This window comes from Acinonyx jubatus, chromosome A1 (assembly GCF_027475565.1).
Source record: "Acinonyx jubatus isolate Ajub_Pintada_27869175 chromosome A1, VMU_Ajub_asm_v1.0, whole genome shotgun sequence".
NCBI lineage: Eukaryota > Metazoa > Chordata > Mammalia > Carnivora > Felidae > Acinonyx > Acinonyx jubatus.
The window spans coordinates 113,113,713-113,238,940 of record NC_069380.1 but is presented as its reverse complement, the minus strand read 5'-3'; the positions used below and the strand labels follow the sequence as shown (position 1 = coordinate 113,238,940).

The 125,228-nt window shown below is 40.5% G+C and overlaps 6 protein-coding genes, 1 long non-coding RNA gene and 1 pseudogene across 22 annotated transcripts; 5 read left to right on the top strand and 3 right to left on the bottom strand.

Annotated features, from left to right (window-relative positions):
- Positions 1 to 3,788: 3,788 nt before the first annotated feature.
- Positions 3,789 to 22,268, top strand: CDC23 (cell division cycle 23). The gene is made up of 16 exons (XM_015064414.1): positions 3,789 to 3,981; positions 4,066 to 4,138; positions 6,286 to 6,423; positions 8,786 to 8,828; positions 9,359 to 9,464; positions 9,563 to 9,695; positions 11,226 to 11,403; positions 11,492 to 11,589; positions 11,722 to 11,803; positions 18,742 to 18,895; positions 19,011 to 19,130; positions 19,471 to 19,546; positions 19,853 to 19,914; positions 20,613 to 20,691; positions 20,769 to 20,888; positions 21,305 to 22,268. The coding sequence occupies exons 1-16, from the start codon at positions 3,827 to 3,829 to the stop codon at positions 21,473 to 21,475; spliced, it is 1,788 nt and encodes a 595-aa protein (XP_014919900.1). The 5' UTR covers positions 3,789 to 3,826; the 3' UTR covers positions 21,476 to 22,268.
- Positions 22,269 to 22,785: 517 nt separating this feature from the next.
- On the bottom strand, positions 22,786 to 32,985 carry KIF20A (kinesin family member 20A). 3 transcript variants are annotated; one of them, XM_015064393.3, is made up of 19 exons: positions 32,837 to 32,985; positions 32,198 to 32,383; positions 30,969 to 31,058; positions 30,746 to 30,865; positions 30,035 to 30,173; positions 29,732 to 29,919; positions 29,516 to 29,645; positions 29,139 to 29,333; positions 28,917 to 29,028; positions 28,741 to 28,809; positions 27,931 to 28,074; positions 27,624 to 27,789; positions 27,349 to 27,513; positions 27,118 to 27,257; positions 25,412 to 25,514; positions 24,915 to 25,113; positions 24,588 to 24,679; positions 24,226 to 24,363; positions 22,786 to 23,344 (listed from the first exon to the last, which is right to left on the bottom strand). In XM_015064393.3, the coding sequence occupies exons 2-19, from the start codon at positions 32,360 to 32,362 to the stop codon at positions 23,027 to 23,029; spliced, it is 2,673 nt and encodes an 890-aa protein (XP_014919879.1). In that variant the 5' UTR covers positions 32,363 to 32,383; positions 32,837 to 32,985; the 3' UTR covers positions 22,786 to 23,026. The 3 variants fall into 3 exon arrangements, with proteins under 3 accessions (XP_014919879.1, XP_014919887.1, XP_053077420.1); XM_015064401.3 differs by having other exon boundaries at positions 27,349 to 27,456; XM_053221445.1 differs by lacking the exon at positions 32,198 to 32,383 and having other exon boundaries at positions 32,837 to 32,961.
- Positions 32,986 to 33,263: 278 nt separating this feature from the next.
- Positions 33,264 to 60,116, top strand: LOC106967989 (bromodomain-containing protein 8). 14 transcript variants are annotated; one of them, XM_053221406.1, is made up of 25 exons: positions 33,264 to 33,433; positions 34,372 to 34,468; positions 39,751 to 39,820; positions 40,851 to 40,900; positions 41,230 to 41,352; positions 41,476 to 41,556; positions 41,977 to 42,041; positions 42,823 to 42,959; positions 43,485 to 43,703; positions 44,094 to 44,238; positions 45,140 to 45,349; positions 45,759 to 46,039; positions 46,378 to 46,830; positions 48,353 to 48,446; positions 48,649 to 48,695; positions 49,464 to 49,678; positions 49,855 to 49,947; positions 50,141 to 50,209; positions 50,632 to 50,809; positions 51,757 to 51,861; positions 52,347 to 52,391; positions 56,567 to 56,845; positions 58,117 to 58,380; positions 59,028 to 59,106; positions 60,091 to 60,116. In XM_053221406.1, the coding sequence occupies exons 1-25, from the start codon at positions 33,415 to 33,417 to the stop codon at positions 60,099 to 60,101; spliced, it is 3,429 nt and encodes a 1,142-aa protein (XP_053077381.1). In that variant the 5' UTR covers positions 33,264 to 33,414; the 3' UTR covers positions 60,102 to 60,116. The 14 variants fall into 14 exon arrangements, with proteins under 14 accessions (XP_053077381.1, XP_053077368.1, XP_053077396.1 ...); XM_053221393.1 differs by lacking the exon at positions 60,091 to 60,116 and having other exon boundaries at positions 59,028 to 59,243; XM_053221410.1 differs by lacking the exon at positions 60,091 to 60,116 and having other exon boundaries at positions 33,382 to 33,437; positions 59,028 to 59,242.
- On the top strand, positions 59,263 to 64,992 carry LOC113604472 (bromodomain-containing protein 8-like). The gene is made up of 4 exons (XM_027076607.2): positions 59,263 to 60,180; positions 60,279 to 60,347; positions 63,805 to 63,982; positions 64,552 to 64,992. Exons 1-4 carry the CDS (start codon positions 60,164 to 60,166, stop codon positions 64,600 to 64,602), a joined length of 315 nt encoding a protein of 104 aa, XP_026932408.1. The 5' UTR covers positions 59,263 to 60,163; the 3' UTR covers positions 64,603 to 64,992.
- Positions 64,993 to 66,238: 1,246 nt separating this feature from the next.
- On the top strand, positions 66,239 to 85,821 carry NME5 (NME/NM23 family member 5). Its single transcript, XM_015065009.3, has 6 exons — positions 66,239 to 66,482; positions 67,046 to 67,219; positions 74,638 to 74,843; positions 75,508 to 75,608; positions 81,963 to 82,081; positions 85,615 to 85,821. Exons 2-6 carry the CDS (start codon positions 67,091 to 67,093, stop codon positions 85,693 to 85,695), a joined length of 636 nt encoding a protein of 211 aa, XP_014920495.1. The 5' UTR covers positions 66,239 to 66,482; positions 67,046 to 67,090; the 3' UTR covers positions 85,696 to 85,821.
- A 1,079-nt stretch (positions 85,822 to 86,900) lies between these two features.
- LOC106968535 (high mobility group protein B1-like) lies at positions 86,901 to 87,580 on the bottom strand (annotated as a pseudogene).
- Positions 87,581 to 91,237: 3,657 nt separating this feature from the next.
- Positions 91,238 to 106,814, top strand: LOC128311132 (uncharacterized). The gene is made up of 3 exons (XR_008289147.1): positions 91,238 to 91,437; positions 91,776 to 91,926; positions 106,690 to 106,814. It is a non-coding gene; the product is annotated as an uncharacterized LOC128311132 (long non-coding RNA).
- A 2,349-nt stretch (positions 106,815 to 109,163) lies between these two features.
- WNT8A (Wnt family member 8A) lies at positions 109,164 to 114,886 on the bottom strand. Its single transcript, XM_015064937.3, has 6 exons — positions 114,612 to 114,886; positions 114,478 to 114,511; positions 114,126 to 114,264; positions 112,146 to 112,271; positions 111,302 to 111,444; positions 109,164 to 110,180 (listed from the first exon to the last, which is right to left on the bottom strand). The coding sequence occupies exons 1-6, from the start codon at positions 114,677 to 114,679 to the stop codon at positions 109,659 to 109,661; spliced, it is 1,032 nt and encodes a 343-aa protein (XP_014920423.1). The 5' UTR covers positions 114,680 to 114,886; the 3' UTR covers positions 109,164 to 109,658.
- Positions 114,887 to 125,228: the final 10,342 nt, after the last annotated feature.

The window sequence follows — 125,228 nt, the reverse complement described above, 5'->3', positions numbered from 1 at the left end:
CTGGTAGAAGCCACTGATTTTCACTGTGGTTATAGTTTTGTCATTTCCAGAATGTCATATAGTTGGAATTATGCAATGTCTAGTCTTTTCAGATTGGCTTCTTTCACTTAGTAAAATGCATTGAAATTTTCTCTGTGTCTTTTCATGGCTTAATAGCTCATTTCTTTTTTTTTAAGTTTATTTTTATTTATTTAAGAGAATTTTTTAATGTTTATATATTTTTGAGAGAGAGAGAGAGAGAGAGAGAGAGAGAGAGAGAGAGAGAGAGAACACAAGTGGGGTAGGGGCAGAGAGAGACACACACACAGAATTCGAAGCAGGCGCCAGGCTCTGAGCTGTCAGCACGGAAGGGAAGTTGATGTGGGGTTTGAAGTCACCAACTGTGAGATCATTATCTGAGCCAAAATCAAGAGTGGGACACTTCATCAACTGAGCCACCAGGCTCCCCAGATACCTCATTTCTTTTTAGTGCTGAATAGCATTCCATTGTTTGGATGTACCAGTTTATTCATCCATTCACCTACCAAAGGACATCTTGATTGTTGTCAAGTTGTGGAAATTTTGAATAAAACTGCTATAAACAAGTTTTTGTGTAATATAAGTTTTCCACTCCCTTGGTTGCATGATTGCTCTGGATTGTATATTAAATGTAAAGTTTTGTAAGAAACTGCCATACTGTCTTCCACAGTATTTTTACATTTCACATGCCTAGCAGCAATGAATGAGAATTCTTATTGTTCCACATCCTTGCCAGCATTTGGTGTTGTCAGTGTTCTGGATTTTGGTCATTCTAATATAGGTATGTAGTAGTATATTTATTATTCTTCATGATTATTGTATTCTTGAAGTTTTCTACATTGAAGATATGTTATTATTTTTTTTAATGTTTATTTATTTTTGAGAGAGAGAAAGAGTGTAAGCAGGGGAGAGGCAGAGAGTGAGGGAGACACAGAATCTGAAGCAGGCTCCAGGCTCTGAGCTGTCAGCACAGAGCCCAACATGGGGCTCTAACCCACAAATCGTGAGATTATGATCTGAGCCAAAGTCAGATGCTTAACTGACTGAGCCACCCAGGCACACCAACCATACATTATTTTTGTAATAGAAAAAATGCATTATAAAATAGAAAGCTACAAAGTCTATGTCATAGGAAGGATTGGGGAGGAGGGATGGTAGAGGAATAAATATTATATAATATTACATTAAAAAACAATACAAAGTAATGATACAACTAGAATGACTCTGGTTTTAAATATTTAAAAAAAAAATTGGGGTGACTGGGTGGCTCAGTTCGTTGAGCGTCTGACTCTTGATTTTGGCCAGGTCATGAGTCATGATCCCAGAGTCTTGGGATGGAGCTCCGAGTTGGGCTCCATGCTGAGCATGGAGCCTACTTGGGATTCTCTCTCTTTCTCTCTCTTTCCTTCTCCCTTTCCCTCCTTCTCCCTCCCTCTGTCCCTCCTCTCCTTCATGCTCTCTCTCTCTCTCTCTCTCTCTCTCAGATTGAAAAAAATGCATGACAATTCTATCCAATTTAGCTTTTCATTGGGACAAGAGACTGGTTACACCCAAAATGTGTTGTTTGTGGAGAAGTGCTTGCCAAAGGCATCTTGAAATCTTTTTTCTTTTCTTTTTTTTTTTAATGTTTATTCATTTTTGAGGCAGGGGGCAGGGAGAAACCTGATGAAACCTGATGCAGGGCTCCATCCTGTGTCTAAAAGATCATCATCCGAGCTGATATCAAGAGGCTGACACTCAACCAACTGAATCACTCAGGTGCCCCCCCCAAACTTCTCTGTTTTCTTATTATTTAAAAGCAAGACATAGGGAAATCTGGGTGGCTCACTTGTCTGACTCTTGTTTTCAGCTCAGGTCATTATTCCAGGGTCTTGGGATTGAGCCCCGCATCGGAATCTGTGCTGAGTGTGGAACTTGCTTGGGATTCTCTCTCTCTCTCTCGCTCTCTCTCTCTCTCTCTCTCTCTCAAATGAAAACAAAAAATGGGGGCACTTGGGTGGCTCAGTCGGTTAAGTGTCTGACTTCGGCTTGAGTCATGATCTCATGTGCTAACAACTCAGAGCCTGGAGCCTGCTTCGGATTCTGTGTCTCCCTCCTTCTCTCCCTCCCCCACTCATGCTCTGTGTGTGTCTCTCTCTCAAAAAATGAATAAACATTAAAAAATTTAAAATAATATTTAAGAATTAAAAAAATTAAAAACAAGACATAAAAAATTATAAAATCAAATACAATTGTAAAAAATGTGATATTTTAAGGGGAAAAGTTAAGAATTCTAAACAAGTCATAAAAGTATTATTTGACTACCTATAAATCCATAAACAATTACATTTCATCCTATAAGTCAGTATATACTCAATTTATATTCAATATATATAACACGGGTATGATATAATGTAATTTTTGTATTTGCTAACAAATCATGCTTTTTTTCTTATTATAAATTCTTTTTATATTCTTATTTATATTTATTTATTGTTTGTTATTTATATAATTTATATATTTATATTTATTTTATTTTATTTATATTCTATACATATTTTATATTTATATTTATATAAAAGAATTTATATTAAATTCTTTTTCTTATTATAAATTTAAAACAAGTATAAAGTGTGCATCATTTGTGTAACAAGAAAAAAGTAGAATTCTGCCAATATATTGTATATCATGGTGCAATAAAGTTGACTCTAATACAATTTAAATTTTTTTTTAATGTTTTTATTTTTGAGAGAGAGAGAAAGAGATAGAAAACATGAGCAGGGGAAGGGCAGAAGGAGAGGAACAGAGGATCCCAAGCAGGCTCCGCACTAACAGCAGAGCCAAACATGGGGCTCTAACCCAGGAGCAGGGAGATCACCACCCCAAGCCCAACTCTGGCGCTTAACCAACTGAGCCATCGAGGCGCCTCTATAATACAATTTTAAAAATATGTATTAATCTAAAACAACATGCTTTACTTAAAAGTAGTTCTATATAACAGCCAAGGAATGACAAACGATTCGAAAAATTCTCAAGCTGGTAAAAGTATTTATTAATATGAAAGGGTTAAAAACAAAAAACGTTGAAAATGTTCATGTAATGTTTAAGAACGTTAGGGTTAGATCTGGCTCATAATCTAGACTCCTTCCTTGGAAGAGTGATAGAAACTCCCTGAGGTTTCATTTTACGTGTAAAATTGGGATGATACGAATATCACAGAGCTGTTTTAAAGGTCAAACCAGATTATATCTGTAAAAGTACATAACCTGTTACAGGATAAATCCCCAATAAATGTTAACTATCCTCCCCCCGCCCCCCGCCATGGGGTGGAAAATGAGGAAGGAAGGAATCTCCACCTGTGGCCATACATCTTCGTAAGAACAAAAATCCAGAGGATAGCAGGCATCCTTGCTAGACACATACACCATTTCGTTGTCCAGCGGCACAGAATCTGCTGACAAACTACGCTGTCCCTTCCAACCACATTACCCCTAAGATTCAGGGCACTTTCCCTTCTGCGCCCTTTCTTGCTCGTACTCCCAGCCCCAGCTTCCCAATCCACCTATTCCAGTCACTAGCTCTTTGCCCCGCTTCTTTTTTTTTCCCTCCCTCTATCCCTTCTAGTGCTAAATTTCCCGCCCTAGTAGCTCTTGACCAATCGGAGATGGGATTGTGTCTTCTTTCCCGGCCTTTTGGTGACGTTGAGAGAAGTAACATTTCTGATTGGATTTTCTGGAGCAGAAGTCCACCAATAACTGGCAGACTTTTTTGGCGCAGACGGACCGCTAGTATTATCGCTGGTGATTGGTTGGAGTGGCGAGTCAGGAAAATGGCTGCGAGTCCCTCTGTAGTCCCTATGGCTGCTCCGGTGATGCCGGTGCTGTCATCGAGCAGCGATTTCTCAAATTTGCGAGAAATAAAGAAGCAGCTACTACTCATCGCGGGCCTTACCCGGGAGCGGGGTCTACTGCACAGTAGTAAATGGTGAGACGTCAGGGTCGGAAGAGACTGGGTTTGGATCCTTGGCCTTTGGGGCTTGTTGGAATTAATTCAGTTTGGGTGTTCCAGGTCCGCGGAGTTGGCCTTCTCGCTCCCTGCCTTGCCTCTGGCCGAGCTGCAGCCGCCGCCGCCTATTACAGAGGTAAGCCCTTCCATCACTGTGAGCGCTCCCCACCAACCCGAAGGGTTATGGTGTATCCCGTCCTGCTTAGCAGGAATGTTTGTAGAGAGAATTAAAGCTTTTAAAGAGCTGGATGTTTTCAGCGATTTTTATCTGTGTGGTTTTGTTGATCTTTGTAAAGATTTGGTGGTGCTTTACTTAAGCTGGAGAGAATTAGTAAACAATCCTTGCTTAAGATTTCAGCCTTTTAAGTTTGATAGCCTAGCCTAGACAATGTTCCTAACGATGAGAAGAATCAAAGGTTTTAACAACAATGTAAAACTGGTTTTGGATTCAGATAGCTCTGGGTTCAAATCTCAGCTACACTAGGGACTTTTGGCAACTTTCATCTGTGAAATGCGGATAATAATAGTATCTACCTTAAGTGGATATTGCTAGAATTATATAAGATAGGAATATATTTTATGTTTGATCTACAGAAGGTATTTTTACATAGTCTGTGTGGTTTGAATAATTGTCACAATCCATTTTGTTTCTCCTGAAGATGCCATTTCTTGATTCCCCTCCCCTCCACACACTTTTTTTTATTTAATTTTTTATTTTTTAAAATTTACATCCAAATTAGTTAGCATATAGTGCAACAATGATTTCAAGAGTAGATTCCTTAGTGCCCTTTACCCATTTAGCCCATCCCCCCTCCCACAACCCCTCCAGTAACCCACAGTTTGTTCTCCATATTTATGAGTCTCTTCTGTTTTGTCCCCCTCCCTGTTTTTATATTATTTTTGTTTCCCTTCCCTTATGTTCATCTGTTTTGTCTCTTAAAGTCCTCATATGAGTGAAGTCATATGATTTTTGTCTTTCTCTAATTTCACTTAGCATAATGCCCTCCAATTCCATCCACCTAGTGGCAAATGGCAAGATTTCATTCTTTTTGATTGCCGAGTAATACTCCACTGTACATATATACCACATCTTCTTTATCCATTCATCCATCGATAGACATTTGGGCTCTTTCCATACTTTGGCTATTGTTGATAGTGCTGCTATAAACACAGGGGGTGCACGTGTCCATTTGAAACAGCACACCTGTATCCCGTGGATAAATGCCTAGTAGTGCAATTGCTGAGTCGTAGGGTAGTTCTATTTTAGTTTTTTGAGGAACCTCCATATTGTTTTCCAGAGTGGCTGCACCAGCTTGCATTCCCACACACACACTCTTAAAAATAGTGAAGGTTTCTGACGTCAGAAGGTATAATGCATGTGAGAGGAGGTGGGTGAAGAAATAAGGAATTGATGAAGACATGTGAAAAAGGCCACTAGACTCCTAAGTTGAATGAATACATTTAGGATTTATTAATTCAATGAAGAAAACACTGAACATGTTTTGGTTCCAGTTTTGTTCAAGTAATATTTGGGCCAAGAAGGATGAGGAAAATGTAGCAAATGAAGATTTAATCGACTTACCCCTAGAATTTGGGAGATTGTATGCTTTATTAACTTAAATGTGCATCATTTCATTTATATACAGAATTATGACTGTGTTCTATACTTTTTGCAATACTAACATGTCAAAACTTTTTTGAAGTATAAATAAAACTAATTGCACAGTATGTTGCATTTCTGTACATTTTGAAAGCGTGGAAAAGGAAGCAAATGTCAGATATTAATGCTAGACATTTTCCATGACTTTTCCACTTTTTCCTCATCAAATGTGTATTATTTGCTCCATTTTACCCATGAAAAAATGAGTTCTCAGAGAAACTAAGTAACTTCCCTACTAATGTCATGAAACCAGGAAATCAAGGAATCAGAATTTGAATCCAGTTCCCTAACACTAAAGCCTGTGCACCTTCGCACCTCATTTAAAGAACTAGTACAACTTTCTGAGTGTCTTGGTTCAGTTTTTAAAATTTTTAGTTTTTCCCAACTTTTTATTTTGAAAAAAGTTCAATGACCTTAGTGTGTAATAAGACAAATATACAAAAGTAATTTACATTTCTATGTATATGTAAATATGTATACATATCTACACACACGTATATGCTAGGTTTTGGGGAGGAAGAAAATACTTTTTCTTACATCTTGAAATTAATGAATATGCTTCTTGAATTTGAATTTTTGTTGTCTTGTTCCCAACCACTTATAAAAACTTGTCTCTCTTCTAGGAGGACGCCCAGGATATGGACGCTTATACCCTGGCCAAAGCCTACTTTGATGTTAAAGAGTATGATCGGGCAGCACATTTCCTGCATGGCTGCAATAGCAAAAAAGCCTATTTTCTATACATGTATTCTAGATATCTGGTGAGGGCCATTTTAAGATGTCATCTGCCTTCCATGAGGCATCCATATGTAGAACGAAAGGGGAAAAGTTTAATCTTTTAAATAGTTGAGCAGTAGTCTACTTGCTAAATATACTTTATAAATACTTAACAGTAATAAAGAGGATGTCATAAATAAAATTAAAAAGTGGCAATATAGAAGAAAATATTAAAAATATTTTTTATTACATTTTATTTATTTTTGATAGAGAGCACAAGTTGGGGGGGAAGGGCAGAGAGAGACGGAGACACAGAATCTGAAGCAGGCCCTAGGCTCGAAGCTGTCAGCATAGAGCCCGATGTGGGGCTCAAACTGACAAACCGCGAGATCATGACCTGAGCCGAAGTCGGACGTCCAACCGACTGAGCCACCCAGGTGCCCGGAAAATATTAAAAATATTGATAGGAGTCCATGGCTGGCTCAGTTGGTGGAGCATGTGACTCTTGATCTCAGGGTTGTGAGTTCGAGCCCACCCAGATTGGGTGTAGAGATTACTTAAAAAAATAAAATCCTTAAAAAAATTGATAATATTCATTACTGATAAAATAGGCACTAGGCTCCCTATTTTTATTTTTTTATTTATTAATTTTTTTTTTAATTAAAAAAATTTTTTTTTTCAACGTTTATTTATTTTTGGGATAGAGAGAGACAGAGCATGAACGGGGGAGGGGTAGAGAGAGAAAGACACAGAATCGGAAACAGGCTCCAGGCTCTGAGCCATCAGCCCAGAGCCTGACGCGGGGTTCGAACTCACGGACCGCGAGATTGTGACCTGGCTGAAGTCGGACGCTTAACCGACTGCGCCACCCAGGCGCCCCTTTTTTTTTTAATTTTTAAAAAACTTTGGGGCACCTGGGTGGCTCAGTTGGTTAAGCTGCCAACTTCAGCTCAGGTCATGATCTTGAGGCCTGTTGGGTTTGAGCCCCATGTCAGGCTCTCTGCTGACAGCTCGGAGCCTGGAGCCTGCTTCAAATTCTGTGTCTCCCTCTCTCTCTGCTCCTCCCCTGCTTGCATTCTGTCTCTGTCTTTCAAAAATAATAAACATTAAAAATTTTTTTTTTTTTAATTTTAAATCTTATTTATTTTTGAGAGAAAGAGGAACAGAGAAAGAGAGAAGCACTGAATCGGAAGCAGGCTCCAGACTTTGAGCTGTCAGCCCAGAGCCCGACGCAGGGCTCGAACCCACACACTGCCAGTTCATGACCTGAGCCGAAGCTGGATGCTCAACCGACTGTGCCATCCAGGCACCCCTTAAATTTTTTAATTTTTAAAAATTTATTTTGAGAGACAGCATAAGCAGGAGAGGAGCAGAGAGAGGAGAGAGAGAATCCCAATGCAAGCCCAACACGGGGCTCAATATGTGCACAATGATATATGAACAGGGCTATTTATTAAAGTATTTTTTGTAATAGCCATAATATGTCAATAACCTAAATATTCATTAGTCAAGCGGCACCTGGGTGGCTCAGTCAATTGGGTATCAGACTTCGGCTCAGGTCACGATCTCACCATTCATGATTCGAGCCCCATGTCTGGCTCTGTGCTGATAGTACAGAGCCTGGAGCCTGCTTCAGGTTCTATGTCTGTGTCTTTCTCTGCCCCTCTCCCGCTTGCACTCTGTCTCTCTCTCAAAAATAAATAAACATTAATATATATTCATTAGTCAAGAAATCCATTGTTAATTCTTGCCTGAAGTATTCTTTACAATGATATTGCAAAATAATGATTTTCCACTCCAGTATTCTCTCCACATTTGCTACTAGCCACTTGGCATTCTACTCTATGCAAGAGTTTTCCCTCACCATCCCCATTTATTTACCATCAGTATGAATTCAAGGATTCTTATATTTGTAATTGTTTGTAATTCATTACTGTGCTTATAAATTATGTCAATGCTCAAATTATTCCAGATTTGGACAGTGGGAGCCCCTGAATTATTGTTTAAAAGTAGTGACCAGTAGTAGTTGACATTTTGGTTGGACTTGGACCCTTTAGCTAGAATCAGACTCCTAGTTTTATTTTTATTTTGTTTTGTTTTATTTTATTTTAATTTATTTTATTTTAATTTTTTTTAATGTTTTTATTTATTTTTGAGAGACAGAGACAGAGAATGAGCAGGGGAAGAACAGAGAGAGAGGGAGACACAGAATCTGAAGCAGGCTCCAGGCTCTGGGCTGTCAACACAGAGCCCAGCGCGGGGCCCGAACCCACAAACGGCAAGATCTTGACCTGAGCCGAAGTCAGTTGCTTAACTGAGCCACCCAGGCGCCACCAGACTGCTAGTTTTAGAATGAGTTTCAAAATAAACTGAGAAAAGACCAATTTGTTGATTTTTCTCTTACAGTCTGGAGAAAAGAAGAAGGATGATGAAACAGTTGATAGTCTAGGTATGGATCTCTTTATCTTACCTTTTGGATGAAAGCAGGGGTTGCATAATCAAATGCCTATATGAGCCAGGCAGGTAATATAAAGGTGTGAAGTAGACTTAGGAGGACTGTTGCAAATTGGGGAGCACAACTTGGTAACTTGTAACCTGCTTGTTACCCAGCCCTGCTGACAGCTCTCTTGAGGAAATGTGGGCCTAGTGTAGTCAAGGCTTTCTTCCCTTGGCCCTACCTCATTCTTTGGGAACTGAAACTGGAAATTCAGCTTTTTAGTTGAGACTTCTGCTTTTTAAACACTGATCATTATTTTAAAGTTTTAAAAACCTTTGTGGGCCTAGCAAAATATGACTGTAGACCAGTTATCAGTGGTAATTTCTGGAATAAAGTGGATTGTGTAAGGTATTGTTGGCCACTTCTGAGTATTTGCTGGAAGTTCCAGGTGTAACTTTGGTTGATGTCAAGGGGAATGTCTAGGTCCGTGAAATGAAGATTGGCAGTCTTTCCTTAGATCTGAGATTTGGTTCCTTTCCTAGGTCCCCTGGAGAAAGGACAAGTTAAAAATGAGGCACTTAGAGAATTGAGAGTGGAACTTAGCAAAAAACACCAGGCTCGGGAACTTGATGGATTTGGCCTTTATCTGTAAGTGGTAGAGTAATTTCGATCCTTCTATAACATTTTCTCCAGAGTGGAAGGGATGTGTTATGAAACATTAACTTCTGTGATTGTCTCTTTCCTAGATATGGTGTGGTGCTTCGAAAACTGGACCTGGTGAAAGAGGCTATTGATGTGTTTGTGGAGGCTACTCATGTTTTGCCTTTGCACTGGGGAGCCTGGCTAGAACTCTGTAATTTAATTACGGACAAAGAGATGGTAAATTGAGAGGAGCTATGTGAAAGACCCTCTGCTCCAAGTCTTAATGTAATTCTGTAATGGGCTGGGAAGAGAGAGGTTTGCTAAACCTTTGTAGTTACATCTTTGCTTCTTCTCTAGTCTCTTTCATTGCTGGAATTTTGGTCTTTGTTTGAAAGACTCATGTCTGGCTCTTGTTTGGTGGTTGCTGTCGGATATGTGTCTAGTTATGTTAGAATATCTTTTCATTATTTCATGATTCACATTCACATTTTACTGTGACTTGCTTTATAGACTAAATGCTATTATACTTTTTTTTCCTCATTCCAAAGATGCCATAGGAAAGGTTTCTCTGATATCAAGGATTGTATTAAAAACATTTTTAAGGTCTCCGCTGAGCTGTCCTAGGACTTTGTAGAGATTTAGAAATTTGTTATTTAATGAATTAAAGTATATGAAATTGCTTTATAAACTGCAATCATTTTATTAATTATTATTATAGGACATTGTCTATAGAGTTTATTTTGCCATTCTGCAGCAGTTAATGGAATTGATAATACACTTGCTTTTGTTGGCTCTAAAGAACTGAAGGCTGGTCGATTTCCCCCAATAATGATACATGCTACTAAATCTGGGTCTGAAGTCTTATCTTGACTTACTCCTATTTATTATCTCTAACTGCCTAATAGACTTTCATTAAAAGTTTGTTTTTTCTCTGAACTCAAAATATGCAAAACCAAGTTTCTGATCTTGCCTACCAAATTCTTTCTTCCTCCCAGCTTGATAGACTCCCTTGATACCATCACTATTTCTCAAGATACCCAGTCTTGATGCCTCATCAGTAGATTTGTTCTTCTCTTTCTCTTATCTCCTTTTATCTAGTCAGTCACCAGACATTGCCATGGTCTCCTTCTTGCATGCATCTCTTTTGGTTTTCTTTGCCATCTTGGTTTTCATCTCAGATTTGGATTACTTATAGTTTTTCCATTTGTACACTCCCATTCCTATGCTATCGTGCATACGTTTTCACACTTACTCTTAAAACACCCATGTCATTGTGTCGTTCTCTTGCCAAAAATTTCAGTGGTTTCCTATTGGATCCCACTTCCTGTTTCGCCATAGGACCTGCCCTACCCATTCAGTCTTATTTTTTTCACTATTTTTGAACACATAGCCTCCTCTCAAACTAAGCTAGTTTCCTCATCCTATTCATTCACACTCAGGATTGTTTTGCCTCTATTGATGTTGTTGCCCTGCCTAGAGTGTTATCTTTTTTTCTTCTTCCTCTCTCTTTTTTTCTTTTCAAGTTCTACCTATCCTATAAGATTCACCTGAAATACTAGGCTTTTCTCTGAAGTCTTCCTTAATTTGGTCATTCCTCCCTATTGTGCTTGTAAGTCCTGTTCACTTAATTGAACTGCCCTCTGTTTGTTATGTGCTCTCCTAAAGTTTTGGTGATAAATTTCTTTAGACAAAAAGACAGTTCCTTGATGTTCATTTGAGAGAGAGGTCAAAGTATATTAAGTGTGTCCCTCTCTCTCCTGCTGGCAGCTGAAGTTCCTGTCTTTGCCAGACACCTGGATGAAAGAGTTTTTTCTGGCTCATATATACACAGAGTTGCAGTTGATAGAGGAGGCCCTGCAAAAGTATCAGAATCTCATTGATGTGGGCTTCTCTAAGAGCTCATATATTGTTTCCCAAATTGCAGTTGCCTATCACAATATCAGAGGTGAGTGAATAAGGACAATGAAATACCATCAAATCCTGAATGTAGCACTATGTTGTTTTCTAAACTTTCTTACCTTTTTTTCCTGCAGATATTGACAAAGCCCTCTCTATTTTTAATGAACTAAGGAAACAAGACCCATACAGGATTGAAAATATGGACACATTCTCCAACCTTCTTTATGTCAGGGTGAGCTGCTTCCTTTGCTTAGAATTGATCAAGCTCTTTTGTGCTTTAATCTCTTGGGTTGGATTGTCACAAGTTGCATTAGCTAGGGGGTTCCTTAACTCATGCTTAGATTGTCTTTCCGTTTTCTTCTAGAGCATGAAATCAGAGTTGAGTTACCTGGCTCACAACCTCTGTGAGATTGATAAATATCGTGTGGAAACATGCTGTGTAATTGGTAAGAGTCACTACTTTTTTTCTTTTAAGATTTATTTTTACTGTAAGTAATACAAATGTAAAAAATAACAATTAAAAGTGTCAAAGAGGGGTGCCTGGGTAGCTCAGTTGGTCAAGCATCCGACTATGGCTCAGGTCATGAGTTTGAGCCCCAAATCGGGCACTCTGCTGTCAGCACAGAGCCCACTTCGGATCCTCTATCTCCCTCTCTCTCTGCCCCTCCTCCGCTTGCACTCTCTCTCTGAAAAATAAATAAACATTTAAAAGTGTCAAAGATAACAAAATATATACTATAGAATGTAAAAGCACAGTGTAATCCCACCCCCTAGATTATTTGGTGAGCATGACTCCAGAATGTTTTTCTATGTGAATACATGTGAATGCTAAAAATGTGTGTGTGGGTGCATGCGTATGTATAACTTGCTTGCAAAAACTGTATCATTATACACACTGCTCTGTAACTTTTCCTTTTTAAAAATATTAACAGTAAGCTTTCTCATTTTTTTATTTAGTACATGAAGATTTGTATTATTTTTGATGGCTATTCAGTATTTTATTTCATAGATGTACCATTTTTATTTTTATTTAACCATTTTCTATTGTATAAGTTGTGGCCACTATTTATTAATATAAAAATAGTTTCAGGAAACATCTTTGTATGTGTACATTTATTTTTTCATGTTTATTCAACTATCATCCATGTGATCCATTCCTAGCAGTGAAGGTTGGATCAAAATGTGTATATTTTAACCTTAATATTACTAAAAAGCTTATAAGAATTTCCAATCCTAGGGGCATCTATGTGGCTTAATCGGTTAAGCATCTGACTCTTGATTTTGGCTCAGGTCATGATCTCACAGTTGTAAGACTGAGCCCTGCATTGGGCTCTCACTGAGTGTGGAGCCTGCTTAAAGTTCTCTCTCTCCTCTGACCGTCTCACCTGCTCATGCTGTCTCTCTCTCTAAAGTAAAACAAACAAACAAACAAACAAAAAAAGAATTTCCAATCCTATGAAAACAAATCAGAAAACCTCTTTCTTCGTTATAGGGGTATTTCAATCTTTGTACTTTTGACATTTTGGACTGATAATTTTTTTGTGTGTGTTGGGGGCCGTCCTGTACATTGAGGGTGTTAGCAGTATCGCTAGCCTCTACCCACTAGATGGCAATAACCCTCTTCCCCCGGTAGTGACAACCAAAAATGTTTGCAGATATTGCCAACTCTTGGGGTCATAATCATCTGTGGTTGAGAATCATCCGTGGTTGAGAACCATGCCCTTTGTACTCTACCACACTTATTGTGACCTTATCATCAATTGACATAAACATATCAGTGGCCACATTTGGATAAAAGTAAGCTTGGTTGTTTGTGACAGAAAGCCCAGGTTCCCTGGAAATGAAAGGGAAATCCCCCTTCCTGGGTGTTTGGTGACCTGGCGTTGAGATCGTACATTCATATCTTTCTAGGTCAGGAAGTTGTTAGTAAACTGATAGAATTTCTATCCATTAATTTAATATTATTAGCCCTTGAGTAAGTTGTAGTTCATTGTGGGAAATAAGCGTTAAAAAATATAATAGGCCCTAGGGTGCTTGGGTGGCTCGGTTGGTTGAGCATCCAACTTCAGGTCAGGTCATGATTTCATGGTTTATGAGTTCGAGCTCCACATCTGGCTCACTGCTGTCAGTGCAGAGCCCCCTTTGGATACCCTGTCTCCCTCTCTTTCTGCCCCTCCCCTGCTTGTGCTCTTTCTCGCTCAAAAATAAATAAAACATTAAAAAAAAAATGTAATAGGTCCTGGGGTGCCTGGGGGGCTCAGTCATTTGAGCTTCTGACTCTGGATTTTAGCTCAGGTCATGATCTCACAGTTTGTGAGATTGAGCCCCATGTGAGGCTCTGTGCTGACAGTACAGAACTCGCTTGGGATCTTCTCTCTCCCTCCCTCTCTCGAATGTCCCTCCTCCGCTCATGCATGTGCTGGCTCTCTCTCCCCCTACCCAAACAAATAAACATTTAAAAAAAATAATAGGTTTTTTTTTTTAATTTTTTTTTAATGTTTATTTTTGAGACAGAGGGAAACAGAGTGCAAGTGGGGGAGGGGCAGAGAGAGAGGGAGACACAGAATCTGAAACAGGCTCCAGGACTCTGAGATGTCAGCACAGAGCCCGATGCAGGGCTCGAACCCACGAACCGTGAGATCATGACCTGAGCCGAAGTCAGACGCTTAACCGACTGAGCCACCCAGGCGCCCCAAAATGTAATAGGTTCTATTGGAACATAGGTGAGAATAAGAATAAATGATCTTTTCAATATCAGAACATTATAAAGAAAATATAAAGTCCATTAGGGTGAGGGCATCATCCCATTTTATTCAGAAAACATCTTTTGAACATTTTTTTTTTTTTTAAGTTTATGTATTTATTTTGAGGGAGAGAGAGAGCAAAAGCTGGGGAGGGGCAAAGAGAAGGAGAGGCAGAATCCCAAGCAGGCTCCATACCATCAGCACAGAGCCAGTGCAGGGGTCAAACTCAAAAACCCTGAGATCATGACCTGAACCAAGATCAAGAGTTGGATGCTTAACCAACTGTGCCAACCAGGTGCCTCACCCTGTGCTTTCTTTTGCAGTACCTACCCTTATTGCCCATCGAGGAAGACTAGTAAAAAAAAATAACTATAATGCAGTGGGTTGAGTGTTATGATTGAGGTAAACCTAAGATGCTAAGAGAGTACATCAGTATCTAATCTAGCCTGTGATTATTAGGGAAGTCTTCCTGAGATGGTGATGCTTGAAGGCTGGGCAGAAGTAAAACAGTTCAGTAAGAGAGTAAAAGGATTGACTTCGGAAGGGCATTCCCTGTATAGCACCAAAGTATGAAACAGGCATTCTGCCTGAAGTAGCTCAGCATCTGGAAGCATGGTGTGGGAATGTTCAAAAAGGGGCCCTATCTTGAAGAGGCTTTTATGCCTTGCTGAACATTAGGATTTTATTATGAAGGCAGTAGGAGTCTTCTGAAGGAATGTAAACCAGAGTGATGAATGTTCTCAGATTTTCAGATTTTTGGAATAATCCAGTCTAGGGATGATGAGAGCCTACACTGAAGTATTGGCAGCAGGGATGGAGAGAGGCTGTTGGACTTAAAAGGTATTTAAGAAGTAGAACAAATAGGGGGCACCTGGGTGGCTCAGTTGGTTAAGTGTCCGACTTCGGCTCAGGTAATAATCTCATGGTTTGTGAGTTCAAGCCCCACATCAGGCTCTGTGTTCACAGCTCAGAGCCTGGATCCTGCTTCAGATTCTGTGTCTCCTTCTCTCTCTGCCCCTCCCCCGCTCACACTCTGTCTCTGTCTCTCAAAAATAAATAAACGTTGAAAAAAAAAAAGAAGTAGAACAAATAGGAATTGGTGACTGGGCAACCAGTTGGATAACAGTGCTCTATACATGAAGAAAGGAAATAGAGGTGGGGGAGAGAAGGAATGAATAATCCTTTTTTAAACCTCCACACTTAATGCCAGTTAAAATCAAAAGAGACTTACATATGAAGAGCAATGATTTAGGAGTTTCTTGTTTGTTTGTTTTGATTTTATAGTAGCTTTTATTATTTTTTATTTAATTTTTAAAAATTTTTTTATTTTTAAGTTTACATCTAAGTTGGTTAACATATAGTGCTATAATGATTTCAGGAGTAGATTCCAGTGATTCATCCTCTATGTGTAACATCCAGTGCTCTTCCCAACAAGTGTCTTCCTTAATGCCCCTTACCCATTTAGCCTACCCCCTGCCCCCCACAACCGCTCCGGCAACCCTCAGTTTGTTCTCTATACTTAAAAGTCTCTTATGCTTTGTCCCCTCCCTGTTTTCATATTCTTTTTGCTTCCTTTCTCTGTTTTGTAACTTAAATTCCACATATGAGTGAAGTCTTATATTTATCTTTCTCTGACTGATTTTGCTTAGCATAATACCCTCTAGTTCCATCCACGTTGTTGCAAATGCCAAGATTTCATTCTTTTTGACTGCCGAGTAATACTCCATTGTATTTATATACCACATCTTCTTTATCCATTCATTTGTCAATGGACATTTGGACTCTTTCCATACTTTGGCTATTGTTGATAGTGCTGCTATTAACTTTGGGGCACATGTGCCCCTTCGAAATAGCACACTTTGTCCCTTGGATAAATACCTAGTAGTGCAATTGCTGGGTTGTAGGGTAATTCTATTTTTAACTTTTTGAGGAAACTCCATACTGTTTTCCAGAGTGCCTGCACCAGTTTGCATTTACAAGAGTTACTTGTTTTTTTAATAATCATTTGAGGTGAACTCCTTAATGAACTGTTTTTTTTTTTTCCCTCAGTATATGTGTTAAATGCCCAGCACAGTGCCTGACATATGGTCAATAAATGTTTGTTGAATTCAGCCCACCTACTTTAAGAATGAAAAATAAGGAATATTAGTTTATGATAAAAAAAATATCCTTCAGCTTTCATATTATAGCCAATTCAGAGGAAGTAAAAGTAGAAAAAAGGGTAGAGAGAAAAAAAAAACCTGAGGACCTGAGAGAAAATGAACATTCTTATGAATAGAATGGTCGCAAGGATCTCCTGTTGGTTTAGTCCTTGCATCTGCTTTGATGTTTCTTTTTTTTTTTTTAATTTTTTTTTCAACGTTTTTATTTATTTTTGGGACAGAGAGAGACAGAGCATGAACGGGGGAGGGGCAGAGAGAGAGGGAGACACAGAATCGGAAACAGGCTCCAGGCTCTGAGCCATCAGCCCAGAGCCTGATGCGGGGCTCGAACTCACGGACCGCGAGATCGTGACCTGGCTGAAGTCGGACGCTTAACCGACTGCGCCACCCAGGCGCCCCTGCTTTGATGTTTCAATGTGAATTGTTTCCTTCTTTGTCTTTTCTGGAGTCCCAATGTCTGACAGGCAGCATTTTATGTACTATGTGAAACAGCTTATACTACAATATAGCATAGTTAAGTTTGGACTCTGGAACCAGACTACCCAAGTTTAAATCTCGGTTCTACTACTAACTAGTTGTGTGACTTTGGGCCTAACCTGTCTCTGCTATAGTTTTCTCATTCACAAAGCAATAATAATGGATCCTTCTCTCATGTAATTGTCATGAAGATTAGATAAATTAATGCCTACAAAGCACTTACAGCAATGTAGTTGCCCAGCACACTTGTAATCATTAGTATATTTTAGCTGCTCCAAATGAGATTTAAAAAATCTCATGTACTTGATCTTTGCTCAAAACTTGGCCAATTCTGACTTCCTTAATATCTCTATCATTCTCACTCCTTTAGAAGCTAGGGCATATATAGGGCTATACCCTTCTTCCTGGGTGAGGATCAGTATTTTGGCCTAGAAATGTACTATGCTGATGTATATAGCTCTGATCTTCCCTTTCCCTACTCTCTCACTTATGACTATTTATTTTACTATTATAAACATTCTTCTTCATAGCTACATTACAAACAGGATGCGTGGGGATTTAAAATTATTATTGAAGTATAATGTTATATTAGTTCCAGGTGTATAACATAGAGATTCTACAATTCTGTGTATCATTGAATGCTCACCATGATAAGCTAGTCATGATACAAAGTTACTACAGATTTATTGACTGTATTCCCTATGCTGTACTTTGCATTCTGTGACTTACTTATTTTAAAACTGGAAATGTGTACCTCTTAATCCCCTCTATCTATTCATTCATCTTTTTAAAAAAATAATTTATTCCTGAGGTTCCTAGGTGGCTCAGTCGGTTAAGCATCTGATTCTTGATCTCAGCTCAAGGTCATTATCTTATGATTCTTGAGATCAAGTCCCATTTGGGGCTTTGTGCTAACAGCGTGGAGCCTGCTTGGGTTTCTCTCTCCTTGCTCTCTGCCTCTCCCTTGCTCTCTCAAAAATAAATAAACTTTAAAAATAGCTTTATTGAAAAAAAACCAGGCTTATTAAGGTATAATTTACATAAGTTTATACTTCAAGGAGTTTTTGTAAATGTATACAGTTGTGTAACCATAACCATAAATCCATTTTAGAACATTCTGGCACCCCTGGAAGTTCCCTTGAGTCTGTTTGCAGTCAGTCCCTCTTGCATCCCCCAGCAGACACAGATTTGCCTTCTATCTCTATATTTTGCCTTTTCTAGAAATTTTCATGTGAATGGTATCTTGCAGTTTTTAGTCTTGTTTGGCTTCTTTCACTTAGCTGTTTCTGAGATTCACCAGTGTTGTAGCATATTTCAGTAGTTTTTTTTTTTTTTTAAGTTTATTTATTTATTTTGAGAGAGAGCTCAGCACGTGCACAAATTGGGAGGGGCAGAGAGAGAGGAAGAGAGAAACCATCCAGACACCCCTCAGTAGTTCTTTTGAATGTTGAGTAGTACTCCATTGTTTGGATATGTATATTTTGTTTATCCATTTACCAGTTGACTTAAGATAAATGGGTTTTATACCCTTTCTGCAAATAAAATCTTCCACAGATTCCTAAAAGCTCTCACTTGCTCTTTTCAAGACCAACAATGATAGATCTGATTTGATTCTTATGGGAGAGAGGAGCTCAGAGCTCTACCTTTTTATCCCTTGAAGTACCTCTTTAGAAACCTGGGAATGTAGTTGGAAAACTACCAAACTGTAGAAATTTCCCATCCTTTGTTAAGAAAATATGTATAAGTGCTATATTCAGATGAAATAAACTGAAGAAAAACTTGAAGTGTTAGGGAACATTTTTTTTTTTTAAACCAATATGTGTGATAGATGAGTATATTTCCCAAGGGAATAATGATGTTCCCTTCATGTACATTTTGGCTTTTCTGCAAATACTTTGGGGGAATGAGTTATAGTTTCATGCCTGCTCTGTGGAATGCTATTTTAGGGAACTTTTATTTTTATCTCTCTAGTTACTTACATGTCTTTTGTTTTTCAATCAGGCAATTACTATAGTTTGCGGTCTCAGCATGAGAAGGCAGCCTTATATTTCCAGAGAGCACTGAAATTGAATCCTCGGTATCTTGGGGCATGGACACTGATGGGACATGAGTACATGGAAATGAAGAACACATCTGCTGCTATTCAGGCATACAGGTGAGTTTCTGGTTGAGTGGTGAGGTGGAGGAGATTGATGTTAGGAGCCTCTCCTGAGCCTGCAAGTCTCTAACCTTGATTCTCCCCTCTTACCAATCTCTCTTTTGTTTCGTAGACATGCCATTGAGGTCAATAAACGGGACTACAGAGCCTGGTATGGGCTTGGACAGACCTATGAAATCCTCAAGATGCCATTTTACTGCCTTTATTATTACAGACGGGCCCATCAGCTTCGGTAAATCTGACCAGTTGATGATGTGTTTGTTATGAGACGGGCTAGTACTTTATCTTTTGATAGCTACTGAAGAATCACAGTGAATGAATGGTTTTCACTCTTAGAGACCTGGGTGTAGACTTGCCCTATGCTCCTTGGTCATTTTTATGCAGTATATTCTGATGGGTTAGTTGGTAGTATAATTGTGAACACAAAATACTGTAATTATATGAAGTATTGGATTAAAGGCTAATCCCTGCATGGATTTGAATTAGTGGTTGTTGGTGGTGTGTCCTCAAGGTTGGACTTTAGTAACTTTTTAAAGTCTTTGCTCAGACTGCCTATTCCTCCTCTTTCTTAGGCCGAATGATTCTCGTATGCTGGTTGCTTTAGGAGAATGTTATGAGAAACTCAATCAACTAGTAGAAGCCAAAAAGGTACCTGAATTTGGGTCCTGGAGAATTTGAATGGAGATGTGCTGTTTGGATGAAGGGTTGGTCTCTCTGTGCTCTAATTTTCCTTCATGTTGATCTATCTACCTAGGAAAGTTTTAAGTATTTATAGGTGCATAGGCTAAAAAGCAAAGCACGGCTGACATTGTCAGTGGGATTATCAGTCTAGTACAAATGCTTTGTATTCTGCAAATCTGAACTTCTGGGAGGCTTGTAGGACTTGAGCCTTTATGTGGTAGGTCATGGCACATGGGACAATGGTCAAAAGTGATCAGTTTATTGTTTTGACAGTGTTATTGGAGAGCTTACGCCGTGGGAGATGTGGAGAAAATGGCTCTGGTGAAACTGGCCAAGTGAGTGAAAAGAATGAAATGCTGTTGTTATTTCTGCTGGCTTCTCTGGTACGGCTCATCCTGCACTCTCTAGAGCCCCCATCGTCCTCCTACATGAGTGTGCAGATGCATCAGGGTGTGTGAATACTGGTCTGGAAGTTAAGCCATCTTGACTCTGGAGACTCCTCTCTAAAGGGGGAACTGCTTTCCTGTTAGGCAAGGGATCAAGAATGAATTGAAAGGAATGAAATTTTCATGTCAAAGCAGTCTAGGAAAACTACTTTAAGTACTGATCCTCCTCCAGATAAAGCCCAAGGAAATAAGGAATGACTCAGAAATAGCAGGCAAACAAGTCTTAAATGCAATCTTATTCCTGCCAGTTCTTTTCTGAATTCTTAGAAAAAAGTCTGAATTGCTTGGTGTCTTTTTAAAATTTTGCTCAGAGTATTATCAGAGAATTTTGCAAAGGTGTGTTGTCCACTATAAGTATTTACCTACTCCCCCTCCATCACCAGTAGGAGAGGAACGAGGCTGAGTTTTGATGAGGTATCCATCACATTGGGACACTAATATTATTCTGGGTCCCAGTGTGCCATTTATGTCAAACCTTGTAGTTTTCTCTGTATTGCCATTTTTTGGGTCTTAATCATGTGCTTTGCGTTTTACCATTAGCTTGCTCTGAGATCTGATGTGTACTTACAGACCTATTTATTTTGTAGGCTTCATGAACAGTTGACTGAGTCAGAACAAGCTGCCCAGTGTTACATCAAATATATCCAAGACATCTACTCCTGTGGGGTATGTTTCACGACCATGTGAACTGGGTTGCTGATCGTATTCTCATCGCCTTAGTCACTCTTGCTTTCCTTATCCAGGAAATAGTGGAGCACTTGGAGGAGAGCACTGCTTTCCGTTATTTGGCACAGTACTATTTTAAGTGCAAGCTGTGGGATGAAGCTTCAACTTGTGCCCAAAAGTGTTGTGCATTCAATGATGTGAGTAGCAGTTCTTTGCTCAAGGGTTTGGATTTTAGGTTCAAACATATGATGTTTAAGAGGCACCTGGGTGGCTCAGTCGGTTGAGCATTCAACTCTTGGTTTTGGCTCAGGTCATGATCTCACGGTTCGCGAGTTTGAGCCCCACCTTGGGCTCTGCGTTGACAGTGTGGATCCTGCTTGGGGTTCTCTCTTCCTGTCTCTCTGCCCCTCCCCTGCCTTTGCTCTTTCTCTTAAAATAAATTTAAAAACAAACAAAACGTATGATGGTTATGATCATCTGAGAGTGGAAGATGGGTAAGAAGGTAAGTGGAAAGGCTTCCTTGATCTGTGAAACTTTTACATCAGTATTTTAGAACTGGTTTTTGAGAATAGCCTTGGATAGACTTTGAAACACTTTTCTGATTTTGTTTCAGACCCGGGAAGAAGGCAAGGCCTTGCTCCGGCAAATCCTACAGCTTCGGAACCAAGGGGAGACTCCCTCCACTGAGATGCCTGCTCCCTTTTTCCTCCCTGCTTCACTTTCTGCTAACAACACTCCCACACGCAGAGTTTCTCCACTCAACCTGTCTTCAGTCACACCGTAGTTGGCTGTTTTCAAGCCAGCGCACTACTAGACCCATGTTAAGCCTTACTTCTGTGTAAGGAATGGCCACATCTGTTCTTCCAAGGACCTTAGTTGTCCGTTTGTACAGATGGAAACAGCTCCTTGGGGATGGTTTACAGAATCTGACAGAATAATCCTGGCAGGAACGGACATGGTCTTTTGCCGGTTAGAAGCACTTCTGTTTCCCTTCTGTTCAGAGAGTGGCTACGAATCTGGGCCTTCTTCCCAGACCTTTTCTCCCCATCTAAAAAACATCCTTTTAACAGCACTTTAGTACAGGCAAGGCTTACAGAAACCAGGTTTTAATGCTGCTGGGAGTGAGAGATTTCTTTAGGGAGGGATGGAAGGGAGAACAGTGTGCCACTCTACCGTCTGCAGGCAGTAGGGGCACTGGATACCCTAGGAAGGTGAGGGTACTGGATAGACATGACCTCATCATTCTGGATTTACTGGGCATGACTATGCTGTCAGAGGTAAGATTTAAACGGAAGCTACACATTTGTTCTTGCTCTGGGGGGACATTCTTCAGAAACAATTTTAAGAACTCTTCATAGAAATTTTCATATTGGAATTAACTTACTAGAGTTGAATGAAAGAGGGGGCAAAAAGAATCTTACTTTGCATGGAACTGTTGATGGCAAAAGAGCCTATGGAGTTACCTATACTCTTACTAAAGCGAAGCAAGGAGTCAGGATTACAGATAATTTCATGGATGTTCAAGAGGTGTTAGGTTTTGTGACCGTATAGACAAGAATAAACCCATTTCAACCTGGTCTGTTATAAATATTTTCGATGTAGTTATGTTCCCTACCCGCCCCCCCCCCACCCCCATGCCTATTTTCTCCCAACAGAATGGTTCCTTTCAGCCTTCACCTGTTTAGACAAGGCAAAGGGAGTCATTCTTGCTGTGCTCTTGGAGGGTTTCAGGCCTGTGCATGTGTATTCAGTAGGAGGTAATATATGCTATGCTTGTAATGTCTGCTGTAATGAATTTGAACTGTAGATACCATGGATTATTCTGAGCTCAGGGCCCAGCCTTCCTTTACTGTTTCCAGAACAAGTTTGTTACCCATTCACCAACTAAAGTCTGACACTTCATTTTTTATTAAGGAAGGTTTAGAATATCTAATGTCCCTTGAATTCATTTTTTACCAAGCTTTCTTAGCTGTACACTAGTTACACGTCTCTACTGCCATTCCTGTGCAAGGTTCCAAAGGGCCTGAATTTTTAATTTAAAAATTTTTTTCCCATTTTACAAGTTCTGTTTTAATGAATTTGTTAAATTTGGAATTCAAACAAAAAATGTGAATATGTTTATTTAATATAACTTTGTGTGTGCATAGAAACCATATAAGTAAAAAAGCAATGAGATTACATAGGTGATTATATTACAAAAGGGAAGAAAATAACTAGTACTTGTATATTGCATTCTGGATACAGTTCCAGGTATGTGGTAAAGCTTAAAAGAGACCTATTTCTCCAGCAGCTGACCCGCCTCAGAGCAACGACTGCTCTCTCCTTCCCCACAGCCTTAGTATTTTTTGCCAAAGGGCCCGGATTTGAGTAAAGGGGAGCGCCGTGAGCGCAGGATCCGCGCATAAGGGCTACAGTCTGTTGAGCTTTGGCAGGTGGGTGTTCTGGGAAGTAAGTTTCGAAGAAATGGTTTCTTCCCTGGGGGCTGTTGGTTTGGTTGCTGGTTTTCCTGGTTGGCACCAAGACGTTTTTTGGTAGAAGCCTGGCCTTGGAGTTTTAGTACAGTATGATACTGCTCTGCGATGCATGCTGCCTTCTTCCGAAGGTCCAGTTTCACTAGCATCATGTTATTCTGCAGCTCAGCCAGGGTCTGATCCTAGAAAGATGAATAAAGTTACAGAAAACCTTTCTGTCTGGTGTATTATAGAAACAAAAGGGTTAAGGTACTCACCATCTGTTATTAACAACTGTTTTTAAAAAGATTAATTCTTTAAGTTAGAGCTTTTAATGGAATAGGGGGTATTTTCCTTAAGACCCCAACAAATAGCACTGAAGAGGAAGACATTTTTTACCATGAGGTGGCATGAACTCGAATAAGTTTACTTAACCTCCAAGAACATTAGTGCCTACGTATCAAATCAAGATACACAGCTCCTTTTTATTTTTTAGTTTATTTACTTATTTTTGCTAATCTCTACACCCACTTGGGGTGCCTGGGCGGCTCAGTCCGTTAAGGGTTCAACTTCGTGTCAGGTCATGATCTCAGTTTGTGGGTTTGAGGCCTACATTGGGCTCTGTGCTGCCGGCTCAGAGCCTGGATCCTGCTTCAGATTCTGTGTCTCCCTCTCTTTTGCCCCTCCCCTGCTTGCATTCTCTCTCTCTCTCAGAAAAATAAACATTAAAAAGATTTTTTTTTAATTAAAACAATAAACTAAACTTATGACCTTGAGATCAAGAGTCTCATGCTCTACTGCCTGAGCCAGCCAGGCACCCCTTAAAGTCTACACATTTTGGATGAAATACAATACTATTTATTTTCATCAGGTTGTTACAACAGAGAAAACACCTATAAATTACATAGCATAGTGCCTTGTACTTAGTGAATGGTTATTTTTATTTTGCAAAGAAAACAAACTCTCCTTATTCTAAAATCAGCCCCCAAATGTCTGCCTTTCTCATCTGCTTCTCATTCTTTTTTCTCACATATACTCTGGGGTGGGCTGATGTGAGAGAAGGAAATATATAGGGTGTCCTTACCTGTTTGATTAAGATGTCATCACAAGTGGTCAAGGCTTGGCGAAGTTTTCCTGCCCCAGTGCTGTGGCAACAGGCTCTTTCTGCTGACTGGAGAGACTCACCAAGTTTCTGAAGCTCTGTCCGCAGCAATCTTATATTCTGAAAAAAACGAGTAGGAACCACACTGGCCAAGACCAACCAGGATAATGATCTGGAGGCACTCAACAGCCATTTGAGAGACATAAAATTAGAAAGGCTAGTTAGTTAAATGAAGTAGCCACTCTCCAGGACAGCACAAAAACCCCCTGGTCCTCATGTAAATCAGACTGGAAAGGAAATTGCTTTATGTAAGAGCCTTGGTAACAGAGAAAGGTATCAATTACCTTCTGTCCCTCCTCTAATTTCTTGTCCACATCAATGGTGAAGGGCTTGGCTGATGGTGGTGGTTCTAACATTTTCTGATACTTCTGTAGTTCTGAGAGAAGGAAAAAAGAAACTTCAAAATGTAGGCTTTCTAGCCTTCGACTTCCCTCTTAACTGAGTTAACAGTAGCTTGCAACAAATACAGAAAGTGAGGCAATGTGCAATCTAGAGTGAGAGGTTAGGGAGATACAGGTCCAAGTTGATGAAAGTATTTTGGAGTTGGAGTCAGAAGGCCCAAGTTTGAAAACCAGTTCTCTGAACCACTCTCATGCTTTGTGACCTCTCACCTTCAGTGGTGGAACGTAGCTCTGCTCTGCACTGTTCCAGTTTAGCTTTAACCTCCTGGAGCTGCTGGCTGGAGGCAGAAGCCGCCAACCTTTGTGACCGCCGAAGGGACAATTCAGACCCTGGTTGTTGATGGGCTGTTGGCTGCTGTCTGGCTTCCTGCAAAAGAGCTTCTAGCTCTTCTATTTTCTCATCCCGCTCCTAAGAGGGAAGCAGAGAACACAATTCCATCCACAGTCAGACAAATCCTACAGGAACAGATAGCCAAATGGTGAATAAAACCTTCCCTGACACTTAATGCCTGTTAGCACTTATACCATTTTCTAGGCCAAACAAATCCTTAATCAATTCATAGACTGACACATATATAGTACCAAAGACACTAGAAAAAACTTGAGTTACATATTCCTGCTGTACCAGCATTTATAAAATCTATTTATCTCAGGCAACCCAGTGATGGGAATCAGTAGCTGGCTGGGGCTGGTTCAGGACAACTCACCTGAAGCTCTTCTTGGTAAAAACTTGTCAGTGACTCCTTGAGGATCTTTAGTTTCTCTTCATACATTTCCTCTAACAGTTCCTTTTGGGTATCCAAATGTTCACTTTCAGAGGAGAAAAATGGATAAAGAAGATGTGATATCCATACACACACATGCATGCACACACACACAATATTCCTCAGTTATACAGAAAGAAATCTTGCCGTTTACAGTGATATGGATGGACAGAGAAAAGTCTTCGGTTAAGCAAAATCAGATGGGTACCTGAGTGGCTCAGGTTGTGATCTCACTTTGTGCATTTGAGCCCTGCAATGGGCTCTGCACTGTTGGTGTGGAGCCTGCTTGGGATTTTTGCTCTCTCCTCTCTCTGACCCTCCCCACTCATGTTTTCTCTCTCAAAATAAATAGGAAGACAAAATACCATATGATTTCACTTATATGTGAAATCTAAAAACAAATGAACTTAAAAATACTATTAAACTTAAAATTATTTATTTTTAAACTTAAGACTTTATTCCAGTCTTGTCACTTAAAAAAGTTTTTTTTAACATTTATTTATTATTGAGAGACAGAGAGTGAACAGGGGAGGGGCAGAGAGAGGGAGACACACTATCAGAAGCAGGCTCCAGGCTCTGAGCTGTCAGCACAGAGCCCGATGTGGGGCTCGAACCCACAAACTGCAAGATCATGACCTGAGCAGAAGTTGGACGCTTAACTGACTGAGCCACCCAGGTGCCCCCAGTCTTGTCATTTTTTTTTGTTGTTGTTTTGTTTTCTCGGAGAGCACAAACCAGTGAGGGGGGCAGAGGAAAGGAAGTGGGCTCTGCGCTGACAGCCTGACGGCAGCAAGCTGATGTGGGGCTCGAACTCACGAACCGTGAGATTGTGACCTGAGCTAAAGTCAGACGCTCAACCGAGCCACTCAGATACCCCTTTTTTAAATTTATTTTTGAGAGAGAAAGATGGTGCGGGTGACTGAGGGGCAGAGAGAGAATCCTACACAGGCTCTACACTGTCAGCATGAGGCCTAAAGCAAGGCTTGAGCTCACCCCATGCAGATCTCAACTTTAAAACAAAAAACAGACTTTTAAATACAGGGAACAAACTGGAGGGCAGGGGGGTAGGGGAAATGGGTAAAATAGGTAAAAGCAATTCAAAGGTACAAACTTCCAGTTATAAAATAAATAAGTCACAGAGATGAAAAGTAAAACAGGGAATACGCTCAGTAATATTATAATAATGTATGGTTGACCAATGGGGACTACACTTTCTTTTTTTTGAGACAGAGAGAAAGCATGGATGCATGAGTGGGAGACAGAGAGAGAGAGGGAGAGAGAGAGAGAATCTCAACCAAGCTCTGCGCTGGAGCTCACAAACTGTCAGATCATAACCTGAGCCAAAATCAAAAGTCGTATGCTTACCCAACTGAGCTACCCAGGTGCCCTAGATGGTGACTACTATTGTGGTGAGCACTGAATAATGTACAGAAGTGTCAAATCCCTAGGTTGTACATGTGAAACTAATATAACATTGTGTGTCATTTATATTTCAATAAAACATTTTTTTAAAAAAAGAGAAGATAAGTGAGTGAAGATTCTGAGAAGCAAGCTTGGGAGACAGATCTTGAGGCACAAGATCTATGATAGTTTCTATTTCCCACCCTCTGGTCCTATTGACAGACCAAGAGGAGTCACTCAGCTGGTACCTGCACCACTGTTCCCGCTGCTGCATCTGCTCCACCATCTCATTGCAAATTTCATCACGAAGCTGAATCTCCAGCTGCAACTTTTCTTGCCGTTCTTTACAAAGCAGTGCTTTCATGGCTTCTACCACTTGTAGGAGCTCCTAGGAGAAACACAGAGGCGATCAGATGGAAGGCAGCATGGAAAATACATGGCCATAAAGCTGATACACCAAAGCTTTTTTGCATTCTCACCTCCTTGCCATACATGGAAATGTCAGCTTCATTTTCAGTGTCCTCATCAAGGCCTGGATCTGTCTTAACTCCTGTCTCTAAGCTGGGAGATGCCAGTAGACTGTGTTCCTTGATGAATGAATGTAGCAATGGGAATCCCAGTTGCACAGGTGGAGCATGCACAAGCTAGGGGTGGGGTGGGAAATCAACTGAATTCATAACTAGTCCCTAGTAGATTCCTTAAATAAAGGTACCAGCCCAAAGTGAGCACAACCATCACACCTACAACTTCTTACCTGGCTGGCAATGGCTGAGAACTTGGCCACATGAAGGGTCTCATCATAGGTAGATGCACAGGGATTCACATTGACAATCATGCAGGAGCGGCCTCGGCCTGTGAAGAAGCCTTGGAACACTCGAGTCAACTTGCTGTCACGAAAGGGAACCAGGTTCTGCTTTGACCTAGCAGGGAGAACAGAGCTTTGAGCAGAATTTCAGCCTTTGGTGTAACCCAGCACCATCCCCAGTGGTGACCAGGAAGTCTCTCAGCAAACTGTAGTGCTCCAGATCATCCTAGCGCATGGCTTGTAATCAGAAGCTTACCGATTCTGCTGGTTTTGGCGCAGGGCAGCAATACAGCGGCCCAGGGTGTGCAAAGAAGTATTAATGTTTCCTGCTTCCTTCAGCCGCTCACCACTCTTCTGATCTTTGCAGCGTTCTGAGCCAGCCAGATCACAAAGTGACAACCTTGAAGAATGGACAGGATCTGACATAAGGACCCCACATGTTATGAGCTTTCCAGCCCTTCATATTGTTCTGGGGAGGGGAGGACCCACCAAGAATCTCTGTACTCAAGGAAGCAGAACAAGACTCTAACAGAAGTAATTCCTCTGAGGCCCTCCCTTATCCCCTATTTCTATTACCACTTATGACCAAGAAGTCCAAATTTCTTTTTTTAATTTTTTTTAATGTTTATTTACTTTTGAGAGACCAAGAGAGACAGAGCACAAGCGGGGGTTGGGGCAGAGAGAGGGAGACACAGAATCTGAAGCAGGCTCCAGTCTCTGAGCTGTCAGCACAGAGCCCGATGTGGGGCTCGAACTCACTAGCAGTGAGATCATGACCTGAGCAGAAGTCGGTCCCCCAACCGACTGAGCCACCCAGGCGGCCCCTCTTTTTTTTTTTTTTTTTTTAAAGATTTATTTATTTTTGAGACAGAGATCACAAGAGGGGGAAGGGCAGAGAGAGAGGGAGACATAGGATCCAAAGGGGTCTCTGGGCTGATAGCAGCAAGCCCAATATGGGGCTCAAACTCACAAACTGTGAGATTACGACCTGAGCCGAAATCAGATGCTCAACGAACTGAGCCACCCAGGCACTCCAAAGCCCAAATTTCTAAATGGAAAAACTTACTCGCTGATCTTGGGGATGATATCCCCTTCCCCTTGAAGGTGCAGGATCCGGATTGAGAAGATGCTGTGACTGGAAATCAAGAAAAAAAGAGAAGTTACTGTATATCTTCCATGACTATGTAGAGGACCAATGTTTCCTAGAACACAGTGAAAAGCTGACTCTCACAACCCACTTACCTGCGGCTAGAGTTCTGGTTCAGATGGGTACTGGCAAAGCTCTGGTTTTTACGACCCACTTTGAGCAGCTTCCAGGCCTCCTCAGCATCCTGAACATGAACCCAATTGAGATCTAAAGCAAAGAAGAAGAGAGAGGAATACATAAGATGGGAGCACCTAACTTTTCCTGGTTTCTCCCAAGTCCCCTTTCAGGGTTGTCCCCTGCCTCCCACTTTCCCATACCTTTCACATAGGGATTGCCATTCTGATCCTCACACAGCCGCAGAGTCTGCCTCTTGCGCTGTTGGCTAGGCGGTTCTAACAGGTCATAAAGCAGTTCGTTGTAGATCTCAAAGAAGGAGATCCAGATGGAGAAGCGGATGTCTGCAGGGACACTCACAGGGGCAGTGTCTGGCTGTGCCCATCGGTGACTCATTTCTGGGGAAGAAGCCAATGTACAGGGTATCAACCCTAGAGTAGTCCATCTCCCCTATGGTCTGCAGTGGCCTTAGAAGGAGCAACTTGGGTTGCAACCTCTGGTCTTTACCCCTGGCAGCTGTTGGGAGCAAGGGAGTGGGTTTCTACTGTTACTTGGCACAAAGCTCAATCATGGTACATACCATCCAGTTGGCTACTGCTTGTCATTTGACTGATGGAGGAGAGCCCAGCAATGCCACTGTCAAAGCTGCTACTGGTACCCATCCGTCCTTCAATGTAGACACTCCTCTTCAAGGAGGTAGACAGCTCCTCCTGGAGGGGCGCAGGAAAAAGATAAGCACAAAACTTTCCAGAGATTTATCCTCTTATCCCCACCTCTGTGAACATCAACACTTCACCTCTTGGAGGCCTCCATTTAGCAGGGCCAGTTTCTTTATCTCCTCCTGTCGAATCTGCTTACTGTCTAGCCAGATGACCTCATTGGAGAATATGGGCTTCAGATCAGGTGTTGCATGAAGTTGGCCTTGGAGGCTATTGAAGATCAGAGCCAGGGACCGGGGTAGGATTCCCCCATCCTTGATGGTACCTGGAAGCATGCGAAAAATGGACAGCTAAGTGCTATTCCCCAATTCAAAGCATCAAAAGGCAAAGAAAACACCATTACAGGCCAATCAGCAATTCTGTGAGGCCTACTAACTCACCTTGAATTGTGTGGGTTTTCCCTGAGTTGGTGACTCCATATGTATAGATGAGCCAGTTCTGCCCTTTGAGTACATCCTTTACCATCTCTTTGACAGTCAGGTTGAAGAAAGATGCCTGTCCCACTTCTGGCCCGAAGATCTAGAGATAGACCCAATTTCTCAGACGCCCATCCCTCATCTGTGTAGAGGCAGAAGCATCCCTTCCTGGGTGACTGCCTCTGGACACTACTTAAGCAACTTCTTCCTACAGTGCTGCCAGCTGCTCTACAAACATTAAAGATTAAAACCACTCTCTTCCAGTGCATCTTTCATCCAAATCAACAAATACGTAAGGAATGCTAGCCACTAAGTCTGATGCTGCAAACACAATGGGTTAACACAATGATCACAAGTGTGGGCTGTGGGGATGGGTAGCTCTAGGTGCAAGTCCCAACTCTACCAATGACTAGCTACATGGCTTCCACAACATAACCTTCACTGAGCTATAATATCCTTATCAGGAAAATAGGGACAATAATAATAATAATAGAAATGTTGGGAATTAATGCACATAAAGTACTTGATGCACTGGTTAGCACATAACAAGAGTCCCCAAAATTGTAGACATGCATATATAAGGAACTCACAGTCAAGTAAAAAGCTTCCCTTTAAAGAGAGAATAAAGCTGCCTCTACATGTTGGTCCCTTGCTCATAAACCAGTACCTCCATACCTGGGAAAAGGTGAATCTATGTGTGGCTTGTCCAATTCCCCGCTCACTGCTCTTTTGGGCAAAGGAGTCCTTAGGTGCCTGTAGAACAAGGGTCTCCACATTCTCAATACGGACACAATCCTGAGAAGGGGGAAGAAAAGAGTTGTCACAGAAGGAAATAATCCTGGGAACCCCTTCTGTTCTGCATCATTCCATCTTGAATCCTCCCTCCTCAGAAACTCACCTGATCTTCCTGTCGTTCCAACTCTGAAGGTAACAAGGGCCTGACCCTCAGGTATACTTTCACCTTCTCTGTACTATCCTCAGATGGAACCTGTGGTAGAATTCCAGGCTGGAATCAGCAGTTACTTCCAAACAGATGGGCAAACATAGAGTAGTTCCAGAGAATCATGCTAACACTACCTCCATTTCACCTCAAATGTCTCTGTACAGCTACTCTATAGTTCTATAATCATTTCAATCCACATGTGTTTTTTCACTACTTCATCACCCTTCACTATCTTTAGTATCTTGGAAACCTGGCTTGCCACAATGACATTCTGAATCAGAACTGGTTAACTGGTATGAAAATCAGCATGTGGTATTTTGGCAAAACACAACAGGTAAGCACCCTGGAGGCAGACACACCTAAATTTCAGTCCCAATTCCATCACTTAGAACAATGACACCTTGAACGAGTTCTTTAGACTCTCTGCCTCTTTTTCCTGATCTGTAGAATGGGGTTAATAATAGAACCCACCTCATTCATTCAACAGATATTTAGAGATCTGCCTACTATGGCCCCCAAACTTTAATAGGCACTGGTAGTCTGGAGTCAGGGACTTTCTTAAGGCTCCTACTCTCATGAAACTTTCTCTATAAAAGAGGAGACTTATCAGTAGAAGTGATCTCAACCAGAGCCACTTTCCTGCCAAGGGACATTGAGGTATGTCAGGGTAAGTTCCTTGGTTGTCACAAGTGGGAAGGAGCTAGTGACATCTAGTGGGTAGAGGCCAGGTATGATGCTAAACGTCTTCCAAGGTACAAGACAGCCCCCTGTAACAAATTATCTGGCCACAAATGTCACTAATGCTGCAGCTGAGAAACCCCAGTTTAGCAGAAAGCCTCCATAAATGGAAGCTACAGTTGATATTAAAACCTTACTTAAGGGGCAGTATGCTCTTGTGTAAATTAACACATCTAGGCATCACAGTGAAGAAAAAAGAACTATTAGCCTTCTCTCACAGGATTAACTGAGTATGCACTTGACAATGTTTCATTTGTACAATGTAAATAATGTTTCTTCCTATGGACACACAAATTTACATTTTTTACTTGTCATGATCTTAATTTGGAATTCATCTCCCAGACCCTCAGGATTATTGGTCTTTGCCCTGAAACTAATTCTGTATGGACAACTAGTAGGCTGAAGATATCACTTTCTGCTGCCAAGCCACTGTCCAACTCCTTTACCTGCTGCTTATCCTCCAGGGAGGTGGAGATGACAGAACAGTCTGTTATCAGGTCCTTGCGTACCACAGACCCTAAATCTGCAGCTGTGGACTCAAACATGGGGGAGACTACAACTTCCTCATCTGACAGCAAGCCGGCTGGCGGAGAAAGGATCCCTTGCGACATGACAGCAGGGGCAGCTTAGGTCTACAAAGAGACAAGAGTGGGTAGGGAGGAGAACCTTAAAGGACACAAGGGGCTGCAAATTCTAGCTAAGAAACAATTTTCTTGCCCAGGACACCTTCCTCTCGCTGCTTGAATTCCTACTCCCTTTTCCCTTCAAATGCCAGGAGAGAAGAAGGGGATGAGACGGGTTAATTATGTAATCCAGTCTTAGGCATTTTCGACCGTCATGAGGAATGAACAGATACCTCCCTCCAAAAGCAAAATCCCCACTCTAATTAGGGTGCCTCACCCACCGGTGTAGAGAAGGTGGTATAATTAGCTTTAGGCTTCTTCTCGAAGCCCGCCCCCAGGCCCAAAGGCAGGACAGACGTATAAAGAAAAAAAGGGATGGCGGCAGCTTCGCTTTCTGAAAACCTATCCCGGGAGGGCAAGAACTCGTACAGCCGTTGGACTCCAGGAGACCCGCAAACTCACCAAAGACGCGACACTTGCTCCTCCTCCGGTACCGGCTCACTCACACCCCGCAGCCGAACCTGGACTTTCGCAGTCTGAGAGCACAACTCCACCCACGAGGTGCACCTTTGTTACTGATACAATGTTTTAAATTACGCGCTGCGTTCGTTCGGCCAATCAGATAGCGGAATCTGCAGCTGCCAATCAGCGCAAGCAAAGGGGGCGGTGGAGCCTTTTAGACCGTTTGCTCCGGTCTGACCTCTACCCTGCTCATGCGGGTCCGGGTTACCAACTGTCGGAGTTTGGATTTGGGAAAGCCTAGAATTTTTCGCGCTTAACACTTTTCCTTGGATACACGCGTTTCTTTTCTAAGAAACTTAAAGGAAATTCTGAGGCTTCAGAGCCATCCTTTTTAGCACATTGCTTCCTAAGATCGCTCAAAAAACCTGGTTTAGCGAGCTTGCTCGTCCTGAAGGTTGGGACTACGCTTCCCAGGAGGCATCGCGAACAAGCGTCGGGACTCTATTTCCCAGAGTTCCCGGGCTTAAGCCCCACCAGGCAGTCCTCCCTGAGAGGGGGTTGGAGTCTTCGGGGCCAAGATGGCGACAGGAACGGGTAGTAAGTATGTCCGCTGTTTTTGTGTGGAAGGCCTCTTAGACCCGAGACTAGGCACCACATTTCTGTCACGCGCTTAGGGAACAGGTGCAATGATTTGCTTAAGAACCCAGGGTCTTCAAAGACCTGCGCTCGATCGTACTGTGAAGACCAACGACTAGACGCCCAGAAGCGAAGGGTCTTGTGTTTCAGGGAGGCTGCGGAGATTTGAGAGGAGCAGCTCGGCGAATCTTTGTGTGTTTGGGAGCTCTGCGGGGTGAGAGATAAAGGGGCTCTGGAGTCTTGGGTGTGCAGACGAAGAAATGCCGGTAGCCGTACGGAGTAGCCTGATTTCCAAAAGCCGTTCGTTTTCTGACCAACGTTTTTGAGGCCCGTACTTTATCTCCCACAGAAACAGGGTACTTTAACTGTTAGTTTTTTCGGTCACTAGGGAAACTGCGTTTTCTGCGTCTCAGCCATTTTCCTCTGTTGGATACACTGAAAAGGTCTTTTAGGCCCGACAGCTACTTGGGGGAGGAGGTACTGAGAGAAGTAAACAAGTTTATGCTAAGAAGGAGGCAGGGCACTAGGCTCGGGGTGGAGGAGCGGGTGGCCGCTCGGAATCCTGGGAAGAAGCCTTTGCGTTCAAATTTGAATAAAATGTTAAAACTGGGCCTCTCCGGGAAGTGCCTTATCTTACTCTGACCTTCCCCCTTCCATTTTTAGAATAAAACAGTAGCCATGTCATTTGAAGAAGTAAAAGGTTTGCCAGATATTCAGTGCAATTCATATGGAATAATCATTCGGTGGTGGTATTTTCTTAGGTGAAAATCAATATTCGGTGATAGTAACTCACTTTGTTCTTAGAATCCGGGATGTTTTGCATTAGGCTTTTAGTCCTTACTTTGGGCCTTAGAACTAGTGTCTGGGTGGCTTGTTCTCTAAGACTTTTCTCCTTTTAGAACACAAGCTGCTGAGTACTGGCCCTACAGAGCCATGGTCCATCCGAGAGAAGCTCTGTTTAGCCTCTTCGGTTATGAGGAGTGGAGATCAAAATTGGTAAGGCATCTAAGATGGCTGCTTTCTTGGGTCTTAGAAACTGTTGGGTATTTTTTTTATTACACTGGTGCAATCTTACAGTTAATCATACTAACCTTTAAGCAGTATTTGTTTTTTAACAGCTTTATTGAAATTTAATTCAAATACCATAAAAGTAACCTAGTATATTCACAGAGTTGTGTAATCATCTCCACAGACTAATTTTAGAACGTTTTCATTACTCTTAAAAGCAGTCTCTTATCCCTTCCTTAAGCTGCCACTTGACAGTCTCCTCTCCACCTCCGTAACATCCACCCCCACACACACCCTCAGGCAAAAATACCCCGTCTGCTTCCTGTCTCTCTAGATGGCCTATTCTGGACATTTCATATAAATGAAATTTGAGGAATAGCAGAACTATGTTTTAAAAGGGCCCCATTTTAGGGCGCCTGAGTGGCTCAGTCGGTGAAGCCTCCTACTTCGGCTCAGGTTATGATCTCAGGGTTTGTGAGTTAGAGCCCCGCGTGGGGTTCTGGGCTGAGAGCTCAGAGCTTGGAGCCTGCTTCAGATTCTTTGTCTCCCTCTGTTTGCCCCTCTGCTGCTTGCACTCTGTCTCTCGCATTGTGTCAAAAGTTAGTAAACATTTAAAAAAATTTTAAAAATAAAAGGGCCCCATGGTCTTTATATTCCCACAGGCAATGAATTTTCTTTGTATACTTGACAACACTTACTGTGTGTCATGCTAGTGGGTATGAAATGGTATCTCATTGTGGTTTTGATTTGTATATCCCTGATAATTAATGTTGTTGAGCATCTTTTCAGGTGCTTATTGGTCATTTGTCTGTCTTTGGGAAAATGTCTGCTCAGATCCTTTGGATTATCTATATTTTTATTATTGAGCTTTAAGATCTGTAAATATTCTGGACACAAATTGCTTGTCAGATCATTTGCAACTTTTTCTTTTGTGTGTTGTCTTTTCATTTTTTTTTTTTTGATTGGTTTAATTTATGGCACAAAAGTTTTTAATTTTGATATGTCCAATTTATTTTTTCTTGTGTTGCTTATGCTTTTGGTGTCATAGCTAAGAGACCATTTACTTCTATGTTTTCAAAGCTAGGTTTATTTTGTTTATGTTTTTATTTAATCTCTCCCCCCATTGTGGGAGGCTCGAGCTCACAACCCTGAGATAAAGAATTGTATGCTCTTCTGACTGAGCCAGCCAGGCATCCCCAAAGCTTTATAGTTTTAGCTCTCTATATATGGGTCTGTGATCCATTTTGAGTAATTTTTCTGTAGGTTGTAAGACGGGGATCTTTTTTACATGTAGATTTGCAGTTGTCTCAGTCTCCAGTCTTTGTTAAAGACTGTTCTTTCCCTATTGAAATTGTCTTGGCACTCAGTATTTCTTTTTAGAGACCAGAAAGTAAGGACTCTGGTTTCCAATTTTTTTTTTTTTTTTTTACTTCTAGGACGTACCCGTTTTTATTTTTAGCATTTGCTTGTTTTTCCTCAGAATCAAGACACCTTTTACTTGTCTTAAGCCTGTTAATTATTTAATAAACAAATTTGTGTTTTGTGGCACATCTCTACTATTTTAATTGTTCAAATGAGTCTACAGAGGCACCATTGCTGGTTACACTTAACATTTCTGCAGCTTTATATATTTTCCAAATGACTTAAAAATTTTTTTTAATGTTTATTTATATTTGAGAGAGAGCATGAGCAGGGGAGGGGCAGAGAGAGAGGAAGGAAGACACAGAATCCAAAGCAGGCTCCGGGCTCCGAGCTCAGCACAGAACCTGATGTGGGGCTTGAACCCATGAACTGTGAGATCATGACCTGAGCCAAAGTCGGACACTTAACCGACTGAGCCACCCAGGTGCCCTTCAAATAACTTTTTAAAGGTGAAATCTGGATATCCTAGGTAATAGCTGTTTTTAAACCAAATTAAATGGTAAACCCTAAGACAAAATGCATCACACTAATTTGATAAATCACAAATTAAAAATAGTATAAGAACACTTAAGTAAAACTTTGAAATTTTAAATTGCATTTCTTTTTTTGGAGGTACTAAATCATAAGTTTCCAAGTTCAGAATGGCACACAGTGTCTTCCATTGCTATACCTCATCTACCAGTGTTAGCATTTTCTTAGAGTTTCATTACTTGTGTTTCTCTGGCATTGATTTTATATACATTAGCAAATACATGTTTTCTTCTCCTTTTTTTTTTTTTTAATGTTTAATTTTGAAAAGGAGAGTGACAGAGCATGAGTGAGAGATGGGCAGATAGAGAGGGAGACAGAGAATCTGAAGTAAGTTCCAGGCTCTGAGCTGTCAGCACAGAGCCCAACATGGGGCTGGAACCCAGGGACCGAGAGATCATGACCTGAGCCAAAGTCAGACACTTAAACTGACTGAGCCATCCAAGCACCCTTCTCCTCCTACTTTGTAAACACAAATGGTTTTATACTATATATACTGTTCTTTACCTTGCTGTTGCTTGTCTTTTTTTCTGTAACTTAGTGTATGTGAAGCTCTGTCTCATTCTGTTTTTTCTTAAGTGTCTGTGTGGTATTGTGATACAGGTAACTGTAATTTATTTACCTGGTATTCTATTGATGGACATTTCCTAATACAAATATGACTTTGCATATTTGTATGTAAAATAAAAATAGGATTATTGGGTCAAAGAATATATGATACAGAATTTGATAAATATTTCAAATTGACCTACTCCAATTGTTTCGATTTATATTCCCGTTGGTGATATATCACAATGCTTGTTTTTTGGTTCGATCTTCCACAGTATTATAAAAGGTGAGAAATGGTTCTCATATTTTTATATTTTTCATTTATCTTATGTTGAGTGTGGTTGAATATCTTTGTGTGTTAAAGAGCTGTTTATAGTGCTTTTTTTGTAAGATGCCTTCTTCCATTTTTCTTCTTGATTATTTGTCTTTTCTCATTACTTGGGAGAGGGCTCCTTACATACTAGGGAGATTAGCCATTTGTTTGAGCTATGAGATGCATTTTTTTTTTTAATTTTTTTTTCAACGTTTATTTTTTTTTGGGACAGAGAGAGACAGAGCATGAACGGGGGAGGGGCAGAGAGAGAGGGAGACACAGAATCGGAAACAGGCTCCAGGCTCTGAGCCATCAGCCCAGAGCCTGACGCGGGGCTCGAACTCCCGGACCGCGAGATCGTGACCTGGCTGAAGTCGGACGCTTAACCGACTGCGCCACCCAGGCGCCCCGAGATGCATTTTTTTAAAAACCAGTGTGCCATTGTCTTTTCTTGTGGTAATATTTTTACATTAAGACTTTTAAAATACACTTAGTTTATTAATAATTTTTTTTTGACAGGTCCTGGATTTTGTGACCTATTTAGAAAGTTCTTCTCTAGTCTGAGATTATAAAATAATTCTATGATTTTTTCTCGTACTTCCATGATTAAATTTCTTTTAATGTTAATTAGTTTATTTATTTTGAGAGAGCACAAGAGCGCGCATGAACAGGTGCGCAAGAGAAGCAAAGAGAGGGAGAGAGACCCTCCCATGCAGGGATTAACTTAGTCCTTAACTGATGCTTAATTGACAGCCACCCAGGTGCCCCTAGTTAAAATTTTTTTAAACATTTAAATCTTTGGTTCATTTGGGGCTTTTCTTGGTACAAGGTGTAAATTATGTATCGAACTTTATTTTTTGTTGATAGCTATCCATATAACAATATCATAATAACAATATTATAAAGGAAAAGAGCTGTGTGATACCATTATCTCAACACAAATTGAAAAAAAACCTTTTTTTAAAGTTAGGTAGTTTTGGGGCGCCTGGGTGGCTCAGTCAGTTAAGCGTCCGACTTTGGCTCAGGTCACGATCTCGCGGTATGTGAGTTCGAGCCCCGCGTCGGGCTTTGTGCTGACTGCTCAGAGCCTGGAGTCTGTTTCAGATTCTGTGTCTCCCTCTCTCTCTGACCCTTCCCCGTTCATGCTCTGTCTCTCTCTGTCTCAAAAATAAATAAACGTTAAAAAAAATTTTTTTTTAAAAATAAAAATAAAGTTATGTAGTTTTTTAACCATATAGTGTGGAGAATAAGATAGGATATCCATGTATCCAGTACCTGGATTTAATAAATCTTAATAGTTTGTCATATTTTCTTCACATCCTTTTAAAGAAATAAACATAGACACAATTAAAGCCCCTTTGCATACCACTGTGATCCCATTCTAGTCTTGTTTTCTGTCTTTTTATCTACAACTATTTAAAAGATTGCTTGATTACATGATAGCCAAAATTTGTCTCATTTTTTCACTTAGTATTATGTAGTACATATGTTTCTTTTTGCTACATTTTATAATTATTTTTATGGTCTATTTAATGTTTTGTTGAGGTGAAATGCCATAAGTTAAATCCCTTGCAGGCATTTAGGAAAAACTTAACTGTTGTTCTGATCAAGTCCACATCATGCTTTCTTCTTGGTAGTTGCTTTTTTGTTGGATTATTAGTATTTTTTTAAAGTTTATTTTGAGAGAGACAGAGTGCGAGTGGGGGAGGGGCAGGGGGGGGGCCTCTACTGCACTCTACTAGTACAGAGCCTGACGTGGGTCTCCAACTCATGGTACTCTGAGAACATGACCTAAGCTGAAACTAAGAGTCAGAACCACCCAGGCCACCCTGTTAGGTTATTTTTTTTATATTACATTCCTATGAATTGTATTAGTGGATCAAAAGATAACTTTTTTATTAGAAAAAAAATTTTTTTCAGTTTATTCATTTTGACAGAGTGGAAGTCGGGAAGGGCCAAAGAGAGAAATCCCAAGCAGGCTCCTTACTGTCAGAGCCTGATGCGGGGCTCAAACTCACAAACTGTGGGATCATGACATGAGCTGAAGTTGTACGCTAACCGAATGAGCCACCCATGCACCCTAAAAGATAACTTTTTAGTCTGAAATATATTACAAACTGATTTTCAAAAGACAGATGTCTTTAAAAGAGCCAAAATCAACATGAAAATACTTTCTCAAATGAACAGAAATGATGAAGTACTAGACTAATACCTTCACTTCAGCCAGGAAATATATCACCTGTGAGAACGGTTTCACAGTGATTCTTTACCTCTAAATGATTTTAAAGTAGTTGTGTCATTTTCCATAGTCACATATTCTAGAATACTTTCTGGTGGCAATTTATTCTAAATTTTGTACTCCAAACCTTGAACTATTAGCATAGCTTCCCCTCAACCCCCACCCCTGCCCCCTTTTTTTTCTATTTAGTGTGTAATAGGCTTTTCTCATTTTGTGTAGGGTATCAGTTAGCAGAGCAATCAAGCCCTTTGCAGAACCTGGCCGCCCTCCAGACTGGTTCTCTCAAAAAGTAAGTTCCCAAGCAAGTGCTCTTTTATTTTTTATTTATTTATTTTTTCCTGTGAGTTTTTTTGTTTTTGTTTTTTACTTTATGTTTTTTGATTTACATTCAAGTTAGCATATAGCGCAAAAATGATTTCAGGAGTAGATTCCTTAATGCCCCTTACCCATTTAGCCCATCTCCCCCTGACAACCCCTCCAGTAACCCTCTGTTTGTTCTCCATATTTAAGAGTCTCTTATGTTTTGTTCCCCTCCCTGTTTTTATATTATTTTTGTTTCCCTTCTCTTATGGTCATCTGTTTTGTCTCTTAAAGTTCTCATATGAGTGAAGTCCTATGATATTTGCCTTTCTCTGACTAATTTCACTTAGCATAATACCCTCTAGTTCCATCCATGTAGGTGCAAATGGCAAGTGCTCTTTTAGAGCAGTCTTAGAGACATGAAATGCATTCCCTTCCAGGCCTTGCTCTTTAATCACAAGTCTTTTATACCACAAAGAGAGAAGAATACTGTTTCCTTTTTTTCCCCACTGTTGGCCAGTCTACCCATGTATGTTCATATTATAAACTTTTCTTGTTGTGTAACTAACAGGTAAGGAGGGTCCAAGCTTGAGAGTTAAAAAGATCTGAGTTTACTATGACTTCACTTAGACTCTTTAGACCATGATTCTCAGTTGTCTCATTTGTAAAATGGAGATAAAAGGTACTTCAGGATTCTTGTAAAGATTTAGTTGAGGCAATACCAGTAAAGCGTATAGCACAATACCTTGCATGTGGTAACTACTCAGTAGATACTAACTATACATATTGGCTATTGGGTTGCTTTTCCTTGCATATATAAATTCTAGGTTAGAAGACTCCCTGTTCTATGTCCTGGTACTAAGTATTTTGAACTGATTTGACTGCAAAGTATTTGCCCTTCTAGAGACCACTCATCTTACATATAGCTCTTCTTTGCAAGCCTTAGTTTGAGATGTTGAAACTTTGAAAGATCATTCCTTTCCAGGTTTGTTCATCATATTTTTACTTTTTTTTCATAGCATTGTGCTTCCCAGTACTCAGAGCTTCTAGAGACCACTGAGACCCCAAAGTGAGTACAAAGTCAGGTGTTCAAGCCACATCTCTTTAGTGGAGAATGTTTACTGAGGAATCCTGTCAGTTTTATATTATTTATATTGTTTATAATATATAAATATATATATAATATATTTATATACATAAATATTTTTAAATATATATAAATTTATAATATGATTATAATATATAAATAATATATTTATATTATTAATATTACTGGGTGATAAAAATAGAGCAGAAGTTATCTATGGTTAGATGGTGGAGAGGCTCAAAGAAAGCAAGTGGGAGTGGAAACATGTTCTTTTATGCAAATGTGCGTTTTTGTTTTGAAATTTTCTACAGACGGAAAAGGGGTGAAAAGGGCGAAGTGGTAGAAACTGTTGAAGATGTCATTGTTCGGAAATTGACTGCTGAACGAGTTGAGGAACTAAAGAAAGTGATAAAGGAAACCCAAGAAAAATATAGGTACTTAGCAGAGGGAATGCCAAATGGTTGGGAGAGACCAAAGGGGCTGACTTTTGATACTGATCAGAATTTTTTAAATAATAGATTAAAAGACCCAGTTAACTCATTTCTCTTTATTTCTAGACGGCTGAAAAGAGATGCAGAACTAATTCAAGCTGGGCACATGGACAGCAGACTGGATGAGCTTTGCAATGACATTGTGATGTGGGTTATATTATATTGTTCTTCCTTCTGTATACCTTCCTCTGTTTTTACTCCTTTTCTCCTCAAGTATTCTGGCTTATCTCCTCCATCTGCCATCCCTTTAGTCTGGAGTGATTCTGGAAGGGAAAAGCTGCCCCATGGCCTGGTAGCTGGGAGGGGAGAATGAGTTGTAGACAATAATGTGGAATATTTCAGTGTGAAGATACAACTTAATTTTAACTTAAAAGTGGCTTTAGTTTGCCTGAATGAAGAGCTGGTAGTTTGGCAGTACACTAAAAATTTCCTGTTTTGCTGAGAAGTATTCCTTTTTAGGCCTTTCCTCCATAGAGTGCTAGCCTGGCAGAAATTTCTTTGTGAGGGTGTTATGACCTGTGGAGGAGTTAGAGCTGGCTAGGATCTTACCCTTACTTCCCGCTTTAGGAAAAAGAAATTGGAGGAAGAGGAGGCTGAAGTAAAGAGGAAGGCTACAGATGCTGCATATCAAGGTAAATGGAACCTCCTCCTGACTCCCTTTAGCAGTTAACTATATATACAGTACTGCATGTTAATAACAGTTGAAGACTATATTGTAACATAGAATCCACTAATTCCATTTTATTTGCGCACTTATCTATGTCCTCTTCTTTTTTACCACAATAAAAACATCCCTTTATATCCAGGAAGAAACTCTTGGTAAATGAGCTCTGCTCTGTTCTCACTAGACTTAGGGTCCTTTTAGGACGCGAAGGCTTGATAATATAGATGTTGAGTATAATTAAGTTTTTAGGAAGCAAAGCTCTATAAGAAGATTAAGAATAGCCCAGTCATTGGATAAGAATATAAGCATTTGTAGCTCTAGCTCTGAGCCAGTGAGGTCTTTTCTCTTATTAAAAACAAAATCATAATAATAAGTTGTTGAAGAGGATATTGAAGGATGTTTAAGCCACCTTCCTATTCCAAGAACCTATGAGATAGTTCAGTGGGTTTGCTTAGGGTGAGAATTATGCTTAGGAAAAATGAGTCTTAAAAAGTTGATTGTCTCATGGTGACTGGCTGGCTCAGTTGGGAGAGCATTTGACATTTGATCTCAGGGCCGTGAGTTTGAGACCCATGTTGGGTGTAGAGATTACTTAAATAAACTTTTTAAAAAAAAGGTATCTGTCTCCCACAAGTAGAATACTGCTTTAATTAGGCAACGTCCCTATTTGTCTTTTATGTAATAGAGTAGTGACCAGTTTCGTTTATTTAATCTTGAAAACTTAAAAATTGTTGCTTTTTATGTTTTAGCTCGTCAAGCAGTAAAGACACCCCCTCGGAGATTACCCACTGTGATGGTCCGCTCTCCTATAGATTCTGCCTCCCCAGGAGGTGATTATCCACTTGGAGACTTGACCACAACCACTATGGAAGAGGCCACCTCTGGAGTGAGTATATTTTCATTTGCAGGAATTGATCAGCAAAGGGGCAATAAGCCAGCAGAGAGCTGAGTGATGAGGAAACCACTTTTGGCCTAGAGGCAATTTCCTCTCTTGGTCTGAAGGCCAAAGACTTAATTTACCATGTTCTGTGCTCTTAAGATAAGGATGGACCTAAAAATGTTGAGCCTTTTGACCTTTTGAGAGATAGGTAAAATAAGAAGTTGTTTGTAAGTAAACTAGTTTTTTAAAATTTCTGCTGAAATGAGGGATAGTGTTCTTGTAAATATAATATTGGTAGTGGTTAAGGAGTTTGTAAAAGGCAGATTGGGTGGAATGTTTGGGTCACTGTGAGTTTGGGTGGAACAGAGAAACCTGGAAGAAACATATGGCTGAGAGCAGGAGGGGTAGAGGGTTCTGGGCAGTTACACTCAGGACTAATAAAGTAATAGTTAGACACACTAACCCATCCAGATTAGTAGGGAACCTTCCAGAGTATGAGAAGTCAGATAAAGGTTCTCTGTTGTCTCTTAGGTAACCCCTGGGACTTTGCCGAGTACCCCAGTCACCTCGTTTCCTGGGATTCCTGACACCCTTCCTCCAGGCTCTGCACCCTTAGAAGCCCCCATGACCCCAGTAACAGATGATTCACCCCAGAAAAAGATGCTTGGACAGAAAGCAACTCCACCCCCCTCCCCTCTGCTGTCAGAGCTCTTGAAGAAGGGCAGCCTCCTGCCTACTAGCCCCAGACTGGTATGGAGACTTCTGTGGGTGTTTGAGAGCTGTGGTGATTTAGTACTTTGGAAGGGAGTGCCTGGGACCTAAAATATGACATGGAAAAAAAAAGTTCAAAAGAGAAAGAGATCTCCTAATTAAATGTTAACTTAACAAAAACAGAAACAAAAAACCAATAAGTTGATAGTATCCTCGGGTCCTGAGTTATCTGAAACCACATCTGTTTTGGTTCTCTTCTACAGAGAACTCTTGTCAAATAAGTTTTAAAAAGTAGAGCTTCCCTTGTGTCTGAAATTATTCTCTATGGATATTAACTTCATGAAGTTTGGTCAACTGCTGAAGCTTTTTTGGGAAGTGGTAGTAAAGGAAAGCTTGAGTGTCTCCTTCACCTCTGTTCTTCCCTAATAGGTCAGTGAGAGTGAAATGGCTGTGGCTTCTGGCCACTTGAACAGTACAGGTGTCCTCCTGGAGGTAGGCGGGGTTCTTCCCATGATACATGGTGGGGAGATGCAGCAAACACCCAACACTGTTGCAGCCTCCCCTGCTGCCTCAGGTAAGTCAATACTTTTCCCTTATCTACTTTACTTCAAAGATGTTAATCTTAGTATTGACTATCTTTGGTTTCTAGCCTCTGATAATAAGCAACTGTCAATCCTAGATGTAAAGCCCAACTTTTTTTGGAGCTACCTTACCTGTTAAACCACATAGTTCCCCAGATTGTAAATCCATTCTGTCTTCTAAATAGTAATATCTCTGGATGACCACAGCATAGATAATGATGAGAAGAATAGTGAAGTTAGTAGTGAAGCTGCTTCTCTGGGGCTTGCAAAATTATGGAAAGGCGCTAGAGATATCTGAGGCTGTAGTATAGGGGATCAAGATTTGGAGCCAGAGAACTGGACTTGAGTCTCAGGCTTCCTACATTACTGATTTTGTGACCTTGGCGAGATGACTTAACTCTTGAGATCCAGTTTGCTTTTTTATTAATTGCAACATAATGTACTTTACAAGGATGTTGAGAGAATTGAGTGAGATAGAAAAAGTAAAGCAAAGAGAAAAGCTTTACAAAATATCAAACCTCAGTTATTGATATTTGAATGGTGTTGAACTTGGGTGGTTTACAGCATGCTTAACTGAAGCAGAAGTGACAGATTTATTCATACCAGTTTTTCGTGGTTTTGTTGTTATTGTTTGATTTTCTTCCAGTGAAAAATTTCCACCCGTTTTTCATACACCCTGTGTGTTCTAGTATTTTGGTTTATTCCTAACTTGCAAGAAGATCTTTATTAGAAAGCTTGGAAAAAGTAAGGAAATAGATAATGAGCTTACTTAAAAAAAAGAAGAGTTCCTTTCATCCTTTGAGACTAAAACTTTTCTTGGTTGAGTCTTAAAGTGGCTCTTGCTTCGTATTCATGTGCTTTCCTCTTACCTCATTTTGTGTACCTCTTTGTTAGGTGCTCCTACTCTTTCCCGGCTTTTAGAAGCTGGTCCTACACAGTTCACCACTCCTCTTGCTTCCTTCACTACTGTTGCCAGTGAACCTCCAGTTAAACTTGTGCCACCCCCTGTAGAGTCTGTGTCCCAGGCTACCATTGTCATGATGCCTGCGCTGCCAGCACCATCCTCTGCTCCGGCTGTCTCCACTCCTGAGAGTGTAGCTCCAGGTGCGTCCCTGACCCACGCCCTGAGCAGCCACTAGGTCCAAAATTTCATCTCGAGCTTCAGTTAGAGAAAGCTGACCAAGAGCATCATCTCCAATTCAGATGCTTCTGTCCTGTTCTCCATGGACATCTCTATCCTTAGAAAAACAAGAATGAAAAGATGTGGGCGGGCATTTATGTGTTGGGGGAAAGGGGCTAAGTGTACACATATGAGTAGGCTTGAGAATGTGTGCTCACCCTACTTTCTAGATAAAAGTGAGAACCAAAAAACATAGGCAGATGTAGATCTAAGGTAACTTTTTGAGCTTAAGTGTGTGGGTACTTGACATCTGTCTATAGCTTTGGTTGATATCCAGGTGGTCACTTGGTACTAGATAAGCTTCTGAAATTCTTTTCTCTTCCTGTTATTCAGTGAGTCAGCCTGACACCTGTGTCCCCATGGAGGCTGTGGGGGATCCACATACTGTGACTGTTTCCATGGATAGCAGTGAAATCTCCATGATCATCAATTCTATCAAAGAAGAGTGTTTCCGATCAGGGGTAGCCGAGGCTCCTGGAGGATCAAAGCCTCCCAGCATAGATGGGAAGGAAGATTTAGATTTGGCTGAGAAGATGGATATTGCTGTGTCCTACACAGGTGAAGAGCTGGACTTTGAGACCGTTGGAGACATCATTGCCATCATTGAGGACAAGGTAACTATTCACAGAGCCCAAAAGAATCTCTCATCAGTCCTACATAGGCTTCTCTCCTCAGCCTCTCCTTGCTTCTTGTAGGTACATAAACATTTTTCCTGCTTCTGCCCATCTCCATCTCCATAGTCCGAAGCCCTTTGGTGCTCACATTAGTCCTCTCGCAGCCATCCCTGTGTTACTGGTTTGCATAGGACAGGTGCCTGCCCATTGGTTGCATCTGCTACATGGAGAAGATGGAGAGAGAAGCTATAGATTGAGGTCATTTCATTTGGTGCTAACAGAATTGAGGGACTTGGGCTTCTTTCTTTGACTTCAACAGTGTATGTATTATGGGACAGGTAGATGATCATCCTGAAGTGCTGGATGTGGCAGCAGTAGAAGCAGCACTGTCATTCTGTGAAGAGAATGATGATCCCCAGTCCCTGCCTGGCCCCTGGGAGCACCCTATCCAGCAGGAGCGGGACAAGCCAGTATCTCTCCCTGCACCAGAGATGACAGTCAAGCAAGAAAGGCTGGACTTTGAGGAAACCGAAAACAAAGGAATCCATGAACTGGTGGACATCAGGGAGCCCAGTGTTGAGATTAAAATGGAACCTGCAGAACCAGAGCAAGGCATCTCAGGTCCTGAAATAGTAGCTGGAGTTGTTCCAGCCACAAGTATGGAGCCACCAGAACTCAGAAGTCAGGACTTAGATGAGGAACCAAGAAACATTGCCCCAGGAGAGATTGCTGAAGCAGATGTTTCTGGTGGGAAAGGCGATGAGACTCCACTTACAACTGTGAAGACAGAGGTATTTAAAATTGGCCTGGGAGGGGCACCTGGATGGTTCAATCGGTTAAGCAGGCAACTCTTGATTCTGGCTCAGGTCATGATGTCACTGTTCCTGGGACTGAGCCCCAGCTGTGGCTCTGGCTCTGTGCTGTCAGCAGAGCCTGCTTGGGAATCAATCACACTCTCTCTCTCTCTCTCTCTCTCTCTCTCTCTTTCTCTCTCTCTCTTTCTCTCTCTCTCTCTCTCTCTCTTTCTCTCTCTCTCTCTCTTTCTCTCTTTCTCTCTCTCTCTCTCTTTCTCTCTTTCTCTCTCTCTCTCTCTCCCCTCCTTCTGCACCTCCACTTACATGTGTGCGAGCTCTCTTTCTCTCTCAAAAATAGGGGCGCCTGGGTGGCTCAGTCGGTTAAGCGTCCGACTTCAGCCCGGGTCACGATCTCGCGGTCCGTGAGTTTGAGCCCCGCGTCAGGCTCTGGGCTGATGGCTCAGAGCCTGGAGCCTGCTTCCGATTCTGTGTCTCCCTCTCTCTCTGCCCCTCCCCCGTTCATGCTCTGTCTCTCTCTGTCCCAAAAATAAATAAATGTTAAAAAAAAAAAAAACTTTAAAAAATAAAAAAATAAATAAATATTAGGGGCGCCTGGGTGTCTCAGTTGGTTAAGTGTCTAACTCTTGGTTTCAACTCAGGTCATGATCTTACAGTTCGTGATTAGAGCCCCACATCGGGCTCTGCGCTGGCAGTGCAGAGCCTGCTTGGGATCCTCTCTCTCTCCCTCTCTGCCCCTCCCCTGCTCATGGCCACTCTCTCTCTTACTCAAACTTTTTTTTTAAAGAAAAGCTTTAAAAATTTTTTTAAAAAATAAGTAAATAAAATCGACCTGGGAGGATGGAGGGTTATACTTTAGATAAGAAGTGACTGCTTAAGGGGCGCCTGGGTGGCTCAGATGGTTGGGCGTCTGACTTTGGCTCAGGTCATGATCTCGCAGTTCATGAGTTTGAGCCCCACGTTAGGCTCTGTGCTGATAGCTCGGAGCCTGGAGCCTGCTTTAGATTCTGTGTCTCCCTCTTTCTCTGCCCCTCTCCCTCTCACACTCTCTTTCTCTCAGAAATGAACGTTTAAAAAAAAGTGATGCTTAGGCCTTTGGTTTTCCTGTTGCATTCCTGAATTGTCACATGGTTGATGTGGCCATAGTCTATAGGTGTGATCATTGCTATATATGCTTATCCTGTTCCTTGTAAGGTGACCATTAGATTCCTTTTACATGGGTAGGACTAAGAGTTTCTTCTGTAGTCTGATCATTAAAAAATAAACTTCTGGGGGTGCCTGGGTGGCTCAGTCGGTTAAGCATGTGACTTTGGCTCAGGTCATGATCTTGCAGTTCATGTGTTTGCGCCCTGTGTCTGCTTCAGATTCTATATCTCCCTCTCTCTCTTCCTCTCCCTGCTCATTCTCTCTCTCTTGAAAAGAAATAAACATTGAAAAAATAAACTTCTGTAGCTGAAGTGATGTATCAGTATTTAGGGTATGTATTCTTTTTGGTCTTCAGGCATCCCCTGAAAGCATGTTGTCTCCATCACATGGCTCAAATCCCATTGAAGATCCTTTAGAGGCAGAGACTCAGCACAAGTTTGAAATGTCAGGTAAATAATAAGCCCAGGAATTCTGAACTCTGTAACTAACTTGAAATCCTTTGCTTAGGCTTCTTGAGGGATTGTGGGTTGTGGGCAAGTAGAGGAGGTAGAATAGGTCAGCATGGAAAGGAGAGCTGCAGGGGATTATTGTCCATAGGAAGGGGAAGGCTAAGGTGGAAAAATCTTCAGGTAGTCTTTCTCTCCTCTGCAGACTCATTGAAAGAAGAATCAGGGACTATTTTTGGAAGCCAGATAAAGGTATTTCAGACTTTTCTTTATTCCTCTTGCTGTGTGACTAGATTTCCCAATAGCACTACCTTTGTAATAAATTTCAGTGAACGTGCATCTTTTTTTCTGAGATGAGACTGGTTAAAGGAGTTGCGTGGGGAAAAGTTGCAGTGGACAGTCAGGCATACTGGCAGTACTGTGGCCACATGTGCTTCCCATCTGAAAGAATATGTGAATTTCACACAGAGCTTTCTTTTGCATTTATAATGCACAAAGAAACTTTGATACGTCAGAGTGATTTGGAGTAAATAGGGATGCCAGAGTCAGGGAGAACATACAAGAAATCAAATTATTACTCTATCCAAAGAAAGTTATCCAGAGTTTTCTTTTTAGAATTACTAAAGTAGTTATAAACAGTAATAAACATTTAAAGTGATGCGATGTGAGCTTGCTCCATCAGATGAGACACAAAATAAAAACTATTTTTGATAACTTTGTACCCAGGGTCAGAGTTCCTCTCAAGAGCAAGGGGAAAGAAGGAACGCCTCTTAGCTTAGTCTTAAGTAAGTAGCTTTTTTTTTCTTCCTTTTAAAAAGATCCTGGGTCTTCTTTGTCCAGGTTCTAAATTAAACTTGATCAGTTAGTGTAAGTAGATGGTAGTATAAGTGATAGAGAGCTCAGTCAGGAAACAGTGTGAGGCCATTTTCTAGAACTGATCTAACCCAAAAGATCATGTTTAATGACACTTTGCTGGATAGCTTTGCTTGCATTTGTTGACCGGAGCACACTGTGTCTAAGGATGCCCCAGGTGAGGATGAGGAGGAAGATGGAGTCAGTGAAGCGGCCAGCCTCGAGGAGGCTAAGGAAGAAGATCAAGGAGAAGGCTATTTGTCAGAAATGGATAATGAACCCCCTGTGAGCGAGAGTGATGATGGCTTTAGCATACACAATGCTACGCTGCAGTCCCATACACTGGCAGACTCCATCCCCAGCAGCCCTGCTTCTTCACAGTTGTGAGTATCTGAGATTCTTCTTTGAGGTCAAGATAGTGGAGGTGAGAAGTGGGAGAGTCTTACTTTTTCATCTTCTCTTTCTTGGTCTGGTACTAATAGTTGACAAGAAATGATGAGGGTTTTGTTTTTTTTTTTTTTTTTTTTGACTTCTGCTTAATGGGACTCTCTTATTTCAGCTCTGTCTGTAGTGAGGATCAAGAAGCTATTCAGGCACAGAAAATCTGGAAGAAAGCTATCATGCTTGTATGGAGAGCTGCAGCTAATCATAGGTGAGTGAGCTTTACCAGTCAGTAGGAACATTTTCTCCTATTCCTCCTGCATGTTTGTGACTAGAGAAGAGTCTGAGTAGGTTTATATGGGATTGGTGGCATTGGCTCTTACAACCTTTAGCTACTTAAATCATGTTCCCTCACCTGCTTCTGAAGGATAAGTAAGTAATTGCACCTTACTCTTTTTGGACAGATATGCCAATGTCTTCCTGCAGCCTGTTACAGATGATATAGCACCTGGCTACCATAGCATTGTACAGAGGTAAGCCATGATCCATTCAGCATACTGACTTGCCTGAATTGTAAATTGTTTAGTCTTAATGGATTTTTGCTTTAGACAGTAAGTTTAAAGCAAATGTTTTTGATGTGAGTAAAGGTAACCAGGTGGTAAGCTAATCATTTCAGTGGCTGGATCACCAAAGATAGTCTAAAAGAACCCCCTTTATTACCTTTCCCAGAACCCCCTTTATTACCTTTCCCAGCCAATACTTACTGTATAGATTAACTTTGGTTTTTGGATTAAGTGCATATTTTGGGGTGAGGGGGTTAGTATTTGAGTCCTGGCAGCTAAGACTAAGGGTATATATGAGAAGATGTATATGGTAATAATATATTCAGATCCATTTGGGTCCTCTTCTCCTCCATTTACCTGTTTTGTTTTTTTGTTTTTTGTTTTTTTTTTAGGCCTATGGATTTGTCAACTATTAAGAAAAACATTGAAAATGGACTGATTCGCAGCACAGCTGAATTTCAGCGTGACATTATGCTGATGTTCCAGAATGCTGTAATGTATAATAGCTCAGACCATGATGTCTATCATATGGCAGTAGAAATGCAGCGAGATGTCTTAGAGCAGATCCAGGTACTTTGAGGATCTTTAGTATTTTAGCAAGGATGAAATGAAAATATTCAGGTGAAGGGTTGATACTGATGTCAAGAAAGGGTGCTGTGGCTTTTACATAGAATATTCATCAGGGACACAGTTAGGAACATAAAATTTTATTCTTGCTGGATTCATGTTGGTTTTCTCATGTTGGCTTGGTAAAAGAGTTATGAGAATATTCTCCCTTGGGCAAATAACTTCAGTTTCCTGAAGTTTTTAAATAATTCATTTATAAAATGGTAAACACCTTTTTAAAAATTATGTCAAGTGTGTACATAGTAAACAGGATATAGTTTATTCTTTCCATCATAGATAATCGACTTCTGTAGTAGTATTACCAGACACCCTTTGGGATATTGGGCTTCCAAGGGATGTTATCTGTCTATTGTCTGCTAAAGTAAATTACCTAATGACTTTTGGTTCAAGTTTTTTTCTCTTTCTCATCCTTAAGAGATACTTATTTTGTATGATGGCCAAAAAAAAGTTATGTGTATTTAGGGGCGCCTGGGTGGCTCAGTAGGTTAAGCATCTGACTTTGGTGCAGGTCATGATCTCACAGCTTGGGAGTTCAGGCCTCGTGTCGGGCCCTGTGCTGACACATTGGACAGAGCTTGGAGCCTGCTTCAGATTCTGTGTCTCCCTCTGTCTCTGCCCCTCCCCTACTTGTTCTCTCTCTCTCTCTCTCTCTCTCTCTGTCTCAAATATTAATATTTTAAAAAAGGTTATAGATATTTAGCATTTTTAGTTCCTTTAGCATATATAACTAGAATTAAAACCTGAAATGCAAAACTTGTAATCAGTTGAGAAGTGTTTGAATGCTATTTGCAAAAGGGTAGTACATGAAATCCTGTTTACAAGCCAGAAGTGTCTGAATTCTTCCATACTGGCTCAGATCTTGGGACCAACCCTGTTTCTTTTCCCTGTAGCAATTCCTCGCCACACAGTTGATTATGCAGACATCTGAGTCTGGGATCAGTGCTAAAAGTCTTCGAGGGAGAGATTCTACCCGCAAACAGGATTCTTCAGAGAAGGTGAGGAGACCAAGAAGGAGCCTTGTATGCCAGTGTTCCAGTGCTAGAAGTCTGAAGCATCTAAGGAGCCTTATGTTACTACTTGCTACTTGGTAACTGCTGGGCTGCTACATTCCAGTGGTGTATAGACATGTGTACATCTTAAGATGGTGGTGGTTTGCACTTATCCAAACATTGAAGAAACCTGCTGTGACTGAAGGGCCCAGTCATACAAGAAATTGTGAGCTGAATGAGTGAATTGTTAGTTTCTCTGCGTGAGTGCTTGCATGGTGGGGGAAATGACTTGCAGCAATCAGGGACCATCAGTTCCTGTTCCAGACGCATAATGGCCAGACTGCTTTTGGTTCTCTTTCCTCTTGTTCTTGAGTTTTTTTTTTAATTTTGTCTTTGTGTATGTGGTGCTTGTGTCTCTGTCCTGAGGTTTGGGGTGCTTGTGGCTGAGAGTTTCTGTGGAACCTGATCAGTGTTTGTTTGTCCTCTAACAGGACAGTGTCCCCATGGGCTCTCCTGCCTTCCTTCTCTCTCTCTTTGTAAGTATTGAATGGCTGCAAGGGGTGGTGTTGCCACAAAAATTCTCAGCTCCTGCTGGGGGTGGGTGGCAGAGGGAAATCCAACATGCAGACCGTGGCAGTGTCTTGAACTTCTCTTTATTCAGGTCATTAAGAAACTGTCTTTTCTGCATTTTTCTGTCTTTCTGCATGTGTGTGTGTGTGGGCTGGGTAGGGACTATTTATGAGTTCACTGGGCTGAAATGAGGTACTCTTGGTAAGGATCTAGGATGCATCTGCTCCTCATTTCTTGACTCCACCTTTTGCCAATTCTTTTCTTACAAATAAATGATTGCTCAGAGCAGCCGATACTAGCTGGCTTCTAAAAAGTGTTCCTCATACAGCAGATGCCCAGCACATAATTATTTTCTTTTCCCCTAATATTAAGTTGCATGACTGATGCCTGATACACAAACACTCTATACAACTTAAGATAAGGCTCTTAGGAACAGTGACCACTACATATAGTAGTGGCTGGTAGAATTAGAGATAAACTTAGTAAAGCTAGCCCTAAACAATTATCGTTTTCCTCTGTAAATTGAACAATCCTCTGGCTCTGTGTTCATATGGGGCATTGAGGCATGATGTAATGGAAGAACATCAGGCTAGAAAACCACATGTTCTGAAACTCACTGGATTATCCGTTGGAGCCTTGTTTTCCTCATCTGTGTGATGGAGCTCATATAACGAGGTACCTGTCCAGCCTACCTCACAGGGATGTTGTGAGGATAAAATGAGATAATAAGTATGGAACTGGCTTGAAAAAAATTAAAGTGTTATACAAATGCAAGGTGGTATTTTTATTCTTCATGTCGCCTCAAAGGCAACTTGTGTTCATGAGCTTTTAAAATTTTAGAGTCCTTGCATGTTAAGAATGTAAAAATGGCCTAGCCCAGCAAAAGTGTTCACTGATTCATCTTGCCTACAGGCTTCATTCAGCCTGTACCACAGACGGAACACTGTAATCTCCCTTCTTTCCTATTGGCCTGCAACAATGACTGTGGATCCCCAAGCAGTTGGCTGGCTGTTGGAAAGCTGGTTAATAGGATCTTTTATCTATTGAAGACAGCAAAGTGTTGCACGAGAGGAAGGAGCTGGGCTGCAGGGAGAGAGCAGCAAATGGAAAGAAGCCTTCTGATTGTCCTGATCTCATGGAAAACAACTGTCAGGAGGTGCTAGGGAACTAGTGCCAGGGTCAGTCTGCAGGAAAGGCCTTTCTTATAGGGACCAACAGCTGGACAGGTATGTTAGCCAAGAATCTCACTATCCACTGCCCTTTCTGACCCTCCCACCTTTCTTTTACTCTTCCTCTTCCTTTGAACATGGTTTGGGGCCTGGGTGGGATGACTAATAGTCATTCTTTGGGACCCCAGGTGAACCCCAGTGACCTCTCTAGTGGGCAGGAGCAAGATACTCTGTCCTGCATTACCTCTCACAAACTATTGCCAGGAAGTGTTAGCCCACTCTGTGGGAAGACAGATCTATGCCCTTCATATCCTGGATTTTTCTGCTGATTCTCTTCCTCTTTCCCCATGAAACCAAATCCCCAATATTGTTGCAACTTCTCTCTCACCTCCTCAGCAACTTGTACTCATGCTCCCTTTCTTTGTCTGCCTGTCATCTAGGATGGGGGAACCAGGGGGCGCCGCTGTGCCATTGAAGCAGATATGAAGATGAAAAAGTGAAGCTTCAGAGTACCCTCACTGAGTTGAACCTGAAGTAGAAGTAAACAAGATAGAGCTTGGGCTTGTGGGCCCAGTTCCAGAAGTGGAAGTTACAGAAGAGGAGGCATCTGGGCCATGTGACATGAGCTGGGGAAATCTCTCTCAGAGAGTTGGAGTAGCACAGTTGCCTGTTTTAGGGCAAAAATCATGGGCTGTGTTAATGTCCTAATGTGTAGCTAGCAGATTGTAGCTAGTTTGTACTGTCTTGTGAAGTGTACAGACTTTTTAAAAAAACAAAAACAGAAAAACACCTGTGAAATGTGTGTGTACACAATAAACTCTGAAAGAAAAGCCTAGTCTTTGGTGTGTTCTCTCTGTGTATGCGAATGAGAAACTTGTGGGTTTTTTTTCTGCATGATAATTGTTTTATCATCTCTGGAAACGAGATTATTGCAGGGGGAGTGGTATTATAAATATGAGCTGTTCAACTGCTTGGAGAAGGTAAGTAACCAAGACTGAATTTAGAAATAATGTTTTAAAGTGTTGCATCATGCAATGAGGATAATCTTATTAAGCTTTTCTTGAATGTTTGGGAAAACAAAGTTCTCAGTGTTCTGTTCATGGCATTGCTTTTGAAGAAGATTAGAGCATGGACATAGGTCATACTGACCTTTTTCTCAGACATCGGTTCTACCTAGTGTACTGTCTTTGCAGATGATATTTTTAGGACATTATACTATTTCCTTCCTATTTCTATATGTAGGGTTTATGTGTAGTTTAAAATTCATTGTTGAGCTTGGGTGGCTCAGTCGGGTAAGCATCTGACTGGCTCGGCTCATGATCCCGCGGTTCTTGAGTTTGAGCTCCACATCGGGCTCTGTGCTGACAGCTCAGAGCCTGGAGCCTACTTCAGGTTCTGTGTCCCCCTCTTTCTGCACCAACTTCAAAAAAATAAAAATAATAAATTCATTGTTATCTGAAGGCTAAAATCCATGTAAGAGTTAACAAATTTATCATCTAAGTTTATTCTAAATTTTGTTACTAAATAACTGTGAAACGAAATAGTTATGAGCCTTATTATGAAGAAATAGGTCAATAAAAAAGAAATAGACATAGGGTATTGTCTAGAATGTAGAACCTCCTTAAGGAAGATGTGTTTAAGAAAGTTATTGGAAGTTGTGGATCTTTATGGCTTGAACTATATAGCTTGTTATGATGCTCAAGAAGTAGAAGATATGTTCCTGTGAAGTGATAGAAAAGAGTTCAGTCAATCCAGGAGTTAGAAGATTAAGTAACTGTAGTATATTCTCAAAGCAGTCTACAAACTTGCATGTGATGCAAGCAGTGAGGCCCTAAAAATTGGAGAGGACTGTGGAGGAGATCCGTTAAAGGACAAAGACTTTGGCTTGGCAGAGAAGGTGATGGGTGAGCTTGGCAGAGCAGATTAGATTAAAGATCAAGACACTGACCACAAGGCTATGACATTTATTCCAGAACAGAGGATGAACTTTGAGAAAAATAGTGGATGAAAATGGGGAAGTGGGCTTGCTTACTGAATACCAGAGAAGGAAAGAGGATTAAGTAAATGGAGTTGATGGTGGGCATAAGGTAATTGGGTAGAGCAAATGATTTTGGAGATATTCAGGAAGTGATAATAAGTTTTAGAAATGTTGAGTTGAAGCAGGTGGTAGAGCACCTGAAGGGAATTGACTTTTGGATGCATGGAAAAATGAGACCAGAATACACATAAGTAAAGGTAGAGGTTTAGGAGCCATTTGAATAGGAGTCATCTGATCAAAGTTGAAACCTTAAAATACAGACATTATTTTAAGGAAGTATTCATGAGGAAGCAGAGGCCAAGCAATATAGAAGACAAGGATTTCTTGAAACTTGTAAAAGGGAGGATAAAGGGGTAAGAAAATCAGGATCGTGTAAATGAGAAGGAGGGTATTTTTAAAACTTGATATTGCAGTTATTCTGAGAAGTGAGCGATAAATATGATCTGGAGGGTGCTTCAGGTAATTTTAAAGGATGTTTTGAGGATTTAATGGTTGATAAATTTAAAATGCCTATACACTGAGCAAAGTATCTCTTGTCTTTCAAATGGATGGCCTTCCAATTGAGTTTAAGGGTGATTTGGGATAGAGGAATTCTGTTCAACTAGCTAACTATGCTCTTGTCCGTCCTCCCTCCCTCCCTCCCTCCCTCCCTCCCTCCCTCCCTCCCTCCCTTCCTTCCTGGAAACCCAAGAAAGAATTACTGGGTAATACCTTTGTTAAACTATTTTAACTGTTTGACATGGGGCTTTTTCATTTTATTCCCAATGACAAAGATTTCCTCTCCTGTCTCCCTTCAGCTAGCTTTTATTCTTTCTAATGGTGAGTAGAAAGAAATTTCTGATCCTTTATCTTTCTACTGAACTTTGGAGATGGAAACGTCTTGAAAACAGTGATGTGAGTGAATTTAATGCATTTTTTTTCTGTGTATTTACAGATGGGGCATGAGTGGGTTTGGTTGGATTCAGAGCAAGACTATCCCAATGACTCTGAGCTGAGCAACGACTGCAGGTCCCTCTTCAGCTCATGGGATTCCAGTCTGGATCTTGATGTGGGAAGCTGGAGAGAAACAGAGGAGCCAGGGGCTGAGGAACTAGAGGAAAGCAGCCCAGGGAGAGAACCTAGTGAGCTGCTTGTGGGGGACGGAAGCAGTGAGGAATCTCAGGAAGAGGCAGAGCAAGTCAGCTGCCAGAATCTGCTCCACTTTCTTTCTGAGGTAATGGGGAGCCGTTGTTGCCAAAGTTTGGAAGTCCCAAGTTTCTAAGAGAATGCTTACCCATACACATTTCTACCACTTTTGATATTGTTGACTAAAACAAAAGCTCCATAGTGGCAAGAACTAAGTTAATGGCTATGTCTCTAGCACTTGGTGCTAATACAAAACGTGTGCCAAATACGTACTTTTTGGCTGAATGTTCTAAGATTCCAGGTATTAGAAGCCCAAGGTCATAGGAAGTGGGATTTCTCTGTGTAGGACTACCTTATGAATATCATTGCAGTTTGTTTTTCTGAGTTATGGGAGGCAATGCCCAGACTCTTTTTGAAGCTTATAACGTGACTTGAAGGCAGTATTTTGCAGTGTCCTTATTACCTTCGTTAAGGTTTACCACCAGCAATAAACTAAATTGGACAGAGTCTGTGTGGCAACTTCACACATTCAGGAGAACCTAGGTAAAGATCAGCAAGAATCCAACCCCTGTGTTGTGTTCCTTCTATCTGGATTGTCCATGGTGGATAAAAATTTTCAGTATTTTTCTAGACTGCCACTCCCAATTGATCATGGTTGACACAACGTGAACAATGAGAACGCAAGCTTCTTGAAGAGGCAAGAACGATATCTATCTTGTTTACTGTTAGGTGCCTAGCAACTAGTCCAGTGTCTGTGTATATGAGATATTTTATTCATTTTATTTAAAAAAATTTTTTAAATGTTTATTTATTTTTGAGAAAGACACACAGTGTGAGTGGAGGAGAGACAGAGAGAGAGTAAGACACAGAATCCAAAGCAGGCTTCAGGCTCTGAGCTGTCAGTACAGAGCCTGGCATGGGGCTCAAACCCACAAACTATGAGATCATGACCTGAGCTGAAGTCGGATGCTCAACCGACTGAGCCACCCAGGCGCCCCCATTTTATTATTTTTTTAATGTTTATTTATTTATTTTGAGAGAGAGCACAAGCAGAGGAGGGACAGTGAGAGAGAGACAGTAACTGAGGCAGGCTCCAGGCTGTGAGCTGTCAGCACAGCCTGATGCGGGGCTTAAACCAACAAACTGCGAGATCATGACCTGAGCTGAAGTTGGACACAGCCAACTGAGCCACCCAGGTGCCCCGATATTTTATACATTTTAAATGATGGAATGAATTAATTAATCCATTTCCATCTCAAACTTGGTCACATTCACAGTATAATCATGTAACATTATTAATATGTAGATGATCGTTTCTATTGGTGTTCCTATGCATCTAATAATAAACTATGATTGCAGGTAGCTTATTTAATGGAGCCACTGTGTATTAGCAGCAAAGAATCAAGTGAAGGTTGCTGCCTTTCGTCTGGTGCCAAACAACAGGAGGGAAGGGAAATTGAAGCTACTGAAGGAGAAGAACCATGTAGAGAGCCCGGACAGCTTTCAGCCTGGGTAGACACCTTAGTAGCTAAGAAGTCACTGGGAGAAGATGGAAGGCCAGAGGTGGCTCCAGCTCCCTCAGATGTTTGTGCAATTCAGCAGCTACGCACAGAGAGTGAAGAAGTAAGTGGATAACTTAAATCATCTGACTGATTGGTCCTCTGTCCAGGGAGGCAGAACAGAGTGGTTACTGCATATAGGTTATCTCCAGTGAGTTAGCTACCTGGGCTCAAATCCTGGTTTTAGCACCAGTTAGCTGTGTGACCTTGGGTGTGTCAGTGAACATCTTAGAACCTCAGCTTTTTCTGCTGTAAATGGAATAATGGTGCTTTCTCTACCTTAGGTTTGCTATGAAATCTAAATGAGACATTTCGTGTAAAGCTCTTAGCTTAGTACTTGGCTCATAGTAAGCAATGAATAAAATTTAGAATGCCATTGTCGTTAATATTGTCTGATCCGCTAGACTAGTTAACTTAAGGTCCACATGTCATGCTAACAGTTTTAAAAGAATACAGCATCCATCTAGCAATTAGTATATTGCTTTTTCATTTTTTTCTTGGGGTATGGAATCACACTTCTCCAGACATATTGTTAGCAAGAAATCATTGATGTAGGTCTAGTTAAGTCACCTTTCTCTGATTTCTTTTATAGCTTTATATAATTGACCCTTCTCATCTTCAGGTCAGATTTCATTTACCCCGTGCAGGTAGAATTACCTTGCAGATAGTAAATCTCTTTGTAAAGTTTCCTTTGTTGCCTGGCATTCTCAGGGGAAGGTTCAGCAAGAATCCAAAGAGGAGGACAAGGGTGAAGGGTATGTGTCAGAGTTGGAAGACCAGCCCTGTTCAGGTGAGTGTGATGATGGCTTCAGCATTCAGGAGACTCCTTTGGTGGATATCCTTTTCAGCCGTGCTACCTCAAAGTCGTAAGTATGGATTTTTATCCAAGGTTGTTAAGATTCAGACTTTTATTTATGCCTATTTGTGTTTTTTTTTTTTAGTGTTTATTTATTTTTGAGACAGAGACACAGCATGAGCAGGGAAGGGGCAGAGAGAGAGGGAGACATAGAATGTGAAGCAGGCTCCAGGCTCTGAGCTGTCAGCACAGAGCCCGACGCAGGGCTCGAACTCACAACCTGTGAGATCATGACCCGAGCCGAAGTCGGATGCTTAACCGACTGAGTCACCCAGGTGCCCCTATTTATGCCTATTTGAATTTGTTACCATGAACATGGATTACTTTTATAAATTAAAGGAAATTAGAATTGCAAAACACTAGAAGTAGATTTAAATATAATTTTATTGTACAAATAGAAGTCTGTATGTTTTCCTCTTATAAAACAAATCTGTTCCAGGTGCCTGGCTGGCTCAGTCAGTAGAGTATGCAACTCTTGATCTTGGGGTCGTGAATTTGAGCCCCACATTGGGTGTAGAGCCTACTTAAAAAAAAAAACTGTTTCATCAACATTGAGAATCTCTTTCATAAATAACTTTTCTCTCCAATTACTATTTTTATTTATTCAGGAAACCTGGCTCAGTCAAGTTGCCCCTCAAGTCTAATACTCAAAATCTTTCAAAAATACTAAAGCAGCTTCTCTTAACTTGAAATATAAAACTTGATATTACTTTTGGTTAATAGTGATTATTAAGAGAATATTTATAGAGTTTGGGGTCTCTTATGGAAGCATTAAATATGTTTTTACTCCTATGTTGTTACTCCCTTCAGATATTAACTAGAAGTGCTATGTATTAAGAAAATCTCATTAGCCACTGGGAGAGACAGAATACCATTTGTGAAGTTACTGTTTCCTTTCTGTCCTGTTTTATCCCATAGGTCTGATCTAGGCCAGAGTGACCCTGTTCAGGATCACTTGCTATTTAAGAAGACTCTCTTGCCAGTCTGGAAGATGATTGCCAGTCACAGGTAGGTCTCCACACCACTCTTGGCATTCACAGCCACTCTTCTCATTTAGAGTGACTTTCCAGGGTTTCTTCACCCTGTCAGAGTTTGTCCCTTTACAGGTTCAGCAGTCCTTTTCTGAAGCCTGTATCAGAAAGGCAGGCCCCGGGATACAAGGATGTGGTGAAAAGGTCAGTGAAAAAGGGGTCGAAAAAGGTTGGTTGCTTTTATATCTGTCTTTTCATACTTTTATTTCCCATTTATTAGTTCCTTCCTTCCTCTCTCTTTCTCTCTCTCTCTTTCTTTTTTTAAAGATTTTACTTTTTAAATATATTTTTTAATGGTTTATTTTTTTGAGAGAGAGAGAGAGAGAGAGAGAGAGAATATGAGTGGGGGAGGGGCAGAGAGAGCAGGAGACACAGAATCTGAAGCAGGCTCCAGGCTCTAAGCTGTCAGCACACAACCCAACACTGGGCTCAAACCCATGAACTGCCAGATCATGACCTGAGCTGAAGTCAGACATTTAACCAACTGAGCCACCCAGGCGGCCCATAAAGATTTTATTTTTAAGTAATCTCTACACCCACCATTGGGCTTGAACTTACAGGCCCGAGATCAAGAGATGTATGTTCTGCCAACTGAGTCAGCCAGGCACCCTGATTACTTCTTTATTTCATTTACATTACTTATAAACTCAAGATATATTTTACAGCTGAACAAGTTTGTAAAGTTATGGTAAGTTTGGTCTTCATTTGAGAAGGAATGCAGGGAACAAAGGATAAATAATAGGCTGTTTTCTTTTTCAGCATTGATTTTTAAGTAATATCCATTCATCTTATATTAGTCTTTGATACTGTTTGATACTGCTCTTTTGGAACAAAACTTTAAATTTATTTTTTTTAAGTTTATTTATTTATTTTGAGTTGGAGGACAGAGAGAGAGAGAGAGAGAGAGAGAGAATCTCAAGCAGGATCTGTGCTGTCAGCACAAAGCCCAATGTGGGGCTTGATCTCATGTATTGTGGGATCCTGACCTGAGCCGAAATCAAGATTTGGATGCTTAACTGATTGAGCTACCCAGGCGCCCCTGGAATGAAACTTTGAAAAGAATGCTATATTCATTCAAGCAGTTGTAGGTATGCTAAGGCAAAGATGCTACTCCAAATGTTTATTGACACACATTGGTTGATAGCACTATTTTGGATTTTTATAGCATAGTTCACCTAAAATGTTGTCATAAACTAGTGTATAAATAGTGTAAAAGATCAGGAATGGACGTTTGGAGACAGACTACTTCATTCTCTAGATAAGGAAAGTAAGGCTCAGAGGTGCTCATGACTTGGGAGTGATCAACAGTGAATAGCAGAACTAGATCTAAGCCAGATTCTTTTTTTTTTTTTTTTTTAAGTTACATCCAAGTTAGTTAGCATATAGTGCAACAATGATTTCAGGAGTACATTTCTTAATGCCCCTTACCTATTTAGCCCTTCCCCCCTCCCACAACTCCTCCAGCAACCCTCTGTTTGTTCTCTATGTTTAAGAGTCTCTTATGTTTTGTCCCTCCCCTGTTTTTATATTCTTCTTGCTTCCCTTCCCTTATGTTCCATCTGTTTTGTATCTTAAATTCCTCATATGAGTGAAGTCGTATATATTCTTTCTGTGACTAATTTCACTTAGCATAATACCCTCTATTCCATCTACATAGTTGCAAATGGCAAGATTTCATTCTTTTTGATTGCCGAGTAATACTCCATTGTGTATATATACCACATCTTCCTTATCCATTCATCCATTGGTGAACATTTGGATTATTTCCACACTTCGGCTATTGCTGATAGCGTTGCTATAAACATTGGGGTGCATGTGGCCCTTTGAAACAGCATACCTGTATCCCTTGAGTAATACCTAGTAGTACAGCTGCTGGGGTCGTAGGGTAGTTTTGTTTTTAATTTTTTGAGGAAGCTTCACACTGTTTTCCAGAGTGGCTGCACCAGTTTGCATTCCCACCAGCAGTGCAAAAGAGATCCTCTTTCTCCGCATCCTTGCCAACATCTGTTGTTGCCTGAGTTGTTAATGTTAGCCAGTCTGGCAGGTGTAAGGTGGTATCTCATTGTGGTTTTGATTTATATTTCCCTGATGATGAGTGATGTTGAACATTTTTTTATGTGTCAGCCATCTGGATGTCTTCATTGGAGAAGTATCTATTCATGTCTTTTGCCCATTTCTTCACTGGATTATTTGTTTTTTTGGGTGTTGCATTTAGTAAGTTGTTTATAGATTTTGGATACTAACTTTTTATCTGATAATGTCATTTGCAAATATCTTCTCCCATTCTGTCTGTTGCCTTTTAGTTTTGCTAATTGTTTCCTTCACTGTGCAGAAGCTTTATTTTGATGAGGTCCCAGTCGTTCATTTTTGCTTTTGTTTCCCTTGCCTCCAGAGATGGGTTGAGTAAGAAGTTGCTGCAGCCGAGGTCAAAGAGGTTTTTGCCTGCTTTCTCCTCCAGGGTTTTGATGGCTTCCTGTCTTACGTTTATGTCTTTCGTCCATTTTGAGTTTATTTTCGTGTATGGTGGAAGAAAGTGGTCCAGGTTCATTTTTCTGCTTGTTGCTGTCCACTTTTCCCAGCACCATTTGCTGAAGAGACTGTCTCTATTCCATCGGATATTCTTTCCTGCTTTGTCAAAGCAGGAAACCCATATGTTTGTGGGTCCATTTTTGGGTTCTCCCATTCTGTTCCATTGATCTGCGTATCTGTTTTTGTGCCAGTATCATACGGTCTTGATGATTACAGCTTTGTAATAAGAACTTGAAGACCAGGATTGTGATGCCTCCAGCTTTGGTTTTCTTTTTCAAGATTGCTTTGGCTGTTCGGGGTCTTTTCTGGTTCCATACAAATTTTAGGATTGTTTGTTCTAGCTCTGTGAAGAATGCTAGTCTTATTTTGATAGGGATTGCTAAACCTGATTCTTAACTTCTAGTTCAGTCCTCTTTGTACACTGCTGTGTCTTCCCTTATATACCCACTTTTTGTGTCTCATTAAATAATTATTTAGGTAAACATTGACTTGATTCACACTCTTTATCTCCACACAAGGAGAAGGACATTTTTAACTTTTGATTATGTAGTAAGAGAAGTAGATTAAATAAGTATATGACTACACATTGTAAACAGTCAGTCAGTCAGTACGATGGGAGTGACTCATCATTGGAGCTCTTTACAACTTTGGTACCTGGGGCTAGCATTCCTCCTACAGTAGTAAGAGTATAGTAGCTGGGCTTGTGGGCTCTGGAGTCAGGCTGCCTCTGAATTGGAATCCAAGCTATGTGACTTTGAGCAAGTATTTAGCCTCTCTAGATGTGTTTCCTCTTTGCCAATTGGTGATAATAAGGCGCCAGCTTATAGGTTTATTGAGAGGATAAGTGAGTTAATGTAGAAAGTACCTAGCACACCTCTTGGCCTATTGTAAGAAGTCAAATGTTAGCTGCTATTGGCATTTTATCATCTGATGGGTATTGTTATCTTTGCTACTGTTTTATTTGCTATTTTCATTTACTACTTGGAGAGCTGGTTTTCCATGAGAGCATGTTAGGTCCCACATATTCACCATGAAAATTTGATTTTCTCTCATTTTTCTTGGCCACCTGTAGACCCATGGACTTAACTAGCCTGAAAAGGAATCTGTCTAAGGGACGGATTCGTACCATGGCTCAGTTCCAGAGAGACCTGATGCTGATGTTCCAAAATGCTGTGATGTACAATGACTCTGATCATCATGTGTACCATATGGCTGTGGAGATGCAACGAGAAGTCTTGGAGCAGATTCAGGTAGTGTATGTAAGAGAGTTATAAGAAGAAGGAGTACAGCCTCTGGAATCTGATTTTAGTAAGTCTGAGAATAAGAGTGATGTTAAAGTGACCTGTGTTCTCAGAGTTTATGTTTAAAGGTGATTAAAATCCCTGAGGTACTAACGTTGTACCTACTGCTTTGGAAAACCCTAAACCTCTGTAGGACCAGCTTTAATAGAATAATGAAGTAAAGTAGTATAGGAATACAGGCAGCAGTGAAGAAGTCTCAAGAGAGTTGGGAATACAGAAGTAACAGGAGCTCCTACTTCCAGAGCCTCAAATCAGAGGGCTAACCATGCAAACCAAAGACTGGAGTCACTCCATTGTTTGGTTGCTCTACCTATTGATATTAACGTATGTTCACACTGTCTCATCTAAAGGGGTAAGACATGGTAGCCAAAAGAGGACAGAGAGTTTCTTTTCTGGGCAAGACCATACTTTAAAGAAAAAAAGCATAGTCAGATCTTACTGCAGAAAAAGAAATAAAATTACAGTCAAATCTCTGTAACTTTTAAGATTCATAGCTTGCTATTACCTTGTCTTTGTAGGTGCTGAGTGTTTGGTTAGACAAAAGAAGAGACTTAAATAGTATGGAATGAGAACCAGCCAAGCCTGTGGATGTTGGAAAACCTCTTTTGTTAACCAGGAACTGCTATCCTGACCTTTTCTGGATTTGGGACCTCTTATTGATAGTTACAGAAGATCCCAGTACTTGTTTACCAGTTCTCTGTTGTCTTTTCTAATAAGAAAAATGCCTTAATTCACAACCAAGGAGTCAAAGGTGCCTGTGGACATAACGTAAAACAGGGAAAGCTGAGATTTGGGGCTAAGCCATAAATGTTGCCGACAGCTTTGTTCCATAGGCTTGATTTAGATGTAACTAAATTAAACGTCTTATAACTGCTCTGTAAATAAATGTTATTTCACAAGTTATAGATTGCTTTTTAATGATTACAGAATCTTGTATTAAAGGACAGTATCTGGTGGAATGAGTAAGGTACTTGATTTGGGTTTCTTACATATACTGTCTGCAGTTGGATGGTGTAGGATGAAGCGAGAGTGTCTATGATTTGTCTCCGTATTTATAAAGTTGAGATAATTGAAGCGTCCTTCAAATGGCTAGGAGGGTGAAATAAGATGAAAATGTTAGAAAACATCTAGTGCTCTTAAGATTCCCAAGGGGGAATAAAGATGCCTGTAAGCTGGCATGCTCTGTTGGATAAAAGAAACCAGCCACAGCAATTTCTTACTTGACACATCCCCAAAGGCAAGTGAATTAAAAGCAAAAATGAACTATTGGGACCTCATGAAGATAAAAAGCTTCTGCACTGCCAAGGAAATAATCAAGAAAACTAAAAGGCAACCAACGGAATGGGAAAAGATATTTGCAAATGACATATCGGACAATGGGCTAGTATCCAAAATCTATAAAGAGCTCACCAAACTCCACACCTGAAAAACAAATAATCCAGTGAAGAAATGGGCAGAAAACATGAATAGACATTTCTCTAAAGAGGACATCCAGATGGCCCACAGACACATGAAAAGATGCTCAACATCACTCCTCATCAGGGAAATACAAATCAAAACTACACTCAGATACCACCTCACGCCAGTCAGAGTGGCTAAAATGAACAAATCAGGACACTATAGATGCTGGCAAGGATGTGGAGAAACGGGAACCCTCTTGCACTGTTGGTGGGAATGCAAACTGGTGCAGCCGCTCTGGAAAGTGTGGCGGTTCCTCAAAAAATTAAAAATGGATCTACCCTGTGACCCAGCAATAGCACTGCTAGGAATTTACCCAAGGGATACAGGAGTGCTGATACATAGGGGCACTTGTACCCCAATGTTTATAGCAGCACTCTCAACAATAGCCAAATTATGGGAATAGTCTAAATGTCCATCAACTGATGAATGGATAAAGAAACTGTGGTTTATATACACAATGGAATACTACGTGGCAATGAGAAAGAATGAAATAGGGCCTTTTGTAGCAACGTGGATGGAACTGGAGAGTGTGATGCTAAGTGAAATAAGTCCTACAGAGAAAGACAGATACCATATGTTTTCATTCTTATGTGGATCCTGAGAAACTTTTAACAGAAGACCATGGGGAAGGAAAAAAAAAAAAGAGGTTAGAGAGGGAGGGAGCCAAAACATAAGAGACTTAAACACTGAGAACAAACTCAGGGTTGATGGGGGGTGGGAGGGAGGGGAAGATGGATGATGGGTATTGAGGGCACCTGTTGGAATGAGCACTGGGTGTTGTATGGAAACCAATTTGACAGTAAATTTCATATTTAAAAAATACTAAAATTAAAAAAAAAAAGAAGAAGAAAGAAACCAGCCAGAGCCTGTGATACACTCTGCTGGATTGGCCCTCTGCTGGATTGGCCCTGTGCAGCCACCATCCCTGAACTGTGCTTCAGGTCTCCTAGCAACAAGCTAAGGCGGCACTAGAGGAGCAGGCACTAGGGTGAGTGCATAGATGAGGTCCTTGCTCAGAATCTGCAGTACACTTTGGAAATGCACTGCAATTTGGCGATCCTGGTTTCTAACCAGGCCAGACCTTATGTGTGGTCTTCCAGGAGGGGTGGGAACGAAGCCGCTTACCTGTCCCTAGAGTAGAGAGTTGCTGCAGAGTGGCCAACAGAGTTTTCACCTGCAACCCTGAGCGTCTGAGCCAGGCCCAGGCCTTCAGACTGCCCCTTGCCTCTCCCCCTCAAGGAAAGCGCTTAGGAAAACCAAGGGCATGAATTAGACATAGAGGAGAAATGGTGTTTGTTTGTTTTAGTTTAGTTTAATCTCTATACCCTACCTGAGGCTCAAACCCACCACCCAGAAATCAAGAGTCTCATGCTCCTGGAACTGAACCAGCCAGGCTCCCTGCTACCTCGTATCATATTATCAAGACACTGCTTATAGAAAAAGACTCCGCAGTTTCTAATTTTATAAGTTAATAAAATCAAGCGCCTAATAACTCTGTTCTTAGTCACAATTACATTAAATTTGGGGTGGGGTTGATGCCTGTCATTGCAGTTGATTCCTGTGGAGAGTCTCCTAAATTTACATCGAAAAGGCAGAATGCAGATATCAATGCCCCCACCTCAGATATATGTAGAAAAAACTCTGGCTATTATCAAACCGGATATTGTTGACAAAGAGGAAGAGATACAAGATATTATTCTCAGATCTGGATTCACCATTGTTCAGGTAACTTCTGGGCATAATGATCTTGTTTTTTTCTTCTCTTTCCTTTTTTCTTTTTTAAATGTTTATGTAAACATGTTAACCTGTTTAGTTGCTAGTATTTAGCTTTAAATTTAACATTTATTTTAAGTATAAAAGTTATATGTGTTTTAAAAAGCTTTTCACACCTCAAAAGGATCTAAAATGAGAATTAAAATTCCTTTTTCCTCCACCTTCCTCTCCCACCCAAGTTTCAGTTTCCAGGGAAAGGCAACTACTTAAAGCTTTCTGTCCTTTCAGAATTTTTCAATGCATTTACAAACATTTCCCTCCATGAGATAGTACAATTCTCTTCCCTTGACAAAGTTGCTTAGATAGCATTCCATGTTATTACATCTGAATCTCTCATTCTTCCTAACTTCTGTGTAATACTCCCCTGTGTGAATGAACCACACTTTATTTACTTGTTCCTCAATTGATGGACTGTTGGTATTTTCTTTTTCAATTATTACAGACATTTAAAGTGTTAAGCCTTACACTTATTCTGCAGTTGTTAGAGGTTTGAAAATGTATGTAAAAGGAGTGTTGTTAAAGATTATCATTAGGGGTGCCTGGGTGGCTCAGTCGATTAATGTCCAGCTCTTGATTTCAGCTCAGGTCATGATTTCACAGTTTGTGGGCTCAAGCCCTCCATTGGTCTCCATGCTGACAGTGTGGATCCGAAGATCCTCCCTCTCTCTGCACCTCCCCCACTCATGCTCTTTCTTCCTCTCTCTCTAAAAATAAATAAATAAACTTAAAGATTATCATCAAATATAATGGGATTTTTAAAAATTTTTGTTTTTGAGAGAGGGAGACAGAGAATCAGAAGCAGGCTCTGTACACAGCCTGGTGCAAGACTCCATCTCACCAGTGGTGAGATCATAACCTGAGCCAAAATCAAGAGCCAGACACTCAATCAATTGAGTTACCCAGGTGCCCCAGGATATTTTAAGTAATCCTTTCTGTACCATCCCTACTTAAAATTCCAGGATTTTTAAATTTTCTTTTATTTCTACAGTGTCATATTGTCTGTTTTGTCAGTGTTTTATGAAAGAAAAAAGAAAATTTCAGTCCTCAGGAAAGATGAGGAATTTCAGATAAGCTTAGGAGGATACGTAGAGGTTCAGTGTAGGAATGGTACAAGAAAGTATAAGGAAAAAGTGCAGGAATGTATAATAAAATATTTAATATTTTTAAAAGACTCAGGTTAAGAACTTTTTAATAAATGTTAGGAAAATTCGGTAACCGTTAAAAAAAAAGTTGGATCCAAATATTATACTGTGTATAGCAGGGTAAACTCCAAATGGATTTAAGATTTAAATATTTAAAAATTAAACATACGGTTGCCTGGGTGACTCAGTTTAGCGTCTGACTTCAGCTCACATCATGATCTCTTGCCTCATGAGCTCTAGCCCTGAGTCAGGCTCTGTGCTGACAGCTAAGAGCCTGGAGCCTGCTTCAGATTCTATGTCTCTCTCTTTCTCTGCCCCTCCCCTACTCATGCTTTCTCTCTCTCAAAAATAAATAAAAACATTAAAAAAATAAATATTAATATTAAACATATAAACTGTAGAAAAAAAGATGCTTGAGTTTCTTTTTGTTCTGGCAGTAGGACAGCCTTTTTTTTTTTTTTTTTTTTAACTGTGGTTTCTTGTCTAGGAGCCATAAAAGAAAAGATTGATACAACTATAAACATAAGAAACTTTTGCATAGCTAAGTAAACATTATAAACAAAGTCAAAAGCAAATAACAAACTTAGAAAAAAGATTTGCAATTCATGATAGGCAAAGGGCTAATCTCCTTAATACATAAAGAGTTCCTAGAAAAAGATAAAAATTCAGTTGAAAATGGGCAGAACATGTTGGGGTGCCTGGTTGGCTCAGTCAGTTGAGTGTCTGACTTTGGCTCAAGTCATGATCGCACAGTTTGTGAGTTCAAGCCCTGCTTTAGGTGAGCTCAGGCTCCTCATCGGGCACTGTCAGTGTGCAGTCTGCATAGGATTCTCTCTCACTCTCTCTCTGCCCCTCACTAACTGGTGCTCTCTTTCTCTCAAAAATAAACTTTAAAAGAAAAAAGGATAGATCATGTGGATGATCACAGAAAAAGAAAAACAAATGCATCTTAAACATATGAAAAAATGACCAATCTCTAATAAGGAAAAAGCAAATGAAAACAGCCCTGAAATACCATCTGGCAAAAATATAAAAGTAAATGGCACAACCGCTATAGAAGGGAAACTTGCAGTTATCTATCAATAGTACAGATGCATCTACCCTTTGACTCAGCGCTTCTAATGCTGGGGATCCCTCCTGTGACCCATGTATTAATATGACATTATATGTATACAAATTATTTTTTGTGGTATTGTTTATTTTCCAGCAAAAGATTAAAAATAACCTAGCATTAGAAAATTGGTTAAATAGGGGCATCTGGTTGGCTCAGTCCATAGAGCATGCTACTCTTGATCTCAGGGTTGTGAGTTCAAACCCCAGTTGGATATAGAGATTACTTAAAGTATTTAGAGGGGCATCTGGGTGGCTTAGTTGGTCAAGTGTCTGACTTCTGCTCATGTCATGATCTCACGGTTCATGGGTTCAAGCCCTGCATCAGGCTCTGTGCTGACAACTTGGAGCCTGGAGCCTGCTTCAGATTCTGTGTCTCCCCGGCTTTCTGCCCCTCCCCCACTCATGCTCTCACTCTCTCTCTCTCTCTCTCTCTCTCAAAAAATAAATAAACATTAAAAATTTTTTTCAAAAATGGGAATGCAAGCTGGTACAGCCACTCTGGAAAACAGTATGGAGGTTCCTCAAAAAACTAAAAATAGAACTACCCTACGACCCAACAATTGCACTACTAGGCATTTATCCACAGGATACAGGTGTGCTGTTTCAAAGGGACACATGCTCCCCCTTGTTTATAGCAGCACTATCAACAATAGTCAAAGTATGGAAAGAGCCCAAATGTCCATCGATAGATGAATGGATAAAGAAGATGCGGTATATCTATACAATGGAGTATTACTCGGCAATCAAAAAGAGTGAAATCTTGCCATTTACACCTACGTGGATGGAACTGGAGGGTATAATGCTAAGTGAAATTAGAGAAAGACAAAAATCATATGACTTCACTCATATGAGGACTTTAAGAGATAAAACAGATGAACATAAGGGAAGGGAAACAAAAATAATATAAAAACAGGGAGGGGGACAAAACAGCAGAGACTCATAAATATGGAGAACAAACTGAGGGTTATGGGAGGAGTTGTGGGAGGGGGGATGGGCTAAATGGGTAAAGGGCACTAAGGAATCTACTCTTGAAATTGTTGTACTATATGCTAACTAATTTGGATGTAAATTTTAAAAAATGAAAAAAAAAAAGTCTTTAGAAAAAGAATTAGTTAAGTAAACTCTGGTGAAACCACCAAATTGAATACAGTGCAGCTAATTGTAAAATGAAAAAAGAGGAACCTGTTTGTGTCCTGCTATGGAAAAAATAAGATGCAGAGCAGTGTATAAAAATCTTGTGTGGTAGAAAGAGAAAAAGTAATATATATTCATGTTTGCCAATATTTGCAAATGAAACACTAGGAGATTAAAAACGGTTACCCAGGGCAGTGCCTGGGTGATTTAGTCAGTTAAGTATCAGCTCAGAGCCTAGAACCTACTTCAGATTCTTTGTCACCCTCTATCTCTGTGCCTCCCCCACTCATACTCTGTCTCTGTTTCTCTCAAAAGTAAACAAAAAAAATTTTAGTAAAAATAATTAGTGAAAATTTAAGTATGCATTAAATTATGAATGAAAAATTAGTGTGAATGGTAATATTTAACACTCTCCCTAATCAGCAGTAAATTTCATAGCAAAGAAGGCCTTGGTATACTGTATGCTTTTTTTTGTTTGTTTTAATTGTGATAAAATACACGCAACATAAAATTTACTATTTTCACCATTTTTAGGTGTACAGTTCAGTACCATTATGTACATTCCCTTTGTTGTGCAGCCATCACCACTATCCATCTCCAGAATTTTTGTCAACTGAAACTGAGACTGCTTATTAATCACTCATTCTATTTACCCCTCTTTTCAGCCTCTGGTAACCACTATTCTGTTTTTTTCTGTCTCTCCGACTTTGACTTTTCTAGATGTGTCATGTAAGTAGAGTTGTATAGTATTTATTCTTTGTATTGAATGCTTTTAAAGCAGGCTTTATTGTAGTTGGGAGTCCATTGAACTTGAGGCTTTCTTGTCCCATCTAGGGAAAACCTTCTGAAAAATGATGTATCCTTTCAGTAGGTGGCAGTCTTTCTTCTTTTAGAAACTAATGGTTCCTTTTTTGATATCATTTAATACTACTTCTCTTTGTGAAAATATTTACCCTTACATCCCCAAGACCAAGTGTTGCGTGTTTCACCGACCAAGCCAACCAGGTGCCCCGATGTAATTTTAAATCAACCAATATAATTACTGATTCAGTATTAATTTCACTTTATTTTTTGAGAAAGAGGGCGTACAAGTTGGAGGTGGACATAGGATCCGGAGCCTATGACAGCAGCAAGCTTAATGTGAGGCTTGAACTCACAAACCGTGAGATCATGACCTGAGCCAAAGTCGGATGTTTAACCGACTGAACCACCCAGGTGCCCCCCAATTTTAGTTTAAAAAAAGCTCTTGGAGTGCCTGGGTGGTTAAGTCGGTTAAGCTTCTGACTCTTGATTTTGGCTTAGGTTATGATCTCTCAGTTCCTGCGTTTGATCCCCACATGGAGCTCTGCCCTGAGTATGCAAAGCCTGGTTGGATTTCTCTCCTCTCTCCCTCTCTCTCTGCCCCTCCCCCACCTCTCTCACAAAGTAAATAAACTTAAAAAAATAAAAGGAGCTCTTAATTTTTGTAAGTATGCTGCATTAGGTGGCACACCTGCAGAAGGTGGGTTCCCTTGGTTGTTAAGGGGTGTGTGACAAGGGCTTACATTTTAACAGATCAAATTTTTATTTTTAACTCAGCAACAAACCTCCCATACCAATGCGCATAAGAATCACAAATACTGACATATCTTTATTTTAAATAAAGAATCAAGGATTATATTAAATCAGGCGGTTTTATAATTTCTCGAGTTTCTTTTTCTTGACTATATGAATTTCAGTATGAGAACAGATCCAAGCACCTGTTTTGTGGTAGCTGATCCTTGGCTGGTGAGAATGTTAAGTTTGTCAGTAGAGCCTGTTTACAGCAATGCTGACCCACCTAGGTAAGCATCTTCCCATTTCTTGCTTTAGGCAGTTTGGCCAAGTTTCTGAAACCTGTGGATACATGATAGTATTAGAAGTTTTAAGAGAACTGGGGCGCCTGGTGGCGCAGTCGGTTAAGCGTCCGACTTCGGCCAAGTCACGATCTCGCGGTCTGTGAGTCCGAGCCCCGCGTCAGGCTCTGGACTGATGGCTCGGAGCCTGTTTCCGATTCTGTGTCTCCCTCTCTCTCTGCCCCTCCCCCGTTCATGTCTCTCTCTGTCCCAAAAATAAATAAACGTTGAAAAAAAAATTAAAAAAAAAAAGTTTTAAGAGAGCACTTGGTAAATTTCACACTCTACTCTTAGGAACATCTAACCCACTTTAGAAAGATAGCTCTCTGCCTTAAATATGGAGATTTGTAGCTTTGACCTAGTGATTTATTCACATTCTGATCATCTTTATTCTAGCCAGAAGTTTTCCTTAATGAGGGCTTTGAATCCCTCTTTTATATTTTGAGTCTTTTCCTTCATGATCCACCTTTAGTGGAACTGAGAAACAGTAGTATTGGATGATTTTTTTAAAGTTTATTTATTTTTGAGAGAGAGAGAGAGAGCATGAGCAGGGGAGAGGCAGGGAGAAAGACAGCATTCTAAGCAGGCTCCGTGCTGATGCAAGGCTTGAACTCCCAAACCACGAGATCATGACCTGAGCTGAAACTAAGAGTCGGATGCCTAACCCACTGAGCCACCCATGTGCCCCGTTAATGGATGATTTTTAAAAAGCATTCAAATAGCTGCTTTTAGAGAAGGATGATCTCCAATCAGAAGAATGGCTGACTTCTATGATATTTTTACTGATTCATTCATATAGTCTCATTTGTGAAGAAAATAATGTTTATTTGCCCTCAACAATTTGTATTCTTTCAAATTGAGACACTTAATACCAACTATTTTTTCTTAATATCACAGTCAATCTACATATTTATGGCAGAACCAGAATAAATACACAATTTTCACATTCAAGAGAAAAACTTGTTTATAGCGTCATTATACTGGGTGTTATTTCTAAGTACCATAATGAGACCAGCTCCCTAAAATAATGTAGGAAAGTTTCACAATAAATAAGAAAATATCACACAAATAGGTAAAAGATGAATTTGGAATGTTCTAAAATCTAATTTTGTTACTTCAATGTATACAAAGTATATATTAACAAAATATTGGTGATAGTAGTCTTTTTACTTTAAAGAGATAAGCTGAATTCATCATTAACAAACCATATATTGAAGGAGACTGCCAAATAGGAATAGTTTTTCTTAGGTTAAATAGCTCTTTTTTGTTTAAGTGTAATTAATATACAATGTTATATTAGTTTCAGGTGTACAACATACTGATTTGACAATTCTGTACATCCCTCAGAGCTTACCACAGTAAATGTGGTCACCATCTGTCACCATACCAGGTTATTACAATTTTACTGACTCTCTTCCCTATGCTGTACTTTTCATCTCTGTGATTTATTTTGTAACTAGAAGTTCCTACCTCTTAATTCCCTTCATCTGTTTTGCTCATCCCTCCCAACCCCCTGGCAACTACCAGTTTATTCTCTGTATTTAAGAGTATGTTATTGTTTGTTTACTCATTTGTTTTATTAGATTCCACATGTAAGTGAAATCATGGTATCTGTCTTTCTCAAACTTGTTTCACTTAGCATAATACCCTTTAGGTCCATCCACGTTGTCATGAATGGCAAGATCTCATTCTTTTCAAGGCTGATTAATATTCCATTATATATATATATATATATATATATATATATATATATATTTTAAGTGTATATACAATATATATGCAAACATACATACACATACTTGATCCATATGACATCTTGATCTGGGTCATATGGTAGTTTTATTTTTAATATTTTGATGGACCTCCATACTGTTTTCCAAGTGGTTTCGCCAGTTTACATTCATATCAACAGTGAGCAAGGGTTGGTTAAATAACTTATAGAATTTTATTTATAGCCTATATTTAACTTTCTTCCCTCTCCCTTTCTTCATAATACAAAAATCTCAGATTTGTAATGAGATTAGTATTAATTTCAAGTTATTAATGACAATGAGTTATTATTGAATTGTCATTTTAAATACTTTTGTTGACTTTGTTTTTCTTATAGAGAAGAAAACTACATCTCAGCCCTGAGCACTGTAGTAACTTTTATGTGGAACAGTATGGGAAAATGTTTTTCCCCAATTTGACAGCTTACATGAGTTCTGGACCACTTGTTGCCATGATATTAGCTAGACATAAAGCCATCTCTTACTGGAAAGAACTTTTGGGACCAAGTAATACCTTAGTAGCTAAGGAGACACACCCAGACAGGTAACTTTCCTAGGGGGAAAAAAGGAATCCAACAAAAACAAAAAACAACAACAAAAAACCGATTTCATTATAATAGGAGTGTCTTTGCATTTGAAAGTTTTCCTAAATCAACTTTTTGGTATTTTGGTTGGGGTAGGGGGGTCAGTTTTACACTGTAGCTATTTAAATGTCTGTGTTAATACTAAATGCCACAAAAGGCCTCAGGGAATGTCTGATTTATGGTTGATTAGCCTCATTCTTCTCTCATCCTTGAATCAAACCGCCACTGAAGTGGGATTTTTCATAGGAAAATTGGCATGGCTATTTAAAATAATATTGGTAATAAAGGGCCATAAAACCAGATTTTCAGCATTATCATTAAAGTTTGGGAACTTGAGGACATTGAATTCTTGCACTTTTGAATATGCATTGCCTTTTCACTTCTCACAAAACACCACCTCTTCTTAACCCAGAGAACTCCTATTTTCCCAGTGTATCTCTCCTGCAGATTTAAATATATTTGACCCTCATCTAGATAGATTTAGGCTTAAAATCAAAATAGATTAAAACTTATATATATGTGAGAAGTGGCAATGCTTCTGTAAATTTCCTGAGCAGAATGCATGTGTAAAGAGTAAGGAAAGGATATCACATTGGATGGTTATCATCTCTAACTTGCTTTTAGTCTAAGGGCAATTTATGGCACAGATGACCTAAGGAATGCACTTCATGGGAGTAATGACTTTGCTGCAGCAGAAAGAGAAATTCGATTCATGTTTCCTGAAGGTGAGTTATCGATGAGTATTGCATGTTCCTATTGTTTGCTTTTTCTTTTATTTGGGTGATATAGCTGGAAAGAAAAATAGCAGGGGTTTTCTCCAATATATTTTGTCATATTTTCAAGTTATAGTTACTTAAAAATCTGAAGCCAAAAATGGAAAACTCACTATTTCCCTCATAACTAAATTGTGCCCTCTAGGGAATCTTTTGAGAAGGGTTTGCTTTTTTTATCTTTTCTCTTAGACTAGCCCTATTTAGGGTTTTTCTTCTCCTTTGTTGCAATTCCTTAAGTTATACCTAATGAGTCAGTAAAGTTTGTTACACATGAAAAAAAGAATCTCCCTTGGAAATTAGGATAGATGTAACATTTTCTCTACTGGTTGCCTAATGAATACTCGTGCAGTTGTGAAATTAATAGTTCTCAGGCCCATGTTTTTTTTCCATCCTGTTATGGATGTTGTAAACCTTTTAGAAATGGGCATAATAAAGAACAGCATTGAGGTTTTTAGTTTATTTCAGTAATATTTTTAGATCAGGAAGAAAATTTGGTGATTTCTGTTGTACAGAAAAAAAATGTAGGGGCACTTGCGTGGCTCCGTTGGTTGAGCATTCAAGTCTTGATATTGGCACAGGTCATGACTCATGGTTGCTGAGATGGAGCCCCATCTGTCAGTGCAGAGTCTGCTTGGGATTCTTTTTCTCTCTCCCTCTCTCTCTCTCTCTGCCTGTCCCCTGCTCATGCGTGCCCTCTCTCTCTCTCTCTCTCTCTCTCTCTCTCTCTATCAAAATAAATAAACATCTTTTTTTAAATGTAAAGCATTTGAGTGCCTGAGTAGCTCAGTCAATTGAGCATCCCACTTCAGGTCAGGTCATGATCTCACGGTTGGTGTCTTCGAGCCCCTGGTCCCTGCATTGGGCTCTCTGCTGTCAGTGAAGAGCCCACTTCAGATCCTCTGTTTCCCATTCTCTCTGACCCTCCCCCGCTTGTGTGAGCTCTCTCTTTCTCAAAAATAAATAAACATTTAAAAAACTTACAGCATTGAGAAGCATAGAATATTTTTGGGCTATTTTTTTTTTAAGTCATTTAGACTTATTCCTCAGTATTTTCTATGGAGGATTTATTCAAAGAAAACTGAAAACTCTCTTGGAAATTTAAAAGTCCTGATTCTTAAACAAAACCTGGTGTGTTTTTTTGTTTGTTTTGTTTTGTTTTACTTTTTTATTTTTAAGCAATCTCTACGCCCAATATGGGGCCCAACTGAGCCAGCCAGACACCCCACAACACCTGTTTATAGATATTTGTACCCAAAAGGATTTGTATATATTTTACTCTTACTAATTTCTGTCACATATCCTTTTCCATTAGGGTATCTTTTTGGAATTGTTTATTGTAGAAAACTCCAAACATAACCAACAGTAGACAGAATAGTATAATAAACCCTTAATGAAACTATCACCCAATTTAAATAATTTTGGTCAGTCTTATTTCATCTATAACCTCTGCTTCTACTTCTCAATCTTCTATATTGTTTTGAATTATATCTCAAACATGAAATGTCTTTTTTTCAAATTTTTAAAAATGTTTATTTATTTTTGAGAAGGAGAGAGACAGAGACACAGAGTAAGAGCAATCAGGGGAGAGGCAGAGAGAAAGGGAGACACAGAATCTGAAACAGGCTCCAGGCTCTGAGCTGTCAGCACAGAGCCCAATATGGGGCTCGATTTCAAGAACCGAGAGATCATGACCTGAGCTGAAGTCAGACACTGAACTGACTGAGCCACCCACACCCTGCCCCCCTTTATTTTTTTAAGTAGGTTTCATGTCCAATGTGGGGCTTAAACTCACGACCCTGAGATCAAGAGTCACATGTTCTGATGATTGAGCCAACTGGTGCCCCCAGGAAATGTCTTTTTAATGTGAGTACTTAGATTTAGTCTAGGTACTAACGAATTAGACTTTTCTTCTGGCTCCAGACATCTAACCTCTCTGTGAGTCTTTCTCTTCTCATCAGTCAAACGCAAATAGATTAGTACCTTCCTACCTAATAGGGATATTGTTAGGGTTAAATGTATACATATATATATATAAAATTCTTAAAATGTGTTGTGCATCTGTGCTCAAATATTAACTCCTATTATTGTTTTGTTTTTTCTAGTCCTTTTTTTGAAAGCTCTTCTTACTCATAGGATTATATTCCTCAATTGTTATTTTAGATTGCTTTTGATTTTACCATTAATTAGTCCTCTAGACATGAGTTTACGAGATAAAGTCAGACATTTGAGAAGCAGCTGTTGCAGGATAAATATAAAGATTAATTACCTACCATGTTGCAGATCTTTTGCTGTGAGAATGTGAAGCTCTCTGGAGTAAATTCTCAGTTAGGATATGAGCTCCCTCTTGCTTACCAGTCACTCAAGAACTATGTGCAGTGGGATGCCTAGGTGACTCAGTCAGTTAAGCATCTGGCTCTTGGTTTGGGCTCAGGTCATGATATTGTGGTTTCTGGGTTTGGGTCTCACATTGGGCTCTGCACCACAGTGTGGAGCCTGCTTGGGGTTCTCTCTCTCTCCCTCTCTTTCTGCTCCTCCCCTGCTTACATGCTCTCTCAAGATAAATAAAATAAACATTAAAAAAAATGAAAAGAACTATGTGCAAAACTCAGTATGATGAGTCACTCAAGCAAGTTATAAAGATATTCAAAGACATGTTCCTAACCTTTGAAAAATATAGTTTGCTTCCCTTTGATTTGAGATGGCTAACTCAAAGTTTTGTTACATTCCATTGCTTCAACAAGTTTATTGTATTACCTACTATGTGCCAGAAATACAAAGATGAATATGTCCCTGCTCTCAAAATGATCACATATTAAAAATCTATGAAAATAAATATGCAATGCAGTGTATAAACTATAAATATTATTAGAAAGCTTCAAAAAGTTCAATGAAGGTTCATCTCTGTAAGAAACATGAAAAGATTCTTTATTTTCACATTAATCCATCCGGCCCTAGTTGCTAAAGACAAATAATAAATGGTTAGCAAAAATAGATGAGGTAGGAACAATCCAAAACTAAAGTTAAGGAAATAATTTCATTCACAATAGCATAAAAAAATAAAATACTATTTCACTCATAGGTGGGATTTACAAAACAAAATGAACAAAGAAAAAAAGAGACAAAAAAAATTAGACTCTTAAAAATAGAGAACAACAACAAAAAAAAGAGAGAAGAAACTGATGGTTACCAGAGGGTAGCTGGGTGGGGTGTTGGGTGAAATAGGTGGTGGGGATTAAGAGTACACTTATTTTCATGAACACTGAGTAGTATATAGAATTGTTGAATCACTATATTGTACACCTGAAACTAATATAATACACTGTATATTAATTATACTGGAATTAAATAAATAATAAAATACTTAGGAATAAGCTTAACAAAAGAAGTACAAATTCTTGTACAATGAAAAGCACAAAACATTACTGAAAGAAATCAAAGACTATCTAAGATGAATAGACCTCACACGTTGATGTATCAGAAGAGTCAATGTTGTCAAGATGGCATTTCTCTCCAAATTGATCAATTAATGCAATCCCTGTCAAAATCCATGCATTCTTTTATGTAGAAGTTGATAAGCTGACTTTAAAATGTATATGTAATTGTGGGCACCTGGGTGGCTCAGTCGGTTGAGTGTCTGACTTTGGCTCAGGTCATGATCTCACAATCTTTGAGTTCGAGTCCCGCATCGGGCTCTGTGTTGACAGCTCAGAGCCTGGAGCCTGCTTCGGATTCTGTGTCCCCCTCTCTCTCTGCCCCTCCCCCACTCATGCTCTCCCTCTGTCTCAGAAATAAATAAACATTAAAAAATGTATATATAATTGCAAAAGATCTAGACAAGCTAAAACAATTTTCAAAAAAAACAAAGTTTGATAACTTCCACTAACCTGATTTCAAAACTTACTATGAGGGTGGCTCAGTCAAATTAGGTGTTGGACTCTTGATTTTGGCTCAGGTCTTGATCTCACAGTTCAGGGGTTCCAACTCCACATTGGGCTCTGCGCTGTCAGTGCAGAAATTTTTGGGATTCACTCTCCCTCTCTCTCTGCCTGTCCCCTGTTCTCTCTCTCTCTCTCTCTCTCTCAAAATAAATAAATAAACTCAAAAAAAAACAAAACTTACTATGAGACCACAGTAACTAAGGCAGTATTGTATGAGTCATATTAATCAATGAAACAGAATTAAGAATCTAGGAATAAATACTTACATAAATACGTTTATGGTCGATTGACTTTCAACAAAAGTGCCTAGACAATTTGATGGGGAAAAGATAGTCTTTTTCAACAAATGATGATAAGATAACTGAATATCCTCATGCCAAAAAAGAGAAAGAACTCAGATCCTCTTTTCTTACCAATTAGAGAACTTAACAACAATGGATCATAGACCTAAGCATAAGGGCTAAAAATATCTAGAAGAAAACATGGAAAATCTTCATGACCTTGAGTTGGACAAAGGATTTTTGCATATGACCTCAAAACATGATCCATAAAAGACAATACTGATAAATCAGACTACATCAAAATTAAAAGCTTTTATGTTTCAAAAGCCATCATTAAAAATATTGGAAAGATTAGCCACAGAGTGTGATAAGAAATATTTGCAAATCTTATGAAATAAAAGACTTGTATCTAGAATTTATGAAGAACTCTTACAATTCAGTAAAAAGAAGGCAGGCAATTAAAAATCAGGCAGAGGCACCTGGCTGGCTTAGTCAGTAGAGCATGTGACTCTTGACCTCAGCATTGTGAGTTCAAGCCCCACATTGGGTGTGGAGAGTACTTAAAAATAAGACCTTTCAGGGGCGCCTGGGTGGCTCAGTCAGTTGAGCATCCAACTATTGATTTCAGCTCAGGGTCATGAGGTCCAGCCCCACATCAGGCTCTGTGCTGAACCTGGAGCCTGCTTGAGGTTCTCTCTTTCCCACTGCTCCACTCCCCTAAATGTGCATGCTCTTGCTCTCTCTAAAATAAATAAATAAATAATAAAACCTTAAAAATTAAAAAAAAAAACACGTAAAAGATTTGAATAAACATTTCACGAAAGATATATGAATGGCTGATAAGCACATGAAAAAGTGTTAAAACATAATTAATCACTGGGGAGGGGGACCTGGGTGGCTCATTCACTCCAGCTCTTGATTTTGGCTCCGGTCGTAATCTCATAATCTCACGGTGTGTGAGTTCAAGCCCCATGTCAGGCTCTACACTGATAGTGAGGAGTCTGCTTGGGATTCTCTGTCTCCCTCTCTCTCTGCCTCTCCCCTATGCACACATATAAGCTCTTGTAACCTCCCACCCCACTTCAAAAATAAACTTAAATATTTATGTAACTAAAAATTATTACAACAATCAGTACAAAAAAGAGTGCTATAATGAGACTAATAGGAAAGGAACTTTTTATTCCAATCATTTGTGATGTTTTCTAGCTTTACCTGCCATCCTGGCAAAGGACTCTCCTGTTGTTAGTTGTATCTCTCATTGAGATTGAGCCCATATACTAGTCACACAGAAATCTGTCTTCCCACCCTCTTTTTCCTTGGGCCAGTAACGGCTTAGATCTGAACATGTGAGACCAGTAGCTTTGCATCCCCATCTTTATTGAAAGTTGCACATTAATGGAGGTCATCCTCAAAAGACTTAAGACTGTAAACTACATTCTTCCTTGTATAAATATATTCTTTGGTACTACGAGTCTGATTGACCTACATAGTGTTCAAACAAAGCTAAAAAGACTAAAACTTTCCTATATGTTATATAATTTATTTAAAAACTTGAAAAATAAGCAGGAGTGTTAATATATGTTACATAGACACAAATAGATTTTATGTGTATATTCAGTAGTCTATAAGAGAACAAGAAATACATGTACACCGTTATATCTATACCACTTTGTAAAGTGCCTGCCATTTTGTTGGCAGCAATTAATTGTTGGAATTAATTAATCTCCTAGATTTTACATGATATTCATATTTTTCTTTTTCATGACATTGTCCGTTGTGATATTTACTATAAAAAATATGGAAATGGAAATGCAGGCAAGGATATAGTAGAAAACATAATCAGAACTTTATACACGATCACTGTTAGCATTTTGGTATGTTTCTTGCCTGTCTTATATAGTCTTATTATTTCTCTGTGTGTGCTTATGTGTTTTTGAACAAACTATGTATGCTATATTCTAGTTTTGTTTCCTTTTTTTAAAAAAAACTTTGTAAGTATCATGCCACTAAAATTTCTTCTTTTGTAATGATTATATAATATTTCATCATTTGTATTAATTTTAATGGGAATACATTTGTATTTACAGTGATTATTGAGCCTATTCCAGTTGGACAAGCTGCTAAGGACTATTTAAATTTATATGTAACACCAACTCTGCTTAAAGGACTCACAGCCCTTTGTAAGGAGAAACCAGCAGATCCTTTTGTAAGAAATGTTTTTATTCACTCTAAAGAAATTGTCTATAGTTTTAATATTTTAAATATTAAATTTTTTGAAACAGTGAATGAGCATTTTAAGAACTATCTCTTATACATTTTAGATACTCCCTTATGTATAACTTTGGATTACTTATTCTCTTACTGTGTTTTACTTCTTAAAAAATATTGTTTTTAGGGGCACCTAGGTGGCTCAGTCGGTTATGCATCCGACTTCTGCTCAGGTCATGATCTCTCGGTTCATGGGTTCAAGCCCTGCATCAGGCTCTCTGCTGACAGCTGGGAACCTGTAGCCTGCTTTGGGTCCTGTGTCTCCCTCTTTCTCTGCCCCTCCCCCACTCTTGCTTGCACTCTCTCTCTCTCTCTCAAAAAAAAATAAATAAATAAACATTAAAAAATTTAAAGAATAAATAAGCATTAAAAAATTTAAAAAATGGGGCACCTGGGTGGCTCAGTCGGTTGAGCAACTGACTTCAGCTCAGGTCATGATCTCACGGTTTGTGAGTTCGAGCCCCGCATTGGGCTCTGTGCTGACAGCTCAGAACCTGGAGCCTGCTTCTGATTCTGTGTCTCCCTCTCTCTCTGCTGCTCCCCCACTCATGCTCTGCTTCTCTGTATCTCAGAAATAAGTAAACATTAAAAAAAATAATAAAAAAAATTTTTTAAAAATTGTTCCAACAAAACAAAGAAAAAACATTGTTTCTAAATACATTTTCAATACTGCATCCTTTAATTACAGAGCATTGTTTTTGTGTATGATTTATATAATCACATGATAAAATTAGATATATATTTAAATACATTCAAAATTATTTTTTAAATTATTTTTTTTAAAGTAGGCTTCACGCCCAGCAGGGAGCCCAACGTGGGACTTGAACTCATGACCCTGAGATCGATACCTGAGCTGAGATCAAGAGTCGGATGCTTAACCAACTGAGCCAACCAAATGCCTCTCAACATTTTTATTTTTAATGATATCTAACTTTTTTTCATAGAAAACTTTTTTTAATGTTTATTTATTTATTTTGAAAGAGAGACAGAGCTAGTAGGGGGAAGTAGAGAGGGAGAGAGAATCCCAAGCAGGCTCTGTGCTGTCAGCATGGAGCCTGACCCAGGGCTTGATTAAACCCATAAATTTTAAGATCATAACCTGAGCTGAAACTAAGAGTCGGACCAACTGAGCCACCCAGGCACCCTTAGAAAATTTATATTTGTTCACATCCCTAGATACTTCATTACTGCTCAGTCAGGTGAAAGAATGGTTGGATAGGAGGAACTAGGGTGCTTGTCAAGGGCCAAATGTCTTCCTGGTTCCTTCTTTACAGGTACTCTCACTCATTTGAAGACTCCGAGATAATGAGGAAAGGTTATTTTATTGTGTTTATTTATTTTTTTAAATTTTTTAAATTTTTTTTTTTAATGTTTATTTTATTTTTGAGACAGAGACAGAGCGTGAGCAGGGAAGGGGCAGAGAGAGAGGGAGACACAGGATGTGAAGCAGGCTCCAGGCTCTGAGCTGTCAGCACAGAGCCCCACGCAGGGGGCTTGAACTCACAGACTATAAGATCATGACCTGAGCTGAAGTCGGACGCTTAACCAACTGAGCCACCCAGGCACCCCTGTGTTTATTTTTTTAAAGTAAGCTCTGTGCCCAACGTGGGGCTTGAACTCACAACCCCAAGATCAAGAGTGGCATGATCTTACCACTGAGCCCTCCAGGCAACTCAGGAAAGGTTATTTAAAAAATATTTTGGGGGGCACCTGGGTGCCTCAGTCCGTTGGGAGTCTGACTTCAGCTTAGGTCATGATCTCACAGCTTGTGAATTCGAGTCCTGCATCGGGCTCTGTGCTGACAACTCAGAGCCTGGAGCCTGCTTCAGATTCTGTGTCTCCCTCTCTCTCTGCTCCTCCCCTGCTCATGCTCTGTCTCTCTGTGTATCAAAAATAAATAAAAACATTTTTAAAAATTAAAAAAAATTTTTAATGTATATTTTATTTTTGAGAGTGAGAGAGTATGAGTGGGGGAGGGGCAGAGGGAGACAGAGACAGAATCCAAAGCAGGCTCCTGGTTCTGTGTTGACACGGGGCTCAAACTCATGGAGTGCAAGATCATGACCTGAGCCAAAGTCAGACACTTAACTGACTGAGCCACCCAGGTGCCCCTGGGAAGGTTATTTCAATACCAGCCCTGATAAAATAGTTATCTCTAGCCTCTGTTACCATTCTCAAAGGGAATCCCCTTTGGAAGACAAAGATTTAATTTCTCCTACTAATTTTGTCACTTTTACCAAAAACAAATGATATTTCTTTTTTTATTATATTATATTTACTTATTTTAAGTAATCTCTACATCCAACGTAGGGCTTGAACTTACGACCCTTGAGATCAAGAGTCACACACTCTATCGACTAAGCCAACCAGGTGCCCCTAGGCAGGACTTTTTACTTTTTTTAAATGTTTACTTATTTTAAGAGAGAGAGTGTATGCACATGTGCACAGGAGAGGGGCAGAGAAAGAAGGACAGAGAGAATCCCAAGCAGGATCCGTGCTGGCAGCGCAGAGCCTGATGGGGGTCTATCCCATGAACTGTGAGATCATGACCTGAGCCAAAATTAAGAGTCCAACACTCAAACCACCTGAGCCACCTAGGCACCCCTAGGTTATTTCTTTAATAATTCCTTTTCATTGTGACAATAACATCTGTTTATCTAGTAAGAAACCTGAAACTACTGAACAATGTAAAGAAAAGAAAAAGATACCTCTGGTTCCATTTACTAAACATGGTCTTTGAAGTCATCTTGTCTGGATTCAACAATGACCAAATTCATTTATTAGTTGTAGTAACTTTCTTGTGGATTCTTTGGGATTTTCTATATATAGGATTATGTCACCTGTAAAAGGAAATAGTTTTACTTCTTTGCCAGTTTGGATCTCTACTTGATAATCTTGCATAATATAAAACTTAATGTTTTAATTTTTTAATAGTCATTTTCTCATTCTTAGAGTGATTTTGAAAGCTAGGTTTTAAATTGATATAGTACTAGGTTTTAAATTGATATAGGCACCTGGGTGCCTCATTGGCTTAAGCATCTGGCTCTTGGTTTCAGCTCAGGTCATGATCTCACGGTTCATGAGTTTCAGCCCTATGTAGGGCTCTGTGCTGACAGTGCAGAGCCTGCTTGGGATTCTCTCTCTCCCTCTCTCTCTGCCCCTTCCCCCATTCACATGTGCACATGGTTATTCTCTCTCTCTCTCAAAATAAATAAATAAACTTAGCAAAAGAGCATCTGACTCTTGATCTCCGCTCAGGTCTTGATCTCATCGTTGTGAGTTGGAACCCCATGTTGGACTCTGCACTGGGCGTGAAGCCTACTTAACAACAAATAAATTGCTATAGTACATATTTATGCTATTTGTAGTGTATGTTTATATAGTATATTTATACTATTCGTAGTATTTGTTATTTATAGTATTTATAATTAAATGTTTATTAACTTAAGAGTTTTTTTCTTTTTTCCATAGATTTGGCTAGCTGATTGGCTGCTGAAAAATAATCCCAACAAACCAAAGCTTTGTCACAATCCAACTGCAGAAGAACTTTAGTAAAATAAAGTTCCCCAAGGACAAATCACTATCTTAATGTAAAAGACACGCTTCTACTATAAAAGAAACAAACCTTCCTAAGGGTTTAAGTAACTGCATGTGAAATAAATTGTCTTTATAAGTTTTAAAAGAATGTGTTTTGTGCATAAGATAACATTAAGGTAAAATACAGGTTTAGGGTATGGTTTTTGTTTTCTAATAAGAAAATTGATTTTATCTAGAAGTATTTAGAATGTTAATGAAACAATTCTAAGTGTTTTGCAATTGCAGACTGGTACTCTGCAATTAAGAGAACAATTAATTCATATAAGATGCATTAGAGGGGCACTGGGGTGGCTCATTCGGTAAGCAACCAGCTCTTGATTTCTGCTCAGTTTGGTCTCGCAGTCTGTGAGTTCAAGCCCCAAGCTAGACTCTGCACTGGCTGCATGGAGCCTGCTTGGGATTCTCTCTCTTTCTGTGTACCTCCCTCAAAAATAAATAAATATACATTAAAAAAAAATAAGATGGATTAGAAACAACTGAAGATGAAAAGACTCTCATCCCCATGTATAACTACTTCATGTTGTGTGCCAAAAAGAACCTTTCTTAAATTTCCATGCTATTTTACATTCCCACACTGTACTCAGCAAAGGTAGTGGCTGCTGAAAATGCCACTAGGACAAGACTAGGTAAAGATACTTTTGATAGTGTTTTAACTATACAAAAGAAGATACTGTACAGTTTATTTATTTTTAGAGATAGCACACAAGCCATGGAGAGGGGCAGAGGAAGAGAGAGAGAGAGGGAGGGAGAGAGAGAACGTTAAACAAACTCCACACTCAGCACAGAGGGCTGGATCCCATCACCCTGGGATCATGACCTAAGCCAAAATCAAGAGTTGGATACTTAACCAGCTGAGCCACCCAGGCACCCTGAAACTGTACATTTTAATTTTTTTAAATGTTTATTTTTGAGAAAAAGAGAGAGCATGAGCAGGGGAGGGGCAGAGAGAGAAGGAGACACACAGAGAGAGAGACAGAGCATGAGCATAAGCATGAGCAGGGGAGGGGCAGGGAGACACGGTCTAAATCAGGCTTCAGTCTCTGAGCTGTCAGCACAGAGCCTGTTGTGGGGCTGGAACCCACTGACCACGAGATCATGACCTGAGCTTAACTGACTGAGCCACTCTGGCACCCTGAAACTGTACAGTTTAAAAACAAGTTTCATGCAGCCTTAGATTTCACCCCTTTTTTCTTCCAAATGGGTGAATTGTGTACAGGGAGTTTAAATACTTTACAGACAAGAACAAAAGTAGTACTAACGTATTCATTATCATCCTCTTCGTCCTTTCCATCTTTCTTCTCTTCCTTCTTTTTCTTGTTTTCATCCTTGATGACTTTTTTGTTTTGCCACATAGGCTTGTTTTCATATTTTGGTATTGCAGCAATCTGATTTATGTAATTTTCCTCAGCTTAGCAGCCTTCTTTTCCTAAGACTGCTTGTGCCCTGCAGCCGTGTTACTCTACATCTCTCCCTGTTTCTTTGCAGCATCACTAATGCATAGGCCAGGGTGTTCTCCTTGGAGTTGGGCCAGTACTCAAAAACAAAAAGACTGAAGGTGATTTCTTCAGTACATTGGGATCCTTGACCTTCATTTTGTTTCCCCTTTTGGAGGAATATAGGTTTTCATTTCTTTTATAACTGCCTTGTCTGTATTTGCCATATCTTCAAAGTTACCTTTCTCTTTATCACACATGGTCTTCCACATCTGTGAGTGCTTTTGTAAAACTGAGAAGGTGACTGAAGCATCTGGTTGCTTCATGTGTTCCTCCTGGCAAGTTTGCACAAAGAGTACATATGATGACATTTTGCTTCTCAGCCTCTTAGGATCTTCTTTGCCCATGTTTAGTTTTTTTTTTTTTTTTTTCCAGTGTGACACAGAGTCACACATTGCCCTTCTGGTTCTTACTTGCCCTAGTCCTGTCTCTATAGAGCTCAGAGTACTGCAATGGCTGTCAGTTTATGGTATGATTTTGACAATGATGTAACATTAAGTAATAGGAGACTGATAAAAGATGTTGCTGTATTATTATTATTTTTTAAGTTGGAGAAGTAAGACGTCGAATTTATTTTTAAATTAAGCTTTGTATGGGGCTTGAACTCATGACCCTGAGATCAAGAGTTATATGCCTGGGATGCCTGGATGGCTCAGACTGTGAAGTGTTTGGCTTCGGCTCAGGTCATAATTTCATGGTTCCTGAGTTAGTTCCCCACATGAGGCTCTCTGCTGTCAGCACAGAGCCTACTTTGGATCCACTGTCCCCTTCTCTCTCTGCCCCTCTCCTGTTCATGCATGCACATTCTCTCTCTCCCTCAAAAATTACAAAATGAATGTTTTGGTGTTTTTTTTTAAAAGGTCACATGCTCTACCAAATGACCAGCCAGACTCCCCAAGACAGAATTGTAGTTATGATATTTTCCTAAGCATATATCCTATATGTAGATGCATAATTAATACACATTTCAGACAGTTTAGTTCAAAAAGTTTAAATAATCATTTTGTATAATTAAAATAGAACCAGATTATGATTTTAACCAATCACTTATATATAACTATTTCCTCAACAAGTGCCTTCCAAGGATTACCAGAGAGTAGGGTAACAATTCATCTTTGTTTGCCTAGGATTTTGCTGGTTGTATAACTGAAAGTTGTGCATCCTGGAGCTTTCTTAGTCCTGAGCAAAATGGAATGCTTGGTCACTCTACCAAATAGTCCTTAGGTTAGTATTTCCCAGTTATGTTTTTGTGATAAGGTACTAGTTTTAAAAGAAAATGTAAAATTCTCACTTCTTAAATTTTTAAAAATTTATTTATTTTAGTAATCTCATATCCAACATGGGGCTCAAATTCATGACCCTGAGATCAAGAACTGCATGTTCTACTGACTGAGCCAGCCAGGCGCTTCTCAATTCTTTAATTTTAATTTACTCAAAAACAAACGAACAAATAGGTTGTAAAGCACTTTATTAACAGATTTTTAACCTGGCCTAATCTCTTCAAAAAGTCAATGTCATTATTAAACAAAAAGTGGAAATGTGGAAGAACTTCTACATTAAGAGACTAAAGAGACCTCTAAAATTAAAGCATCTAACTAAAAGCAACCAAAAGCATCCTAACCAAATCTCACGAGATCGTGACTTGATCCTGGTTTTAAAAAGGGGAGTGCCTGGGTGCCTCAGTTGGTTATACATCCGACTTTGGCTCAGGTCATGATCTCATGGTTCATGAGTTTGAGCCCTGCATTGCTGTTGTCAGCTCAGAACCCGATTCAGATTGTCTGTCCCCATCTCTCTCTGCCCCCCCCCTGCTTGTGTTCTCTCTTTCTGTCTCGAAAATACACACACACACACACACACACACACACACACACGGCACCTGGGTAGTTCAGCTGGTTAAGTGTCCAACTCTTCATTTCAGCTCAGATCATGATCCCATGGTTCATGGGTTAGAGCTCCACACCAGGCTCTGCACTGGCAAGTGTGAAGCCTGCTTGGGATTCTCTTTCTCTCTCTCTCTCTGCCCAACTCCCCCCAGCCCCCCGCCCAGTTTGTGCTCTCTCTCTTTCAAAATAAATAATAAATAAACTTTAGAATATATATATAAGATCCTTGGGGGCACCTAGGTGACTTAGTTGACTAAGTGTCTGGCTCTTGGTTTCGGCCTAGGTCATGATCTCATGGTTCATGTCTTTGAGCCCCACATTGGGCTCAGTGCTGATGGTGCAGAGCGTGCTTGGGATACTCTCTCCTTCTCTTTTTGCCCCTCCCCTGCTCATGCTCTCTCTCTCTCAAAATAAATAAAATTAAAAAAAATCTTGGGGCTTCTGGGTGGTTCAGTCATTCAACTTCCAACTTCAGCTCAGGTTGTGATCTCATGGTTTTTGAGTTCAAGCCCCGCATTGGGCTCTGGACTTCCAGCTCAGTGCCTGGAGCCTGCTTTGGATTCTTTATCTCCCTTTCTCTCTGCCCCTCCCCCAATTGCACTCAGTCTCAAAAATAAATAAACAACAAAAAAATTTTTTAAAAATCTTTAGAGGACAATTAAGGACATTTAGCTATGGATTAAATATTAGGTGGTAATAAGGAATAATTGCTAAATTTCATAGGGTCAAAATGGTATGATCATAAAAGGAGAATGTAATTATTTTTAGATCATGCATTCTGAAATATTTAGGATAAAGTTTTTGATGTTTGCAATTTATTTTCAAATGGTTTGTCAAGAAAATATTTTTATACATTTTTGATAAAACAAAGTTAGCAAAATAATTTAACAATTATTCAGTCTAGGTGGTAGGCACCCTAGTGTTCATTGTACTGTTCTTTCAACTTTTCTGTGCTTTAAAACTATTCATAAATAAAGTTGGGGAGGGGCACCTGGGTGGCTCAGTCAGTTAAGTGGCCGACTTCGGCTCAGATCATGATCTCATGGTCCATGAGTTCAAGCCCCGCGTCGGGTTCTGTGCTGACAGCTCAGAACCTGGAGCCTGTTTCAGATTCTGTGTCTCCCTCTCTCTGACCCTCCTCCGTTCATGCTCTGTCTCTGTCTGTCTCAAAAATAAATAAACGTTAAAAAAAATTAAAAAAAAATAATAAAAAAAATAAATAAAGTTGGGGAAAAAAGAGAAAAGATCTGTCATCACCATAATCTAGTAAGTTTTTCACATCATTGATAGGGAGACATTCAGATGTTACATGCCTCTTTTTTTTTTATTTAGTTTTTATTTTTTTTAATGTTTTTTTATTTTTGAGAGAGAGAGAGAGAGACAGAGTACAAGTGGGGCAGAGAGAGAAAGGGAGACACAGAATCCACAAAGCAGTCTGCAGTCTCTGAGCTGTCAGCACAGAGGCTGACTGAAGGCTCAAACTCCTGAACCACAAGAATGACCTGAGCCCAAGTCGGACGCTTAACCATCTGAGCCACATAGGCGCCCTAAGATGTTGTATACCTCTTGATACAAAATGAAATATACTAGTCATCTATGATGTGTTCTAGCCAAATGTAAGTACCTTAAGATTATTTTAAAGATTTTATTTTTTAACTAATCTCTACATACAGCCTGGGGCTTGAACTTACAACCCTGATCAAGAGCTGCATGCTTGGGGTACCTTGGGTGGCTCAGTCGGTTAAGTATCCAACTTAGACTCAGGTCATGGTCTCATGGTTCATGAATTCAAGCCCCACATTGGGCTCTGTGCCGACAGCTTAGAGCCTTGGGGCCTGCCTCAGATTCTGTGTCTGCCTCTCTTTCTGACCCTCCCTAGCTTGCACTCTGCCTCTCTCTCTCTTTCTCAAAAATAAACTTAAAAAAAAAAAAGCAACTAGACAGGTACCTGGCTGGCTCATTCGGTGGAGCATGCAAGTCTTAATCTTGGAGTTGTGAGCTCAAGCCCAACATTAGGTATAGAAATTGTTTAAAAATAAAATCTTTAAAAAAAAATGTAAGAAGCACCTAGAAAAATTTGGAAGATGGGATGTTCGGCAGGACAGCTGCCCCCATCTTCTTAACACATTGGTGTCATGAGAAAAGGGACTACTTTAGATTAAAAGAGACTTAAGATACATAATCAGAATCAATTCTTGTTTCTAGATTGGACCCTGGTTTAGACAGACAAGGGGCAAAGGATCTTTTTGAAGAGACAACTGGGAAGATTTGAATTCAGACTGAGTATTAGATGAGATGAAAATGTATTATCTTGGAAGGTAAAGATTGTTAACCCAAAAGAACACATTACAAAGCAGTATGCACAATGTGATCCTACTTTGATTAAAAAAATACATATATGCATATACATGTAGAATATGATGTGGAAGGATACCCACTTATTATATATCTTATTATTATAAAATGTCTGGAAGGTAGGAAGATGCTGTTTTGTTTTTTTTTTTAATTTTTGCTTAGTTGTATTTTCAGTACAATTCCAGTTGCATTTCTCCAGTGTTCATGTTACTGCTTTTGTAATTTTTTCTAAGGTTGAGAAAGATAAACATCTTAATAGATGTCAACATTAAAATTGTTGGCAACATTTCTTTATTAATAGACTTTCTATGGGCAAGATGTTTTACAAGTTCTTAGTGCTGGCGTATATCTGAATTTTTGGATGTATTCCTCCTGAGACTAATATGCCTGCTGTATTCAAAACACCTTCAGCATCAGTGTTGGGAAGACCAACCAAAATCTTAATAACAAAGGTAAGTAATAGATTGTTGTATTTTGAGCAATGGACAAGAGCACATAGGAAAAAGCAAATTTTACAATCAGAGTCCAGTGTGACAGCTTCAGGAGGTCATTTCCACCACAAGAGATTCCTCTTGTGGAAAAGAGAGGCAGCATTGTATATGGCAGAAAAATTGCATTCTAGAAGTCAGCTCCAGTCTTCTGTTTTTTAAAAATGGGGCAGTGGGGTGAGAGAAAACAGACTAATCTGAGATGTATTTGGGAGATCGGATAGACAAAAATACATGCACAGGGAAACGTTTATAGTTAGCCACAGGATTCCTTAATTTTAGGTTATTATTTCATGGGCCATACTGCAAAGGGTAGCATAAGGTGAATAGGAAAACAAGAAGACCGCCTTCTTGCTTGCTTCCTGGATCATTGGAGAAGGGAGTAGACCACTTTCTGACCAACCTTTTATGTAGTACCAGAGTACTGTGCCCATACAGGTCATCGTTAAGTGCTTTAATGCATCTCTCTCACACTGAATGATAGTGTCATATCCTTATTAATCAAGATAGATCACTTCAATTCAGTTCCTTTCTCCAGGACTCCAAGAGACCAAAGAAAGCAAGCAAGCATGTAATTCTCTTATGATTTGGAACTAAATGGTTCAGATGTTTCTTTACTTCTGTAGAAGTTTAGATACAGGATAACATCTAGAAGCTTCCTGTGCCTGTTACCAGTCTTCTTATACTTAGCCAGGAAACATGGCGTAACATGTCTAACCTGGGCATATCTTCTCAGCATATGTTTGGGGGGTTTTGAAGGGTAGAATATTGCTTGAAGAAGAGAGCTCCCGGCAGTAGTGTATATGCCCTGGCAGAAGAGTGCTACAGATTACCTTGATTTGAAAGTGTCACAAATACTTTCGAGAAGTGCTTGCCTAGCTCAGAAATACTACTACTGCTTTTATGGAGCTCTTTATAAGAACTATTTAAATTAAGCTTTGACTTAATTCAGAGATGGCCCAATTCTTTGTTTGCTATTTCTCTCACTTCAGATGCTTTGCCTGGAAAGGCAAAATGCTTTTCCTTAGTCCCCTCACTAACAGCAGTCCCTATCCTAACTTTATTCCTTTCACTTTAGATCTATAATTGCTTTCCAAAAGCCCTGTCAGACTTAGGAGAAACTTTAACAGAATTTACTTCTAAAGGTAGAATCCAGTGATTTCTGGCAATTTGAGATAGTATGAGTTAGCTTTCTCCTACCTCACCCAAGGACATGACTAAAGGAGGAGCTTTGTGGACCAGTCGTGCATGGCTTTCCTATTAAATTAGACCCTTGAGTCCACTAGACTAGGATAACTAAAGAAAATGATATTGTCTGTTCCTTTCCTGCTTCCAAGGTGACCCAAAAAGTTCTCTCCCATCCAAATCAAGAGTTGATGACATTGCTTTGATTGATACCTTTTGTCCCCAAACCAAATTGTTTTTTATAGCTCACCCCCTGCTAGCACTTTCCAAAGTGCCACTGCCATCAGCTCCAGAGGGAGCCCCTTCCTCAGGCTTCCTGGCCAGCAGCTGCACTGTGATGGCCAGTAACACCGAATGGGAGGAGAAAGCAGCTTGCAGACAAATGGGCAGCTAATCTGACCGACAGCCCCATCACTAGAACCATAAAAAACTTCTTTTTCCCCTGCCCCTCCCCCACTTGCCTCATCTGCATTTCTTAGCTGAAGTGGGTGGAATGCCTCTTGGAAGAATTATGGCTTCAATATTGTTTATCAAATCAACCTCAATTCTTTTTTTTTCCTTTTTTCTTTCTTAAACCAATTCTGTTTATTGGGCCCAATATTGTCAAATCACTACAGACCTTATAGATATTAAAAGGACAATAAGGGAATATTATGAATAACTTTATGCCAATAAGTTTGACAAATTAGATGAAATAGACAAAGCCCCTAAAAGACACAGATTATCAACAATGTGTCTGTCACCTGAACTATAGTTTCTAGATCCTTCTTTAAACTTTCTGTTACTACTCTCTGTGTTCAGCTTTTTATTTTGAAGCAGCCATTCAGAGCTTACTTAATTAGCATTCTCAATTCTTCTGGGATCTGGTTACTTTTCAGCACAAGTTTTGTAATTGTGTGATAGAGGGGTTAAGCTATTGTATGAGAATAAGCATCTCAGGGGTTAATAAGTCTTATCTTAAGATTGTAAAACCCTGATCCTTCTGGGTGGCCTTTATGTTGAGGCCAGAATGACAGCCTCTCTGGACTTTATCTAGTGTCTCTGGTCCTTGCAATGTGAGAACATTTCAAGGAGTCGTTAACATATATATGTGGTTAGAGCCTCTTGCACCATAAAATGGTTAGACAAGGACCAATATAAAACAGTCAGTCTACAATGAAGCTGAGGCCTTGAAAACAAGCACATCCTTTTCAGTGGTACTTGCTTTTTTATAATGTGTCATTTAGCAAATGGACTGTGAAGAATTAGTCATGCCAGACTTCTAGCCATCTGATGACTGGCTGTAGACTAAATATCCCAGTTGAAAATCTTTAGGCTTTAAAGCTTCAGTCTTTCCTTTCAAAGTTCAATTGAAATAAAATACTACATCTGATAGGACTCCCAAGTTCTAGTCTAGTTTAACTTGTTTGCACCTTTCAGAGATGCAAGTTCAGCACACAAATGGCAAACTTTTATGAGTTCCTTCATGCCTCTCAGGGGTGTAAGAAAATGAAATTTTGAAACCATTGTTACCTTTGTGCTGAGAAATACAATACTAGAGTTAGGTAAAAATGTAATATTATTAAGGTATTGTCTCATCGGCCAAATCACCATGTTACATCCCCCTTTCTATTGCGAATACGATAGGTCCAAGCCTGAATTCACTATTGTGTATGGAAAGCCAGACCTTTTCTTGAGATTCCCATAGGTCTGGATACCCCTACCTGCCTTCTTCTCTCAGCTCTTTCAATAGTTACCTGACTCTCAGGGCCTGACTGTAGGCTCTCCTAAGCCACCTGGCTGGCCTTTTCCCTGGACTCCACACCCTTGCATCTTCTTTTACTTTTCTTACTGTCACAGCTCCATTCTTAAAGTCTCTTCATTTTTTTCTTGATCATCATTTCCTTTTATCTTTACCAGTGAGTTTGGTATTCCTGACCTCAACATAAGCTGCTATAAAGGTTTGGGTTTGTTGGTTAAATCTCAATAAAACTGAAAAAGATAAAGATTTTTTGAAGTTATGAAGCACATCACAGACTAAAGTACTTAAAAACATTATGCTATCATACTTTGTTACTGTTCTAGTTGGCCTGGGGACTCAAGTTGAATAGACACTGCCCATGATGAAAATAGGTTTCCTTCTTCCATTGAGTAGCTAGGTTTGACATTCATTCTCTTTTGTGACAACAAGTATTTGTTGAGTATCTCATGTATACCTAATGCGTTAAAAATAGTATCATATTTGTTGGTCTGGTATTCAGAGCTCTCACAGACTGGCCAGTGCTTGTCTTTCAACTTTATCACACCAGAACTTGCCCTTATGAACACTGCTCTAGCTAGAGTGGTCTAGTGGCTCATTCCTAATTGTGTTCATTTGCTGAAGCCAGTCTCTTCCTTTACTCCTGCATCCCCACATCACAAATACTGGATGACTCTCCTACTCTTTTATGGTTATGCAATTCCTAGTTTAGAAGGCAATTTCCTAGAATTTTGCTCTAAAATATGCTTGCTTCTTGTGCCTGTGAAATACTCATGCTTAATTTCGGACTTCTCTGGCACTTAATAATATACTCCATAGACATAATGTAGTGGGTAATATGGTCAAATGGTTTAGCATTTGGCTTTTGGAAATAGTAAAGCAGTTTTGTATCATAACTCCATGACTTCCTAGTTCTGTGACCATGGGAGGAGTTGCTTAATCTCTAAGACTGTTGCCTCATCTGTAAATTGAGGATAATGATAGTATTGACCTGACAGGTTGTTGTAAGAATTAAATGTGAAATGTAAAAGCACCCAACAGTACCTTGGAGGCACAGAGTAAGCACTTAGTCAATGTTAGCTATCATTATTTGCCTCATGTATTTTATTATTGTTTTTAATTATGAATTTTTTTCTTAAGTAAACTCTAGCCCCAATGTTGGGCTTGAACTCATGATCCCAAGATCAAGAGTCACATGCTCCACTAGACTGAGCCAGCCAGGTGCCCCTACCTCCTGTATTTTTAACTCATTTATATATGGATTATGTTCCCACCATTAATGGAAGAACTTTCTCCTATTACCTATTACATGCCAAACGCTATACTAAGCACTTTTATTATTTAACTCTCACAACAATCTTGAGGTTAAAATGAGGGATCTCACGGTGCTTGGATGGCTCAGTAGGTTAAGTGTCCAACTCTTGGTTTCAATTCAGGTTTGTGGGTTCGAGCCCCACATCAGGCTCCATGTTGACAATGTGGGGCCTGCTTGGGATTCACTCTTTCTCTTCTCCCCTCTCCCCCACCCCCACTCTCTGTCCCTCTCTCAAAATAAATTTCTTAAGAAATTCTTAAGAAATTTCTTTAAAAAATTTCTTTTAAATGATTGGATCTAGAGGCCATATCTAGGAATTATTAGAGCTACAGTTTTTAACTTAGTTACATTTGGCTCAAAAGCCGTTCCATGACTTCATGGTGTTTTTTTCACAGACCTAGAAAACCTTGTTTTTTTCATAGGTCCTCCTAAGTGTTGTGTACAGACCAAGTTCATTCATTTATGGACTTATTTTGTATAAATCAGTGGAGTGGAACTTGGAGCTTTCCTACATTTATGCTATTGCTTTTGGGGGCCAATAATCACAGTTTTGTTTCCTTTATCACAAATGAAATGCCTCCAAATCCCTTTTCATTTTCCATATTACTAAAGGCATTCATGCCTTTATTTACATTTAACCACTGCTTGTTCTTGCTTAGCTTTACCAGTGGATATTAAACTACATAATACAACCCCTTCATTTATAGTTGAAGCAGGGTAGCTATGAGACATGCCCAAGGTCACACATCAAGCTAATGGCTGATGAGCCAGGTTCCTGGATCACATCCAGAGTGCTACTTACTATGCAAGGAGCCCCTTGAGAAGAAGCACTTTTGAAAAGACTGTTATCATAAGCTGTTAACAGCCTCCACCTGCAGTCTTTTTTGTGGCATTAATTTAACAGTAAATCTTTTAAAAAAATAATATACAAATAAGCTGCCTTCAGCACAAAATTCAAATTATTGAAATCTAATCATAAGACCATATGTACTTGAAGAACATCTTACTATTGCTGTTTTACAGGCTATAAGCTAGAAACCAAAGGGAGTTCTAATTTATTCTGTATGGCAATTGGCATGAGACATCATATGAAGGCCAGACTGTCAGGATAGAGAAACTTAGGGGCTCAGAATAGAATTTTAGAATTCCGAAAAAGTTTTGTACATATCTAATGCATTTGAATCCAGTCCCATTCTTTTTATAGTAGCGATTTTGAAGCTCAGGAAGTGATTTGCATGGCATTATAGTAAAATCTGTGGCAAAATCGGCAACACTTTACCAATAATGCCCAATTGCGTTCCTTGATTACTTGAAAATTAAAATTAAATTGTGTTGATATCACAAAAATAGCAGGAATAAATACTTTTGGAAAAATATAACCTTTAGGGAACTAAAATCAAACATTACCTTAATCTCCCTTGAAATGTGAACCGCCATATTATGTAGGCAACTTCACTGCATATACAGATTTTCCTGGCTTTTCAACAGTCCTTATGTGTTACTGGCAGAATTATTTTTTTCACCAGAAACATCAGAATTCAGAAAGAGAGAAAAAGGGAATTATCTCAGCTAAATGGGAACTTTGAAAATATCCAAATTGTGAGCTATTCTAAAGTGGCCTCAGTTTTTAACAACTTCTGATCACGGAGAGGAATTGGGATGGGTTTGGGTCATCCTCTAGGAAGATCAACAATTCTTTTCTAGTATTTTAGCCATAGAGGCAACAAAAATATCTGGCTGTTCAATATAGCTTTAACAGTATTTTTATCTTCAGTGTTTTCTTTTTTATTTATTTATTTATTTATTTATTTTTAATTTTTTTTTCAACGTTTATTTATTTTTGGGACAGAGAGAGACAGAGCATGAACGGGGGAGGGGCAGAGAGAGAGGGAGACACAGAATCGGAAACAGGCTCCAGGCTCTGAGCCATCAGCCCAGAGCCCGACGCGGGGCTCGAACTCACGGACCGCGAGATCGTGACCTGGCTGAAGTCAGACGCTTAACCAACTGCGCCACCCAGGCGCCCCTCTTCAGTGTTTTCTTTAGGTTGTGGGTTATGTGTGTACACCTATTAGAGACCAGGATTCAAGAGAAATTTTGTATTGTCAAATTTTTGAGACAATTTCATTCTTCCCAGTTTGTGCTCATATAGATTCAGGTCACACTTTTTTCTTTGGTACAGTACTACCCAGCCTGGGTCTAAAATCAGACTGAGAAGGAGAATTATATGACAGTGGGGAACCACATCCATACCTTCAGCCCAGCCCTGTCCTTCAAACTCTGGAGATTATTCAGAGTCAACCCCAGGACACTAGTGAGTGTGGGAAGCTCTTGGAGGGGTGAGGAGTGGGAGGATACCAGGGACCTGAAAGATCTTACGCAGTTTCCTGCCAAGCTGGCCTAGGATTAACCCATCATTTCCCAGCCAGAGTTATCCCAGCTGTCTTGCTTTCCTGGGGTCTCTCATGTTAATCTATGGAATTGACCAACTGAGTTTGACCGTGACTGGCTTTGTTTTGCAAAACAAAATTGGTAAGGCAGGCCTCATGCTGACTGACTGAATGGTGTCATCAACTCAATTCAAGGGGTGCCACAAAAGCAAGGAAATGAAACTTCAATTTCCTCCTCATGTTAAATGATAGCTTATCATACTGATTATGACCCTTATGCAGCTCAGGGCAAAGTATTTTATTGCTTTTGTTGTGAACAGCAATAAACCACTCTCATCTTCCACATTTTCCTCCAACTCCTACCCCCACCCCACACCTGATTAAGGCTCATCCAAAAGGACTGTTCTTTTTTGTCAATGGTCTGAAAACCAAAGCCTTCTTTTTTTTACACCCCCCCCCCCCCCCCCCCCGCCCACCAACCTGTCAGGATTTTACCTTTATTCTAGGAGGCCCAAGATTTGCTTTAAAACAGAAACAAACAACCAAAGAGAGGTGGGGAAAAAGCCCTTCTGGCTTCAGAGCGCCCTTGTAATATCCAGCTCCTCTCACTTGAATGAGCTTTGCTTAGGTTCTGGATCAGGCAGACATTTGTTGTCTTCCCTGTGTTCACACTGCCCCTGTATATATACTTCCACTGGAATACTTCTATATAACACATTTTTATGGGCACAATTGTGCTTTCCTTCTGGATTGGAAAGGGCTGTGTCTCTTCATCTTTGTGCCCCTGACCCATAGAAGGCATTCACTGAATGAACAGATTGATAGATGCCAACCCACAAAGTTCAGCTCATCTATTTCCCTACCTGCCAACAAGTCTGTACCTGTCTGTTCCCAGATTGCAAATCCAGTTGCTTAGCTTCCTCATTAGGCACTTGTGGACATCAGTGGGAGAAGTGTGGTGTTTCTTTGGACTTGAACCTGTACTCTCTTCCCTTCACCTCCTCCTTTTCGTAGAAGTCTCATTTATTCTCATGGCTTCAAAACTGTATGTGTATGACTCCTAAATTTACATCTCCATCTCAAATACCTTCTCTAATTTAGTCAGCTTTCCCAGATTTAATAACCAATTGCCTGCCTGATATCTCCACTTGAATGTCTCAGAATATTTTCAAAGTTTGCATGCTTAAAATGGAGCTCTTTGCAATTCATTTTTATTTTTTTATGTATGCCCTATGTCCAAAGTGGGGCTTGAACTAATGACTCTAGGATCAAGAGTCCTGTGCTGTACTGACTGAGTTTAAAAGGAACTCTTTGGGTTCTTAGCTGGCTCAGTCAGTACAGCATGTGACTCTTGATCTCAGGGCTATGAGTTCAAGCCTCACATTGGGCATGGAGCCTACATAAAATAAAATAAGGTAAAATGAAACTCTTGATTCCCGTCTTCCCATTAGCCCTAATGTCTTCCTCTCTCATTTTGCTGATGTCCATAAGTGGCATCATCTGCCACTCACTTACTAAAGCTAGAAAACCAGAAGTTTTCCTAGATCCCTCCTCTTTTCTCACCCACCACATCCAGTGCTTCAGCAAATTTTATTGGTTCTACTTCATTTGTACATACTTCTCATTTTTCCTGTTCTCTCTAGTCGCACTGGCCCTACCTTATTCCAAGCTACCATCAGCTCTTGCCTGGCCTAATATATAATTGCCCTTTTGTCTTCAGGATTCCATGCTTGTCTCTCTCCAGTCCATTTTCCATATGAGCCAGTTTGAGTTTTCTTACAAAGTAAATAGGATCCAATCAGCGCCCCACTTAAAATCTTTTAGTGGCTTCCCATTTCTCTGAAGTAAAATTCAGACTTTTTTACTGTGACTCACTGGATCTTGGATGATCTGACCTCTGCCTGCTTCTCTAAGTTCACCTCATGCCACCACATACAAACCATGCTCTAGTCACATCAAGCTTTTATCAACTCCTAGAATTTTTCAAGCTCTTTTCTGCTTTGGGCTTTATTGCTTTCTTTATCTTTTTTTTTTTTAAGTTTATTTATTTATTATTTTGAGAGAGCAAGAGAGAGCGGCTGGGGGAAGGGCAGAGAGAGGCGGAAAGAAAGAGAATCCCAAGCAGTCTACAAACTGTCAGCCTGGAGCCTGACGCAGGGCTCAATCCCACAAACTGTGAGATCATGACCTGAGCCGAAGTCAGACGCTTAACCAACTGAGCCACGCGGGCACCCTCCTCCCCCTTTATTATTTTAAATTTCAGAGAGAGAGAGAGAGAATGAGAGAGAATATTAAACAGGCTCCACACCCAGTGTGAAGTTTGATGCAGGGCTTGACTGCATGACCCTGGATTATGACCTGAGCCGAAATCAAGAGTCAGAATCCCAACCAACTGAGCCACCTAGAAGCCCCAGGACTTTATGGTTTATAACACTTCTTTCTGGAATATGCTTTCCTGAAGCTTTTATAATTGGATCCTGTTCATCTGAGTATCAGCCTAAATGTCAACTCACAGAAAGCCTTCTCTGACCACTTTATCTAAAGATGTTGCTGCCTTATAACAATCATAATTATTTCTATCTCAGTGTGTGATAATTTAATTTTTTATTTGCTCATTGTATATGTTCTCATTAGAATGCCAGTTCCATGAGGGCAGAGAGAGACCTGTCAGTGTCATGAACTTCTGTATCACCTGCATTTGTTCTATGCCTATAAAAGAGTAGGTGCTCAGTAAATATTTATTAAATGAATGAATGAATGAATGAATGAAATAGGTTATAAACAGGATCAGTGTATAACCATCATCAAGACAGGAAACTTTTCAGTGTGAAAGGAAGCACAATTACATTTATACTTGGGACAATAGGCATAAATCATAAAGCAATAAAAAGAGCACTAGAGTTTCCAGAAATAAAAGAAGTCCAAAGTACTCTGAAGTAACCTACAACAATTTTTTTCATGTTTATTTATTTATTTTTTTTTAGTAATCTGTACACCGAATGTGTGGCTCAAAATCATGACCCCAAGATCAGGAGTTGTGTGCTCTTACAACTGAGCCAACAAGGCATCCCTGTGCCTTACAATATTTTTATACGGGTAAAGCCAAGTTAAAATGAGTACTATAGAAAGGGACATGAAGTGAAGAGTAGGGAATGGACTGACCTTTTCCTTCTTCTTGGGCTTAAGTGGTAAGGGTGTGTTTGGGAACATCATATGTTCTTCTCTTTTCTTCTTCTTTTTTTCTTTAGTGTTTATTTTTTTATTTTGAGAGAGAGAGAGAGAAAGAGAGAGAGTGCGAGCAGGGGAGAGACAGAGAGGAGAGAGGGAATCCTAAGCAGGCTTTGCACTGTCAGTGCCAAGCCCAATGCGGGGCTTGATCCCATGAACCACAAGATCATGACCTAACCCCAAATCAAGAGTCAGAAGCCTAACTGACTGTGCCACCCAGGCACCCCTCTTTTCTTCTTATTATTAAAAAAATTTTTTAATTTCACATAGCACACCCAAGCCCTCGCCCATCAGTTACCTATCTGAGTTATTGCCCCACTAGTTAGTTTTGAGAATAGTATGGATCCACCCCAGAGCAAAAGACCTAGGGTTTGCTTGAACTTAGAATTAGGAGACATGAGATGTATCTTCATCTTGACTTTTACCTATAGGCAAATAACCGTGAACAAATTACTTTCCTCTTTTGCAAGGTGAGAGGGTTCTAGGAGATGACTTAGGTCTCCTTTCTCTGAGATTCCATGAACTATTTAATGTCAGGAGAACAGTAATCACCCACCACATGCAGAGTGTTGTGAGAGTCTTACAGAGGCACTGAGAGGTGGTAACATGGTTCTACCTCCAAGGAGGAGATTTGTCAGCCCTCTTGTTGAGACATAGAAAAAGACATAATGCCTAGATATCATAGGTAGCGATATTTAGATTCTATCAAATAATTGGCAGGCAATTTCAAAGAGCAGCTAATAAACCTTAAGGACAGAGTATTTGGAGAGGGAGAGTCAATCGTTAGGGCAAAAGTATTTCAGGGAGAAAGAAGATGGTCTCTAGTGGGACACAGAAGTTGCGAAGTTGCATGGGAATGCTATATGTGAGGAACTGTCATGACTTGGTCTGGCTGGAGCTGAGGAAGCAAAGGATAAAATTGGAAAAGCAAGTTAGGAGCAGGTGACCTGTAGGAAGGGCAGTGGCTTGGAAAAAGAAGGGAGTAAAGCTGATTATTCACTTTCTGATCTATTTACTTCTAAATTGTTTGAATTTTTGAATTTTTTCATCAAAAACATATTTTTTATGAGAATGTATGTATAGAAAAATTTTTTAAATGTTTACTGTGGGATATTGTCTAGTTTAGGACACTTCAAACGTAGGCCAAAGAACTGGGATTTTATTCTCTAGGACATTGCATGTTTCTTTTTTTAAAAAAGGTTTAAAAATTTTATTTCAAGTACAATATATGTCCCAACATGGGACTTGAACTCCCAACCCCAAGATCAAGAGTTGCATGCTCTACCAACTGAGCCAGCCAGGTGTCCTTGTTTGTTTTGTTTTTTGATCAAATGATGATGAACTGAATGTAGTATATTAGTAAGATAAATGTGGTAACAATGAGTTAAATAGAGAGTTGAGAAGCAAGATACAAATTATTGAGTGCAAAATTCATCTACACGGTACAACAGTGTTAGTCCACTGGAGGCAAAGGCAATGAAGAGAAGGGAATAGATTTGGAAGGCAAACCAAAGGAAGATGATTAAGTATGAAAAGGTGAGTCTGGGAAGATTCAGGAGTAAGCCTCAGTCCCTCAAAGTTTCCTTACACCACTTGACAGAAACAGAAGTCATAAGAGAAAGTCACTGCTGTCCCTCTGGTAGAAATGGTAAGAAACAATAGAGCTGTGGTGCCTAGAATTTACACAGAGGTGGTGATTTAGGAATCATCAGCAGAGAAACAAAACTGGAGTTTTAGAGTAGGTAAGTTCTCCAAGGGTGAAAGCAGAGAAAAAAGTGTGTCCTAATTGTTAGTTTCATGTTCTTGCCCCTGTGCCACTGCAAGCCCCTGCACCACTGCAAGCCCCTTGCTATGGAGGACTTTGCTGCTTGAGGTCCCAGCTGATGGAGATGAGAACCAAGGCTACTTGGCTGAAATGAAGGGGGTTAGAAATGAATTTGGGTTATGGAGAAATGCAAATAGGGCCTGAAGGGGCAAAGTGCTGTGTTGGCAGAGAACAGGTAGATTCTTCAGATACTTGCGGGCAAAGAGGATATGGCGTTGAGACTTGAGAAGGATATGTGGTTTGCATCCCGCTTAACTATTCATAGAAGCCTAAATTTGGTGCATTTGAAGATAGTCTGGGAAAAAGAGTGTGAGAGAGAACTAGTGAGAAACTGGAGTTATTAGGTTTATTTAGCTTGGAGAAAAGGAGAGTTTGAAGGCTTGATTCATAATGAGAGATCCTAGAAGATTTGGTGGGCTTAAAATAAAGCAGTGCTGATTCAGGTTAGACCTGCAGCAACTGATAAGCAGTTTATCACAGGAAAGGAAGGACTGGCTTCCTTCCCCCTTGATGGTCTTTCAAGAGTGTACAGTATGCTCCTCCTTAGGTGTTTGATTAGGAACTCTTCTGTTAAGAAGCACATGGCTGAATCAAGTGATCTCATATAGACTGCAAGAAGCTCCTGGTGAAGAAATGATAAGGGACTTCAATACCTCTGAGTCCCAACATAGGTTTGCACAGTTAACTGTGAATCAAAGAGGAATGTGGGAATGAATTTGGGTTCCTGGTGCACCACCAGGCCTTTTCCCTTACCTACGTCCTCTGTTCCCCTATCTGGTCTCCCTACTCCTTTACTGGCCTAATGTGGTCTGAGGCTTCCTGGAGCCTTGGCCTAATTCCCCCATTGCTTCCACTGGTCACCAAACATCCCTTTTCTGATGAAAAGGGCATTCTGGCAGGGTAGGCAGAGCACCAACTGTGGAGAATGTTCAGGGCCTTGGAGTCTCGTGTTACCTCTTTACTTATCTCATTTGGTGACCCTGGGCAGGTTACTTTCTTCCTCTGAACCCAACATTCCCCTGTTTGTTAGGGAATGCAGCAGGATTAGCTAGTTTAGAGCTATAGTCCTACTCAAAGGTCTTTAACTTCTCCTGAAGACTTTGCTCTGGTCCGTGCTTTCATTTCATTTCCCCTCAATCCAAACATCTGTATCTGGGCCCAGTCTCTCTCTGTCTTTTGTGATCAATTATTGTAAGTAGTTTGTGATCTGGGGCTAGAAATTTGTCTTTCTCTGGATCCTGTTTTTCCTTCCTCGACCCTCTAAAATAAACACTCCTCCTTTGACATTCCTTTGAAACTTTGACCTCTAATATAGACCATAACTGTTAGCATTTTTCTTTGAGTACCCCCTAGCAAACCAGGATTCTGCCCTCCCAAGTCAGCAGGAGTCAGGCTATCTTGCTTTATCATTCTAAGGAAGGCCTTTGCAAGTCAAAAGTTAGGTTTCTACATTCTGGAGAAGGGCTGAGAAATTTAACTCTCCTACTTGCAGAAGAGGGAAGAAGAGGACACCTTTCACTGCATATGAATGGTAGTCATTCTACAAAGCTGTCAGAACAGTTAAGAATGTCACCAGAGATCCCTGGGCTTCCAGAGCCTAAGTGGTGTAAAGAAAGTGTATGGGTTTGGTTTGTGTGATAGTGGCGTGAATTCAAATTCACCCCCCTGTGTTTAATTTTAGGTTAGGTGCTTAACCTCTCTGAACCAGTTTCCTCAGTAATAAGAAGGGAATAATTGTAACTCTCTAATTGGATTGTTCCCAGGATTGAAGAATATAATAGATACTAAGTACTTGACACTTAGTGGGTCAAGTACTTTCTTTTCACCATACTGTTACAAGGAAGCCCTAGCAAGCCCTGAGGAAATTGGCAGGGGACCCTAGGAGACTCTAGGAACAGGCCTCATGGTTTTCTTAGAAGCCCCTGATTCTACCCATGGCAAAGGTCAGATAGGAAGGAGGACTAGGACAAGGATGAGGACCAGGAGGAGGAGAGGAGAAAGGAGGTGAGAGGGAGAGGAGCAGAGATGAGGTGAGAGGGGCTTGGCAAGCATAAGAATATTTTCCTTTAATCCAGACCGAGAAAATACAGGCTTCTATTCTCCAGGCCATGTGAAGCAGTGCCTGGATCTGAAATATGCAAATAGGCTCATGGACAGGATTCCCTTATTGAGTTGATTCCTTTTTCAATAGGTTTTCAAGACCTACCATAGACTGTGGCCAATCTCCCTGTCTTGAGCCCTAAACCTATTGAACATAGGAGTTTTACTGTTTTGTCACCTTAATGATAGCCAGTTTGTTAAGGACAAGCCAAAAGGGAAGGAGTGTAGGGTTGTAACTAGTGAATCTGAATAACACTGTAATGCCTTGGAATGAATCCCTGACAGAAAGGTGATGGATGTAGAGAATCTAAATTCCTTTAGTTCCTGGCTCAGGGTCTATGTGGGAAGATTGGTTGATGTGATTGATTGCCATGAAAGTAAGATGAATGAGGATGGAAGAGACTTGGAAGGAGCTAGACTATGAGCTTTTTGGGGAAGTAGGAATTCTCAGTTGTTCTGTGAAAACCTCAGATATAAAGCCACAGAAAACACAAGGCATGCTCCTCTTGAATGATCATGTTTGTACAGGGCAGCAGGAATTGTTTTGTTTTTGAATACCCCTCCCTCCCCCACTTCAGGATTATTTGGGAAACTCGGGGAGGTCCTGGGGGGAAAATGTCAAAGCATCAGGTAGGTACCTGGGTCCTTTGGATGGAGATTCAGTTAGGAATGAAGGGAGAATATCTAGTTTGTTCATTTCCCTAGCACATTGTCACAACTCAGGTTTCATAATGGACACTTTGGCATCTATGTGTATTAAAGGATTGACCTCAAGGCCAGATCGTTTTATAATTTTTTTTTCCTCTGAGCCCCAGGGTAATATTGTTTTGGTTACCTATTTCTTCACCATAATTTTTGTGCTTAGTGTCTTGCTCCCCTTTCCACTACCAACACACACACATTTGCTGTGTCACTAACTGTAGTGTCTTTCTGTAAACTTCCTTAGGACAGAGGTAAAGGAAATCTTCCCTTTCCTTGACATAGGCTGCACTTTATGGATTTCTCCTTGTCTCTGGCATCTATGGTAGTTGTAAACGCACCAGAAGGAATATTTCACCTTCCTTTTTACTGAAAGAAAGAAAGAAAGAAAGAAAGAAAGAAAGAAAGAAAGAAAGAAAGAAAAGGTGGGTTATTTCCTGTTGGCATTTAAAAAAATTAGTAATTTAAAATTTTTTTCTAATGTTTATTTTTGAGAGAGAGAGAGAAAGACAGAGTGTGAGCAGGTGGGGGTGGGGGGCAGAAAGAGAAGGAGACACCATATCTGAAGCAGGCTCCAGCCTCCTAGCTGTCAGCGTGGAGCCCAATGTGGGGCTCGAACTCACAAACTGTGAGATCATGACCAGAACCAAAGTCAGACGCTTAACCAACTAAGCCATCCAGGCACCTCTCATTCTTTTTGTTTGTTTGTTTTGTTTTTAAAGTTTATTTATTTTTGAGACAGAGAGAGACAGAGCATGAACGGGGGAGGGCCAGAGAGAGAGGGAGACACAGAATCGGAAGCAGGCTCCAGGCTCTGAGCCATCAGCCCAGAGCCTGACGCAGGGCTCGAACTCATAGACCGCGAGATCGTGACCTGAGCCGAAGTCGGACGCTTAACTGACTGAGCCACCCAGGCGCCCCTCATTCTTTTTTTAAAAAAGTATTTTATGGCAAGTATTTTTTAAGTACTGATTTTTTTAAGGGAGCACTAACTCATAATCCTGACATCAAGAGTTGCATGTTCTACCAACTGAGCCAGCCAGGTGCCCCAATAACTCATTATTTTTTGATAAGAAAAATATTTGGTTTTTTGTAGACAAGTGTAAAAATACAGAAAAACCCAAAAAGGAAAACAAATCACTCTATGTTGGTATTATATGATAGCAAATATTTTCACATTTTTAAACATAAGTTCTATGCCCAGTGTGGGGCTTGAACTCCCAACCCCAAAATCAGGAGTCATGTGCTCTACCACCTGAGCCAGCCAGGTGCCCGAGTATTTTCATATTTTTAAAAACAAAATTGGGTTATCCTCAACATGCTGTTTTATGATTAATTTTATTCATTTAATATATCGTGTGTTTCTCATGTTACTAAGTATTTCTCGAGAATATTATTTTAATGGTTGATAATTTCATTGTGGAGCCATGATTTAACTAGTTTGCCCTACTGTTGAACATTTAAATTATTTTCTAATTTATTTTTTTGATGTTTATTTATTTTTGAGAGAGAAAGAACAGAGGAGGGGCAGAGAGAGGGGAGGAGACAGGATCTGAAGCAGGTTCTGTGCTGATAGCAGAGAGCCTGATGCAGGACTTGAACTCAGGATCCTAGCCATGAGATCATGACCTGACTTTGGTGAAGCTTAACTGATTGAGCCACCCAGGCACCCCAATTGTTTTCTGATTTAAAACATTAAGCTGAGAATGTTTTTCCATTCTTGGTGATCGTTCATTTTACTTGTTTATTCAACATATCTGAAATACCTCCTCCCTGCAGGGTGGTTGGCCTTTGCACAGAGGGGAGACTCCTAAAGCTGAGATGCTCGGGTTTAGGAGACCAGTTGTTGAGTCCTCAGGAGCTCCTTCTCCAAAGTTTGCCACTGGAAGATGTAGAAGTGCAAATGAAGAAGATAGAATCCATAACTTTCCTAGTCTCTTGCCCACGTTCTCCCTGAGGCATACAGACACCCCAGGAAGCCCAAGTTTAAAAGCACAAACACACTTTGAGTATGGTTCAAGTTGAAAGGGCTTCCTTGTTCCTCAAGTTTCTTAGGTTGTATTAAGGGTAATACCTTCTAAATCTAGGAGTTTGGATTATTTTCTTATTGGCCAGTTCCTGGTCCTCAATTTTATTCTCTCTCAAACACTTATATCAAGCGGGTTGGATATTTCCATTTTCCCCTTAGCCTTGGGTATAATTGGAATATAGAAGCAGGGTTTCCCATTCCCTTTCTTATCCTAAGGTTTACAAAGAGAGAAATAAAAGGTCTCAGATTGATATATATTCTAGCATTTATTGCAAAATGAGGTTGAATTCCCAATCTGGGAAAATAACAAAACAGTCATTTTACAGCTCTTTGGGGGGAAAAATACCTCTTTGGGTGCATGATTGGGGCAGGAGGAGACTTGTCTAGGTAACTTTGGAGTCACCTGTCCACTTACTGTGACCATCCTTTTTCTATGGCTAGAGAGATGGTTTCTGAGCTGGAAAAGTCCTCAGCTTATGTTGGGGTCCTGGTTTCCCCAGGGTTTTATGAGGAGAATTTTTTTTTTTAAGTAAGCTCTACACGCAATGTGGGGCTTGAACTCAAAACTCCAAGATCAACAGTCACATGCTCTATTGACTGAGCCAGGCAAGCCCCCTGAGAACTTTATAAAAGTGCATACTCAGATGAAAAACTCAACACCCTAAAAACCTCCCACTGGGCAGATATAAGGTCTCTGCCCCACTTATCTGTCTTCATGAACATATAGTTGGTCTTCCTGGAGCCAGACAGCACAGGGGAAGGTTGCTCCTTCAGGAGTCTTGTCAGAACTCTTTGATTCCCTCTGATTCTCAGCAGCACAGCTGGGCTGGATGTGATTTGAAACTTACAGCAACAAGTACTTTGAGGGTCCTTCTGTATATGACCCCCAAACCAAACTCCCCTTTAACAAGCTGCAAAAGTACAGGCATAAAGACCAGGAAATAACTTACAAGAAAGATGAAATGGGGTCTGCCCAAGTTAGAATCCCCAGGTTCCAATTTCAACTCTGTGGAGAATATGCTGTATAACCGTGGGCCTCCATTCCCCCCATGAATAGCAGATACGAAGATGACTACAGGCCAACCCTGTGATATTCCAGTTGTTTTCGAATTCACTCTCTCTGCGAAAGAAGCTGTGTCCGCTTCCATTGTCATGCAACTGAGCAAGTGAATTTAAGTGGGGTGCTATCAAGCACTGCCTGGGGAACTTGTGCAGTAGTACTTGTTTACCACATGCCTACACTGGTCACACCTGACTGTGCAACACCACTGGAATTTGCAGTTACAGCTGCTGATAGCCTCAGTTCTTCTCTCCTCCACCTGCAGGCCACACTCGGTGCACAAGCGCCCACAGCTGCGTTGCTCCCACCTGGATGTGTTGTGGCTATTCTGTAGACACTCCCGACCTTCTGTGCCATAGATGCCCAGGCTGGAATTGCGGGTACAGTAATCTGGTGATTCCTCCAAAAAGATCAGCTCAGCCTCTGCACTAGGAAGGAATCCCTCAGTGGGTGCCCAGTGGCCCTCAGCACTGTTCCCAGCCCTTAACTGCCGCTTATCCATCTCGATTTTCAGGGCCCGTTCGTACTTGGCCTTCAGGTAGTCTCCCATCTCCCGGAAGTCAGCCAGCTGCAGCCAGCATGTCTGGATACTGCAGCTTCCAGAGATGCCATGACATTTGCAGGTCCTTTTCATAATGGCTCTCACTGCCTTCAGAGAGAGAAAGAGAACGAAAAAGAATGACTCTGGGTAGGGAAGACCAAAGGCTAGTAATTAAATGGAATATTTTAGAGTTGAGCTTCTTAACTTTGGAGGGCATCAGAATTACTGGGGAGGCCTGTGAAAAACACTTATTCTTGGGCCCCACCTCAGATCTTCTCAATTGGAATGTTCAGGGGTATAAAGGCCTCAGTGTGGGTAATTTTAAAGCTCCCTTGGGTATTCTTCGGGAAAGTCAGACAAGTGTTGAGGTTACTGGAATCAGAAACCTTGGGCTCTAGGCCCAACTCCATCACTTGTTGAGCCTGTTTCTCTCTCTCATTGGAATAAGAATGATCAAGAAAGTACTGTGTAAAGGGGAAAATATGATCATTGGCACTGTTATTGTCCTGAAAGTGGGACCTGGAGTATTTGTAAGGGTTTTGATTTGTCCTCTCCCAGAGGGAGGGAAGCTCCTGCAGTCTGAACGCTTACCCTTGAGGCAATTACCCATGAGTGTAATTAATTGCCTTGAAAACCTCTTACCCTTGCCCTGGGCAACTAGGTCATCCAGATGTAGGTTCAAAGGGAAATTTTTCTGCTCTTAGCACTAAATCCAACTTGTTTCCAGATTTGAGTTCAGAATAATCCAGAAGTTTTGGGGTAGAATAGACCCTCCAGAGAAGCCCAGATCAGTCCCAATCCCTCGAAGCCCAGACATATCTTAGGACACAGGTTGGATGAAAACCCCCATCAATTTCCTAGAACATGCAGTTGAAATGGGTAAAATTTTAAGTCATAGAAGCAAGGCTTTGGTACTATATTGTTCTGTGTTCTCAGAAACCTGCCTGTGGAAGGGGCTAGACCGTAATGTCTAGGGATAAGACTAAAGTAGAAGATCTGAGTTTATTGCCTGGTTCTGATGCTTATTTGTTAGTTGTATTGCCTTGGCCAAGCCACTTGGCTCAGCCTGAACTGGCGTTGTCATTCAGAGACTGGGGGTAGCCCTCCCGGTCCTGATAACTGCTGTATGGATGACATATGGGTATGAGACAGCTCTTGGTAAGCTGTACAGATGTGAGGCTATTGCCAGTACTGAAACTGATAGTTCACTGGTGGACTCCTATACCTACCAGCCTGCCTGCCCTATTGTTGTGAAGATTCATCAGGGCTCTGGCATCCTTTCCCTTTTCCAGGCTGTCCACAAAGAGTTTGGAGATCCTTTCCCCAAATTCCACATTGTCGCTGCAGCCTCCCCAGATCCAGCCATGACCTCCTATACATAAGGAAAGAGTAAGTTCTGCACACATTTCCCTGGTCAATTTCAGAAGAGTCAAGGTCACTTTGGCTAACCATCCCCCAAGAACCCTAGAAGAGTGTAAAGCTATAGCTGCAGGTGAAACAGGGACGTGAAGGTGCTCAGGGTGGGTGGGTGAGGTCCTGTTCCCAAAGCCAAGTGCTCACCCTCAGGTACTTTCTATCTCTAGGCAGTTAGTTTCTATACCCACAGTAAAGGAGGCATACTGAGCCTGACCTAGATGATCTCAGAGGTTCATTGCAGCTCAAACATTCTGGAATTCTGTACCATTATCTTACAGTAGTCTTGTTAGAGACATCTCCTCCCTCATTAATGACAAATCTGATTCTCTTAGATGGTGTACAAGTAACTGAGTAGCTCTGGATTATGGCCAAACTGTTCTCAGACTGAAATATGAGGGTTAGCTTTAAACTCTCTTTGGCCTTCTAATTCCTAGATGCCTTGTTAGTTCTAGAGTTCAATGCTACTTGGTGATCCTGGAATCAGGGACCCAGGCTCAACTCTTGGGAGACTATAGGTTCAGGACCTCCCACCAAGAAGTTGCTGCTAGTATCTAGGGGTTTGAGGGAAATGTGTCCACCTTTTCCTGGAAGACCTTAGCCTGACTGTAGCTCTGCATCCCTCACTTCTTCCCACCCACATCAGAGAGCACAACTTACCTGGTTTTCCGTTTTTTGACTCATCACAGCCACAGTTTTCAAAGTCACCCATGCTACAGTTCTTGGTGATGGTGTACATGACTCCAGCAGAGCTGATCGCATGAATGAAGGAAGTCTCCCTGGTGGCTTTGGAGAGAGAGAGGGGACTGGAAACTTGGGCTCTGATGACCCAAAAAAGCAGAGGCTTTGGAAAAGCAATGCTCTTTCTCTCCCCTGTCCCCTTTGGGTTGAAGAGGATACTCTTTCTTCTACTTGAGAGAACAGTGCATGTCTTTCCAGTGTCCTTACTGTCATTCACACAGACAGGAGCATCCCCATGCACAGATGGGGAAAGTAAAGCCCAGAGAGACAGTGATGGGATCAAAGCCACTCTCCTTACCCCTTGTACTGAGACCAAGACCCTGCTGTCTTGAAAACCAGCCTGGGCTTCTGTTCATTAGCCACTGCTTCTAGTCCTCAGGCAGTGAGGACTCAGTGAGGTGAATACAAAAATATCTCTTTTTGTTTTGTTGTTATTTGTTTGTTTGTTTGTTTATTTATGTATTTTGAGAGAGAGGGAGAGAGAGAGAGAGAGGCAGGCAATGGGCAGAGAGAAGGAGAGACAGAATCCCACGCAGGCTCTGCACCATTAGCACCGAGCCCGATAAAGGGCTTGAACTCACAAACCATGAGATCATGACCTGAGCTGAGATCAAGAGTCAGATGCTTGGGGTGCCTGAGTGACTCAGCTGGTGTCTGACTCTTGGTTTCATCTCAGGTCATGATCTCATGGTTCTTGGGTTTGAGGCCCATATCAGGCTCCATGCTAGCAGTGTGAAGCCTGCCTGGGATTCTCTATCACTCCTTCTCTCTCTGCCCCTCCCTGGCTCACTCGCTCTCTCAAAATGAATAAACTTAAAAAAAATTATAGGGGTGCCTGGGTGGCTCAGTCAGGTAAGCATCTGACTTTGGCTTAGGTCATGATCTGGTGGTTCATGGGTTTTCATGGGTTTGAGCCCTGTGTTAGGCTCTGTGCTGACAGCTCAGAGCCTGGAGCCTGCTTCAGATTCTGTGTCTCCCTCTCTCTCTGCCCCACCCCCATTAGTGCTCTGTCTCTCTCTCAAAAATAAACAGTGAAAAAGAATTTTTTTAATTTTAAAATTACCCTTAAAAAAAAAAGTCGGATGTTTAACTGACTGAGCCACCCAGGTGCCCCCAAAAGTATTTCTATAAGATGTAATAATCTCTATTTTTAAAATGCATGCCCATATTTGTGTGTTTGTATACACTTACCTTGCACTGAGTTACATGAAATAAAAATAGGGAAAGGACTCTGTGTTTGCAGCCTTGGAGGAGTTTCCCATTTGCCCAGCTGTCATAAAATCCCAACAACAGAGATGCTGAAAGATCACACTGAGCTGTGTCTCATGTGGAGGTGTGCGTGTGTGTATGCACCAGTGCAGCTGTTTTTAACTGTGTGTAGTAGTTTGCATAAAAGTTGTTTATATAGAAACAATAAAGAGGTGCCTGAGAAGAGGTGGGGAGTAGTAAAGAAGATGATAGTGATGAAGAGAAATATCTTCCCATGGAGTAGACACTCAGAATGGGGAGTGTGTGGAAATGAAATGGGACAATGATTTTTTAGAGAGTTTAGTAAGATACCAGCTCAATAAATGGTAGCCACAATCATTATGATTATTACATGGTTCCCGCTTCATGTCAGAAGGAAGTAAAAGTCCTTTTCTCTTTCCTAAGCCAGGTAGCCCTCATTACTCCTGGTGACCTAAATAGAGCTGGCCTTATTGACCAAATGACAAAACTGGGGTAAGAGAGGGGAAGTAACTCATTTCAAGGTTTCACAGCAAGGAAATGGCAGATCAGCTGATCACTGATAACTTTTTCATTTCACTGTGCATATATATGTCATACATACAACGTATACACATACTGCAAACCCACCTCCATGCACATATACCCCCTTGTGCAGGTGCACAAACTTACCGCTTCTCAACCTGTTGTGAGTGGACAGCTGGAGAGCATTTTCCGGGCAGTTCCAGCGTTCCCAAGCAAATTGGAACTTACACTCCTCAATGCCACTCTGGGCACCCAGGGCCACACTAGTAGTGTAGGTCAGATAGGCCTGGCAAAGGGAAAAGGGCTATGAAGTTCAGCTCTGGCTCAGGTCAGGTTGTCTGGGGGGAGCAGGGGAGCAGGCAGGACTCAAATGGGTTAGCTCTCCATTAAGGAAAACTTATGGGTTCCCCCGTCTGTCTCCCCTCCCCTCTTTTCTTTCCCCAAAAGAGTTCCCTTAGGAACCCAGATGGGTAAAAACAGAAGCCAGAGACCATCCTACCTTAGGGCCTGTTATCAGGAAATTGTTCACTGACCTATCAAAAAGAGGAAAAGTGAGGCAAGTGGTGAATGGGGATGATATAATGGGGGTTTCCTTGGTGGGGAGTGGTGGAGGAGGGGGGGGCAAGGACTTACCATGCAGAGGCACTGAAGGTGGCATAACATATGCCAACAGCCACCCTGAGCATAAACAGGTCTCCCATGGCCCTGCTCACCCCCAGGGGACCAGGTCCAGCCCAGGGCCAACTCCAGAGAAGTGAGGAGAGGCCAGGGTCTTTCTCAGTATTTACGTGGGGAAATTCTGAATGGCCAAGGGGGAAAAATCAACAGCTCTTCTCATTTGTCCCTCACTGGCAGGACTGCAGGAGCCACTGACCCAATGGGGGACCAGGAAGGAAGGACTCAGCCCAAAACCTCCAAGGAAAGCCCCGCCCCACCCCGCCCTGCCAGCCCTCCTTCCCTCTCAGGCTGACAGAAGGGCTGAAGCCTTTCCTTACCTTTGAAGTTTCTTTCCTCTATAAATCAGATTTGTCTCTTCCTACTTGATGGCTCGTTTCTCAGAGTCTTGTAGGCTGGAGCAGATGAGGTTCCTAACCCTCAAGATAGGTCACCAATTCCTCAGATCTACAGTGTCCTCATCTGTCAGTGAGACCTCACTCTTTGTCCTGCCTTTTTCCCCAGTATTAATAATTATAGAGGAACCCTACTGGGGACCCTCTATTACTCATTTTCCCAAAGTAAGTGAATGCACCTTTCCTACCTCCTTCCTTGGTGACTGTAAAGTCATGGAATCATGGGACCATGAAACAGATCACTTCAGAGGGTATCTCTGTAATAGGCCCTTCTATTACATTCCACCAAAGTAAATTCTGGTAAATTTCCTTCATTCCTAGAAGGTCTTTCATTTTATATGTGAGAATCAATCTTCGGGCCACCCAGGGCTGTATTTGAAAAGATTGATGACTTTCTTTCTTTGTTTTTGAGATAGAGAGTGAGAGAGACAGAAAGAGACCACGAGTTGGCAGGGGACAGAGAGAAAGAGGGAGAGACACAATATGAAGCAGACTCGGAGCTGTCAGCACAGAGCCTGACGCAGGGCTTGAACTCACAAACCACAAGATCATAACCTGAGCCAAAGTTAGACGCTTAACTGACTGGGCCATCCAGGCACCCCAGGACTGATGCCCTTCTGACACCAGTCTGTTACTAGGACATCAGCTCCTTAGGCAAGAATATTTTATTTTATTTTTAAATTTAATTTAATTTTGTTTTATTTTATTTTTTGTTATTTTGTTTTTTAAGTAATCTCTATGTCCAACATGGGGCTTGAACCCATGACCCTGAGATCAAGAGTTACATGTTCTACTGACTGAGCCAGCCAGGCACCCCAGGAATCTCTCTTCTAGATTGACTTTAGTGCTTGAGATGATGCCTGGATGAGTGAACAGATGAATGAATGAACAAATGAATGAAAGAAATTGTGGCCCCTAGTAGGGACCTGAGGCACCATTTAGGTAGGTTTGGGCACATAGTGAAGGGGTGGAGCTCCTACTTGGTTGGTGAAACTCTTTTCTAGGGCTGAGGAGGCACCATCCTGACTCAGCACCCTGTGACCCTGAATATCCAGATCACATCCCAGCCCTCTGGCGCCTGATTTGGGTGAGAAAGGGAGCTCAAGCACTCCCCCCAACCAAAGGAGCTCCAGGGGCCAAGGAGTGATCAGGCTTATTTACTTGTTAGGGCAGTGCACTCAAAGTATGGGCTAGGATTGGTGTTAGTGTGTGAACTGTTACCTGTTACCTAAGTACAGAAATGAAAGTGTTTAGAAATTTTTACAGCATTTTGATGTAATAATTTTAGATATGCTGAATCTAATGATAAGAAATTTGGGCTCCTAATTTGTATATATATTTTTTTCTGTTTCATTTTTCTAAGAGGATAGGTGCGAATGTCACAAATGCAAAGTGTCCTTAATGAACTAAAGCTCTGCCTCTTGGCCCAGCAACTAACTGTCTTCCTCTGCTTGCTTGTGGGCTTCTCTCCTTGGGGAAAAGAGGTATCTGAGACTTGAGTCACTTTGGAAAAGCCCACTGAGTTTGCCTCCTACTTTCCCCAGTCAAGAATCTAATGTCTGGGGTGCCTGGGTGGCTTAGTCGGTTAAGCGTCCAGCTTCAGCTCAGGTCATGATCTCATGGTTCGTGAGTTCAAGCCCCACACTGGCTCTGTGCCAACAGCTCAGACCCTGGAACCTGCTTTGGGTTCTGTGTCTTCCTCTCTCTCTGCCACTGTCCTGCTTGCTCTCTCTCTCCCTCTCAAAAATAAATAAGCATTTTAAAAAAATTAAAAAAAAAAAGAATCTAATGTTTAACGTTACCTTCTTAAGACAGCAGCGTTGATTTCCATGCCACTCACTGTTGGGTCAGAGCACCGTTAGCCCTGAGGTAGTCCCCGCCATGCTCCTTGAAAGAGTTTTAGGAATGACTCCACATTCACTTCCTGTGTGTGAGCACCTGGGTCTTATTATTCTGTATCCCCTATAGGAAACAGAGGAGAAGGTAGTGAGCTTTTTGTGTGCAAACATTGTGTATGCTTCCGCTCAGATTCTCCAAAGCTCACATAATTTCTCCAATGGGAATTTAGGATGTTAAGAAAGGACTTTACTCCCAGGTCTTAGGAGCCTTCTGCTTTGGCCACTAATTTGTGGTATAACCTTGGGTAAACTATTTATTACCACGTGGACTCAGTTTTTTCATCGTAAAATGAGAGAATGCAGAAAATGTTGAACAATGAATGACCTCTATAGACTTCCCCAGCTTTCTACATGTTGTAATCCTACTTTTAAGGTTTACAAAATTTATTAGTCCCCAAGGTAATTATAGGCCAGAAATGGGGAAGTCTTGTCTTCCCTAGCTCTTCATATGGATTCATCTTATTTATCTTTGAATCTTTCAGTTGGCCATCAGGACAGATCTGTAAGACAGATACCTAGAGAACAACCAATGCTTTCTTCAGAGTGCTTTGGGTCTATGTCTACATAAGATCCCTGTGCTGGACTGATGGAAGTCCCTCATGTGGACAGAGAGATGAGCCAGAGATAGACACTCCACACTGGAGTCTGCCAATCATTTACAGTCATTGTGCATCCATTTCCTTAACCCCAACTCTATTGTCTCATTGTTTGCTTGACTGTTTAAGTAGGCTCCCATCAAAGGTTGAGAGTCCCATGCTCTACCAACTAAGCCAGCCATCCTATCTCATTAGTTGTTTTGTTTGTTTGTTTAAAGTTTATTTTGAGAGAGAGAGACTGTGAGAGAGCTGGGGAGGAACAGAGAGAGAGGGAGAGAGAGAATCCCAAGCAGGCTCTGCCACTGTCAGCACAGAGCCTGATGTGGGGCTCAGACTCACGAACCCTGAGATCATGACCTGAGCTGAAACCAAGAGCTGGCTGCTTAACCGACTGAGCTGCCCAGGTGCCCCTTTATCTCATTAGTTTTCTTTCTTTTTTTCTTTTTTAATGTTTATTTATTTTTGAGAGAGAGAGAGACAGAGAGACAGAGAACAGGGGAGGGACAGATAGAGAGGGAGACACAGAATCTGAAGCAGGCTCCAGGCTCTGAGCTGTCAGCACAGAGACTGACACAGGGCTTGAACTCATGGACTACAAGATCATGACCTGAGCCCAAGTTGGATACTTAACTGACTAAGCCACTCAGGTGTCCCTCTCTCATTAGTTTTTAAGTGATGATCCAACTCTTGGTTTTTCTTTTCCAGGAAGGGAAATCTGGATCTGAAGTCCACAGGAGATGATGACAGGGAGGTAGAGTGGGACTGTCACAAGACAAGAGTGTCTCTGAACCAATGGCATGCTGGTAAGTAGGTGCTTAACAACCAGCTGTGGTGTGACAGGAGCCATGATTGGTAGTGTTTGTTGATTTCCATGGTGTAAATACTCCCACCATGGCCTATTTCAAACTACCATCATGGACTTAGGAAGAAATGAACAGTATCACATCATTATATAGTATTCTATCATACAGGTGTAATAGACATATAAATAACCTTAAGAGTATAGATAATAGTAAAATGTCAGAAAATAATTAGGAAAACATTAATTTTGAGTACTTGTCATCTTTGTTTTGAATATAATTTGTTCATGTAATTTAATTTTTTAAGATTTTATTTTATTAAAAAAATTTGTTTTAGTGTTTATTTATTGAGAGAGAGAGAGAGACAGAGGGTGAGTGGGGAAGGGACAGAGAGAGAGAGAGGAAGACACAGAATCTGGAGCAGGTTCCAGGCGCTGAGCTGTCAGCACAGAGCCCGACGTGGGGCTCAAACTCATAAACTGCAAGATCATGACCTGAGCCAAAGTTGGATACTTAACCAAATGAGCCACTCAGGCACCTTTTAAGATTTTATTTTGAAGTAATCTCTACACCCATCCTGGGACTTGAGCTCACAACCCCTAGATCAAGAGTTGCATGCCCTACTCTCGATAAAATCTACTCAATTTTTAATAATCACTGTGTTTAACAACCAGTTTGCAAAATTACTGAGGATTTACCAGTCAGCTTTCTGAGCTGGGACAAACTGTGCTCCCAGCACACTACTGGAGACTGTGTTCTCCCTCTAGGTTATTTGGAGATACAGTGCAAAATATTTTTTTTATGTTTTATTTATTTTTGAGATAGCGAGAGAGCAGGGGAGAGGCAGAGAGAAGGGAGGACAGAAGATTTGAAGTGAGCAGTGAGTCCAATGTGGGGCTTGAACTCACAAACCATTGAGATCATGACCTGAGCTGAAGTTGAACACTCAGCTGATTGATCCACCAGGTGTTCCAGTGCAAAAGATTTCTATGTGGAATTTAACACCAAATATTTGTCTATTCCATTTATGCACAAGGTTTTAACTCTTGCTGAGCTATAAGACTTGCTACCTGCCCTCAAGGAGCTTAGTGTCTTATAAACAGAGGCTAAAGTGAATAACTATAATGTAGGGCAGAAAGTAGAATCCAATGAATAAATGCATGCACCTCTGGAAAGATGTTCATAGGACTAGAAAGGAGGCCAGATCAGATAATTCTGAAGGCCTCTTCTGCCTCTAATTTTATGGGATGTTGAGGTTTCAAGAATCCTATGGGAGGTGCTGGAGGCTATAATAAATGAGGAGTAAGCCAGACTCACCCTTGTTGTACCCAGCTTCAAAAAATCTAGAGGACTTGGGGTGCCTGGGTGGCTCAATCGGTTAAGCTAAGTGTCTAACTCTTGGTCTCAGTTCAGGTCTTGATCTCAGGGTTGTGAATTCAAGCCCCTCACTGGGCTATAGACTGGGCATGGAGCCTACTTAAAAAAAAAAAAAAATTCTAGAGACAATTCATAGAACAGTGTCTGATATAGAGGGTCCCATTTTATGAGGTAACTGAGGCCCAGAGAGAGGGGAATTACTCAGGGTCACACAGTGAGTTGAGGCCGAGAAAACCTGGATCCTATCATCCTGGTTTGCCCAGGATTGAGGGATTTCCCATGGAGTGGGACTTCCAGTGCTTAAACCAGGACAGTGTTGGGCACACCAGGTGGTTGGTTACCCTACCATGATGATGGTGTGCATTCTAGTCCTTCTTTCCATTGTGTACTCCCACTAAACTCCCAAATCCCTGTTCCCCCACATTTCTTTTCCAGGCTCCCTCCAGGGCTCTGACCTATAAGCACTGCTTAGATTGTGGAGCAAATTGGGTTGGGGGCAGTGGAGTGAGAGGGTGGAGAGAGGGTGGAGGTGGCTGAAGAATGCCAGAGTAGAGAAAGAGGTAGGATTTCTGACTTTTTACACTCTTCTGCTAATTAGATAAGCAAGGGGAGAAGGGCGAAGCAGGGGGGAGAATGAGCCTCTATGCATATTCTTCTAAACTGAGCAGAGCTCAAGGATTTTCAGTCTCTGGTCTCCACCCCTTCTCCTTGGAAACTTGTCTCTTCCCACCCCCTGGGGATCCTTGACTTCCAGTCCAAATGCCACAGCTGCTTGAGCTCCTGACCCTCCCTTTGCCCCCCAAATTTACCCTCAGTGACTAGCTTCAATGAATAAGTTCCTCAACAATATGTCCAAGGAAGGAAGAGGAGAATGCTTGAAGTTCTCTATCCCTTTCAGATCCAGAGTTCCTGGTATAGGGAGGAAAACAAGAGGACCTCCTGTGTGGAAAATGGGAGCAGTTGGTGGTCTGTTGAATACATGGGCCTGTGAGGGCTGAGGTACATTAGAAGGAATAAATCTGCAAGCCATGACTAGATCTATTTCAAGTTTGAAGATGTTGCTCTCTTCATTCTGGAAGCTCCTTAGGGCTAGGCCTTGTCAATCCCAACCACAGGGGGATCTTTTCTAGGATAGCAGCATATTTCTCCCACTGGATTGAGGTGCCCAGATGACAGAAGCTTCATCTTCACTATTAGCCTCAGGAGGTTTGCAGTTGGACGGGTTCCTGTAAGGAGAGATTCAGGTGGCTAACCCCCTTTATTCTGTTTTTTACTCTCTCACCATTCTGAACTCCCATCTTTGGGCACTGGATCGGACACAGAAATCCCTAATTAATGTTTCTTGATTGATTTTGGGAGAAGAAAGTATGGAGATGATTGTGGGATTCTATTAGCTTTCAGAGAAATATCTGTCCATCTATCCATCCATTTATTCATCCTGAAAAATATTTATCTACTGAGTTCAGACCAGTACTCAACACCTATGGGTCTAATTTGAATTATCCTTAGTCGATGTTTTTATCCTGGGAAAGCTTTCAGTCTGCTCTGAAAAAGAAGTTTAAACAATTTATAATAATACAGTGAGGTAAATAAAGTACTCTGTTGGAGCCAGGAATGAATAAAGGGGAAATTCCAGACAATGGGACTTCTGATAGAGACCTGCCACCTGGTGGCAATGAGTGGTACAACAGGTTCCTTGTTGCTCAGTTGGAAGCTTCTCTACTGCCGTGTTAGGCTTTATAAGCACCTGCCTAATGGGTAGCCAGCCCAGTGTGTGACACTGGTGAGTATACAGTAAAGCTGCTAAAATGATCTCTCTTTGTGATAAACTTGGAATGTGCATGTGACTATAAGGCATAAAGAAGTTATAATCCAAACAAATGTTTGATGTGTGTGTATGAATAAATGAGCTTTAAAAAAGTATATGTGATTCATGCTCGTTACAAAAAATAAAAATAAAATGGAAATACATAATGTAAAATTTGATTCTCTCCCATCTACTCCTTGTAGGCAACCATTATGAACAGTTTAGTGTGGATTCTTTTTTCTGCATATACAAATGTTCATATATACATAATGTAATTTTATTTATTTTTATTTTTTTATTTTTTAAATATTTATTTTTGAGAGAGAGAGACAGAGTGAAAGCTGGGGAGAAGCAGAGAGAGAGGGAGACACAGAATCCAAAGTAGTCTCCAGGCTCTGAGCTGTCAGCACAGAGCCTGACGGGAGGCTTGAATCCACAAACCGTGAGATCATGACCTGAGCCAAAATTGGATGCTTAACCGACTGAGCCACTCAGGTGCCCCAATATATACGTAATATGACTTTAAAAACAGAACTGTGTTATTATTCCTCAACGTAGTTTTTAAATTTTTATCTCAGGGACCCCTTCCTATAACACTACATAGCAATCTACCTTGTTTTTTCTTAATTTTTATATTCAATCAAAAACATTCTCGGGGCGCCTGGGTGGCTCAGTTGGTTAAGCGGCCGGCAGACTTCAGCTCAGGTCATGATCTCGCAGTCCATGAGTTCGAGCCCCGCGTCAGGCTCTGTGCTGACAGCTCAGAGCCTGGAGCCTGTTTCAGATTCTGTGTCTCCCTCTCTCTGACCCTCCCCTGTTCATGCTCTGTCTCTCTCTGTCTCAAAAATAAATAAACGTTAAAAAAATTTAGAAAAACAAGTAATATTTAAAAAAAAAACCCAAAAACCATTCTCCTAAAAGTTAATACTTCTACAGGATCTGTTAAGAAAAGACACAGCCTTCTTCAACTATACCCCCTTTTTCCTCTCAAGAAACAACAACTTTCACTTCTTTTATTTGATGCTGTTAGTGTTACTTCCATATTTCTTATTTATTTTTTAAGATTTTATTTTATTTTATTTTATTTTGATTTAGTTATTTTATTTTAGAGAGAGAGCACAAGCAGGGGAGAGGGGCAAAGGAAGAGGAGGGGAGAGAATCTTAAGCAGGCTCCATGCTCAGCTCAAAGCCCAACTTGGGGCTCAGTACCATGATCCTGGTATCATGACCTGAGCCAAAATCAAGAGTCAGACACTCAACAGACTGAGCCACCCAGGTGCCCCCAAAAATTATTTTTAAGTAATCTCTACTTCCATTGTGGGGCTTGAACTCACAACTCTGAGATCAAGAATCACATGCTCTGCCAACTGAGCCAGCCAGGCACCCCCTACTTCCATATTTGTAAAAAGACCTATTTGAATCCTATTTATTGACTTTTCAATTTTAGGTATTATCTGTTGACTTCTGACCATGGAGGACGAGGATTTGCCTTTTTTCTCTCCCTACCTACTAAATACAAATCCATCTTTCTCATCTTCCCACCTCCTATTTAGAGGAGTCTAAACTAGGCTTACTTTTATTTCCAAACAAGTCTTTTTGTTTTCCCTAGAATGAATAATTTTTTATTCTTTTATTGTTTGCTTGTTTTCTGCATAGCTATCACCATTCCAAGCCCAGACTAGGCCACTTATCTAAAACACCTCTCAAGACATTTAGCTCTCAGACCTGCTCTAGTCATTTTAGTATCTTCTTCTTTCACTGTCAGGATAGGGGTTCACTTTGCTTCTGCACTTTGTTGTACATCTGTTTCTTCAGTATTGTGGTTTCTTTTTTTAATCTCTGTTTACTTCCTTATTTTGGTGGGTAACATATTTTAGTAGTGTCCTGAGAATGTCCTGACAGAGGTCAAGAGGATAGCCATGTTTTCCAAATGAGACTGCTCCTGTGCCTGCCTCAAAGCTTCCTCCTGCTGAGGTCAGCAGAGAGCCCCTGTGCTTGGGAAATGACTATTCCTCCGCACGACTGTCTGCCTCCATCAGTAGGAGTCAAGTGATAGCCCTAGAACTTCTACCAGGACCTCACATCCCTCTCTTCCACTGATACAACCTCATTGCAAAGATTTGCCTTGGTACTACCAAGAATAATTTCATTTTTCTCTTTATCCTTGCCTTGTCAATTGCTACAAGAAGACCAAGAAGGCCCTCATCCTCAGACTGTGCTTCCCCCTCTGCTCTGTATATCTTCCCTTCTGGCTCCAACTCCTTCCCCTTCTTATCTCCTAAAACCACTTCACTGAATCCTCTAGATTTTGCAGTCAGTCACCAGCATCTTTCCCCTTATCCTCAGCTTCTTCTAATGTTCCCTTCTCTTACTTGCTTTAACTGAATCCTCACTCGACGAAGGACATTGTTCTTCCCAGCCCTCCCAAGGAATGACTCTTTTTCTCGTACACTTGTGCCACTCAAGTCTTCCTCACTACTCATTGACACTCCTGGACTATTCTTCCTCTCTTCTCCATAAAGACACCCAGCTTGGTATCACGTGTTGCTCATCCTTCCTACTCATTTCTCTTCTTTGTTGTGGCTAATCCTTTGTGCTCTTCCATCTCTAGTCTCTTCAAGATTTTAGGTCCTGGATCACTGTCAGTCTGTATTAGTTATCTGTTTTGGTGTCACAAATTACCCTCAAAACTACTGGCTTAAAACAACAAATACTTATCATCTCATAATATATGTGGGTCAAGATTCTGGTTGCTGCTTAGCTGGGTGCTTCCTGTGTAAGCCCTCTTAGGACTGCTTGATAATGTGGCAGCTGGCTTCCCCCTGGGTGAAGGACCAAATGAAGGCGAGAGCAAGAGCAATTGTGACAAAGACCACTGTCTTGTTGTAACTAATCCCTGAAGTAACATCCCATCATTTTTCCTGTGTTTTATATGTTGGAAGTAAGCCCACAAGTCCAGCTCACATTCAGTGAAAGGGATTATACAAGAGTGTGAATACCAGGAGGCAGGGATCATTGGGGACCATTTGCGGGCCTGCCTACTTACTATATTTGACTTTCTGGCTTGCTGATGATTCACATCCCTGCAACATGCAAAATACACTTTCCTCCCAACAGATCTGTGAGGCACACCCTTAATCTGATTAAAGAGTCTATTGGATGATTTAGTAGTTAGTATTCTGAGGCCTCTCCCTTAAACTTTCTGAGGTTTTAACAAAAGGGTTTTCAGTCCTCAGCTTCATCTTTAAACCATATTTTTCTCAGTGTCCTGGATTTAATCTCTGCTCAAAAGCCAATTTTTAATTTTTTTCCATTTAAAATAAATTTTAAGTAAGCTCTAGTCCCAAAATCGGGCTTGAACTCACAACCCCAGATCAAGAGTCGCATGCTTGGGGTGCCTGGGTAGCTCATTCAGTTGAGCATCCAACTTGGGCTCAGGTCATGATCTCATGGTTCATGGGTTCGGGCCCCGCGTTGGGCTCTGTGCTGACAGCTCAGAGTCTGGAGCCTGCTTCAGATTCTGTGCCTCCCTCTCTCTTCCCCTCCCCTGTTTGCACTCTATCTCTGTCTCTCAAAAGTGAACATTAAAAAAAAAGAAAAAAGTTTCATGCCCCACTAACTGAGCCAGCCAGGCCCCCCACCAGTTCTTCGTTTTAGCATCATTGGTGTCTAGAGAAGGTAGAGATCTTAGAAACTATCAAG

Coding starts and splice junctions, on each gene's coding strand:
- LOC113604472 (XM_027076607.2), top strand. Junction 60,348..63,804: donor TACAAGGATGTGGTGAAAAG/GTCAGTGAAAAA, acceptor GGCCACCTGTAG/ACCCATGGACTTAACTAGCC. Junction 63,983..64,551: donor AAGTCTTGGAGCAGATTCAG/GTAGTGTATGTA, acceptor TTGTCTTTGTAG/GTGCTGAGTGTTTGGTTAGA.
- LOC106967989 (XM_053221393.1), top strand. Junction 40,901..41,229: donor GAGACCACTGAGACCCCAAA/GTGAGTACAAAG, acceptor AATTTTCTACAG/ACGGAAAAGGGGTGAAAAGG. Junction 46,831..48,352: donor TTACAACTGTGAAGACAGAG/GTATTTAAAATT, acceptor TTTGGTCTTCAG/GCATCCCCTGAAAGCATGTT.
- NME5 (XM_015065009.3), top strand. CDS start 67,091: ATGCAGATATCAATGCCCCCACCTCAGATATATGTAGAAAAAACTCTG. Junction 75,609..81,962: donor TCGATTCATGTTTCCTGAAG/GTGAGTTATCGA, acceptor TTGTATTTACAG/TGATTATTGAGCCTATTCCA. Junction 82,082..85,614: donor AGAAACCAGCAGATCCTTTT/GTAAGAAATGTT, acceptor TTTTTTCCATAG/ATTTGGCTAGCTGATTGGCT.
- WNT8A (XM_015064937.3), bottom strand. CDS start 114,679: ATGGGAGACCTGTTTATGCTCAGGGTGGCTGTTGGCATATGTTATGCC. Junction 114,265..114,477: donor TCCTGATAACAGGCCCTAAG/GTAGGATGGTCT, acceptor TCCCTTTGCCAG/GCCTATCTGACCTACACTAC. Junction 111,445..112,145: donor GTCAAAAAACGGAAAACCAG/GTAAGTTGTGCT, acceptor CCTTATGTATAG/GAGGTCATGGCTGGATCTGG.
- KIF20A (XM_015064393.3), bottom strand. CDS start 32,362: ATGTCGCAAGGGATCCTTTCTCCGCCAGCCGGCTTGCTGTCAGATGAG. Junction 30,866..30,968: donor TGGAACGACAGGAAGATCAG/GTGAGTTTCTGA, acceptor CCCCCTTCTCAG/GATTGTGTCCGTATTGAGAA. Junction 29,646..29,731: donor TAAATGGAGGCCTCCAAGAG/GTGAAGTGTTGA, acceptor GCGCCCCTCCAG/GAGGAGCTGTCTACCTCCTT.
- CDC23 (XM_015064414.1), top strand. CDS start 3,827: ATGGCTGCGAGTCCCTCTGTAGTCCCTATGGCTGCTCCGGTGATGCCG. Junction 19,547..19,852: donor AACTAGTAGAAGCCAAAAAG/GTACCTGAATTT, acceptor TTGTTTTGACAG/TGTTATTGGAGAGCTTACGC. Junction 20,889..21,304: donor AGTGTTGTGCATTCAATGAT/GTGAGTAGCAGT, acceptor ATTTTGTTTCAG/ACCCGGGAAGAAGGCAAGGC.